Genomic DNA, 125314 nt, shown 5'->3' with positions numbered 1-125314 from the left:
CCTCCTGTCCGTCTAACCTTTTCAGTTTGCTTTTGCTGCCTTCTTCCTTCCTTCTTTTATGCCATTATTATTGATCTTTCACCCCCATCTTCTTTCATCTTTTTCCCTCATTCTCTTCCCTTTTTCCTTCTTTTTTCCCATGTTGATCTGTTATGCCCATCTTCTCTCATATTTTCCCAAATCTCTTTCTTTTGTCCTTCTTTTCTCCCATTCTTATTGATTTTCATTCCCATTTCTTTCATCTTTTCCCTGATTCTCTTTCTCTTTCCTCCCGTGCTACTTTCCTTCACCAAAATGCCCGACACTCCAACAAATGGGAGCGTTGGCTGACTGTGCAGGCATGCTCGTGTGCATATGTTTGCGTGTGTTTGTGCTTGTGCGTAATTGCCACGCTAACACCTCTGCACATCCCTGTCTTTGTGTGTGAGCACGTCTGGAACATGTGTGGTGCTGCTGCAGTCTATAGGGGCTGATTTAGGTAAAAAAAAAAAAAAAAAAAAAGAAAAAAGAAGGGGAGAAAGAGGGAAGGAAGAAGCGGGAATGAGATAAACAGAGGGAAGAGAGAGGCAGGAAGAGAGGGAGGGGAGGAGAAGAGAAGAGAGGAGGACAGCAGAGCGGCTGCCAAAGAGAGGAGCAGGGGAGGGAAAGAAGAGTGGAATTATCGCAGGGAAGGGAGGGGGATTAAGAAACATGCAGGGGAAAAAGCAACCGGAATAGGAACTGACAGAGGGATAGTGGGAGGGAGTGGGGGAGAGATATAGATAGGAAGGGAGGTGCAGACAGGTAGGAGAGGGAAAAAAGAAAAGCCATCTCAACGGAAAGTGACATATTAGAGCTAGAGAGGAAGAGAGAGGGAATAGTAGGGGAGAGCCGCCACAATTGTAACATTTCTCACTTTTCATTCTTTGAGAGAGAGAGATTTTTTTTAACCTCCATTTTTAAATATCATCCTATCTTTAATAACCTCAGGATGATACAGTTGAAGCACATGTTCAACAAGAAATCTGTAATATATTTACCTGTAATAAATCATAAAATAGGAATAAAGGTTTTAGTTTATCCGACTCATGTAATTAGAGTTCAAGTTAATGCCAAAGGTTTGCAGAATGAGTTAGTGTCTGTTAGTGAGTCATAAGAAAATCATTAATACTCTTGTAGAAGGAAAAGATGTTTATAACAGTTGAATTGAGCAAAAACAAAAAAAAACTCAACTCACCTAGGATTTCATCTATTTAATATCCCATCTATGACTTCTACTCACTATTCAGACTGCTGTACTCATTTTTGCATGTGCAACTGCAACATATTTCTCCTTTAAAGTTTTCCAATAGAGAAAACAAGCCCTGAGGAAATTAACTGAATCCTGGATCCTGGAAGTACTATACAAATAAATATATTATTATTATTATTAATAGTGTTGCAACTTAACACATTAAATTCAAAGCAACTCTCCCCTGTTCAGGGAGAAACAGTCAAGGCCCCAGAAAATTCACAGGAAACAGACTGAAGTGAGAGACAGGGAAGCGAAATGTTATGAATTTTGAATAACCCCTGATATAATGTTGAATATGAACTAGATTTTGAAGAAGAAAAAAAGTAGTGCCTTTGGGTCTGACCATGAACCGGGCATCATCAGAAAATACAGGGAGGAAAAAAAATGCAGCAAAGGAAATGCTGCTTAATATTTTATTCTGTTTGTAAGTGGCTAACATTATATTCATCTTAAATATTCATTTTTGCTAACTTTTTTTTGCATAACAGCTTAAAAGCTTTTCTTTAATTTTCCTGTCACACTCCTTTTTCAAATCTTTCTTCTTTTTCCTCTCTCTCACACACACTCACCACAGACTCTCATGCATTTGAGCCACACTGTCCTTTTTTTTCTCCCTTGTTGTTGTTTTTACTGGAAGTACCCGCAGCTCATCTTCGCCTGCTGTTTGTACTCTGTCCAACCCTCTCGGCCTAAATTCGCTTAAAATCTTTGGCAAAGTGAATCAGGAGTTATGTCAAGAACACACACAGGCACGCTTACAAAATGCACACAAACACGCATGCCAGTGCACACTTCCATGTCTTCACAAAACAGTTATGTGACGTGCCACAAATCAGCTAATCCTCCTCCTTCCTGCAGCCTGACATTAAAGTGTCCTCAGCACATTTTCTCTAATGGAAAGAAGGTCATTAATTTAGGGAAAAGAAATCAAAGTTGGGGTGAATTGAGATTGGTTTACTACCATCAGACATTGTTTCCCTCTCAGTGCTCCGAGAGGCAGCGAGACATGGGAGTGAAGGGTGTTGACTGAGATGGGGAGGAAAGAGGGGTGAGATGGATGGAGAGGCAGGAAGATGGAATGGGAGGAGGAGTCCTGCGGGAGAGATGGAGGGCAGAGAGTACAGATTGAATGGGAGATCTGTCTTAAATCATTTCACTCCCGCTCTCTCGCCTTGGCTGCGGTCTCATGGCAAACATTTCCACTCCCTGCTTCTGTCATGTTCGTTTTGCCCTATTTCTCCTCCACATCTCATACAGTAGGAGTTTCATATATGGGTTTTGGGGTTGTAACCTAAAGCTGCAATGAGCATCTTCTGTTTATGTCACAAAAATATCTGAGTTTGGATTTATGCACCTGGGGCAGGTAGACCGACATCAGAAAATATTATTATTATTGTAAGTCCTCTAGATCAGGGGCTCTCAACCTGAAATCCCACTTCTGATCATTAAAAAAACTCTGAAAACCAACTTTTCCATCATATGCTATGGAGCTTTTACTGGTGCAGGATTGTCTCTGATTTGATGGGTACAATTGATTAAGCATAAAATTATCATGATGATATTTTTTCAATGTGCTGAACACATATTACATGCATTGAAAAACCATGTAACTAAAGAAAAATGAGTTAATAAGAGAAGTGTTTGTTTGAAAGGAACATTGTTAAGGTGCTGGTGTTCTACTGTTACCTCTGATGGTAATGATATTCTCTTACAGCACTTTTAATTGACCCACATTTATTATGTTTAATGCACTGACAGCATTAAAAGGTTTTATCCAATACAGATAAGGACAGTGAAAAATCCAAGCAAACATTTGTGTCAAGTTCTAAGAAATTCCCTCAAGATGTTCCTGAGATATCCTGTTCACAAGAATGAGATGGTCTGAAAACATAATGCCTTGGGCCATAAAAACACAAAGGCATTAAAAAAGGAATTTAAAAAAGGGGTTTTCAAAGTTTCTTTTAAAGAATTGTGAATCACAGAGGTCCATCAGCATACAGCTACGAGTGCACAAAAAATGAGGCCGATCAGTCCAGTAATATTTAAGATTAGCTCTGGCTAAGATGCACGTCCAGTGATTACACATCCATATGCACACAAAAACAGAAAAAATAGTTAATAAGAGAAGTGTTTGTTGGGATTTATTATGTTTATTATTATTATTTATTACATTTGATGCACTGACAGCATTAAAAGGTTTTATTGGGACAGTTGAAAAATAGAATTACTGCCTCACAGTTGTTTGTCTGCAGCAAGCAGTCAAGTGACAGTTTACATTCATGTCTGTCCAGACTGATATGATGTCTGGAGTGAAGAGTTTTGAAGGCATTTTTATGGAACGCACCACTATATTGATCTGTAACTTTGAAGGAATTAAAAAGATATTAAAAACAATGATCCAGTTAGTGTCATTGCATCCAAGGGAACCTTAGCTAGAAGCTAGCTACTGTTGTGCCTCGACTTACTAGCTAGCTGCTAGCTAATTAATAGAAGCATAGCACTTTTTTACTTTTGGTTATATTCAAACACAAGAGGTTGCTGAAAATTTATAAAATATAAATGTATTGTATTTTGATTTGGAGTTTGTCTTTAATTCATGTAAACTCTTTAGCACATTTATGTAAAAAATAAAAATATAAAAATAGCTTTGTATACTACAAAAAAAAAAAAAAAAAAACTCAAAAAAATGAATCTAACTATTTGGCAGTAACACTGCCTCTATGGCCCATTAGATGACCACTAGAGGCCCACTGGTTGAGAATGCCTTCTAGATCAATAGTAGTAGTGAGACTGTTTCATAAGCAGTTTAAAAAAATCCTTAGCTGTTTGTTTTAGAAGTTTGTTTTATAAATTAGGCCCCTGGTGAAACCTGATGAAACATTACTGAGAATAAACCTTGCGCAATATCTGAATATTGAATTTAAAACTGCCAGTCAGCAACTACAAGTTTGAGACCATGGTTCTCTGCCGGAGAACGGTGGATGAAAGCAAAGGAGTTCAAGGATTTCAGGGTCTTGTTCATGACTGATGGTAAAATGGAGCATGAGATCAACAGGTGGATTGGGACAGCGTCAGCAATAATGCAGAGATTACCAGACCATATGATCATAAGCTTTTGGTGTCCAAAACAATAAGATCCCGGTTACACGTGGCTGAAATGCATATCCTTTGTAGGGTGTCTGGGCTCAGCCTTAGAGATAGGGTGAGGAGCTCGGACATCCGGAGGGAGCTCAGATTAGAGTGGAACCGCTGCTTCTCCACATCAAAAGAGCCAGCTGAGGTGGTTCAGGCATCAGATTTCAGATGCCTCCTGGACACTTCCCACTGGAGGTTTAACTGGGCACGATCAACTGGGAGAAGACCCCTGGGTAGACAGAGAACTCGCTGGAGGCTTTAAATATCTCATCTGGTCTGGCAGCACCTCCGCATGCCAAATTTGTTGCCTGTGATTTGTAACTATTTGTCCGAACAACCTCGCGGAAGTGATATTTTACATTTTTTTATATTATAAACAAATAAAATTCATTAAAACAAGTTATTTTATTGAGCTGAGACAAATTCCATATTCTGTTCAGAATTCAGAGGCCGCTGCACGACTCAAGCAGAAGTTTGGAACCATGCATAAGACACACACTATGACATATCATGTAAATTAAATATGAATAATAATATAGCGTATGCTATGACTTTAACAGTGGTCCACCATTTAAATTTATAAGTGTATGGCAATTTTACAACTGCTTTTTTCTGTTTTGCCTCAGGATTGGGGGTTCTTGCACCCCCATCTTGCAGTTTAGGGGTGCATAAACCCCAATGCCCTCGCCCCACCCCTGTATGTATGATGTCTGTCTGTGTTTCAATATCATTATGATAGGAATCCATGAGGAAGTGCTGCAATGTTTGTGAGAAACTGTGTAAATCAGGTGTCAGGTTAGTGGGGGGAGGGGAGGGGCTGCAGATGTTACTGCAAAAAATCTGCTTCTGTTCATAAAATAAATTCCTATCTCTTTACATCCCTGGTACATAGTATTTATTTCGAGACCTTTACACTATCCCACCTAAAAAGAGCTGGATTTTTACAAGAGATTTTTCTGTCACATCCTGCCAATTAAAAAAAAGGATGTTCTCTTTCTTCTGCTGTCCCTTTCTTTTCTTTCTGACTCCACCCTCTCTTCCTCCTGTATCTGTCACCTCTCCCTTCTCCTGGCACTCATCTCCTTCCTTTTGTTCCATGTCCTTCTTTTCTCCTCTGTTTTTCTTCTCATCTTCCACCCCTCTTCTTCACTTCCTCTCCCGCTCACCCCTCATTAAGTTTTACAGAAAACCCAAGGAGGATAAACACGTTAAGTTTCCTCAAAGCCAACCTCATTCTTTCTCTTTATCTCCGTCACCTGCCGCCTCTGCTGCCACTTCAAACCACATCCCCTCTTTTACCTTCACTTTGTCCGTTCCTCAGCCTGTCTCCATCTCTCACCTCATCTTCCCATCCTCTCATCAAACTGTCTTTCAAATTCCAGTGTATGTGCCACGCCACGCCACGCCTGTCACTCCCACTCCCTTTTTCCTCACTCTGTGTCACTCCCTTTCGCCTGCTGTACTCTCGCTCAGCATAGATTAGTTCAGGGCAGCGATGAACACGGAGGAAAAGGATGTAGTTACGTGGGGGTAACTCAGACAAAGCCAAGAGAGGAATCCAAAATAAAGGACAGGCCTTGAAAATCAGAAAGAACAAATAAAGACAAAAGATGAATGGCGAACAAGGCAAAAAGAAAATGACACCGATCAAGTGATGAAGTTATATTGAAATAAAAGAGTTTGATGACATCTACAGGGCTGATTAATTCACCACCCCGTTCAGCACCGTCCCCAGCCTGTGCCCTCCCACAACCTCGTCCTTGACTGCAAGGGCCAGACATTGTATACCTGCCATTGATTCAGTGCTGTGTGTGTGTGTGTGTGTGCTTCACACACACACACACACACACACACACACACACACACACACACACACACACACACACACACACACACACACACAAAGATATCGTGTTCGTTAGAGGAAGACCAAGACAGAGTTTAACGGGATGGAATTTAATGTTTATGTCCTACACTGTAATCAGGAGTGTTTGTGCAGCGTGTGTGTGTGTTTGCTGCTTTATTTTATTGTTATTATATCTCTGACCGTGACATTTATATTTCACAGCCAAGACCAAAGCGTTGCATTAAAATTAAAATTGCTGCTGAGCATGGTGGACTCAAGGTGGCAAAAGGCGAGGCGATTGCCCCCATGTTCGAAAAAACAATGGAAAAAAAAGTGCCCAGTTGGATGTTGCTACAGGAGAAATGAAAAATCAGCCTTAGGAGTGCCCTTCCAGTGGACAGAATGTGGTAAAATGCTCTCTGGGGTGCCCCTCCAGTGAACAAAATGTGATAAAGTGCCCTCTAGGGTTCCCTCCAATGCAGAAAATGTGACTAAGTCCCCCCCCAGGCTGCCCTTCCTTTCTTTTCCTTTCTTTTCTTTCTTCCAAGTTTGACATTACCTGCCAAATGTCAGTAGCTCGTTGCTTTGTGGTTTGCACGTTGCACCTCAGTTGCTGCCCCCTATAATGGATTCATTGGGGCATCTATATGCTAATGGCACATGCATCCAATTTAATAATCAAACGTGATTCATCAACATACTCAGGTGGGAAAGAACTGCATTTTGTAAGAACAAATGTAAGAGAAAGCTAAGGTTTTCATGCATGATGCCCAGTGTGAGCAAAGATTACGTGGGTTCTTAACTCTCTGTAATCTCAGGTAACAGAACATACAGTATAAGATTAACAAAAGCTCTCAGTGTCTGCTCAGCTTTACCCGTGTATCAGATATACTTAGTGTAAAAGACCAAACTTCAGTCTTCAGCTAACCTGCTGCTGGTTTCATATTTAGCCAACAGTTACGAAAGTAGTATTGATCAATAAGTAAGTGAATAAGCCTCTTTCCAAAATTGTCAAATCATTATATAAAACCCTGTACATCCTGGGTAGGAATTAGCTGCCAATATCTGGCGGTGTAGAATTCCAGCCAGTATAAGTACAGAGTTGTGTCTCATATTATCCCAAAGGTTAAAGATAAAAATAAAAAGTTCTTGAGAGTAACACTGTCTCACTGGAGGTTTAAAGATGTACCTTTGCTCTCATCATTGCAGCTCTCTTTCAGTGAAAGTTTCATTTGCAGATGAATTCTCCCCACGCGGGCCAGCAGGGTCTTATTCCCGGCTGTCGCACTTTTTGTGCTGTGATCCCTCTTTGTCTGTAACCCTCTCATATTTCCCTCTTCTTCAATCAAAAGAAAGCACACAAAGAGCTCGCCCTGTCGGTTCCTAGTGTCGGGCGAAAAAAGAGAATGCCTGTTGTGAAAGAAGAGCCCTGCTCTAACCTCTCTGTAAGACAATGTGGGTCAGTTTGATATGAAAAGAAATAAATCTATAGCAGGTGTCTTGAATTTCATGCTGTTGATTTTCCAGTTTATTATTGGTACGCATAACTTTGGAGTGGTGTTATCTATTTGCGTATCTAATGCATCCTTTATTTCCATATTATGTTTCTCTTTTCCTTAAGTTCCTTTGTATTTTACCCCACAAATAAAGTCAACCCCAATTGCCCTTCCAGGCAGATCAATGGCTACTGCATTTACAGTATTGATGACCCTTTTTAGCCATTTGTTTACCCATAGAGTCTATACAGTCTTGTCAGTCAGCTATCTGAGCCATTTATATTGGCCAACAACACAGCTGATCTGTCAGCTTACATTTCAACTTAACCCATCATACACTGGATCTGAAGGCAGAGCATAATCAACCCATACTATTTGCATGCTAACTTATTGTAGTAAGTTATTGAATCATGTGCTTCAACCTGCCATTTACTCAGGAATAGGGCTGGATGCCATACTCATTTAATGGTACCAACTGAATCACTACTAGGCACATTTTCACATTAAATGAATCTCATTTCAGTATCTGGGAGCACATCTGGGTGAAAGGCAGTGATACTATTCCTTTTTTTCATTTTTGGGTGAACTATCCCTTTAATCATTTCAAAACTTAGTGCAGACAACACTTGTTGCGATATTTGTCATGCAAAATGCAAATCTGGTGAGGACATCACATCTAATTAAACACAGAAAATATCTAAAAGCTGAAGAGTCATTGTTAACATGCTTGCATCTGGCACCTAAAAGTTTGGCCTAACCCTCCATGGACAGCAAAACTGTAAGTGAGGCATCAACAACTTCATCGTCTTCACCCTGATTACTAGAGTTGGGTACTGAAACCCAGTTCCAACATAGTAGTTCCTACCAATCTGGTATCTATTGGACTGAGTCATAACACAGCCTGATTTCCGTGCCACAAGCCAGACCTTTTAATTGAAACAGTTGCCCTCGGGCGCGGACGTTAGAGACGCTTCTCTAAATGTGCCTCATTAATGTCACCGCAAATCTACATGGTAGCCTTCCGCTAGTTCATAGCTACCACGAGCACAGTTATACCGAGCCAAATGGTCTGAAGTGCGTTTGAAACTCATTGTAACATTCCTTCTAATAGATTTTTAAAAACAGTTGCGTGGAAAGAGGGGCAGCATCTGGCGACACAGAGGATGCATCGTAAGCAGAGAGATGCACCGTGGTCGACTGCTTGTGTGAGCACTGCAGAGTTGGGTCTAGCGATGTTAGACTACTGCTTGTCGGACTCCATGTCAAGCACATCAGTTGGCAGCATGAGCATCCCTGACCCCGGTGGTGAGGAGCAGAGTAATAAAACACTGATGTCATGTGTCAGAATGTCTTTCCATTTCTGTCGATAATGTAGAGAACATTGATGACGAGCACAGCAGCCTTGCTTCTGACGTTTTATTTATTTAGCTGTTATTATTAGTTATTAGCATTACAATACTGTGGTACAGTTAGATTTAATTTATTATGTGAATTTATTATTTATAATTTTTGACATTTAAGTATATGTTTAACTGTTAACAGTTAATATTTTGTTCAATTTCAAGTTCAGATTTGACTCGGCAATTATAAAATAGATCCTTTAATGTCATCACCTGCCATTTAGTGTTTAAATTAAAAAAATATATATCTGTTCAGGCACCACTTAGGCACCAGTGTTTTTTTTTTTTTTTACTATTGTTTTATCAAATAAAACCCAAATAATACCCGACCCTACTAATAACCTAGTTGGATAAGTTGCTGTTAATAACATAACTTTCACTGTTATGGGTGATGTTTGCCACTGGCTGAATCAGAGATTCCTTACCAAACCTGCTATTTAGCATGCTATAACAGTGTTTGAGATTTATCAATATGTCTCAAACTTTAGTATGAAATCGATATTTGTGAATTGGTTTGACAAATCAAAGGGAAACAGTACAGTACCTACCTACTACCCTGGTAGTAAGGATAACAGCAACAACATAGCAGGAAAGATATAACATGTTCTTCCTCCAAAACCCAAACAACAGCATTAAATGCACTGGTGACAGACTTGAAGGCTTGAGGTTGTAGGCAGGTAGGTGTTTTTGCATCTAATCTAAAGATGTTACTGACAGTCAAATGATACGTATCACTGCTTCACTGCTCTGCCAGTATCTGCATATTGCATTGAATAAGATCTGGGCAGTAAACCGATAGCCCCAGCTCATAAACAGCCTGTCACATTGCTTGATAATGGAGTGAAAACACAAACAGCCAGTCATTTAATAGGTGTGTTTTTTGGTTGCCCCATCCACACGTATGGGGTTTCCTTTTAGTGCTACCCTGTTGTGACCGTGCACAAGATGAGCAGACGTAGGTAACAGGTGGACAGATGAAAGTCAGTCAGAGATCAGCAACAGCCAGTGGAGAGTTATCAACCAGAGCAACAGACACCCAAGAAGCCACCAAGCTAGATAACTATGATAGACTATGTGAAGTCAGCAAGTAGTCTCCAATAGAGGATTACCCGACTGCATCTCCATGGGAGGTCTGTGTCATTATTAGCTGTCTGTCTCAGTTTCATCCTGATGCAGTCTCAGTCCCCTGCAAAGCCATCGGCTGTGTGTGTCTGTGTGTTTGTGTGTGTGTCAACAGGGACAGCTGCAGTAACTCAATCAGCCAGTCAGAGATGAGAGCTGTCCTCACTTGTTCCTCAGAAAGAGGGACAGAGTGAGGAGAGATGTAGAAAGAGAGCATGAGAGGGAGAGAGACAGACAGAGAGGTCGCCCAGAGGTGATAAAGAAAAGTGGAGGCGGTGTGGTGTTTTCTGTCTCTTTGTCGTCACTTCACATCGTCACTTCATGGCCTCAGTGTGCATCATTATTTTACATGTCTTTGTAATCATTTTGAGCAGAAGTGTAGTTGTAAATACATTGATTCCCTTCATTGATTGATTCAGTTGTTCTGAAAATAGTTGAGTATACTCTCAGCCTCATTTTGAAGAGGTGGATGAACTGAGTTTACTTGGGTTTATGCCCACTACGCCCCTGAATATGATTGTAGTTTTGTCTTTTTGTGTTTCTTTGTCTTTCTGTGGATGTTTTGTGTCTGTTCACAGTTGTTTTGTGTCTTTTTAGTCATTTTGTATTTCTTTGTGGTTGTTTTGTGTGTATTACAGTTGCTTTGTCTCTTTGTGGTCACTTTGCATCTCTTCAAAATCATTTTAATTTTTTTGTATCTTCTTGTAGTCATTTTGCACACTTTTTTAGTGTGCCTTTGTAGTCATCTAGTCTCCCTTGTTGTTTTGCATCACATCTTTATTGTCACTATGCCTTTGTGGCACACTGGGCTATTGCTGAAGTATAAAGAGAGAGAAAGTCTGCATATGGAGAAGGTGGGCTGGATGGGTGGCTCAAACAAACTCAGAACTTTCCCCCAAGAGATTGGGGGTCAGGTTTTTGTTTTGTTCCATCCATTGTGTTAGGACATGGCTTGCTGGACATAAGGGAATGGAGAGAATGATAAAGGACAAAAATAAAAGGAGTGCTGGATAGAGTTGCAGTCGGGGGACCTTGTTGATGACACTGACTAACTTGCTCTCACTCGTTCCTTCTCTCTTCTTCTGCTAAAGTTTTGTGACAGAAAGCGGATTTGTAAAATCCTGTAATTGCAGCTCAGTGATCTGTGCATGCACACATATGCATAGTGGTGTACAGCCTTTATATTAATATGTTTGATAAACTATACAGTGTATGGTCTGTAATTCACACATCCATTAGCACATGTAGTGTTCCATAATTAATCTGCTGTTCATTTAAATTTCATGCAGGCACCACTGGTTCAAGTGTCTGTGCTTGTGTGTGTGTGTGTGTGCACAGTTTGAATTTGTGGATTTCAGTGGATTAGCCTAGTTTAGGGCTGATGTTTTCATCACTGAGGCTCCTAAACTTGTGGATGACTCATATTTGGTCCAGTACCGCTGATGACATCACTGCACATCTCACAGTGCTTCTCCCCGGAGCTGTTTATCCAACGACTCTATATTTATCATCTTATCACACTTACAGAAACACATTCCGGCTTGTGCTGTCGATTACCTACATGCCATGAAGAGCCCAGGAGCACCTTTAAGCTTTCACAAGAGGCTGTAAACTGGAAAAAAAAATTCCATATATTTTATAGCGTGTAAATACATGACATTTATTGGAAAGCAAATTGCCTCTGGGAGGGTATTTTTCCTGATCTAATCTAAAATGCTCATGCTGAGATGGCAGTATCAAAGTCCTCTTTAATTTGGTTCTTTAAACTTCTTCAAAGGGAAAGTCGAGTCAAGGAGGCTTATGGCAGTGCCTCAGTGTCTGAATCCTCCTTATTTTTTTCTTGAGAGGAGTGAAACCACGAGAATGTTTGATGGTACTTTTCGTCATATGAACAGTGAAATATTCAGAATTAGCCAAAATAATTCATTGTATCCATTCAAATATTCATTCAGAGCGGTCCGACATTCATAATTCAGCCAGACAGTCTTGATTTAGTCACCATATGTGTGTAATTAGCAGTGTGGGCTGCAAACTTTGCATTCATCTGGTGTCAGTGAGCAGTGGGAGCTGAAACATGTCTGTTTCTTATTGTTCAGAAAAGATAGACCCGTTGTAGTCTCCAACAGAGTGCTGTGAGAAGACAACTGTAACTCTTTCAGTCTAACAAACTCAGCTACTCAACCCAGAGATTTACCTTTTTTTCGGCTTAAAAGGAGCACTTACCCAGGATACTCCAAAAGATAACAGTCCACGGTGGCGGCACGTCGCATGCATCAGAGATTTATTTGAACCACAAGTGATTTTATGGTCGCAGTAAATCCCTGATGTTGACAGCAAACTGCACCTTTTTTCCTTCTTTTCCCACAGATAGTAAGCTTTGAAGTCTTTTTACAGTAAAACCACCTTGGGTCTAACTAAATTAAACTCCGACAAGTCTCCTTTTCTCTTTTATATTCCAGAGTTGTAAGCCTTCAGAGTTCACTTTGCACCGACTCTGGGAACAGCGGCAGACATGTTTTCTTCGCCATCATCAAAGCCCACTGCAGTGACCTCATTATCCCTTTCAAATTTCAAAGCCATTCTGAAATTGGTTCATCACAAAATCTATCTCCACCAATCACAAACAATCTAAATCAAAATGAGACCGTCCAGTGTAGCTACACAGAACAGAAGAGGAAAGCAGATGTTCACTACTATTAGGTTCAATCAATTATCCTGAACACAACAACATCCACAAGAGTAAATCTTACTGAGAGACATGTTTGTTACTTCTTCAAACAACACAACTGCAAAACAATTAAAATCATCATATTACATCTGAAACATGATCCCTTTTCAATTAAAAAAATTAAAGCTGCTACAAGGAAACTTAAATAAAACATTTTAAATGCACATCCTTTTCCTAATCCTTTTCTGAGAACTGGAACCAAAATGCCAAAAACAAACAACTCAAGTAAATAAGACAACATTATTTTGTACTTTATAATGCATTTGTGTTCTATAACAAAAAGAATATTAGTAGATTTGGACTGCAGGTAGAGAGTGTGTGTGTGTGTGTGTATTTGTTAGTCTGCATGCTCAACCTAGTCTCATACCAAAATGTGTTATAGCTCCATAGTTTACCAATAAGGGCTCTAAAACTGTGAGATGCTTAGATTTCCTTTCTTTGAGAACAACAAAATGGCTGACATCCTTTTCATTCTCAGTGGAAAATGCAATAATTAAAGATTGTTTCTAAATTAAAAAGCATTTTGATGACATTTCTAGAGATAAATAGGTCTTTTATTTTTCATAATCTACATTCAGTGGATTTATATGATCTTTAGTTTATTGGTTATGACAAATATTCTTTCTTTTTTGACAGGAAAATGTGGAAATGCAGCATTTCCTATTGTTGCTATGATGGTTGCTATGGAATTTTTTTTTAAATGGTGCACACTCATGTCACTGTCAGTGAAACTATCCTGAATAAATAAAGGTTGAAAAAAAACAATATGTAGCTTGGAATATTGGAATAGAATGATGTCATAATGATGTCATCACTATGACATTTTGATGATGTCATACTGCCTTTGATCAATTGTGCTTTGATGTTTGGAACACTATAAATAGGACTCAAGGATTCAGGTCAATTATTATCATTTTACAACAGGTTTGTGCAACGAAAAGACACAGTTTGAGAAAGAGATCCAAAACACCAAGTTTGGTCCAGACGCAAATTAATTCAAAGTCATTCAGACAAATTAACTTTTGCAATGGAAAACAAGAAAATGAAAAAACAGAAGAGAGAGGATAAGAAACAATATCTTACTTCCTTGGAAACACAAGTAAGAAATGAACTGAAGGACAGTGAGGCAAAGCTCTCCCGTAGTTCTGATGGGAAAATTCTCCTGGAAATCAGAGAGGAGAACCTGACTGATTTCTTCAATCAGCAACTCAGAGAAAAGAAGGAAGGAAACAAGTGGAAACGTGAGAAGGAGCTGATCCAGAGTGAGATGTGTAGCCTGAAAGCCAAGTTAGATGACTCTCAGGTTAAACATGTCTCCTCTGCAGATAAGGACATCGAAGACCTGAAATTGAAGCTGAAAGAAGCCAAGGATCTGTTGGAAACTGAGCAACTCCGCTGGAAGCAGGAGAGAACCTCCCTGCTCGAGGAGAATAAGAAATCCAGAGCTTCCTATGTAGCTCAGCTAGAGGGGCAGACACAGGAGAACAGCGCTCTTGTAGCTGCTCTGAAAGAGGCTGAGGAAAAGTTTCAGAGTCATCAAATCAAGTGGCAAGAGGAAATGTCATCTCTCATTAACGCCAAAGAACGCCTGAGAAACAGTTTGCGTGACAAGAAACACCAAGCAAAGAAGAACATCGAAAAAGCTCAGGCCCTCCATGAAGCACAACTGGAGGAACAGAAGGCAGAGACCAGGAAGATCACATCTGCCTTGAAAGAGGCTGAGGATCAGTTGGAGAGAGAACGTCTCGACTGGCAGCAGGAGAGAACCTCCCTGCTCAAAGAAATCAAGAAATCAAACACTTCCAATGTGGATCAGCTGGAAAAGCAGAGACAGGAGAACAACACTGTTGTAGCTGCTCTGAAGAAGGCTGAGGAACAGTTTGAGAGTCAGCGGATCAAGTGGCAGAAAGAAAAGCTGTCCCTCGTTAAAGTCACAGACGGCCTCAAAAAGACTTTATGGGACAAGAAGTGGGAAGCAAAAAAGACTTTAGAGAAATCTCAGGCTTCCCATCAAGCACAACTTGAGGAACAGAGGGCTGAGACCAGGAAGATCACATCTGCCCTGAAAGAGGCCAAGGATCAACTGAAGAAAGAACGACTAAACTGGAAGCAGGAGAGAACCTCCCTGCTTAATGAAATTGAGAAGTCAAACACTTCCAATATGGATCAGCTGGACGAGCAGAGACAGGAGAACAACACTCTTGTAGCTGCTCTGGAGAAGGCTGAGGAACAGGCTCAGAGTCAGTGGATCAAGTGGCAGAAAGAAAGGTTGTCCCTCGTTAAAGTCACAGACGACCTCGAAAAGACTTTACAGGACAAGAAGCGGGAAGCAAAAATGGCTTTAGAAGAATCTCAGGCAGAGACCACGCAGATCACATCTGCCCTGAAAGAGGCCGAGCATCAGTTGGAGAAAGAACGACTCTATTGGGAGCAGGAGAGAACCGCCCTGCACAGATCCAAAGACTCTGCTATGGCTCAGATGGAGCGACAGAGACAGGAGAGCAGTAATTTTGTAGCTGCTTTGTTAAGGGTTGAGGCAAAGCTTCAGAGTCATCAAATAATGTGGCAAGAGGAAAAGTTATCCCTCATTAAGGCCGCAGAAGAAACAAAGAAATCTATAGCCTCCTATGTAGCTCAGCTGGACGAGAAGAGAAAGGAGAACGCCACCCTCCTGGCTGCTCTGAACATAGCGGAGCAGCAATTGGGGAGTCATCAGCTGAAGTGGCAAGAGGAAAAATCGTCCCTCATTAAGGCCACAGAAGATCTGAGGAAGACTCTCCAAGACCGGGACCCGGAGGCAAAGAAAACTGCATCTACGCTGACAAAGGCCGAGGATCTCTTGGAGGCGGAACGACTCCGCTGGCAGCAGGAGAGAACCTTCCTGCTCGAAGAGATGGAGAAATCCAGAGCTTCCTATGTGACTCAGCTGGACCTCCAGAAACAGGACAACAACACTCTGGTGGCAGCTTTGGAGAACACTGAACAGGAGTTGAAACGTCACAGAATCGAGTGGCAAGAGGAGAAGTCATCCCTCATTCAGGCCATAGAAAAGCTCAAGGAGACATTGCTGGAAACGACCCATGAGAAGGAGGAGAACAAGAGGTTAATGGTGTCTCAGCTGGAAGAGCTTGAGAGTCAAATCAGTAGAAAAAAGAGAAGGCGGAAGTGGTACAAAAGACTCTTCTAAGGCCAGGTGTATGGGGGGTGGGTGTGTGTGTGTATATAGTGTGTGTGTATATGGGTGTGTGTGTGTGTGTGTGTATATAGTGTGTGTGTATATGGGGCTGGGTGTGTGTGTGTATATGGGGGGTGGGTGTGTGTGTGTATATAGTGTGCGTGTATATGGGGGGGTGGATGTGAGTGTGTGTTTGTATATAGTGTGTGTGTATATGGGGGGTGGGTGTGTGTGTGTGTATATATGGGGGGTGGGGGTGGGGGTGTGTGTGTATATGGGGGGTGGGAGTGGGGGGGGTGTATATAGGGGTTGGGGGGGTGGGGGTGTGTGAGTGTACCCCACAGGGTGTTGTGATGCGTCTCGTGCAGTAGTTAGAGGGAAGGTGCATGCCTTCCTGCCTACTGCTGCTGGCTAGCCCTCGTGGTGAACAGGGAAGCAGCCGGTGCAAAAGTCTTCTCCTGCCAGTACATAGCCTCTCCAACACCAAGACTCCTGCCAGGCCTCCCCGTGGCCACACACGGTAACTGGGTGCCTTGCGGACCCAGGCTAACATGGTAGGGGATCTCGGAGCTGCAGTGGTCCCCAGAGGTGATGTGCAGGCCCACAGAGTGGATACGCCCTGCCATCAACCAACCACTGTCCCGCTGCCTTGTGGGTTAGTCTGGGAGGACAAAAGGCTAGGGGAGTACACCCTGAGAGAAAAACAACATGCTGCCAGCACACTTAGGCAGTTTGTGCATTTAGACTGTGTTGGTGTGAGTTTGGTTTTGAATTTTTCGATATATATTTTTTTTTTTTTTTTTGGGCTTTGATCGCCACAAGCTGAGTGCCATTTAGTCCTATTATACTGGAGAGAAGGCAGACATCTCTACAGCTGATATCTCCAGAACTCTAAAACTCACACCAAAACTATCCAGATGGATAAACAGCACTACTACATGACATGGGGGAGGGGGAACAATATTGGCAGGTGTCAGGTTTGTCCCACCTGAAATGATTCTAAGACCAGCATGACCTGTTCGCCATGCAAGAAATATGTCTGCAAGGAGCGTTCACACACTCTGTGCACATCCTGTGTAAAGTAGTACAGACTAGAAGCTTGACTGTGGGCATAAAGAACTGTTCCATGTTCTGACTATCTGACTGATGTTCTCATTATGATTTTCCGTTTCACAAATGGGTGAATTTTCAAACATGTAAACCTCCTCACACACACCAAAAAAAAACAAAACAAAAAGACAAACAAACAAACAAACAAACAAACAAAAAACTCATTAACTCTGCCACTGCCGGTCCCAAGCCCGGATAACAAAAGAGGAGGGGTGAGTGAGACTTTATAGTGACTAACCACAAATATGTCATGAAAAAAGGAGATAAAAATAAGTAAATAAATATGTTTATGAGAGGAAAGGGGGGGTCACCAACATCAATCAATATGGTTCATTCTGTGAGAGTCATGAATGCGCACCCCAAATTAGAAAAGATTTGGATGAAAGATTTTCAAGATACACTAACTCTAAAACTGAAAGTTTGACCTGATGGTGGCGCTGCAGGAAAGGTCATATTATCAACAAAACCAATAGGGTTCATACTCTTGTGGTCATTACTGTTGTCAGTAAATTTGAGAAGATTTGGATGAAAACTTTTCAAGATAAATTAATTCTAATTTAAAAGTTTGGCCTGATGGTGGCGCTAGAGGACAGGTCAAGGTTTCATTATCAAGGGGTTATTTATGTATTCAACAAATAAACAAAGTGTCTGACACAAAGACTTGGTCAACAGTTTTCTGTAAATCATTTTCTGGAGGCAAATGTCCCTGGGGTCAGATTGACCCCAAGGGTAAAATGTGTTAGTAATATTTGAGGATAATAGGAGGGTTAAGAAGGCAAACTTGCCAAGCCAAGTTCTTGTTAACTAGCCCAGGATAGCAAAACTTTTCAGCAGTTCATTAGAACCGCCCAGAGCATCATTGGTACCCATCTACTGAGCATCAGTGATATCGCTGGGGTGAGGTGTCTGCGAAGAGCAGAAAGGATACCTAAAGTCATAAATACTCACCCCAGCCACAGCCTCTTCACCCTGGTGCCATCTGGCAAGAGATACAGAAGTATTTGCTGCCGTACCACCAGACTACAGAGCAGCTTCTTCCCTCAGGTAGTGAGGATGCTTAATTTATCCTCAGTGCTCCACCATGTAAAATAGTTTGTTCTATTTTTGTTTTTGTTTTTTTATGCCAGTTCATAATAGCTAAACCTAATACAGTCATAGGACAACAGAGTGTAGTTTGTGGTGCTGTTTAATTGAACTGCAGGATGCTTACAGGTGTTTCTATTATTTCGCCCACCCCATTAATTTCAGTGAGGATAAGCTAGAAATATAAATGGCCTGTGAAAACACAGGTTTAGGATAAGACCCTTTTTGGGGCTATTATAACATAGTCACAAAACAAAAGTCATGCGACAAAACACCAATATGTGGTGGGTGGTGTCACAAACTTACACACTATAGTACAGTTCTATTCCTGGTTATTTCTGGGTTTCTTTTACCTTGAAGAGTGGAAAGAATATCTCTAAAAGGCTAACTATTAAGAATATTTTGCATGATTACCATTGAGGCTTCACTAAAGGATCATATCCTCTTTTCAAAAGGAGGACAGTGACAAACAATAGACCACAGGCCACATCTGTCCCTTGTCGTGGGATTGAAGCAGATGTTTCACAGGCAGACTCTCTCTCCAGACATTTCCCAGTGGACCTCAGTGCAGACACATCACAAAGAGGGCAAACACTGAAATGTAATTTCTGTCTGACCAGTCATTAGAAATTCATTACATTCAAGATGACTTGGGGAAAATGTGTCTCTGGTTGGACTGTTTGTCTGGAAATGTTATAAGATCACAAAAAAAGAGGTGCAGAATGGGAAAATGAAGAAGCATCAATTTTGTTTCACTGCAAACATATTCGCTCTACAGAAGAAACTAGAGATGGTTCACAGCAGCAAATAGGGTAAAACTTTAAAATAAGGTGAGTTGTCCTTCATTATCTTATGATTACTCACTCTTTTTGTGTGCCCTAAAGTAAAGTGAAACCTAACACTGAGTAGTTACTGAGTAGTCCTGCATTACTTTATGATTACTTACCCTTTGTGTGTCATTTCAAGAAAAGTGATTACAACAAAACCATACTAGTTTTACAATAAAACATTAAATTGTCTAACTTAAAGGCAAACCAAGCATTATTTTCCCCCAAAATGCATAGACTCATACAAAAATAATCCATCTGCACAGACCTCACCCTCAGCCCTCATTATTTTGCTGTGCTCGGGATGTTTAACCAAACCAGAACATAACAGAAATGACACTTGACAATCTGCTGTCTTTCTGATGTGTTGCAAACAGAAACTAGCAAATCCAACATATTATACCTTTTTAAAATAAAGACTGCAATTGATAACATCTACTCAACACATCTTTAAATACCAGATCTCATTACGTGATCACACACACATTCTGTCAGTTTTCACACTCACACACAGAGACACTCACGCCATATGACATTTCTGCATAGAGCATATGAAGGAAATTCAAAGGAAAACGGTCACGCTAAACATTTTTACACACAATCCCTCAAGCCATATTATCATAAATGACCCTTACAAGGTCATTGTACAGTCTGTACTGACACACAGACTTAAACACCCTCACACACACAGTTTCTCTCTCCTAAAGAGCGAGGCTTTAAATTTTACACCACCACTGTAAAGGTTTATCTCAGCGGGAATCAATAGTGTATGACTTTCATTATCTTTGTCGTTGGTAATATGATCACATCATAGCCTGAGAGAACTGTAGCACAATCCTTTATCATCATAATCATCATTGTAATTGTTATTGATGTAAGTGGATGGATATTTAAAGCACAGGGAAGTGCTACACTCATCCTCTGAAGATCTGTTGAGGAAGTGTAATACTGTTCCAATTACATAGGTGAACAAACTGTGGCAGCGTTGTGTGTTGTGCGTGTATTCTCTGGGTCAAAGAGAGGTTAAACATGTCCGAGCTACTCTGTCTCAAGGGAGAAGTGATTCAATTGTGCGTTTGTTTTTTACATTAAAGGTTATTTTCAATTCAACAAGTAAATAAATATGGGATATATGGAGTTAAGTGAAGCTGATATTGTAGCAATACCTCATGGGTTTCATTAAAAAAGACAGTGGTAGAAAAAGTATCCAGGAGCTTTACTTAAGTAAAAGTAGCGAAACTATGTCAGAGTTCTAGTTAAAGACTACTTCATCGACCACTGAGCCCTCTAGCTTTGTTTCGTTTCTTAGGTGTTCTGTGCTGCTATTCTTATTTGCACTATTGTTTTCTTAGCTTAGCTTTTTAAGCACAGCTAGTCAGCTAACTTTCACGTAAGCTTCAGACGCTGAACACAATTAAGTTACGGACATGTGATGCAGCGACTGCACTTAAACTGCACTATGTTTTACTGTTATCTAAGTACTTTTTTTTTTACACAAGTACTAGTTTCAATATTATTATATTATAGCATATAATTATGTATATATATACATAATTATGGCATTGCCATGTGTGAACAGCACCCACTTCCTGTCTTCTATTCAAATACAGATACAGAGACAGATCATTCATTCACTTTTAAACCCGGCATGTCAGACACTCACCCAGCAGGAATGAGAAAGTTGATCGGCCCACTCATTTTGCTGGTGACGGGAGTTTTCTCAGCTGAGGAGGACAGCTTGAGGTTGACATCAGAGTGACAGAGGGAGGCGGTGGATACTTAAGTGGTGAGTTGATGAGCAAGTTGGCTTGTCTTCAGTGGGACAGCCCCGGTACCCCAACAACAATGTCATCGTCCATCGACAGTGTTCCACTGTGGACACTGACAGATACTGTACGCTGTGTGAAAATCTTCATGGCTGCTCATTATGTATGAATAAGTAGACTAAATTGCAGATCTAATGAGGATATTTCAATTACTACAAATGATAGTAACTTGTAATTGGTCTCTGTGAAATCGACTGCATGACTTCTTATAAATTGTTTGAACAGCTGTCCATTAAGCTGCTGTGAGTTCATATGAGTTCAGCGATTGAACTGTCATGCACTGTTATACACATTAGTTCCTGTATGGATGTGGGGGACATGGTGCCTTGGTCAAATTGACATGCGGTACATTTCCATGACCGAGCTACTGCGAGGGGGTCACGCAGGGAACTAAACTAATATTGTGCTCATCCAAGCGAAGCCAGAATCACACAGCGTCCCCATACATCCACCTTCTGACTCATCATCAGTCAACATATGGAGGAACAAAAAATACAACAGCCATGCAACAAGGTTCATGCGTGTCTTCGCTTTCTTTCTTTCTTTCTTTCTTTCTTTCTTCCTTTCTTTCTTTTTCTTTCTTTTTTCTTCACTTCCTTCCTTCAGTTCAGCCACAGTGCACTGCCTCTGATCCGTTTTAGAACAAGACATCCAGAGATGATGCCCGACAAAATAATTAAAGGCATGAAAGAAAAGCACATTACGGTTTGCCATGAAAGTCATGAGTCATCGGAAGACATTTACTTATAAAACAGCTGTGTTTTTTAGAGATTAGGAGCCTTTTTCGTCATCAGGGAAAAAGTATTGCATAATTGTGGGAGCCGTTTGCTGCGTACATTGCTGTTTATTGTCTGTGTGGGAGACATGAGGTTGAATCTTATCAGCTGAGTGTGGTGTTGGGATTTAGAGAGTGATTATATTTGACATCCTGCTAACAATCCCCCTGTTGGTGAAACCATTTAAAGGTACAAATATCAAGATGTTTCACTTTTAGCTGGGGGCATATAGCACAATAATAGCATCAGCTGTCAGCCGTGAAGACACTGTGGGGAAAGCAAGCATTCAGCTTGTTGGATGAGCTGTTGAATCAAGGGAGGCTGAAACACAAAGATGGAGAAACTGTAAGGAAGAGAGGAGCTGAGGGACAGAGAGGACTGGGTGAAAAGAAGGTGCCTTTCAGTTTAATTAGCGTGGCAAATTAATTAGCAGCAGGATGTGAATTAATTAGTGTTCCAAAGGCAGTTTAAAGGCAGCGCCATAAGGAGCTACTGTGGAGGTCCCATAAGGCTTTACAGTTTGTTGCAGCCCAAACATTATCCTATTAATTAGCAATTAGATGCTTCTTGAATCCAACTTTCTATCAATCTCTCTCTGTGTTTTTCTTACTCTCTGTCTATTCTTTTTGTCTCTGTCTAAGTGCAACCCCCCTCCTGCTGAAATTTACAGTAGAAGTCGTCTTTGCACTTGCAGCTGCATTACACATTTGTGCGTCTCACTAATTTTGTTTCTGTTTATCCACCCAGCATTGCAAACTGTTACCCCGAGGCTCTTTTCCCCACCAATATAAAAACAAGACACACTTAGGAGATTCAAAGGTTTTTCAATATTTCTTCCTAAAGATTAGAGTTGGAGTGCCCAGTAGAACACTGTTTGATATTCTCATTGATTTTAAAAGCCATCTCATTTCCCATGCTCTCACTCCACTACTTTCTGCCGGCTGCTTTACAGCCAACATAACCAGGTTGGTGTGCGTGAATGGGTCGGTGCGCAGGAGATTGGCTGGTTTAAAGAGCGGTCCCTGCTTTAGTTTTCACACAAACAAATGATTAAGGACCCTGCTGCTGAAGGTATTGATGCAGGGGACTCAATTCAATCACTTCAATTTATGTGGTTCAAAATAGAGCACTAAAGGAGCATCGTGGGGCTTCTTCATGCTGATGGGTGTATCTCCTAGAGACGCTACGGGTAAAATTTGTGGCTTTGTATCACATTTCACCCTGCTATTCTCTTTCCTCTGCAATATTATACTATGTGGGATTGACTGGATATACAAAACTTTATCAATAAGCTGATATTAGAATGGAAGTGTATAATATATTCAGGTTAGCAACAGAGAAAGAGTGCAATTAGACCCCTGGATGAGCCCCCAGTTCGTCATGGCCCGGCTGTAAAGCAAAAAGCGGGAGAGGCAGACTGAAGGCAAATAATAATGGATTTTTTAGAAAAGCAAGAAAAGAACGTACTCTCAGCCAGGAGGTGGGGTTTTTATAGTTGAGGAGCGCCAGGCCAAGTTAATTCACTCCGCCTGTAAGGTACCTGCTGCATGAGAAAAGAAACAAAGTATGAATAAAAAAACCAGGGGATCATTGCACCCCATAAATGTAAAGCGTCTTTTTGAACATAGGAGATAGGAAAAGATCCTCCACAGTCTAGAACTTGAATGTCCTGAAGGTAATGGTGATGGGGAGTCTACAGCCATGATCATGGCTCTGTGAGTCTTTACAAATGCATACTATGCTTTAAGCTAAACGCTAAGCTAAGCATGCTAACATCCACACACAGCGACAATACTTACATCCAGTTGTTTAGCAGGTACAGTGTTTCCACCATCTTATTCACCATCTTATATCTTCATAATTATCTCATTCATTATTTAATCTTTCATAATTAGCATTAAACACAAAATAGTGCTGATGCAGATGGTAATGTCATTATTTTAGAGGTGTCTGGTCATAAAGCAAAGTACAAAAAACAAATTTTGACCTGATGAAGGACTTCAATGAAAAGTTAGTTATCAGAACTGACCCTTCACTAAGCACCACCCTCCTTAGTTACTGTTGCTACGCCTGTCAGACTTTCCATTCTTGTTGAAATGTTGAAACATGAGGTCTGTGATTCCTTAGAGATGTAAACAAAAGCAAATTGTCATTTCTAGCTGGTGACTTCTAAAATAAAGACTCACCATCAGATTGTGGTAAGTGTAGCTGGCTGATGTAAGTTAAAGATAACTCAACTTGAGTCAGCTGAGAAATCTCAGCTGATGAAGGTCGTGCTAAATGACCGAAAACATCAGATATTTAATAAATCAGCAGGAAGCGAGACAGTGTGTGGGTAAATTCTAGTTTTCTTTGAATCTTCCTCTGATGCAGAGATCTTTTTTGATATTTTGATCAACCCAACCACGAAACACATATTTTCATAATTTTCTCTTCATTGGCAAACTTTTAATTACATTGTTTTGTTCTGTGTTGTTTTGATTCACTTGAATTTTGGCTAATATTTGAGACACATTTGGAAGGAAACACAGCTAATGTAATCCATTGAGCCATGCTGCTGATTGGCTTGAGGAGTCCAGGCAAAAAGATCATTTGATAGATAAGATAATGTCAGAAATGTTAATGTAGGGGCTTAGACAACATAGAAAAATGTAGATTAAATGTTCAGTTTGGGAAATCGTAAGGAGGCGTCTAATTTTCTTTGTACTTTATTATGTTGCAAAAGAGTCTTTGTCATTGAAATATAAACAAAAGTGAAATAAAAACACACATTTTCTTAAATAACAAAAAACATAGTCAAACTCATTTATCTGAGCTCAGTAATACTGACACACTTGATTAATTCCTCTTTTTTTTTTTCTTACAGATGCAGTCCAAAAATACCAGGTTTCATACTCCATGGTGGAGATTGATTTTCTGTCAACAGTATGAAAGTACTGCTGGAGGAAGTGCAGGAGTCTGAGAAACTTATAGAAAATTGCAAGTTCATAGCTCAGGCTGGCACAATGCTCTATTGATTTTCTTTCCGATGCAATTATGGTAATATAGTGTGATACTTCTGTGTGTCATAACAAATGCAGGAGAGAAAGAAAACTCACATCAGCCTCTAGCATTTGTTTATGGTAGTAGTAGTGACATATGTCAAAGTGTGTATACTATTTAGTGTTCCAGCATTCGTAGGTCATTTCAAGGTCCACTTACTGTACAATTCATCGCCCTTTGCTCTTTTGCCTGTAGCTCTTCTTGCTGCCTCGGCCATGCTAACATTATTCTTTTGTATCATTCTTGATGATTATTCTCTTTGGCCCCATTCAGCCCCCGCAGAGGGAAAGCATCGTCCACGTTGGGGTCGGAGAGTTGAATCTGTCGTCATTGTTCTGTTTTCCCTCCTCTCTTCCTGACTCAACCTGAGGAAGCAGTGCACCCTCTGCCCTTCGTGCCCTGACATGATTGGTGGCCCTAAAGTAACGGTACAGTTGTCTCCATGGAAACCGAGACAATGCAAAGGGAAGAAGGATGGGGTATGCAGCTCTCTGAGATCAATAAGATGATGAATCAGAACCATGAAGCTATTGTCATCTGGGTTTTCTGTGTCATCCAGGTCATGTTTATATGATCTTTATTAATTCTGAGTGAAATCTTTCATACATGGTTTCATTTTGAATGTTTTCTTGATTTATTTTTGTTATTAATGTATAAACAGACCAAATAAAATCACAAAATGAAAAAGATAGAAGTCATTAAAAACTCACATTAAAGTTAAGACAAGGCAGTTGTTCAAGCACTTTTCAAATTGTAATATTTTTTTTTATTATTATTATTATTTTAAATTCACCAACAGCGTCTCCACATGCAGGTTACCTGAGCCTCGGGCTATATGTTGTTTCCAAGCAGACAGCTCATCAAGATGAGAGAAGGGTGTTGGGTTGTGAACTAACCAAACTGAGCATCGGGACTAACAATACATTCCCTGCCTCAAGGCAAAAAGTTGCAGAATTGTAGCTTTTAATTCCTAGTGTGGCAACTCTCTGCTGACATTTGGAGAAAGTGAATAGCAAGCTGATTTTGTTTACTTTTCCTCTCTGGATCAGAGCCAATTTGTAAAAAGCTCCACAGGCTTCCTCACATACATTCTCGCAGCTTGTCAGCAAAGCAGTGGGATGACTGACAGTGCTCCTTTTCTCTCCTGGGTACTCAAATTTCTAAGGAGACACACAAATACAACAGAGTTAATGAGGTTCTGTTGTCACTCACTGCCACATCAGCCAACTCACGAGTGCTACTTTAAGACACGACACTGATACAGTTAAAAACCCTCCTGTGGCAACACCGAGGACTCGTCATCTCTCTCTCTCTCTCGTGTTATGTAACATGAGGCGGGGTCTGACCATCGATTCTTCCAGCTGACTGTGTGGAGTCATGGGTGGCGCTCATCCTCACCCGGCTGCCACCCAGCCATCGACTACAGTGGTCCCTGATCAATCCTAATGACACTGCATGTGCAACATCGCTACAACTTTCACACAACTTCCACTTTTTGCTCATTTAGCACTAACAGGTACCAGGGGAAAACTCCAATTGATCTTAGATGCAGTTTCCTGATGCAGGGATGCTAAACTGTGTGCAGTTAGGGTACTTGTGGCTCAGAGACGACACCCAGGCAAGCATTCATAAATACTACTACATTCACTATAACAACTGCAGCTCCATTGTTCTCTATATGTCCAACAGATGTTTTTTTTACAGAAACATAATGGGTCATGCAGATTTGACGGTATCAGTTTGTCTTCTGCCTTTTCTTACAATGTGTTTCAGCTCTAAGCATGTTTAGATAATTTAGGTAAGTTCAGCTTCCAGGTTTGCAGTTTTACATTTCAGCTTCCAGATTTTTTTTTTTAGCAGTGCAGTGCACCTTTTCTTTAAGATTTTCCAGCAATTGATTTCACATTTCCGCATGTTTTAGCAATGCTTTCCAATTTATTTCAGCTTTCACACGCATTTTTGTGGGAACTGCCCATCACCATCTGCCAGAAGTGGTGAAAGTACACATAGTCTGTGCTCAGGGAGAAGTACAGATCCTTGTGTCAGAAAAGACTCTTGTAAAAGTAGAAGTACTGATTCAACTTCAGAAGGTTCTGACATTTACTCAAAGTATAAAAATAAAGGGTGTCCCTCGGAAAGACATTTCTACCAGCTGTTTCTGTGCACATCTAACTGAACTTCATCCTTTCTCCCTCCCCTTATGTCTTAATGTAATTTTCGTCTTGTTACGTCTTCCGTTATTTTTGTCTTGTTATATCTTTTTTGTTTTGTTTGTCTTTTATGTTGTTTTTGTCTTGTTATGTCTTTTTTTGGTCATGTTTAGGTGATGCAGTTTAGCTTTCAGTTCTGCCTGTTTTCAGCTCACATTCCAGGTGTTTCAGCAATGAAACACCTGGAATGTGAGCTGTTCCAAATTCAAATTTCCAAATTTTCAGCAGTATTTTTCAGTTTGTTGCAGACTTCAGCATTCACTCACATTTTATGAAGGAAATGCATTTCCCCATCTGCTAGCATAGAAAACTCAACTTAATGTGGTTAGTCTTAAAATTGTTGGTCAAATACTGAAGAAAGCAATACTGACTTGAAGCTTTTGTCCTGATCCGAAGCAAAGCATTTCAGTTGATTAAAGCCTAAGCATGTTTTTAACACCCACAATCCACTTCACTCACATCCCTGTTGAAACTGTCCTCTTTAGAAAAATGTCTTTTGGCAAATGCCATTGACAAAGACCTCTAGCGTACACAGCTCCTGTCCACTGGGAGAAAAAAAGAAGGTCCACACAGGAAAGATATTGGGACTGGTTTGCTGGGTCAACAAAATGTCAGACAGATATTGTTTGTTTCAGCCCTTGTTTCTTCTAACCAATAATTGATGTAAGATGCCATGATCCATTTAATTTAGAGGGACTTGTTGATCCATACAGTTTCAATGAAACTGAACAACAAACACTTCTCGGGGGGAAAAGACACACAAAAAAATAAATTTTGGATTTAAAAAAAAAAAGATGCACAGTTTTGTCTGTTTACAATAAAAAACCTCCACAGGGCACTTCTGACATTAAATGAATATGAGCTTGTGACAGCATACATGTAAACATGCCTCTCTCAATATGTGTATGTGTTCATTTGTGAATGTGTATAGACAAACACACACAGACACACAGACACACAGACACACACACACCTTCTGCAATCCTCTACTATAACATTATTTATATGCAGGCTCAGAATCCTCATTAAATAAAGGCTGAAAAGATACAGAGGTGCCAGGCCACCAAATCTGAGAGATCGGAGGGGATGATAATAATACTGTACTAGAGTCAGCAATAAATCACAGACTGATAAGGTCAGCTTCTGAATAATGATCATAATAATGTAATGACTTCCAGCCATGAGCTGGCGGACATTTCTTGGGAATAAAATAGTGAGGGAGGAGCTCACACATACACATACTTTAGAAATAATATATATTTATATATATACTGTAGGTCTACATGTTGTGTGTGTGTGGTGATCTGGTGCATCTATGTGGATTTGCATGCGCATGACTGAGCAATTGTGCACATTGGATAGGTTTACTCAGAAAGCTCAGTTTGGCAAGCCATCCGCCTTTCCAATTTCCCCCCAGCCAGGAAACAATAGCTCCTCTGCTAAATATAGAACGTCTGCATTTTACCTCAGCCTTCTTTCTCACTCTGTCCCACCTCTCCCTCACACACAAAACTCACTCTCTTGTCTCGCTAACATTGTATAAGCATTTCCGCTAGTTAACTGAATTCTGTACCTCAAATTTACTGACATTATTCTCCTGATATGATGTCAAGGCTCTGTGTAACATCACTGTTTCAGGAGCAGAGGGTCTGTTCTTCAGCAGACACATTAATAATGTAGTTTAGAGTCCTTTTACCTACTTTCTGCATGTCTTACAAGCATGAAAACAAATTTGTTCCAAACATTCTCTGCCATCATGACTCATATTAAACATCAATATAATAGATTTTACAGCACAGCTGTTGACTGCTGTTCAACATGTTCTGAGCAGCGATCAAATTTCATACTTCACTTGTCTCACACCAGAAATCACATGTTAAAATATTGCTACCCTAAATTAACAAGATAGTGATATGCACAGAACTAATTATGTAGGTAGGTAGTTTTCTTTATTGTCTCCTCTGGGAAATTTGTTGTTTACATAAAAACCTTAAAACACGATACAAACGGGCCACATCATCAACAACAGCAACAACAATAAATACAAATCATGAGATAAAAAATACATACTAGTTCAAGGGTATGAAAATTTCATATGAAGGACAAAAAAAATGTGCTATGATAGTGCAGGACTGCAGACAAGCTGCTAGCTGCTATTGAGCATATCTATAGCACATGGAATGAAAGAGGTATGAAATCTTTTAGTCCTCCGAACAGGTGCCCTGAAAAGGCAACCTGAGGGCAGGAGCTCAAACCCCCCCCTGAAGTAGGTGGTCCTGACAGACCAGTATAGCATTAGCCCTCCTTAAGTACCTGCCTGTTATAAATGGCCAGAAGCTTGTTCTGATGACTCCTCCCCGAGATTTTACCGGCACTTTTCACAAGACTTTGAAGACAATTTCTACCGGGCAGCTTAAGATTTCCAAACCAAGCAATAATACAGAAAGTTAAAACAGATTCAATGAAACTCCTGTAAAAGAGCGTCATCATCTCAGCGGAGACATTAAAGGAGTTAATTTTCCTCAAGAAATAAAGTCTCTGTTGGACCTTTTTGGAGGTAAATCAGCAGGGTATTCAAAAGTCAATTTGTTGTCAGGGACAACACCCAGATATTTATATGACTCAACTTAATCAATATCAACACATTTTACAACAGTTGGCAGTGGGCTTGGTGGCGACTTCCCAAAATCAATCGCCATGTTTTTCGTTTTAGACAAATTTAGATGGGGGAAAGACTCATCACACCAAACCACAAAATCATCCACAACTGGCCCATGATCCTTTTCATCCCCTTCAAGAAGGCTAACAATAACAGAATCATCAGCAAACTTTAAGATGTGCACTCATTGCTGTACATGATGTAAAGAAAAGGGCAGAGACAGCAACCCTGGGGGGAACCAGTGGAAGAATATAGCTGGTTGGAGAGAACACTGTTAACTCTCACACACTGTGGCAAGGTTATGGTATTAAATGCTGAAGAGAAATCAAGAAAAAGGAGTCTGGCATGAGTCATGGGGGCGTCCAAGTGCTGATACATAAAGTGTAGCAGTGTGACCACAGCATCCTCCACACCTCTGTCAGGCCTGTATGCAAACTGAAAAGGATTAAGTTGATCCTCCACCTGTTTTAAAATTTCTTTCTTGATAAGCTTCTCAAAAGACTTCATAACTAAAGAAGTCAAAGCTACTGGCCTGAAATCATTTAACTCTTTAGGTGAGTTGCTCTTAGCTGCTGGGACAATAATAGAATATTTCCAAACCACGTGGACCTTCTGCAGCTTTAAAGACTGTGTGAAAATATACTAATAGATGTTACAGACCTGATATGCACACGCCTGAAGCGGGTACACAAGCTCTCGCCCAAGCGGTGCGGCTGCAGCAAAGAAATGATGTTCCTCTTCTATGTCGAAGTCCTTGGACATTTTCTTCTTTGTTGAAAGTTTGCAAAGTCAACTCTGCACGTAACAAGTCACTATTTCTGAGCAGATCTCTGTCTGTTGTCTGAGTCGTGTCGCGCCACTTGGGCAAGAGCCTGTGTACCTGCTTCAGGTGTGTGCACGTGGATCAGGTCTGAGAGGTTACAGTTGACATTTAGGCTAAAAACATGGTGTAAATGGTGTCTTTTTGGGTCAAATTTTAATGTTGCATCTTACAGACATTTAGATTACACCACATGAGCAGTATGGAGACATTTTGTGTTTTTTTTGTGTTTTTTTACATTTTAAAACTGGTCACCATTCACCTCAATTGTACTGGATTTGGCTGCAACGTTTTCTGCTGAAGCTGCAGGAGTGTTTTGTGAACTGGAGATCTTCACCCATCCTCACATCAGCACAGGGGTGAGTAGATATTAAATGAATTTTTATTTTTGGATGAACTATTGCTTTTATTCCCTCTCACTATCTACATCCCCTTTGTTAAAAACATTTCTCCTTTTCTGTGTCAGACCTTTAATGTCTTTAGAAATCCATCATATGACTTCTGTGATTGGGAAAATATGGTTGGTAATTTTAGCTTCTCTTGATGTGCAGACCTTGAGAGGCATGTTGTATCCACGGTAACATGTTGATCCAGCATGTTAACTGGTTGTGATCACACACTGCTGTTTCTTCCTGCCCTTCATCCATGCTGTAGCAGAGCTGTGATCAGTGCAAGCTCAGCTTGTCGTCATAGCAGCCAATGGGGTCACGCTGATGCTAATAGCTTTGATGAGTGTTTTCTCGTCGCTCTGCACTCGGCCCCACTGCCCCATTATCACGCTTCCCCCCTACCACACACTGTGTCAGCATTTTCTCAGCCTGTATGCCGCATTGGCATATGCAGGAGAAATGTGTGTGTGTGTGTGTGTGTCTGTGCACACATGGATGGGAATGTGTGTTCAGTTTTACTGCTCTGGTGTCGATGTGCATTGATTCAGCTACATTTGCATTTTGCTTTGCATCTGTTGTGTAGAGGTCTGTGTGCCGTCTATATGACACAAGACATGCAGAAATGAAGGGCAGCCAATTAAAAATAGTCGTAAGTAGGACAATCTCTCTCATCACTGCATGAGCACAAGAATATGCTGATGGGATGGATTTTCATTTTTTTTGGAATTCCTTCCTGTTTCAATTTTGTCTTGTTCCAGTTAAAGAAAATTAGATAGATGTTAATTACAGCAAGCAACCCACTTAATGTTTTTCTCCTTCACATCCAAGACTGTAATCTCACATAGATCTTTTTAGAGCTGCTTTAAAAACAGCATAATATTGCAATTTTAAGGAAAGAAAGGAGCATTGAGCATCTCCTCTTACAGAGATCCAGTAATGTGCACCTAAATGAAGACATTTGGGTCAGTAGAACCATCATGAAAGTCACAGCAATCTTGAAATTACACAACTAAGTGTGAACCTATGTATGTGTCAAAACTTACCTTTGGTCTTTATTTTTATTTTATTAGTCATTTCATTATTTTAAAGATTGATTCTGTTATTTAATGGTGATGACAAAACTGTACCAGAAGCTGTGTGATGTTATAAGCACCAGTGAGTATTAGTAGTAATATATGCAGTGGCCACTTTATTAGGTGTTAGGTACAACTTTACAGTCAAATGCAATCCAATACAACTGTTCTCCTATAAAGTCTAATTTTATGATCCCTATAATGTTTTTGTTGACCCTGACATAGAGGTGTTAAAGAACCAGTGTGTAGGCTTTAGTAGCATCTAGTGGTGAACACCTTGTCTCATTCTTCACTTCCAAGCATGTAGGAGAACCTATGGTGGCCACAAAACATTTAAGATGACCCCCACCTTCTGGAGATATAAAAGGTCCACTCTAAAATAATTAAAACACAAAAGAAATCTTATTTTCAAGTGATTATACATCCATGAAACCGTACTTACGAGTATTACATTCCATTCCTGCCATATTCTGCCCCACTCATTTATCTAAATAAGAAGGACAAAAACTTAAAACATCTTCGCTAGCAAATAATTAATGGTACAATTTAATAATGAGAGAGTCACTTACTGATGACACATTACTGCTGAAGACAGATGAACTTCTGACCATCTAGAGCCCTTTAAAGTTGAGCCCTGAAATAAATGTCTGCACTATGAGTCACTCAGCACTGCACAACTGTTGAGTGGAAGAAGATTACACTGCATGTCAGAGGAGGAGATGGTCTGTGAGAGTGCTGAACGTGTCGGAGGGTGGGGGAGAGGCGTCAATAAGATGGTGGAAAGGAGGAAAACACAAAGAAAACACGAGGCACTGTGTGTTAACATTTTTTTTTATTATCAACATACACACTTTTTCAACACAAGGAGGATGGATGTCATCATCCCATCACTGATTTATGCATTTATCAGAGATGCTTCAAGATTAACAATCTACAAGCCAATTACCACATGACAGTATGGACGCCCAGATCAATCGGATGCTGATCGTTATCGGCCAATCTTCAGTAAAAATATGAGATTGAGAGACCGGGATTAATGCCCCTAGACACCGATCATGAAAACCAATGTTGAGTCAATTCTCAGCAGAGTTAGTGTCATTTTCGCATGCTAATTAACCAAAAGGAACAATAATTTGTAGATCAGTTACTCACATCATGTTGCTTTGTGTTGCTGCTATATGAATATAATTCACATCATGCTTTCCAAGCCTTATTTCTCTAGTTGTGTGCTCAATACTTCCAAATAACCAGCTAATGGAAGGTGGTGGAGTTGAGCAGTCTCTTCATGCTTGCTATCTAGATTGTGTTGCTGGAAAGTTAATAAATTAATTAAAATATTTTTCTATATAACTGTTACATAACTCTGATCCTGATAACCATCATATCACTCTCTATCTTGCTTTGTTAGTGAGGTAGTTGTCCAGTTAGTTTGTCAGTAGAAGCCGTGTTTTGATCCACTCCTGAGTGCTGCGCTCAGAGTTCAAATTATTTCAGCTCAACCTTGCCTCTCTGACCCCTACCTCATCATTATGTGATGGCATTTCTACACCATTAATACAAACTCCACACTTTCCGTCTTCATTTCATTTCATTTCATTTCATTTCTAGTTTTTAGCTTTCAGCAGACAAAAACCCTTCATTTCTTAATGAGGCTTTTTTTGTGAAACATTTGCTGGAACGTGTTGTGAGAACTGACGAACTTATAACCTGACTCTCATTCAGGGGCTCTAATTTTGTTGCACGTGGAAGCAGCTGAATCACCTGTGACACCTAGTGATGTAATTCAGTATTACCAGTCCGGTTTGGCTTCATCTCAAACTGACCACCAGTACTGCTGTCACAGCTGCTATAACAAAACAAAAAACAATCAGTATTGGCTGTGTATTGGCCAATATAGCTAGTAGATGCAAAAAAAAAATGTGATCAGGGCATCTTTACATGTCAGGGAACAGCTTTAAGAACAAAGCAAAGAAACACTGTGGAGAGAGTGTGTACTGTGAAACAAGGAGAAATGGCACTCTGTTTGACAGGCTCCATTAAAATGTGATATTTTGTTAAGAACAGATATACAAGGGTATAGAGGATGGTCATTTACTTTCCTGTCAAGAGATTGTAAATGCAATTCATGCCACCAACAGAGCATAACAGAAATTGAGGATATTCGAAGAACATTCAGCCATCTGTCAATAACAACTGCTGCCTCCTGTAAACAGCGTAGCTCTACATTCAACAATGTCTAAATGGTAGCAAACAGAGAAAAAAAAAAAGGCTCAACACGGAAGCCTATCTTGTCATGTGTACTTGGCAATCTGTCACATGTATTTTCCATATTAATCAGAGAGAGTATAATACTTTGGTTTGCTGACAGGTCCTGTTTATTCACCCAGTTTCATCTCTTTCCTCGTAGGCACAAACCTCCCTAATTTATAACATGAAAGCAGCAGTTTTCAGGCCAGTATTTGCAATATTTTGATGCTGCGGCGGTAATCAGGATAACAAGCAGGAGGATAGAGCGAAGGAAAAAGAGAGTGAGTGAGGGAAATGCATCCGAAGCAAAACTGTTGGTTAATTCAAACAACAAGGCACCTTAGAGGTAGGAAATAGCTTAGAAAATATTAGTCTCACTCCAACAATGAGCGCTGTGACAACCGGTGACAATCCAAGGTGGTGATTGGAGAATAATCTGCAAATAATCTTCCATTGTTATTCATAATGATTCCCAAAATGCCACTGAGACGTACTGTATGCGCTCACGTGGGACACTATATTTCTCCACAGGAATCAAAACACTCCTGCGTGACAATTTGCAGCATCACTGCCAGCTCTGGATTCACACGCTCTGCTGTAGGTATCTGTGGTAGGCCTGACACTGTGCTCGCACAAATCCCCCTCTCTGCTGACACATGTATTGATAATCAATTCTGTGCAAGCAAAGTATACAGACAGCACTGCTGGGGCTTCCCATTGTTCCTGTTGTGCCTTATCTGCTAAAGAGGTAAACAATGCTATTATGGTCCCACTGTTTGAATCATTACACTGATTAAAATTTCCGTAATTATCAACAGGGCAAAGCAATGTGCTGTATTATTTGGGGAAATAAAAGATATGTCAGCCTGAATGTGCTGCAGGGATGACGTGTTTTTGTAGAGTTGTAGTTGTAGAGTTGTATAAAACAATAAAATAAAATAACATGTAGAACATATATACACATATACACATAATTCTGAAGTGCTTTTTTGTAGCGATATAAGTGACTGTAATGTTAGTGATGTGTATATTATTGTTTAAGCCTATAAAATGACTGTTAGGAATAACATTTGTGATGTCATTCTTTAAACATAATGCTGCAGACAAACAAAAAAAATGAAGGTTTTCTTCCTAATTTGATTAAATATAATTAAAGAGATGATATAATTATGTTTAAATGTTTAATTTAAAGGTCTACCTTTGGTTGAAACTGATGGCATTTATGCATTTTTTCTTTTGTTTTTTTTAAAGGTTATCAGCCTAATTTATTTGAATATGAAATATATGAAATGCCTCAAGCCAAAACAAAACTGGACTGTAATCATGAAAACAAAGCAAAGTGGATAAGAAGTGAAAAGAAAAAGTGGACTGAAAATAAATAGAAGAAAAGAAGAGTGAGTTTTTCTTGCACGACCTTTAAGGTTAAACAGGCCGTTTTCAAGTTCGAGCAGGAGCTGAGCAGATCATGTATAATTTGACACTGACAACATCTGTAGTCTCATTTAGCCTCTTGGTTTTTTTTTTGTTTTGTTTTTTTCAAACACGTAAAAGCTTAAAAATTCTCAAGGTATTTACTGATGTTCCTGTTATGGTGTAGGACAAGATGTTCAGGAATGTAACCAATACCCACTGACTTTGGGACAGGGGCTACAGAGGTGGAAAAATGCGAACTCATTTCTGGGTTTAAATGCTCATTCATGCAGCGCTCTACATGGCTTTATAGTAAGCCACCAAGATGATGCCAGATTGGGCCTGAAGCGTATTAACACTGAGAAAAAGAGTATAGCAGTAATTAGTTCTTATCGGAAGTTTTGCAGCTTGCAACAGCACATTTTGTCTTAAAGAATAAAGCAGCAGATATTCCATAGTTTTGTTATTGCAAATAAAAAGGCCAGAACCAACAATGCATAAATCGGTCTCGAAATGTTTTCTGAGTTCCCCAATATGTCTGTGGCACACAGCAAGCTTCTACTGAAGACACAAACCTACGATGTACCTTTAAAAAAAGTTTATATAATTAACTCCTAATGTAAATAGTGTATTTGTTGGAGGCCATTTTCAGCTGAGCTTGTAGTACTCTAGTGACTATTTATAGCCGCAAAGACTATAAATGTTACAGATTTCAATCATTTAAAGCCCATGGATAATAATAATAAGTCCACATCGCACATTTTCCTATTTTCTGTGTCCTAGAATTACATGACAAAGATACATGCAGCTCTCACTAACCTGGTTAGTTAATATCAGGACTTAAGCACAGACATGCATCATGTTAAAGAAAAGCTGACAAACCACAAAAGGACAGTTATTGCGCATGTGTGTAAAAGAAGTCTCCGTCCACAGACAATAACCTCAAATTTTCACAGTCTCTAATTAGCTGTTTCTCTCACAGCTCCAGCTCCCAACAATAACTCAATTTCCTGATAAGTGATTTTAGTGCGCTCCCTCCGAAATGAACAAGGCAGCCTTAGTCTGGCCGTGTTTATTCTTTTTCCCTCCTCAAATCAGCTATTCTTTCCCAACAGTATCCTATCTTATCTCCAACAAAAAGATTTAAATATGCTACACTGGCCGGGACTTTTACCGACACCGTATCTGTTAACACCGAATGCAATCGTCTACAGTTGTACAAAACAAGGTGCGGTGGAAGGAAAAAAAAGAATAATTTGTAGTCTGACAGTTTTGTAACTGGAACAGACATTAAAGAAGACTTGCAAAGCTACGCGAGCTGTCATCCCGACCAGTATAATGAGAACAAGAGCATCACGCGTCTTTGAGTGTCAACAAAATGTTAAGTATCACCTCATGCAAAACCACCTGTGGTTTGTGCAGAGAAAGCTTTGATCTGTCTGTATGAGTGTGTGTGTGCAACGTCTTCAACATTTCTTTTAGTGAGGGAAAAAGATGTAAAGTTAGGAAAAGTTATGCACAATAATGTCATCTTTCTTCTCATCTCTCTCATCGCTGCAACTTGTGCCCACTTCCTTATTTTTCATATTATTTCACCTCATGATAAAATCCTCTCAGTGTGGTGTTGTGGCAGTGTTGGAAAAAAATAGAAAATGACTGCTGGGTGTAGAGAGAGTGAAATATGGGAAATGAGACTGCAGAGGCTGTGATCAGGAAATAGGAGGGGGAATAAGAGAGTATAGGCAAAAAGATGAATAATGACTGAGATATAACTGAAGAAACCAAAAATGCATTTTTAGAATCAAGCAGTAATGTAGTGTTTTGCTACTGTGGGTGGGATTCAACACACACGAATTACAAAAAACCTGCATGTTTGGAAAACCAGTGGACATGAACTGTCAAATTTTTTCATGGCAATTCTCACAAGTGATAAGGTCAACTGTTGTATAAAGAGGGAGTGGGGCAGTGTTCACGTGATTAACTAATTACATGTGTTTTAACAATACAAATCCATTTCTTACCCCTTCATTAAGCTTGTCGGTACTAGAAAGACAGCAGACGAAGGGGGGGTTTGTTCTTTCAGGTTTTCCTCAACAAAGCAGCACTTGTGCCCAGGCTCAGGGCTGTTTTAGGGCTGCACTAATGTCTCCTGGGAGGACCCTCTACCTTACAGGGGAACTTAAAGGGATTTTACACATCAAAGTTACAGAAAAAAAGTGGTATGAAGTCTTTCGTGGTTCCAGAGGGAGCAGCATGAAAAATCTGATAAATTGCCTCAAGTGATGTCACTTGAGTCAGTGTCAGGTGGGGCTGAAGACTACAAGTTTGAAAATGAAATCTATGAGATCTAGAGATGTGGAGTTAGAAAAGTGAGTTAACCAGACCTCTGTAGCCCACTCCTCATCTCGTCTGGAGGCTACGTTAAACACACTGGAGTTTCTGACAACACTCAGCAGACAAGTGGAATTGTGCGTTATGTAGGTGCCAAGCTGTTACAAAGATGATGAATGAATGAAATAAAAGATACAATATTTCTGGCTCTGCTGCATTGATTTTTTAAATCTTTTTTTAACTGTCCATCATGCAGCCCTTCCTCAAAAGAAAAGTGGACATATAGATTGACGTGGAAGCAGACAAAAGTCTTACCACAGTTTACATGAAAGACTGGATACCTGCAGTCTCATTCTGCATGATGGATGGTGATAGAAATCTCTGTGAGGTAGAGGTGGGTACACACCATATACCTGCATATATGCACCACTACTCCCCTGTCAAAATCAATTCCATTGCAAAACAGCATTTGCTCATAACTACATGTTGCAGACAGACTCTGCAAATCTAACGGGCAATTACGTCAGACAGCCAGTGTTTTACTTTGTTTTCACTTTACAGCAAAGTAAGTGAGAGCAGAGTCGGGTAAGTTAAGAGCTGAGAACAACAGCCTCTAATCTTTAAGAAGAACTTCCTGTAACACAATCCTCTTGGGCCTGTTTATGGAAACAGGTTTAAATGAGGAGTCAGGATGACAAAAATTGAGACTGGCAGACAAAATGGAAAAGATGTCTTAAACGTGATGAAGACCAATAAAGGACAAGAGTGAGGAAGAAAGAGCGAGGGATGAAACTACGGTTTGTCACAAGTGTGATTGAGGGATTACTGCAAAATCTAAATATTTTTAACGCCTAGTATTGTTATCGACATCAGCCCTCAAGAATCCAGTATCAGTCAGGCTCTTCTGTTTTTACATGCAGTTTTTAATGCACATATATTTGCATGACAGAGAAAAAAAACTGAACTGCGTCTGTAATATCACTGACAGCGAGAAACAACTTAACAAGCCACAACCACAGTAGTTGCACAGCCAGCTGTACTGTTGGTAGGATGTAAAACTTTGGCCTGTAGGAGAAAGAAGAGATCAGGGAGAGAATAATAAGATTTAAACTCTACCCTCTACCAGTTGTCATGGGAAATGTGTGGTTGCTGAACAGGAGGTGGATAAGCTCTCTGTCTTCATCTCCACTCTTTGGGAATATCACAAATGCCTCTTAATATGCTTGACTGTGAATACAGGGGGAAAATAACTGACTCATTGATCGTGCTGGAGGGTTTTCAGAGAGTGTGGGCAGACTGAGGGTAAAACAGAAACTATTATCATATTGAGGTTTGGCTTCGTGTTCATTTAAGATGTTGTCCTCTGGAAACAGTGAAGGTGTTTGCTGTAAGAGAAAAGAAAAATGTGGACAGCATGGATTAAGATAACAGACTAAGGCTTGGGGCTTTGGCGAGGATATTCACTATACAAAATAGTAGAGTAATGCTGATACTCCACTTGTTGTAGTGTGTCTGCTTCTGTACCTGGTAGTACAAACATAATTCAATTTGTACCATTAAAAGTCACATGTTCCACTTAAAGGAAGGACAGGGAACATCTGCATCAGTCATACATCTTACAGTTGTGATCTGTCATCACAAGACAGATAATACTGGATAATGGAGGCACTCTAAATGGAGGGAGACAGAAGGATGAATATATTTCTGACTAATCCGATAAGGTCTGGGGGTTGCACCGATTTTTAAAAAATGTTCCATTTAAAACTGCTCTAGGCAGAATTTATATATAAAAACACACATTTCTTATCATCATAAAACACAAACTCACATAAAGAGGAGCGACCCAAAAATGGTTGCACTGTAGATCTAATGTGTCTGATGTGAATTCAAATTCGATAGCATTGTCCAAAACTTGCTCTTAAACCAGCTAGTGACAGGTTAACATAGAATGTGACTGTGGCTGACTGGTTGCTATATTCTGACCCTCTGTCAGGACTTTCACACCAAGTTCAACACACGACTCAAAGCACTGCCTTTATTTCCAGTGAAGAGAGCAGGCAGCTGCATGAGTCATAGTGTGGAGCACTATGCTGAAGTTTTGCAGCCAAAGTTAAACAAAATTAAAGTAAAATAAATTACTTTTATAATAACTTGAAAAAAAAAGCCAGAAGCACTTCAGAATGAAGGTTATGCAGGATAGACTTTATTCCATAGCCCCATCATAAAGTTATTATACTTGTTTTTTTGGTTTTTACCTAAAGTTTGTCAAAACGTCTTGAGCAGTAGAACAAACCCTCCCTGAAGCTTTGAGTGAAAAAGCTACAAAAAGTGCTTTGACCAAAAAAATCTGACCTTAAGAACTTATTGACAGTAGACAGAAGTTACAATAGCAATACTAATGGAAAAGGTAGTAGGAAAGCAAATTTTCTGCATCTCTGAAGCTCCACAGTTATGAAACTTTACTCTCTGATCAGTACTTGAGGAAAAACTGTCAAATATTGCAGATAAGAATCAGGCAATAAAGATGAGGACATACGTTAAGAACATTAATATTGTGGCTGTTTGCATTCAGCTGTAGTACATAGCATTGTGGTTGGCTGATTTGTAGGATTATGTGTTGCTCTTCATTTCACTATCTACTTTGCTCAAACAGTGTGCTCTTATACATTTTCTCTGAAACTACCATGTGGACAGCATAAGACAGGTTCTTTAGTATCCACAGTGCTTATTTAAGTATGCTTATTTAAGCTGCAGTTTTATTACGGTTCTTTAAATTGCTTTCTGGGAGTAATAAAAAATTAATCATAAAGCAACTGATGTTATCATTATACGAGCAGCAATTTTCATCCTCATGTTTTTGGACTACTAGCCCTAACATGCCAAGCTGACTTGAAGGACGTCATTAGCACCATGTTTTTAGCCCAAATCTTCACTGTAGAGCCCTACCTTGGAGTCACGTTCATGTGCACATGCACACCATCTGAACTGGGTGAGGGTGGTGAGACGGTGTGCGTGTGCAAGTGAAGCCATGTTGCACCACCGTGTTTCTGCAGTAGCCCAGAAAGGACAAACCAGGAACCAGCTCTAGATAGAGCCTCAAGCCTTTCTGTAAGTTTCACAGCTTCTCTAGTTTCTCCTAGACGTTTGGAAGGGGAGGGTGTGATGAGCAATCTACAACCTCACCTCATGTACAACCTAGATGCCGCTAAATCCTACACACTGCTCCTTTAATGACACTGACACAAAAGTGCCCAAAGTGGAGGGGAATGTGTCATAAGTACATACTACACATAGGTTGGGTTTATACACACCAGTGCTTTTCAGAGACAGACACATGGCTGAAGCCACTGTCTTCACAGCCAAAGGACAGATGGACATACACACTTATGAGATCAGACATATAAACCTGACAGAGACCCCGACAAGAAAAACTGCATCACCATAAACAGATGGAAACCCTGGATGCAGAGCTGTCTGTCTCTGTCTTTCTGCGTGTGTCTCTCTCCTCTCCCCTCTCTCTCTGGCAAGCATTCAGCAGTTTTGTTGAGCAGAGGGAGAAAGTATGGAAGCTGTCAGGGGCCATATGATGCTGCCTCGGCAGTTTACACATGGAGACAGAAGGAGAGATTGATGGCAAGGACATGGAGACTCCCAGAGGACAGTGAATCTCATACATACAGGGTTGGAGGTGGACGAAAAAGACGTAAACTTAAATGAAACTCACGCTGATCTACTTCTTAATCCCCATGTGTGTCTTCGTCATACCTGTAGTTTTTGTCAGGTAATGTTTGTTGTGTGCAGTAAAGGTCAACACCGTCTCCAGCACTTGGCTGACCTAGATTCAAAAGGCCCTTTATGTGGTCATGTAATGATGTGCATATCTGTGTGTGTGGACATGTATTACTCATGTTGTGGGGACACAAGCCTGTTTATGGAGACGCACCTGCCTTAAAAAAAAGCAGGCGGGTCCCCAATATGTTAATCATTAAATTTGGGTAGGAAGAATTGGGTTCGGGTAAATCTCCACAAAATGACTGTAAGTCAATGTAGTGTCCTCTGAAGTGATGGAAACACAACTATGTGTGTGTGTGGTAGTGAGTAGGGGGTTGGATTGCCACTGTCTCTGTATAATCCTCCTGGTAGCATTTGGTTTCAAGCATAAGTCAGAGAACAGTCAGGGACTCAGTTTGCAATACGCCTGACCTACATCGGCTGCTCACAGTTTCCTTAAGACGACACATGAAGTCACACTTACTCTATCTTCCTGCAAAATGTCTGCTTTCAAGGGCGTGTATGTGTGTGTACATGGTCTACTTAAACACACACACCCACACACACACACACACACACACACACACCAAGGCTCAACAGTTTAGTAATGATGGTAGTTTCGCAGAAAATGCTGCTGTCACATTAAGGCGAGGATTAAATTCTCCTTAAGCTTCTCTCACCAGGCTGCCTCTCTCCAGGTGGTTAACAGGAGAGGTATAATCTTCACGCACACACACACACACAAACACACACCCACAATCATACACACAGGGTGACAGGAACACAAAAAGAATTACAGGCACTGAAACGTAGCGACTCAATGTGCAGAAACTGCCTTGTAAAAGCACAAAAACGTAAAAAAAAAACAATCTGTACGTGAATATATACACCGTACACAGGGATAGACACATGCACGCACACACACTTCCCTCATTGTGTGCTATTTGGAGCAATGTGGCAGCAGTAATTAGAGGTGCGACAGCCAGACAGGTAGAGGTGATGATAATGGGCCGCAGCTATTTCTGTTCTCCACTCTCTTGCTCTTCACCTCTCTGTCTTCTCTCTCTCTGTCTGTGTGTCTCCTGCTCATATTTTCTCACTGTCAAACATTACACTCTGGTCCAGGCGGGACTAAAATGTTACTACACATACGCATTAACACACACGCACACTCCAACACATGTTCCCCTTTTCCCTCGTTCCCCCTTTACCTCTCCTTGAATGCTCTCGTGCTCTGTCTCTCGCAGTTTAATTTTTTTCCACATTGGATTTTCTTTGTTGCCTTTGTGCGTTGAATTGACATGATGTCAGTGTTTCCTCCGGCGACGTTACATTCTTCAGTCATTCCTCTGTATTGCAAAAGGGTGTGGGGAGGTAGATACTGGTTGAGGTGCACAGAGTTCAAAGAGGAGGAGGCGGTTGTAGCACATGTTTTTTTGCGTTTATCTTCCCTGGAGGTGACGTCACAGCCTACCTGTCACACTGGTGGGCAAAAAATAAGATGCACTCCATCCTGCTACCAAATAGATGCATCAGTACTGACTGCTGAAGTACTTAGTTTAACATGAGATAATCTTAGCAACGAAAAAAAAGCTGCTGTCATACATACAGAAACAACTTGGGAAGGGGCAAGGATACTACACTCAATGACAAAACTATGCCATGTTCACTATGTTACACAGAGGCTCCATCATCTCAACAAGAGGGTAAATGTATATTGCTTCATACAGAATCAGTCGCAGTCCATCACACCATCATGCCTTCTGTTCTTACCCGTCAAAATAAAAGCCCCAGACTGTGTCACTGCTCTACCAGCTGCTTGATCAGTGCAGTGGTGATGTGAGTGGGTGCTCTCAAACAAGGTTTTGTTGCAGGTTTATGGAAATATCTAAATTATCACCTCACTACCACACTGACTCCCAAAACGACATATATAACCAGTGGAGAGTACTGGCAGTGAGAGACTTACCGGACCTTAACTACATTATGACATTACACACGTAGTTCATGTTGTAAAATGGTCGCACTTTGGTTTGGTTTAGGCACAAAAACTACTTGAATAAGGTTAAGAATATATTGTGGTTTGGGTTAAAATAATTGTACATATATGTCACATGACAAAAGTGACATCACTATGGCTGAAGTGATGCAACAGATGTCATGTCCATGACAAAATTTTAAGTTACTCAAAACTTTAAATAACCACACAGGACTTGAATCCTGGTTTCTTGGGGGAAAGTCCTTGTTTGACCTATTGACAATATCTGCAACCAGCTACATACACATGCACATACACCCTACTACTACTACTACTACTACTACTACTACTACTAAATTCATCCACATCTGCCATTATCAAAAGGGATTTCTGTTTCTCTAAATCTTCAGTCTAAATTACTCCGAACTCTTGCACTGTCAGTGGTCACAGTCAACTCTTACACCTGTACGTGCGACAGCATTTTTTCTTTCCTGTCCATATGTCCTGGTTTTTCAAGGATTCAAAGGCATTTATCATCATACAACAAAATTAGAGTTGTAGTTTCTTCATAAGACAATACATTACAGATGATCAATTTAATTCAGAGTGGAACAAGGTGAAAACATAAAACATAATAAACACATATATACCTAGTACAAGTACAAGTACCCAAAAATATGACTTAATTACAGTAACTTGAGTAGTTGTAATTAATTGCTTCCACCTCTGATGGTTTAGATTATCACTGATCCTCAGTTCAAATGTGCATTTATTTGCTCTCTTTGTCCCTTAAGCCATTCTGTGGTCAAATGAAGCCTGCAGCTAGATGTGGTGTTTTAGCTCATTAGCTAAGTACGCTAATTACGTAACAACCAGGCCTAAATTTTAAGGGATTCACCTCAACACACATTAAGATGAGAGGTGTGGACACATCAGTAGCCACTCACTGAATGAATCTGATTTAGTTTTTATGACTTTTTTATTGACTTTAGTGTAGGGGGATTGTTCACATTGCGTTTGTATTGTGCCATGTATTACACATGAGGTTTGTCAATTTAAAATATATTTTATTGACATACAATAAATGAGTTATTCTTCTTGACCACGCCGTGTTGCTTTTGCCCTTTCATATGGCATGCAGCCAGCAACGAATCAAGCATTGCTGCAAGACCCCAATTGCAAGCCTTAGCCTGTATCAACAATGCGACAAATACAAGAATATACGAGCATGATTGTGTGTCTCATAGTTTGTCTAATCTCCTGTCTTTGCGTGTGTGTTTGTCCTCATGCTTGCAGCCATTTTTCACTCATTCACATGTGTATCTGACAGCTGCTGTCAGCATTTTTGTGTGTACATGCAGCTGTGGCTGAAATCTGCCACTTCAGTGTGTGTGTGTCGGTATGAACATTTCATCACAGCAGGTTTCCATTATAGCGGTCCAGATTTAGCATATTATCTGTCATCTGGAGTGAGCTTGCTTTGACCTTGAGGATCTTTCTAAGAATACATATTGTACTGTATTCTTCTCATCCTCTCTTCTCTTCCATCCATCCTGCATCTCTTTGTCAACCCTTCCCTTTTTCTATACATTGAAAGAATGCTGCTTCAGTTCTTCAGTTATTCTTCACCCCCCATGCTAACCACAAATTCATTTCACTCTCTCATTCACCATGGAGGTGTTATGATGTTTGGTATGAAATAACCTGAGCTTTCAAAAGGCTGTCACTTCCAATCAAGAACAACAGCGGCTCCACACCGGGTCTCAGAGCTTTTTGCTTTGTGTCTGTGGGGGCTCTCACATCAGTAGGCTGGTTGGCTTAGTCGTCACCAAAGACTGTACTTTGGACAAAATATGAATGGTAGTCAGTCAATGGTAGTAACAACCATTTAATTTTCAAAGATCCAAATACTGTTAATTAGGTTTGCAGCTCACTGTTCACGCAGAAATGAAAATTCAGCAGTATCTACTCTCATGCTGATTGAAGGTCGGGTTTAGCTTTTTAGTCTGCAGGAGTTTCACAGGAAAACACTGTTGCAGTATCTCTCAAAGAATTTAAATGAATGGCACCCAGCTTTCAACCAGGAAAAACAAATGAAGAATCCCATAAAATGCCTCCGTACTGCTCGTTTGGTATAATCCAAGTCTCCTAAAGCCCCAGCATGCCAAATTGACTTGACAGACATCATTAACACCATATTTCTAGCCTAAATCTTCAATGTAGAATCATAGCTTGGTGCAACATTCACATGTGCACACCCACCGTCTGAACTTTGTGTGACAGTCTGCGCGCAGAATGAGGGTGAGTAGATAATGAATGACTTTTCATTTTTGGGTTATGTTTATGTTTTGCCATTTAATCTTAATTAGAGTTCAAATTAATGCTGAATGTTTGCTGAATGTGTTAGTCTCACTTTATGAGCTGTAAGAAATGATTAGGATTAGATGTTTATAATGGTTAAACTGAGCAATATGTTAAAGGAGTCTGGCAGCCAGAAAGCAGACATTCACCTAACTCTAATTCAGGAGTGTGTATTTCACAGCAGTGGGATTTTGTTTTCAGGATAACAGGCTTAGCTTTATATTGACAGACAACTGTCAATTATAAACAGACGATCAACTACAGTGTAGGTTACTGCAGCCTGTCTGAGCTTTCTTGAGTCTGGGCAGGAGGGAGTTGGGGGAAACCACTCGATTCATAGACTGTATATTAAATAGGATTTCAAACTATTTAATATACCGTTTATGGCTGCAGAAGGTGAAACTGCTGCATATGGCTCCATTAACTGTACACAGGAGCCTATGTGCCTCATGCTTAAGATTTAATTTGTTTCCCCTTGTAAGTGTTGTGTAAATACATGTGTGTATTTGTACACTCCCGTGTTTCAGAGTAAATCCCTGTTTACTTTTTTGTGTACATTTGTGCATCCATGTGTTTCTATGTGTGTGCGTGAGTGTGTGTGTGTTTGCAACAACCAACATGCTTCCACATCACAGCAGACCCCCCACTGTTGAGCTGAGATGCATCAAAGCATCGGCAGAATTACTTCAGGCCGCCTGATGGCAAAACTCCCTCTAAGCCCAGTCCAGCATTATAGCATTGGATTTAGGGGTGTATATATGTGTGTGTGTGTGTGTGTGTGTGTGTGTGTGTGTTTTAATGAATGTGTACGTAGCTCTAATCTTTCACATATTCTCATGCCAGAGGTGAAGCTATGCACATTAGAGAAGTGGGATAACAGGACATAGCAGAGCAGAAGGTTGAGATTTGTTTGGCTCAGAGTTTTATAAAATTCCTCTCATAAACATCTGCATAGGACAGGGTTTGTTTTCCTGACCTGGTGGAAAAACACAAGCCGCTCAATTACACTGATGCCAATCAAAATGGATGAAAACTTGAACTGAGACTTAACACGGCTTTGCCTGAAGTGCATTTCAAAGCAGCCAATTAAGCCACAGAAGTTTCTCAGCACATAAGTTAGAGTAAATGATATCTCACTAACTGAAGTGGGAAGTGACATTAAAGGGATGATCTGGATAATTTGATGTAAGATTGGGTCAGCAACAAAAGGTATTTTAGCCTCTTGAAGGAGCAATTGTGCGTCCAGAGACGATTGTCCAAATAGTGAGTTGGAGCCACAGACAGTATATTAAGTAGGTTGAAATCCTATTTAACATACAATCTATGGTTGAAGTGAGTTACTCACCCTTGCCTCCTCCTCCCCAGACTTAAAAAAGCTGGCTGCAGGAACGCTGCAGGAGTGCAAGACGAGCACAACATTGTAATGACAACAACAAGCAACTAGAAGTCCAAGTTCAGTCACTGCTTGCCTGCCAGACTTCATTAACATATTGCTCAATTTAAATATATAAACATCTACTCCTTCCAAAAGATTACTGATGATTTAAACAGACACTAACAAATGCAGCAAACATTCAGCATTAATTTAAACTCTAACTAATATGAAACAGGCATACAAAAACAGTTATTTGCACCATGGAACTTTCAAAGGAGAACAGTGCAGAGTTTAACTTAGCATTTCTTAATTTCAGATGACATGTCATAGTCATTTTATAATTTATTACAGTAAATATGAAACAAATTTCTCCTTTAAAAAATAGTCTACATATATTATTTTAAGGGTAAACTATATTTGGAATATTATCACGGCTTTACTTTTGTTATATAAGCCAAATATAGGTGTCTCAAAACTAACCACAGTCCATAGGCGAAATTAGTCATTTTACCTTCGAGAACATGGAAGTTGGTGGTCTATCACTGCCTCGATCTGTTAGTTTGCTTGTGTTATTGTGTGACTTCAGTGAGCCTGAACTAACCTTTTAAAACACCAAAGTCACTCTGTGAAGTAAAATGACTTATTTCACCTATATAGTTTGGTTTATGTGGAGAGATCAATATTTAGCTTATATATCACCAGTTTCCCATCAGAAAAGGCTGTTTTCTTATATTATTTTTTAGGAGGACCTTTAGTGGCTTAAATACCTTTTGTTGCTGACCCTGTGGGCTGCTACTCCTCTCTGCTTTCTCTTACTGGAGGCTTGTCGACCAGCTTCTACTGTAGGTAACACTGACTTTATACAAGGACCTCAAACAACCCCGCATCAAATTTTTTAAGATACATTAAGGGAACTCGATAACAAATTAATTACAAAGGTCTCTTATTTATGATACTTTGTGGTAATCTGCAAGATTATTTCATATTTCTGAGCTTCCACCATTTTTTCTGACACAGAGAGCAGAACACCTTCAGTGATGGTATCAAAGGAAGGTGGGGGACAAGTAGGAGCTATGAGGATGAAGAACAACCAGCACGGTCGACAATTCGTCGTCGTGCTATTTGGGGATTTCAGTTCATACAAAAATACATCAGTGGTTGAGCATGATTGTGCAAAAATGTAGATTAGGAAGCCGTTCATTCACACACATACACACACACTCTTTTGTTATGGGGTTCAGTGGGAGGTCTGGGATGCCCACTGTGGAATAGATGTTAGCCTGGCATCCTCTGCTCCCCTCCATTAGTAGCTAGAGAGTTGTTATCAGCCAATCATCCGCCTCCCTCACATGCCCACCCATATCCTGATCTGGCAAGGATGCGTGTGTGTGTGTGTGTGTGTGTGTGTGTGTTACTTTACACATGTGGAAACATGTTAATGTATGCTTGTGCGTATGTGAGATTGTGTGTATGAGTTTGTTTTTCTATATTTGTGCTGTCCAAAACCTGACATCCCACTGTTCTTGTGAGGACCGACTGCTTTGTGGGGACCACAGTGATGTGTGTGTGTGTGCGTGTGTGTGTGTGTGTGTGTGTGCTCCCTCTCCCCGGAGCAGAGCTGTAACCATACAGTCATCTAGCTTCCCGCCCTCTTGTGACTCACTTTTTACAACACTACAGTTCTGTCATCCTCCTGCTCACAGCACATTTTAACCACCCAAGTGTGTGTGTTTGTGATGTGTACGTGTATATTATTCTGTAGCGACAGCATGTGCATGAAGAGAGTGTTGCATTGCTTGCTCTCACGTGGGCGCATAGGTGGTGTGAGCTTGTTTGTTTCTACGTCTGTGATGAATCTTCAGAAAGAAACAGCAAGGTTGTGGGTGTGAAGATAAACAAGATAACTGCACATATAAGCATGTAATTATGTTCACCTATGTGGGTCAATGGCATTAGCTTTTCTAATATCACAGCATGTCGGGGAACATCAAACAAAACAAAGGCCTCATGGACAAATTATTTTGTTCCAGTTTTCTTAAATCAAAGCTTCTTGTATCAGTGTTTCACAGCTCCAAGATGCAGAGATGGGAGTAAGTCACATGTGCAATTCACAAGTCCTTCTGGTATCGAGCAAATTCCAAGTTACACCATTTTACACCAAAATTAGCACGTATATACAGGTTTTTCAGTGTTGGTAAATCCACTAAAAATAGGTGATTGGCTCTGTCCACATTGTCAGTAGACATGTTTGCCTTTCTGTTTTCTTAAAATACAAACAAGTAATTAAATATATATTTTACATACATTTAATTGAAATACTGCCCATCCCTTAAAATTACAAATGAGAATCAAAAACAAATGTGTGTGTGTTTGTGTAAGTCTCCAACGTTCAAGGATTTCTCAAGGTTTTCAATTCACAATACAGACATTTTGTCAGAAACAGAATAAGTCACAGTACACACAAACTGGTCTGACCAGCGCGCTCAACAGCTAAAAATGGAAAACTATATGTCTTATGATACATTTTAAGCTGGTATATTACAGCACTGTAAAATCTCAAAGAGGGAAAGACATAAAATGTCTTCTACCCATTGTAAAAAGTACTGATACAGTACAGGATAGTCAAGTATCACTGTTAACACAAAAACATCCTTATGAAGAAGGCATTTCATCCTACTAAATCATCTTGCAAGAATCTAGAGCTGAAGGAGTTTGCCTTCTCATTCATATTACATGTGTATTCATTCATTAGAACAAGTGCAAACATAAAGGAGGAGAAACTACAGTAAGGTAGTTTTTGAGAAATAAAGGTTCCAAAATGACCATAAAAACCTCTTCGCAGCCTCACACTAGGTAAGCATGAAGCGTTGTGAGTGTGTGTGGAGGTTACATCAAAGTCTGTAGTTCATGTAAGATGCAGTTATGTCATGTTTTACATTCAGAAGATTTCATACCAAAGACCATCACACACGAAATATTAATACAAAATGTGCACATACTATAAAGTAGCATTATGTCACATACAAAATAAGACACGTGTGGCATACTCAAAGTGCAATTCATCATGAATATGCAAAAATATCAACTCTTTGAAGTTTTCCCAAATAAATTGGACCATTTAAGTTTAATTTGTTGTCATTATCTTGTCACTGTCCTGTAAAAAACACTCAATTCCAAACATGGGGATTTTGAATTTTTCACTAAAACTGCAGGAGGGAATGCTCCTTTATGAGCCGAGATATGTCTCCCATTTCTTAAGCAAAACAACCCATTCACAACATCGCTGGGTCGTCTGAAAGATGCGCTGCCACAAAGCTGAAAACATTGCTGTCTTTCTTAGCTACTCAGAAGCTGACATTTTCTACAGAAGTGATTTTCGTTGGGCAGCGACGATTCAACAATCACCATCTCACAAGTCAGTACCCGATACACAGTAAATCGGTTTACAGACCAGAAGAAAACATGTCAGAAACACTTTGAATCAGCGAGCTGTCAGCTCCAAAAAGCATTTTCAGTTAAGATTGTCCTTCATACTACACTTAGTGTATTTGGTTAGAAGAAGTTGGGTTGTGTATTAAATTATTTCACATTTCGGACACATCCTTAAATTCTTTGCAGCTTTTCAATTCATGTCTTTCACATAATAGAGCGAATATATTTCCCTGAAATGAATCAAATAAGGTCTTAAACAATCTAATACTGTAAAGAACGATGGTGTACTGTTCTGTCGCTGTTAGCACAGCAGCTTGAGTATACAGCATGTACTCAAAATTTAATATTGATTTTTGCAAAGTGCTCAATACTTTTGAGTGTGAGATCCTTCATGCAGCTCTCTTAAACATAGGAAAGCTACAACCTTAAATTAAACTAATGTCTGAATACTGAGGAGGTTTTGTGTAACAGAAAATCTCACTTGTGATCTATTTTGTAATGTCACTGTGCGGTGACACTTTTAGAAAATCCTTATGCAACCGTTTAATGTATTTTTGATTTAGAATCTTTTAATTTTCAATTATAAAGTAAAAACATTTACTTTCTTAACAAAACCACCACATGATTGTTTAAAGATGTGAATTACAGCTAGCGGTGTTTTTTCAGCAACGAACTAGAGAGAATATAAATTAATTAAATCCCAAGGCATTTGTTAGGATCTGCTGTGTGTATGTGATGTCAATTTAATCAATACTAAACAGGATACAAACTGCAGTAACACTCTCAGTGCTGTAACTGGAGACATATACACTGAATTTGTCAAAAATTAATATAAAAAACATGAGAGTCAGTACAGAATCACCTCAGATTACAAAACTCCAAAAAAATGTAAGTCTAAAATGTAGACTGCAATGATTAGCAAATACTTTTCATCTTGTACTCAATTGAATGCAGTACAAAGACAAGATATTTAACGTTTAAACCGATCGTGTAAATATGCGCTCATTTGGTGTTTGTTTATACCGTATTTTGAAATTAATGGTCAAACATCTCTACCTTATAAACTATTTTCTTGCCAGTAAATCATTGTCTTTAGGCTTAACTTGGTTAATGATTAGCTGTACCTTTTCCTGTAGTGGTAAACTACTGATTATCTTTACTACAAAAGGCAACTAAGGATTTTGCACTCTAATTAGACGAAAGGTCAAATAAACCGATACACTTCTCCAGCGTAACATGGCGACTGTGACAAAGAAAGATGAGGTTAATTTATATGTAAGTGGCATTTTCCTGGCTCAGTTAAAAGTGTCTCATCAAATATTGGGCCCAAATGCACAGAAGTCCCTTTTAATGTGTTGACAAAACTGTTGCTGAAGAAGCAAGAGCAAATATAGGACCTGCCTAATAAGTGTATGCACAATAATCAATATCACATCGTGTGAATGAAATAAATAAAGGTCAAAGTGCTTTAAGGTTCAATATACCAGTGTGTGAGAAGATACAGAAAGAGTGCTCTAACCTGAAACCTCAGCAATCAATGAGTTGTTATTGTGAATGTTTGTAATTGTGGCTGAGCTTGGATGTTTGTTTCCCGGCTGCTGCAGACTATAGGCAGGAATCCCAGTGTATCTGCAGGTCATGACTGTCCAGAAAGTCCGTGGAAAAGACACTCGGGGGTGTTTGAGGGCCCAGTGGGGCCAGTGTGGGAGTTTCCTCTCCCATCTCTCCTCCCATGGTGAGGTCCAACCAATCCATACTGTCCAGCCCGTGCTCCCCCTCCGCTGCTATGTCGAAGGTATCCATGGGAGACGGGGGATGGTCCAGGATGCTGGGAGTACACAGCATTTGACTGTGGAGGTCATCGATCAAAGTCAACACCCCCCCAGGCTCCACCCCCAGGAGAGGCTTACCAGTGGTGCTTTCAAGGAAATCCTCCAGGCGTCCACCCCCAGAGTTACCGAGGTGTTGTTTCCCCTCTGTGGCGTCGGCCTGAGTCTGAAGCTCAGGCTGCACCGAGGGGGCCGACAGTGGGGTCTCACAGCTGGGTGGGATGGGTGGGGATAGCAACAGCTGGAGCGGGGAGGGAGGAGGAGAAGCGTCAAGGAAGTTTAGATTCAGATGGTCCAGAGAAGGGTCTGCTGCTGGTTTGAAGGTGGTCGCCATTTCTGAAGATAAAAACACAGAATTAAAAGCAGCCCCCAACACAATAAATCACCAAACTGCCAAGTAAATTTAAAAGAAATGTTATTATACAACAAACAGAACAGATAATATTATTGCATCTTACCTCCTGTCTGCAAAATGATGTCAATAAAATCGTCTTCATGCTCGGTATCCTGAGGACGGTTACAAAAAGGGAACAACACATTACCCTCTAAAACTGTATGTAAAGTTCACATAACACACGTGACACAAACAGTTAATGAGAGATGGCATGATGCAACGCAAGACAACATGTCAAACAGGAAGGCAGAGCAACACAGCTTAGCTTAACGTCGATTTGTCAGTTGCAGTTCGTGATCACGACATTCAAAATTGACCCCTCCTTCTCAGCTCGAATCAGAAGCGTACTTTAGCCAGCTAATTAAGCTAAATGCTCAAAATTCAATACTTTTCCAGAATCAAATTTGGAACTTTTGTTTTAAGTTCACCCCTCACAATTTGGGGTGATCATACTTTTTTTTTTCATTTTGATTCCTTAAAAGTTTTTTTTTCCTTCACTCAGAGTGCAGGACAGAAAAGTTGTGTGAGGTTGACCTACTGTTTTGAGTAAAATGCTTGGATTAAAAGGCCGATAAAAAACATACATTTTAGATGATGAACAATCAAACATGCAGTGCGTCATACTTTGTTATCAGGTGATGAGGCGGCGGTCTTAATGGAAGCTGGAGACAGAGGACTAAACAAAACATCCAGACCAGGGCAGACGTCCTAGAGAAGAGGAGGAATTAAATGATTGAGACAGAGCAAGAAACAAAAAAGGTTTCCATTCACTTTCCAAAGCCAGATATGGGAAAAGTTATCATACATTCCTTTAACAATGTGACAGGTGGATGATAGAAGTCATCTTGAAAGATTATCCATGTCATGTGGGGATTACTTACAGTTTGAGAGGAAGGTGATGAGGTGTTTTTCCCTGAGGGAGCGATCTCCTGGTCCTCGAAGAAAGGCTGAAGACTGGGAGGTGCAGACAAACACTGAGAAACGTCCCGCTGATGCTGGTCCACAGATACCTCCAGCCCCCCATTCTGTGGCTTCAATGATTGAAAAGAGTGGAAAGATCAGAAGTCCTTCCAGGGGAACAGTATTCAGAGACAGCAGTACTTGTCATTTCATCTGAAATCACAACTAACTGAATTTAATGCCTGCAACATGTTACAAAAAAGTTGGGGTGACAAAAGACTGGGAAAAACACATGTGTGGAACATCCCAACATGACTGGTTATAAAAGGACCATCGTCCAAACGGTCAGTCATTCACAAGCAAGGATAGGGTGAGGTTCAACACTTTTTTGGTTTTGGAGCAACATATATGTCTTTTTCAGGGACATCTCTGCTTATTTCAACAAAACAGTGCCAGGACACAGTGTGCATGTGTTACAACAGCATGGCTTCATAGTAAAAGAGTTCAGGCACTAACACGGTATGCCTGCAGCCCAAACCTGTCCAGCCCAAACCTGTCTCCCATCATGCATTATGAAGCACAAAATATGACAACATGTCCTTGAACTGCTGAGCAACTGAAGTTGTATTTCAAGCAAGAATGGAAACTTCAATAATTACTGTCCGTGGTTCGCAAACACTTACTGAGTGTTGTATTTGAATTAAAAATGTTTTTATACATATAAATTACATAAAAGGTAAAGAAAGTGTAATCATTTTGACTCATTTCAACCATATGCAGTCACAGAAATTTCTGCTGTTACATTTTTACTATTATTAACTATTAATGTCTCTATTAAAGAAACTTCTACATTAAAGTACAAATAATTGGAATACATTGTCCTAATTAGTAGAATAATTGAAGAATCTGGGGAGCATAAAATAAGGGAGACCTGGAACAGTTGTAACACTTTTTGTCTCAGCACCTATGACTTGCTGAATTTTTGCGTACATTATGTCGTATACTTTAATATGTTTCTATGTTTTACATTAGGCCTGGGCGATAGTGATATGTATCGGTTTCAGCTGCCCAATCAACACATGAACAGCACTGAGTAATATGTGAGACAACAGCAAATGCATGCAAAATGAGTGCAGAAATGAAAGGACATGTTGCTGGTATGGCAGTCTTTTTGTTTTGTTTTTTTTTAAGGTCTGACAACTATCAGAGGGTGAGGGGCTCAGACGTTCAGAGTGAGCATGGAGTAGAACCGCTGTTCCTTTGCGGGCTAGAAAGCCTTGCTGGTGCTTGACCTGCTGCCACTGTGACCCTAGACTCAGATAAGCAGAAGAAAATGGATGGATAAATGTGGTTCAGAACATGGTTTTGTCCAGACCAGACGGTTTTAAATGTTTTATATGTTTTATAAGCTTATAAAATACATTTAATTGTTTGTGTCTTGTCCTAAGTAATTCTATATTAATCCAAGTAATTCTATATTAATCTCTGATGGTTATTACCCTAAAGAAAAATACTGCAGTGAATACATGCAATCATTTCAGTTTACTATATGTAATGGTATTCTGATAAATACATAGGCAAACATTAAAAAATGTACATTTAGATTTTATTTCCATTTTTGAAAGACATCCTAACAGAATAAATACATGAATCTACTAACTAGGTATTTCATTCATTCATTCACTGTCTGCAGCTGCTTATCCTTGAAGGGTCACGGGGGGCTTGAGCCCATCCCAGCTGACATTGGGCGAGAGGCGGTGTACACCCCAGACAAGTTGTCCGTGCATTGCAGGCCTAATTGGGTATTTATCATGAGAAATTACAGAGTTTGAATTCAAAAATGACAGCTTATGGCAGCAATAGTTATGGAATTTCCAGTGTTAAAAAGCCTTCCTCACTAACCTTTAGCCTACTGACATCCCCGTCTTAAGAGTGTCATGGGACGGTTAAAAATACCAGGAAAGACTGCTGACTACAGCAAGGTGCAATCAGCACACAATGTTCCCCTAAATCTTGACATTTTTGGAGGCAGGCTTTGCTCCGTCACACCTGTACACGGCGAGAGATACCGCATATCTCAATTAGCCAAGATGCGTCAGAGTCTTTGTTCCTCCTCCATTAACAACATAAATCATAGTAATGGAGTATGTCGTTAGACTAATTAGCAAAGCAATAATAATCAGCATTGTGATAATGTCAGACAGTCTTATCAAGGACTACTGTCGCCATCTCAAACAGCATACATCATTAATTTCCACTGCTATTGGACTCGCTGGAGCAGTTCTCTTTCACCTCTGTGTTTGGAGCTCTCTTTATAGAGCGTTAACAGACTGTTCTGTTATTGCTCCAGTGACAGGACGAAGAGGCTCTGGGGCTTTTGGTCATAAATGAATCGTGTATGTAGCATGATGATGATCCTAGGACTGTGTCTCTGGGTGTCTCTCCAAGCAGATAGTTTCAGTTTTAGCTGTTGAGGCTGTGAGATATTGATCTATATGGTTTATGCTTCCACCCAAATACAATGGAGGCGAATTGAACTTTGTTAATTCAACTTAAAGCATCTGAAAACACATTTCCAGAAATAATTTCCTTGTTGCTATCCACAGACATCATGTTTTTTTTTTAAAGCAAATACCACTACACTTTGCTACAAAGAAAATGGTCTGTAGCCTCTAGCCTTTGAATGTGAAATACCAGTGCACTCACACTTGTTAAATAAGGTTAAGACTATTATAAGCTCAAAATCGTGTTTCTAACACTTCATCCACCTGTACAGACATGTAAGGGACATTGTAGCATGGATGGATTACTGAATGGGTCTGTATTTGATATGACTGTTAACATTTCTTGTTGTAAAGTAAATCAAACAACTACAGAGGGACAGAAAATGACCACAAAGACACACAAAACAGCCACAAATAGATGCTAAATGACTCCAAGGAGACACAAAACAACTTTAAAGAGATACAGAACAACTTCAAAGTGGCATTACACAAATACAATGACACAAAATAATGTCAAAGAGACATAAAAAAGTACAGACATGAAACAACTATAAATATACAGAATGACTACCAAAGGACACAAAACAACTACAAAGTGATTCAAAACATACATAAAGAGACACAAAACAAACAGGATGAGGACAACAAAGATACAAAAATTAAACTCAAGACACGAAACCATCGAAAAATGCACAAATGAGTACAAAAAGACAAAATGACTACAAAACATACAAGACCAATACAAAAAGATGAAAAACAACTATGAAGACATGCAAAACAACTACAAAAGCACACATGCCTGTAAAGAGATGCAAAAGACTTTAGATAATCACTTTTGATCTCAACCTCACCTTTGTTTTCTGTTGTTTCAAAATTCCCACGTGCACGCTGTCAGGTTTAGGCAGCTGAACAGCGTTGTGGCCACAGAGTTTGGCTGGAGTAGACTGTAGGCGCTGGTGGAAAATGAACAATTTAAAAATAAAAATGCTGTATTTAATATTAGTATTAAGTTCTGAATACAAAAATAAAAATTGTGACACAGAAAACGGCTTTTTTATAAATCTGTCTTTGCATTCACACATTATTCTGCAGTCCTGAACAAACAAACAAATGGACTGCTGACAGTGAGCCATGTACCTGCAGTGTGATTTGATTGGTTGCTTTGCTCTCAGGCGCTTCAGTTCTTTGGTTCTCAGTGATCTGACTGGTCAGTGCAATCAGGAAGTGGTTACCGTTTCCGTCAGTGACCAAAGTCGGGGTGGAATTACCCTTCAGGAGATCCAGTGGGAAGGAGGGGGCGGAGCCAGACTGCTGGTTGAGGTTTGTTTGAGACACCTGTGTAAAACAGACAATAATTTTTCAAGGACGAATCTGGATTTGGGGCTCTGTTCATTCTGATGAATGCTGCTCAGTTGCGCATGAATTTAAAAAAGCCACACCCCACTTTGAAGAAATTACCCAGAATAATGTAACAAAGTAGTACAAGTAGTAGTAGTAATAAAGTAGTGCTGCCCATCTCTGACTAATCAGGTGCATTAAATAAAAAAAATCTGACACCATAGTCTATGTAGTATAAAAGATATGAACCTCTTCCTGACCTGTGGTGACTGCTGCTGTGCCTGTTGTTTCTGCTGTATAAGCACCTGCTGTTGCTTCAGATGGATCTTGGTCTGTATCTGGATTTGTTGCAGTTGTTTCGTCTGTTGCTGCTTATTTTGTTGCTGTAAAAATGACTTCTGTTGCTTCAGTAGAATCTGTTGCTTCAGCTGCATCTGCTGCTGGTGTTGTTTGGACTGCTGATGCTGCTGTTGTGACTGCAACAGCTGCTGCTGCTGTTTGAGCTGCTGCTTGTGAGACTTCTTCTTTCTCTGCTGAGAAAGTTTCTGCAGGTTCTGCTGGTTCTCCGGTGTCTGACCACGGTTCTGACTTGTCTGCTGCTGGGTTTGAATGTTGTGCTGTTGATGAAGCAAAAGTTTCTGTATGGCCTGCTGCTGGGCAAACTGCAGAGCGGTTTGCTGGAGACATATATGCTGCTGTTGTTTTGTCTGCGGGCTCATCAGCTCTGGCTTTTGTGTTTGGGTCGAAGACTGCGGTAATCCACGAGTTTCTGGTAATTGCATAGTTGTCTCAGGCACATCTTCCTCTGCTTCGATGGCTTCCTGTTTGACGGTTACGTTTGTCACATCCATCTCACATGAAATGGATGATGGTGGACGGCCACATGAGAGAGGGACGCTGGGCTTATCAGGAGGTTCTTGCTTAACTCTTAAATGAACTTGTCCTCCTCTTTTCCCATGCTCCAGCTGCATCCTCAGCAGCTCCACCAGTCTCTGTTTCTGCCTCAGCATCCTGGTCAACTCCTCTATCTGCTTGTCCTTCTCCTTCAGCATTTTGTCTTTGTCCAGAGTCGTGACAGGAGCTGTGGTTGTAGTGGCGGGGACACTGGATGAGAGCAGACAATGTTTCTGCAGGGATGCTGTCTTTGAGGAGAACTGACAAGGTGTTGGGGTGGAGCACTTTGGTTCTTCTTTAATGTTACCTGGAAGCTGAGCAGCTTTACATGGCTGAAGGCTCGGCTGGGTGAGAGGTGAACTCATCTAGACAGAAAGAGACAACGCAAACATAAGTTAACATACAGCAGGAAGTTTTGAAATGAAATGGACATATGCTCAAGAGCTTGATGCTACAACTGCTATCACCTTTCTTACTATTTAAAGAAGACCAAGAGCCAAATGCCGTCAATTGTTTGCTGACATGATCACAATCAGCATGCTAACTCGCTGATGTTGAGCAGGTATAATGTTTATTATGTCCACCGTGGGTGTTAGCACGCTAGCATTCGCTAATTAGTACTAAGTTCAGCTAAAGTTTTGAATTTATGGTTGTGACATGAGATAAAAAGTCATGTGATCATATGTGTAAGTAAAAATAAGCCACACCCCTTTTTGGAGCAAATTTTACGGCAATCCATCCAGTGGTTGTTGAGATATTTCACTCAAAACCAAATATGAACCTCATGGTGGCACCGTTGCTAGCTAGTGGCTAGATGCTATCAGAGTGAGGAAGGAAGTCGGCAAGTATGACTAAATGTAACAAAAAAAAAAACTTAAATATTACCTCATCCATGAACGTGATTACTGAATCATGTCAGATTTTCATGAGCTATGTTGTTTGTTTAAAAGTGAAAAACTAACAACAAACAACAAATTATGATCCCTCTCTGCTTCACAACATCATGAAACTACGTCTTTTGTGTGAGAGAGACCTCGAGTTTCAGTAAACTTTTTTTTTAAGGCTACATTAAAGTGTCAGGTTTTCACGTTATGACATCAGCATGACAATCATTCAACATGCAAAATCTGATTTAAGCTGTGAGTCAATAACCATACTCATATGTGTAAGATAAATGGCCAGTCATTCTATTAAAACAACAACAAAATATTTCAGACCATTTCTCCAAAGGGGTTGCTGTTAAAGCGGGTATCTTCTGGGCTCATGGCGCCTGGCGAGTGGTCAGCAGGGGTGAGCGGAACGGTCGGGGGAGAGGCGGTGTCACCACAGGTCATGAGCTGCTGAGGAGGGGCTGCAGCCGGGGTGGCACTGCTACATACATCAGCTATACAGAGGTAAAAGAGAGGGTGTAAAGAGAAAGTGCAAAGATGATACATCATTTCTGTTTTATCTTAAAACACTTGAATACATGGTTGAAGTGAGTAGTGGTACAATTAATCCTTCATTAGAAGAAGTAAAGGTCAATTTTCTATTTTTGATCAAATTCAACCACCTGACTGAACGGTCAAAGATGCCTGATGGCACTGAAGCTGAAACTGTTGCTGTTGTTGTGATGTACTGTTGGTGGTGGTGGTTGTGGCAGTTGTGGAGGATTTTCCTGATCCTTCAGCCCCTGGCCCTGTGGTACCCCCTGCTGTTGGAGAGGAAGTAGTGTTGCTGCCTCCATTCAGTTCCTGGTAGGTCCTCAGCCTCTCAATTAGGTCATTTTTGGTGCCGGAGACTGGCAAGCTGCGCAGCTTTAACTCTGACTTCAGTTCAGCAACCTAACAGAAGATGGAGTAAAAGAGAAATTGAGCTTGAAGGAAGAGAGCGAGGAAAAGTGGACAGATGAGGACAGATATCAGAGGAAAATTGAAAAGGATTAAAGAAAAAAAATAAGAGAGAAAACAAAAAGACAGAGTGATCCATCACTGTCTATTTCGTTGTCAGCTCTGAGCTTGCAGCCTTCTTTTCGGTGACAAGATTTTGTTAACAGAGGATCTTTTACATGTTTCAACTTCTGTCCACCAGTTTCTCCTTCAAGTCATAGCATGCAGACAGCAGAGAAAGCTGCTGGTTTTCACTGAGCTGATTCCAGACTAACCACAACTGATGCCTTGCGGTTGTATGCTGCCACCAACCAGTCAAGTTCCAGTTTACATCCATGTCCATATAATATATGTAGCAAAGACTATGATGAAATTTGATGAAAGGTCTTAAGTGTGTTTTTATAACTTTATTCATATAAATGATTAATAGTTTCTAGTTAGAAATATGCTGTCTTCACTTACAGGCTATTTCTACAGAGGAGCACAGAGAGCTGATAGAGAGCTGAACATCATGATGTCACAGTCGAGTTGATCTTTGACTTTTTGTACATAAAATATCCTCATCATCTTATCCTATGATTTATTTGTGTCTAATTCTGTCAAATTGGTGTATGAATTCTCGAGTTATGGCAAAAAACATCTTCTGTGAGGTCACAGTGACCTTGGATTTAGACCTTTGGACTTCATCCTTGGGTCCAACTGGATGTTTATACCAAATTTGAAGAAAATCTGTCTGTCGTAAGATATCGCGTTCACAAGATGGAACGGATGGACTGATCATGAACTAACCATGCTGTTTTTTCGTTTGGATGTTTATGTTGTTGTGCAGCTAACCTTCATTTCATCCAGGTTGGGAGGCAGAGACGTTGGTTTTGTTCCACATGAGAGATCGGAGCTCTGGCGGCTGTGACTGCCCTGGTTGGAGGGGGCAGCTGAAGGGGCGGCGACAGCTTGAGGTGGGGAGGAGGTGGTCGTGGAATTGGAGGAGGAAGAGGAAGATGGCTGCTGATCTGTCTGAGGCCTGTTGCAGAGAGAGAGACAACTGACTAGTAAACTAGTAAACTTTTACATAAGCTCCTCAGTATTACAGGGATAGTTTGGATTATTTTATGTAGGGTTGTACTTATCCATCATCAGTGTATTAGCTAATTGCCATTATATTATTCAAATATCACTGTCCCCAAAGGAACCAAACTCTAGTGGCGAAATTGGTGATTTCACCTTGCAGATCATGGGAGTTGCTGGTCTACCTCGGCCTCAATCTATTACTTTGTGTTATTAAGTGACGTCAGTGTTTTGAATGGATGGTTCAGATTCATGAATGACACAATAACACAAATAAACTAACGCATATAGGTAGCAATAGACCAGCAACACACTTGTTCTGTGAGGTAAGATGATTGATTTTGGCTATGGGGTTTGGTTGGTTTGGAGAGAGCGATATCTGATGGCCAAGTAAAGTAGTGAAAATATTCAAAATATAGCGAGGTGGACCTTTTATAAGTAGCTAAAATACCTGTTGATACTCCCTGCTTCTTTAACTGTTGATCAACAGCTACTGTAGATAATAAACTGACTATTAATAAGTACTTCATGCAACCCACGTTCCCGGGTCAACGATACTCAACACCTTTGACAATTTGTCTAGTTGCTTTAGATTATGGATGCTATATACGCTCGCCTGTTACTATACACATAAAAACGTACTTGGGTGGTGCAGGCAGGATGGTATGGTAGTTGTAATGCTGCTGCTGTTGATTGAGTATTTGAAGCTGCAAGAAGAGCTGCTGCTGCTGGAGGACTTTGGCATAAGATGAGTCCAGATGGGGAGGAGGCTCTTTATCTCCCTTCTGGTCGGGAGGGATGTACTGATGGTACTTTAACTTTTTAATCTATAAGGCAACACATCAAGAACACAACAAATAATCAGTTTAAAACTATATTGCTTCTTCTTTGAGGAGTTTGCTTCCTTTTAGGTTTAGATGGGCTGGTTCACTGAAATACTAGCATTACTATTTACTACCTCTTCTAGTATAAGCAACAGTATTGTCTACATGTCTAAAAACAGGAAAGACAAAGACAAAAATCAACCTTTGGCTTGTTGTCCTTAGGTTTCTTGTGTTTCTGGGCAGAGCGGTCTGAGTTTGGTTTAGGCTGATACTGAAAAAGAGGAGGGATGATGGTAAGATTATACTGTAAACTTTTACACCTGCATTATTTTTAGGGATATGCAATATTATCTGCACAGTCATTGTTAATACAAAAATACTGAAGGGAGTTTGAATCAGAGCATCAACTGTGAAAACACTAGCAATCAGTTCGTAGTTCACGTTTTCTTTCATAGATTATGAGGCACTTTTCAGTCTTTATTGCTTGGTTGGCCTTGACAGATGTCACTTACCTTGATCTGTGAGATTGCACCTGTCCCCTGGATAGTTGGTGCTGATGTCCCATTGGTCAGCTGCAATGAGGGGGAGGATCCAGAGATTGGTGGGAGAGGAGGAGCTGATGGCGGGACCTGATTGATGAGATAAAAACACTTTAAGTCATCAGGACTAATCACCAGTAGCTATATCACTTCCTTACATAGAAACTGCAGGACAGAAATGTTGATTAACGTTTTAGGTCATTTAGTGGTACAATCGCACCCTGCGATCCTACCTGTGCAGGAGATGGGATGCTGTTCAGTGTCTCTGGTGGAGAGGGCAGAGGTAGCAGGCCCAGGGGAGACTCCTGGCTCACTGGCTGTTCTGGAGACAGACTGTAATTGCTGTCCTCATCACATGATGAGTTATCACCTGAAGACTTTGGAAACTGCGTCTCTGATAAGGAGACGAGAGAGGGAGGGGTTGTGGGAAGAGGGACGGAGGAAAGAATTGACATCCAGGCAGTTGAAGGCAACTTCAAAAGAAGAACTTTTTCTTTTCCCTATGATACAGAACAAACCAGTATACGAAAGGGTTCAAAGTGGAACCTTTATAAAAAGTCAGAAAAAACCATAAGCAGTACGTCTTCTCCAATGTCTGCTCCAGAACTGTCAGCTAGCACATTTATGTGACAGCTGCTGGAGTGTAACCTAAATAGTTGTCCTCTCCGCCTGTACATCATGCCCATAACAGCCACATTTAGATGGTATCTTCACTGGTACGGTTCGTCTGATATCTTTGTCCACGGTCTAAAATGTTAGTTTCAGGATGAGTCAAGCTTCATCCGAGTGATAGCTTTTATTCATCTAACCAGCCAAATAAGGGCGGCCGCCTCATTCACAATGTTTTTTATGTGACAGATGGCACCTCTCTAAGGAATGATGTTATGCTGTGAATTCTGGAGGATCAGCTGTGTCATTTATACTATAATTGCATTAACTGTTTATGTGGAGGCTCCTCCTGTTTATGCCAGCCTTCTGTGTTCCTAATAATTTTTCTTTACCAAATATTTTTTGAAGTCGGTGTGGGAAATTAATCCACCAGCCACTGACAAATAAATGTTTAAAATGACCAACTACTCAAGAGTAGACAATAATTTTGTGTTTGTGTTATGTTAAGTAGGCGGTTTTTATTCATTTTTAACAAGGGGGATGACCCAGTTTGTTTCACTAACTCGCAACTATTGCAAACTGACTCATGAACAGCTGTTTTAGTTCTGTATATTTTTACAGTAATACTTTAGTAACATGGTCAGGGCCATAGATTCAAACAAATTCTGTCCCTGTATTTTCTCTGCTACTAGGGGATGGAAACAGAGGATGGCAGGTAAACAAGGGAAATGTATTTTACTCATTTCAAATAAACATGGCTGAATAATATAAAAATGGAAGTATTCGATTGCATCAAAACTTGTGAACCAAAGGACGAATCAGGTTGAGATATCCTCCAGCACAGAAATGGACCAAAGATAATGGCCCTCCTGCTATTTTTTCCCTCAGGGATCTCATATCGTTTCATTATTATGCAGACTTTTGAGTCTTTAGAGGGATTTAAGGAGTAAAGTTACCTGCCAAGATCCCCTGGACTCAGATAGAGACTTTCCTTGTGCTGGAGGATGTGTGTTATTTAATTACATGAGCTGCTATCGGTTGGAGCAGACCGCTATGCAAAATAAACTGCTGCCCATTAATTCACCATCAGCAGGCGATGATGAAAAGACAACATGGGGTTGATTTAATACCCCCTGATCCAATAATGTGATGACTTCCCTACCGCTGCGCCGCGGAAGTGTGTGTCTGTGTGTCATGATGTGGATGTTTGTATCTTCGCATGTCAACTCCGTGTTCACGGTGCCCCTACAGTAAGTGGCGGTAATGCAATTGTGTTTATTGCGTGACGGTGACAGAGACAGATAATCGACTGAGGTGCAGGTTATTGAATCTCAGCATTCTTCTCTCCACACATCAATCATGCAGCTGGACCCACCGTCTCTGATCTCATCATCTAATGTCTGACAGAACTGGCACTGGACTCAAGATAGACAATAACAGGTAGATAGTGCTGCTCCTTTGTTTTCTTTTATTGTGGATGCTGTAATGTAGAAGGGTGAAATTGGGGTCATTATATCTGTTAGGAAGCCTAAATTGCAACTGAGTGAAATCATATTTGTTCATTTAGAGTCCTAACTCTTCAATTAGTATGTAATTATCCTAATAAAAGATAATAGGTTTTATTAAGAGACACAGTGGCTATTTAAAGATCAGAGAAGGAAGAGATGTCTCCACTGTCATGTCTGTTACTCTATCCTGGTTTAACGTTTCTAAATGAGTTTGTGTGTGGCGTGGTTGTTGTTTACTGTATGCATTGTGTGTGTGTGACGAGCACGAGTGGCATCTGAGAGGGAGCATCAGTATGTTCATAATAGCTGGAGGAGGAGGCCAGGAGAGACATCCTGTCAGGAGCGTTAAAGTGTGGGTGTGTTGTGATATATTACACTTTGACATTTATATTACACCTCTATCCTCAATATATATGCAGGACAGTTTGATCAATGTTTTATTCAGTAGTTTTTGGCCACTAGAGGGCAGGAAAATGACAAAACAAGCTTACAGATGTAGCAGAGGCTTATTAACTTACAGTGAAACCTTTGTCTAGTTACACGCCCGGGCTACACAGAGCAACATTAGTATTGAATTTGAGTCATGTTTTTTTGGCCACCTGATGAGTCTAATATTCACTTTTCTTCCAGCACTGTTTGACCTCATCTGATTCAATGTCAACACCAAAAATATCGATTAATAGGGGCAGCAAATGAGATTGTGACCGTGAGGTCGGAGGACCCGACCAGCAGGATAAATCTGGGTGGGAGGGTTGCCCCCAGCTGCTCCAGTGGATCTGCTCAGCAGCAGTCAGATCAGACTGTGGTTGTACTGGGTATCTTTCAGGGATAAATGTGTGAATGCAGACCACTCTCACTCCCAACTTTCTGCAGATTCTGTCAAGCTTTATGTTTTGATGTGCTGTTAAAGTCATACAAAGTAGTGCAGCCCCGGTTCCAGAAACATTTGGAATGTTGTAGAAAATGTGAATAAAAATATAAAGCAATGATTTGCAAAAATGTTACAACTGGTAATCAGTTGAATGCAAATTTACATATACAAAATACATACATAAATACATATTTAATGTTCTGATTAACTTGATTTTTTTTTTACTTTAATTGTTTTTTGTAAATATACACTCATTCTAAATTTGATACCTGCAACATGTTCCAAAAAAAGTGGGGATGGGAAATTTCTCCACTGACACATCACCATCTCTGTTAACAATACTCTGTAAGTTTTAGAAGAGAGTGGGGAGAACGGGAAGTTTTGAAAGTGAAATTCTTTCTCATTAAAGCCACACTGCTGTAACTGCTGGCTGAATTAAGCAGGGACATCCCTAAAAAAAAAAAAAAAAAAAAAAAAAAAAAAAGGTTGCCTGGATGGCAGCACATGTTGCTCCATAATCTATATTTGCTTTCAGGATTCACAGGGCCTTCACAGTTGTGACAGTTAGACATGATGCCATGGACACTAACACACCCCCACAAAATCACAGATGCTGACTTTCAAAGTTAGCGCTAGTAACAATCTGGATAGTCTTTTTCCTTGTAAGCCTGGAGGACACAACGTTTGATGCAGGCATTAAATTCTGAGTGTATATTTACAAAAAACAATCAGTCTGAACATTACTGCCCATTGCCCAAACAGCCGTATTTAATTAACTGCAAGAGAGAATGTGTTGGTGAATGTGATCAGAGTTGTCCAAAAAAAGAAAGAATTGTTTTTAATGAAACTCCCCTGAATAAAGAAAGCAGGTTTAAGCGTTTTTATTTCATAAGATAGCCTTGACAAGGCAAAACGCCTGTAAGAAAGACACTTATAATGCAGGTTAATGCATGTTTATCCGATGACTTGCTGTGAGAGACAGTGTATCAAAAAAAATATTAATCCGAGGACAGCCTCCATTACTGCAACATCTGTACTCTGACAGCCGTTCTGCTGTAGAGCATTCCTGCCACATGCTGGTTTGCTGGTGTTCCAGGCACAGGGGTCCACGGCTGGCTTAATCAAACATAAATAATTCAAAACCTAAGTCAAGCTTATGATTGGCTTCACTAGTCAGAGGTAATTGTGAGAGGAGTTAATTGCAGTCCAGCTGAAGACGGCAACCGTCCAAGAAGCAGAAAAATAACTGTAGAAACACTGAACTGTCTTGGATGGATTCCATGTGCCATTTACAGACCCTGTGGGAGTGTAAATGACAAATGGGATCCATCTAAAACCTGCCTGGCTTACCTATGAAGGCCTGTTTAATGCTGGAGTGAACAGGGAGGATGTTTTTGTGGATGAGCTCCATGGGCCCCGGCCGGTGGGAGATTTTATCGTTCAAATCATCGGCAAGGCGAGCTCTCTTCAGCTGCAGCTGCTTGGCCTGAAGTGACGGCTCCGCTGACGTCTCTGGAAACACACAGAAACCAAACGATGGAATTTTTTTTTTTTTTTGCCGGCGTCCTAGGATCCTTAGAAGCTATTTGTCACACTTCTCTTGACTTGAGAGGGACAGGAAGCTTTATGTGCGCTCACCCTCCAGGATGTGCATCCTGATCAGTTCAGATCGCTCCGGTCGAGTCTTGATCTTCCTCTTGAGATAGTCCTCAGTCTGGAGAAAGGATGAGGAAAAAAATCTCACTTCTGGATTTATATCACATGCTTATTGCTTATTGTCACATATACAGTTATTCACAGTACAACAACAGTGTGTCAGTGTTTGTGCATTTAACCCATTTAACCATTTGTAATGACTATTTACCATTTACAAAAATCTAGATGGATAAATAGTTACAGGTCAGAGGACATTGGGGTGAACTGTCCCTTTAAGTTAACTATTTCAATTATTTATCAGTTACTTTTAGCTAACTATTTCAACCACTACTTTCAGCTACTTTTTTGCTAACTACACACATTGTTAGAGCTGACTCAATATGTGGTTGACTGTATCAGACTATATCACTCATATGGACAACAGAGTAATATACAAAGTTTTTTTTTTTTTTTTTTTTTTTTTTTTTCAAATTAGTTGAGCTCCTCCGCGATCTTTCCATGTACCCCCAAGCAACTGCAGACGTATCCCCAGGAAGTACAAGTACCCCTGATTGGGAACAACTAATTAGTGTATACTTTAGATGCAATGCGCCTCAGAGTCCAATAAGATTTTCTGATATATTCTGCGCAGACGGCCTTCTCTTTCCAGCCTCTCTGTATGACGTGATTATTAAAGATGTGGCAAAGCGTAAAGAGAGAGAGTAAATATCTGTTTGAAACAGGCCAGTCTCGACTCCAGTGATTGATTCGAGGATGGCAGACTCACCCGCGCTCGTTCCAAGCTCCGTCTCTGTTCGTGGAAGGCAGCTGAACTTTTCAGCGCTTGAAGAATAGAGAATGAGAAAGAGAGGGGGGGGGGGGCATTAACATGGCAGTGTGTACATTCATGCCTCTGAAGAGAAATGGGGAGCAAAATGGATTTAAATGGTTTTTCGCTTCTTCAGTTGAGTTGCAGTTCAGTTTGAATATGTTTACTGATGGTGAGGATTATTGCTCTTATACTGCCAAAGCCTTTCCTTTCTCACATTTTGAGTGGCATGTCAGTGTTGTAAATGCCTGCTTTCACTGTACAGGCTCATGTGTTTATAAGCCATGACAGAATAAAATGCACTTGGGCAGAGTCCAATTAACAGGCTCTGTAAAAGAACCAAAAATCTCAAGGTAAAGGGAGAAATGTAATTCGATGGCCTCATCCAGTCCAATGAGCCTCTTTACAGCAGAAGAATTTATGGAATCTGTTCAGCGTCACAAATGACTAAAGCAAGACTTCCTGTAGGCCCATAATTATGCAAAAACCAAGGGATTAGTGGTGCTAGAAACCTAAAAGCCTAAAGGGTTGTGATGACACCAAAATCCTTAGTTAAATGCAGCCTATCAGTCCAGGCATTATGATCTTGCCTCCAAAACAAGAATCTGAACCTCAAACTATTAAATAATGTTGTATTACATGTACACATATCCAGGCATTTTATGGAAGAACAATGCACATAAATAGAGCATGACATAAATTTGTTGAGAACAGCACACATTTTCATTTGAGGAGGATTTACAAACCAGTGGTCAGCCTCACAAGTAGTGTACATTTCAAAAACTTTCATTTTATTACTGCAGAGATGTAAATTGAACTTTTTATACATGGGAAATGTTTATTTGTTGACTAATCACAGGCCTTTATGAATAGGAACGAGGATATAAGATAAGAAAGATAAGAGGCAGTGTTGAATAAAAGTTAAAAAGTTATTTTAAACATCAACACGTCAAACAACAGTGTTACTTTTGATGGTAAATTTAGTTTAAGTCACAGTCTTTAGTTTGTTGTTTGTCCATTCATCCGTACATCTGTCTCTTTCCTGTGAGCTTGACGTGAACATCCTTTTGAACTGAGTAGATTTTAGTAGTCATAGCTCAAAGGTCAAGGTCACTGTGGCCACCAAATTTTAATCAATTCATCCTTGAGTCCAAATGGCCATTTATGCCAAGTTTGAAGAAATTCTCTCAAGGTGTTCTTAAAATATCATGTTCACAAGAATGTGATGACCCAAAAACATAATGCCTGTGGCCACAGCTGTCGATGACACGGAGCCATAAAAATGTTTTTTCAAGGTTTTTGTAATGTTGTGAGCCACAGAAGTCATGAAGGTGCACAGAAAAGTTAGACTGATTGGTCCAGTATTACTCCAGTATTGATCACTCACGCATGCACGCACACATGGAAGTGATCACATATGGGTGGGATAATTATGAAAACCTGTCACACAAATGTCTAATAGGATAAAATGACGATGTGTTCACATTTCACATCCAAAAAGGCAAAGGTCAGCTTCACTGTGGCATCATAATGTTCAGCAAAAACACAAAGCTCTCTATCAGTCCTTTGTACTTTATATACTTAATACCTTTTATTAAATTCATTCAATTTCCCCCACTGGTTCGCAGAGGTCTACAGCTGTGAGGCAGTATTTTTAGTTTTAGTCGACTAAATCAGGTTTGTTCAGAGTAATGCAGTAATGCAAACGACAAACTAAACTAACTGTAGCTTCAAAAATGTTGTTGGCATCTTTGTATGAAATGCAAATTGAAAATATTCTGCAAAAAAGTTGCGTTTATCTCAGGGCTTTGCAGAGTGTGTGGGGCGGAGCGGAGGTACAGAGCCGTCACTCATGGACAGACAGAGCTGGAGCTTCTGGAGGAATAAATACTGCGAGTCATATCATATTCTGCTCTGATCCGATGTACTTTACTTCATGAACACACATGTACAGAGAGAAGGAAAAGAAACTGGAGGGGGATAACAGAAAGAACCGGAGTCTCCTAAGTGTGTGCAGCTTAGAGTTTGGATTTCTTCCCCACTCTTCACCCCCTGACATTTACAAAGTGTCAACAGATTTCACCTAAGTGTTTGTCATTATAAATGACTTTTTATTCACTTATCATCTTGTTTTTGTCGGTGCAAAAATGCTGTTGATGAAAAAACTGCAGCGAAATTAACACTGCTAATCATAGATCAGTTGTTGGTGAATTAGATTTAACCACTTTTGGTGGTTAGATTAAACAGTGAACAGTATAACATACAACTTTCTTTCTTTGAAAACCATCATTGATCCTTCTTCATAGCAAAAGGAAACACTGCAGCAAAAATATACCCAATATGAATAATGAAAGTAGCACTTGTGAAGCCTGGTATGCAGCTAAAATAATGACAGGTGGTTTGCGTTGAAACCATATAGCCCAGCCCTTTTGCATATTATATTACCACATATTTATGCATGCAGAGAAAATGATAGTTGAAAGTCCCACACAACTAAAGCAAACAAACTCTTTCAGAATGCTACACAAACACCCATGCAGAATGTGCACACTGCAATGTGAAGTACAACTTTTTAATTTTGGCACTCCATCAGCACACTGGAATTGAAATGACCCAATGAGTAAGAGGTTAATGTAATGGTTTTGTGTACACTGTTCCACAACTTTAGTACAATAGAGTTGCATTGTTTGTATCTTACACATACAGACAAGGCAACCAAGATGTTTTCAGAGGCGAAACATCAGGATTTTTATGACTGGCCAAATCAGTCACAGTATGTCAACTTAACTAAGCTAATGCTTAAATTGTGTGACTGGAGAAAAATAGACAAACAAGCAGGAGGTGAAGATGGTTGCTGGACATGTCTGACCAGGAAAGATACCACATGTATGGAGGTAAACTATTTTTTTACATTTAATTTTGCTGATTAAATGGTCACGTGTCCATAGGATGAGTGAGAGACAGCAACTCCCATTCAGCGACACAATACACACCTACTGAGCCAAAGAAACAGTGGGAGGAAAACAGGCTTTTATTTCAACCAAACCAGAGTTGGTGATTGTTTGAACAGTAGAAAGACTAACCAAGATGGTTAGGGTGAGTTTTATATTGTTTTTCTGTCAGGTTTGAATGAAATGTGTTTTATGATCAGTTGACAAGGCAGTTAAGATTGTCTTAGTTTGGTAAAAGTAAGAAACTTGTATTCAGAAAGTGTCTGATTATATTTTTCTTAGGTCTGTGATGATAACACTTATTAATGCATAAATGCAATACTGCAGTCATATGATGCCTACCATGGAGTTAACCCTATTACCTTCATCACTGCTAATTTTATCTGAGGGGTTAATCTCATTTTATTCCACGGGTTTGAAATCAGCACATTAATACATCTAGGGATCAGTGCTGTCACACACAAGACAGGAACACAGCCTCTGATTGGTTGACAAATGAGGAACAAAGCCTCTGTTTGGTCAGCACACAACCCAAGGCATCATGGGATTGCCAACAGCTACGCAGCAGCGACTGTTTTCAACATGGAAAGATTGATAAATATACACAGAAATCATTCTGTGTTGGATTTATCATAATGGATTTAATTCACCACGTCTCTGAAAAAGGAAAGGAATACGACTGCAGTGGAACCGATGTTGTAAAGGTACAATGCTTTTCCTGTTCACCTCACTTTAGTCCTAACCCCTTCACTTTTCCAGCAGTTGGGAAACAACAGACAAGACTTTTCTTGGTATTGAGGAGCTGCAGCTAATATTAACTGACACACTGACCTGTACTGTACATTTATTGCCAGACTGATAGCTGTCACTTTCCTGCTGCTGCCTCTCCCTCACTTCACATGCTGCACACACATTACGCACTGCCCTATTCCTTAAAGGAGCTATTATACACTTATAACAGTATCCGTCAATAAAGTCCAGTAAAACTGCATGCTGCAAGAGCACAAAAAAATCCATATTTACTTTCTTGACACTTTGTGGGGAGAGGTTATTTATTCAAACCTACATAGCATACACATCGTAGCTCACTCACCACTTGCACACACCTCCCAGCTGAGTTGAACACACACATATATACACACACACCTGACAGTGGCGAATTGAAATTTTTAACATATTGCCCAACCCTAGCAAACACCCTCACATTAAACCTGAGAATCAGCACGTTAATTTCATAAGCACAGTTTCATTTCAAATCCAATGTGTTGGAGCTAACACAACAGAAAATGTGTTGCTGTACTAATATTTTCTGACTGCACTGTACACACACACACACACACGTACACGCAGAGTGGTGTGACTAGATTAGCAACCCTGGGGTAAGACTTCTGGTACCTGCTCAAGCCTCAGTTCACGTCACTGAGCACTGTCACACTGCTGGTACACAATCACTCGTGAACGCCCTCAGGACCTCACCCCTCTTAGACCTCTCACCCATCCACAAGAGGGTTATGTGGCCACCTTGAGGGTGTATGAACTGCCTGTCAGTCAACTACATGGTTAAAGAGTGGTGGGACGGAGGGAATGATGGATGAATGAGCACAAAATAAGGTTTCGAAAGAGGAGCCGAAAGTGAAAGGGATGGAAATAGATAGGAAGAAGATGGGGAATCAGAAAACGGATGGAGGGAAGACAGGGAGAGGAAATAAATGGAAAGATGCAGCTGGAAGAAAAATGGAACAACAGACCCAAGGGCACATGAAGAGGAGGAAATAGAGAGTGGTGGGATGAGGTCAGAGAGAAAAGACTCCATTATGTGCATGAGTAGCTGCATCATGGCTTCTTGCCACCCTGCTAAAGCTAACCAGCGTTCCCGGTCTTTGAGAACATCGAGCAGCATCACATCCTCTGCGAGGGCTGTCTTTTTATGTTCAGACTGCTGCTGAGTGCTGCTTTGTTTTTCTTGTGTGTTAACTTAATGGTTTAAACCGAAGAGACTGTAGTATTACTCAGCTGTCTCGCAGGTCAGACACTTAAACTGTGTGAAATGTTTGTCAACTTCATGAAATAGCTTTAATAACCACAACATTACTAAAATATCAGTGTTATCTCCTGCAAATATGTGAAGTGTTGACCACAGGTGAAGCCATTTCAAGTGTGAGAACTTTGTGAGAACGTTCTCCACCTCCAATCTGATACTTATACAAAAATAAAAAAGTTGAGAAAACTTAAACTTGCTTCAATAGATTTTTGAGTTTTAAGCCCAAATCAGACTAAGTTATGGAACATTTTTCCAACTTGTTGTTGAGAGAATTTACTTCTCCGCTTTAGATAAACTTGAATCTTTGAGTTTTAAAAACTCAGAAGAAAATTGTATTTTAAAATGGTTAACTCTTGAAAGTGAAAGTGAATAATGGTTAGCAATTCAGTATTTTCATTTACAACCATTTAGTTTTCAAACATTGAATAATGACAAATGAGGTTCAGGTTTATCTAAAGAAGAAAAGTAAATTGTCTCAACAAAAAAAATATTGGTCGTCCAAACTCTATTTAGTTTATTTCAAAACTTTAATTTAAAATTTTAGTAAAGTGAAGGCAGCTGCCTTTAAACTATGAGTTTAGTGAACTGTTTCTTTTTACAGTGTATGTATGCAGAACTCTAATGGACTGAAAAATGTTTTTACACATCTGAGAAGTGTATAAATAAAGTGCTAGGGTATCACACTGTGGGCTTATTATAGCTCTGTCAAATGAACACACCCCACACATCACAGTCTCAGGCAACCAAACAGCTACGCACACACACACCCACTAGGGCTCCTGCTCTTTCAACAAGTCAAGTTCAAACAAATTTGGACTAACGCACATCACATATCTCATAACGTGGAAATGAATTCCAGTGCAACCCATTTAGCAAACCATCTGTCAGAGGCTTAATATAGTTTCCCACCTTTAGTATATTAAATTAAATTTCCCATGTGGTGTCATGCTGTGTCTTGAGACTATGGTGCAACTTTACTGTGAAAAAAAAAAAGTTAAGAATTTTCAAGGAACTGGCTTCACTAGTTAGTTTTGAATGAAGTTTTGAAACCCTTAAGTTTTTAAATCAGCTTAACAAAGTTTTGCCAGACCATAATCTTTTGTTGAGATCATTTGCTTCTTTAGATAAAAAATGTTGAGTTTTAGAAACCCCCTAAAATTTGTATTTCAGAAACTGTTCACAGTGAGCTGTTAACCTGATTCGTCATTCTTCCAGTCCTTGAAAATTAAACGGTTGCTGTTCAGAATGTTAAATTATTAACCATTATTCACTTTCACTTCAATCAGTTTACTGAACAATTTTTGAAATACAATTTTTTTGAGTTTCTAAAACTCAAGAAGTAAGTTGGCTTAGTTTGATATTCATATCCTAACCCTGACATATCACTCCTAAACTCACCAACTAACACTGGCAACAAGCACTAGCCAATCAGAGGCAGAGTTGGGCTGGTCATGACTCTGCCTTCCTTAGACAAAAAAAACCACACCACAATATGTTCAAACTTGCAATTGTACGTCTCTGCCAACCAGTGAAGTTCCACTTTACAGCTATGCCTGTATAATATATGTGGTGTTTGAAGGAATTTAATAAAAGGCATTAGGTGTATAATATAATTATATATATTGTATAATTCCAGTGAATAATGTCCAGTGAGAGACGTGCTGTCTTCATTTAGAGATTATTTTACAGAGGAGTACGGAGGACTGATCGAGAGCTTCAACTGTTTTTACAGAACATTATCACAGTGAAGTTGGATATAAAATTTCATCACTTCATTGTTTTATTCTGTTAGACATTTGTGTCCATTGAGTCCAAGTGGACACTTGTGCCAGATCTAATCAATTTCCCTCCAGGTGTTCATGAGATATCGCATTTATGAGAATGGGGCGGACAGGAGGTCACAGTGACCTTGGACTCTGGCCTTTAACCACCAAAATCTAATCAAATGTCAAATGTGGACGTTTGTACCAAGTTTGAAGACAGTCTGTCAAAGTGAATGGACACATAGATAAACACACGGATTGAGAGACAACCCAAAACCTAATGCCCCAGGCCATGGCTGTCGCTGGAACGGATGCATAGAAGAAAGTCTAGAAGTAAAATGAGTGAGTAAAGTGAATGAAAAAAAGGGTCTATTAAAAAAAGAGGGTATGATGTAGGTTTGTAGCCTGACGACATGAAAAAGAGAGGGAGGACGGCGAGACAGAGGTGGGAGCTGTGGAGATGCTGTCTGTCTGCTGTGTGTGTTGTTGCTCCTCCAACTGCCTTCTGTCTCCTTGAGAAACTACAGAGACAATTATGATAAAGGTCACAAGACAGAGGAGGGTTGGTGAAATGTCAGTGGCTAATTGTTCTGCCATGTCCTTTCTCTGACATTATCCACATAAAACCCACACCTGAACTTAACCATTTCTAACGTACAACCTATCACCAGTGCGGTCAACCGGCATTCACACTCGTGATAATTGACAAGATAACAACACCCAGCAGGGCTGTGGATGTAAACAGCGCCGCCACTGCAGCTGCACTGGGGCCCAGACACACCTGTGGTCAAAGAGGTACTCGCATTAAATTTGAATAGTGCAATTTCCTGTATATCAGCAGAGGATGTGTTAAGAAATATTTTATGTCACTGACTCATTTCTGTAGCGGTGACTGAAAAAATCTGAAAGCCATCCATCATTTTGACAGATGGAAACACTGAGGGCAATCTACTGTGAAGAGTGGTTGTTGGTTGCAGCGAGGGAGAGATCACCTGAAGCCATACAAAAGAAAGACAGAGAGACCTTTGGTGAAAAATCACAAACTCACCACAGGGACATAAAATATTTCAAGTGAAAAAGTTTTTTTAAAAATCCACAAAGGGAGGGAGAGGATCAAAAAACATCACAAGCTATAGGAACATCCTAATCCAGAGAGTGAGAGAGAAGCTCAAACTGACTGCCTGTGCACAGAGCAAGAGAGGAGGGAGAGACCCCGGCACTGTTGGCAGCAGAGCCGTGGACTGCATTACTCTCAGCAGTATGCATGGGCATGAATTACAATATAATATATTTGAATATATTTTTTGCCTTTTGCCCGATGGTCTGAATACGTTGAGAAAAAGATAGTTGACTTTAGAAACAGAAGCGCTAAGAGGGTCTGAAAAGTCACTAAATCTAGTGAGAAAGCTTCCAAGTTGGCAACAACACTGAATTGCTCAATAATTATGATGTGATTGACAAACAAGCTGAAAAATGAGGAATTAATAGGATGGAAAATGATGGACAAGCAAGTGACTAAAACTACATTTACCAGCCAGCGGCAGCGCTTTCTGTCTCTGTCTCATCTTTTCTCTCCATGCTCTTTTAAGTGTATAATCTGTAAATTTGCTCTGCACATTATTGTGATCAAGTTATGTTTTTTATAAGATTTTTTGGGGGGACTTTTAACCTTAATTTGATAGGACAGCTTTAGACAGACAGGAAATTAAAACAGAGTCGGGGGGGAGACATGCAGGAAGGGAAAATATCTAATCTATTCATCCTTAAGTCTAGGTGGACACTGGTGCGAAATTTGAAGATTTGTGTGACCCAAACTGTCATCCATGAGTCCAAGAGTATGTTTGAAAGACTTGCCTCGCCACAGCTGTCACTGGCACAGAGGTATAAAACTTCAAATGACAAATAAAAACCAATCGTGACAAAATTTATACAAGGAGCAACAACAAAGTCTGGAGCAACCTCTGAGTTACAGTCCGTTCTTCATCAAATAGTCTTTACCTGAGTTAACTTTGATCTATTTTTGTCAGTCATGTGACCACCCAGAGGAAGGGATAAGATCTCATCTTTGCCTGTGTCTCCTCGACATAAAGGAGCTCAAATTAAGACCATTTTCTCAAATGTCTTAAATTCGACTCCTGAGAAACAGCCTTTGTCTCATCTCAGCCCAAGACAAATTTGAGTCCAACTGAAGAGAAGAGAAAAATGTTCTTTTTTTGTCTCACTGCACTGATCTTAAATTTGTTTTAATAATCAAAACAGTGAGATCTAGAGGAAAACTCAGTTGTCTTAAGTCAGATCTTAAATTTGTCTCGGTGGTCAAATTAAAGTCTTGTTGCTCCATACGGTCATCAAGCAAAAATCTCTAAAACACGCTTTTATTCTGCTCCTCTTTTTCTCCTAAGGGGGGTTTAGTAGAAACAGATGAGACTTCAGTAAGCTCAAAATAAAAAACTAATTTATTTTTCATAAGAAAAAAGAAAAGACATTTTTTGAAAAGCAAAACTTTCCTCTGGGCCTCATCATATTTGTTTCCTGTGGCACCTCCCCTGTCCACACATCAGCATCTCTGCTCTGTTCAGATAATAAATGCTGCCCAGGATAAAGTGGACATACTGAAACTCCCCTAAATGAAGCAGGAGACATGACACCAACCTAATCGAGGAACAAGCCTTAATTTAAGGATAATAGAAGCATGAATGAAACCATGAGAACAAAACATTTTGGTCTTTTTCCCAGCCATTCAGAAGCAAAGAAACATACATCAAGACAGACAAGAGCTATGATGTCACTAACACCTCCGGTCACACTTAGTCGACTGTGTCTCTCACTGTCTGACTACAAAGACAATAAGAAAGTCAACAGTACTGTTTGTCTTCTCATCGTCAACAATGGTACATCTTAATTTGCACCTTTCCATTTTAAAAGTAGCTCTCCGCCAGACGAGGTCTGAGCCATGCTCATTATTAATGCTGTCTGTGTACAAAGATAAGAACTGGTCTTTGTATTGTCACTAAGAGGAAATGAAGTGTGGGTATGTATTTGTGATACAGAACAGAATGTATTCCTGTAGCAGCTGGGTAAGAGCATAAAATAGTGCACCTAAGTAGTTTTCAGGCGGCTAATTCGAACATTTAACAGATGAATAGATATGAAATACTGGCAGAAAAGATGCATGGCTCAACACACTTCCTGTGTGGCAACGTGTGGGACTATTTTGATGTAAACTGCCACAGAAGAAAGAGAATAAATATTAATATTTGTCAAAATAAGCTCCATGTTCCTACAGTGATTATTAACACCACAACAAAATTCATCCATATGCCGTCTATCGAAAATGACATTTTATAGTGAACAGGTCTAAAAGAAGATCCAAAAACATGTAAGCAGCAGTAACAAACTGTAGATCTGATCAAAAACAACGGTGCACGGGGAAAACTCTTTATCAGACAAGAAGCAGCAAACGGATGTTCATTATGGCAGTTGAAGTGTGACCTTGATTCACCTCACTTTGAAGACTGAAACTGCCGTCTGCCAGCAGACGATGGTGCCATCTTAACCACAATCCAAATCACTTCAGAGAACCGCTGTGTGGCAGGTAATGAGGCTACATAAGGTAACATGACAGATTCTCACAGGTGATGAATGAATGAAAAACCTCACAATGCAGTTTAGTGCAGTTTAACATCCCAGCAATAAATGCTGCCTTCGTGAAGGTTATAATGTTTTTGTTGAAACTGTTTACAGACGTGTTGATTCATCCTGATTGTCTGGATGGCAGCATATGTTGTTCTAAAACCTAAATGGACCTTTCAGCATCAATGGGGCCTTCATAGATTTGATAGTTAGGTCCTTATTAAATGCATGATGGGAAATGTGGGCCATCACTACAATAACCCTAACCCTAATCCAACCCTAACACTCAATTCTGTCATTGTTTTGGTAAAAGCACAGATAATAATGTTGCTAAGTAAGTTATTTCTTTCAAATCAAAGTAACTAGTAATATATTCCTTTTTGAAAGTAACTTGCTCAAGGATGATGAGAGGTGCCTCTAATACTTAGTAAACCCTCATTTGACTGGAACACCTTAAGCTCAGTGTAGCTAAAAAATAAATAAATAAATAAAAAATGAGCCACAGTATATTTTGTTAGGTTTTCATGCTTTATGGTTTGTTTTAGGTATCTTATCTGTATTTTTATTGCTTGTGTACTGTAGTATACTTAAGACAACTTTCATCTCCGAAAGTGGTCCAACTCTAAAGTTGTATTCTGCTCTAATCAACTGCACAATCAATTTTGCAACTATTGTGATTGTGATTAATTGATTAGTCATTTCTTTGAGCAAGAATGTCAAACACTCACAAGCTACTAGAATACATCACTTCAGGATGAGGGAAAAACAGCCATTTTTCACTTATTAGTGACATTTTATAAACAAAATGGTTAATCGATTAATTAAAAAAATAACTGTCAGATTAAGAAGCAATGAAAACAACTTTTCTTCTTTTTTTAATATATGAAATTCAACAAGTGTAATGTATATACAGTCTTGGACTGCATGATGCAATACATAATTTTAAAATGGAATTTTACCATAGAGTTATGGTTTGGTATATTTTCACTTCATTATCACACAGATCATTTTAAAGGACCCATGAATTAATGGTTGGGTTATACAATAAAAAGTGACTTTAAAAAGGCTGCATCCGTCTAACATTGTGAACAATTTATAGTCTGAATGTACTAAAAATGGAAACATGGTCAAACATTTTCATCAAAAAATACACCGCTGTCTACTTACGTGGCATGATCCCCTGGTTGACCAGCTCCTCTCTGGACCTTCTCTGTTGTAGCTTCAGCTGGAGAACTGAACACGAAGAAAGAGACAAATGAAAGGAAGAAGAAACGAGAGCGAGTCAAAGCAGAATGAATGGGGAGTTTCGTCAAAGCAGCAATACACTGTCTCTGTTTCACTTCCCGGCCACAGAAAACCACAAAGGTAGCGATATTACTCACAACCTGGGGGCAACTGAGAAAAACATGTATGAATGCAAGCAACAACGCCATACCGTTACATCTAAGGTTCTCTAAAGATTCTCTTAGTAAGCTACTGCTGATCAAAATTGGTTCTCTGTGGTCTTTGGTGAGAAAACATACAAAGGTTCTGCCACACACTACAAAGGGAAAGGAAACACACACACACAGATGCACAGTTTCCTGTCTCAAGTACTTGATTAAATAGCAGCACACACGCTTCATCAACGCAAAGAAGAAGAAGTAAAAGAGTGACAAAGAGAGATAAACGAAAGCAATATTTAATGTAATGTCATTCATCCTGATATTTACATTTTTAAATTATTTACACGTGTGACTAATCTGTCAACCCAGGAGTATGGAGGCTCAGGTATCAGCGAGGTTCGACGCAAAACGATCATTAAACTCCCGAAGAAAAACAGTATTTGCATTTTGGCTCCATTTTGCCTTCATGTTATCGTGCTCAAAAATGCTATCAAACTTGTTCTGACTCACCACGTCCTCAGCCAACCTCACTTTTTTTTTTTCAGACGAAAGCATATCTGCGAAAAAGTTTGAGGACTGAACTTCCAAAATGAAAATGTGAATTGCCAGGAAATGATCTTCTGCAGATCAGCAGTTACTCTATATCTGGGTCATGAAATCAGCATTGAAGTGTAACAAAATGTGGCATCGGGAGATATTTTTTTGGTAGATGGCTCTTTTTCACACACCCTGACCGTCTGCAGTTATATTAGCTCACACCTTAGCACTGCAGAGCTGTGGCTGAGATGTTGCACAGTGGGCTATGTGTTGTGTCAACTACCAGTAATAAGACGGTGCTTTGACCGGACGGATGACATTGTGTCAACTGCGGTCTGCACGCACACAGTTAATGTGTATGTATCTATCTGGTAAAATTTAAAGTTAAACGGACAACTTTTCAGCCCCCTAGGATTTCCAGTCCTAGGGGTATTATTGTTGTGCCGCTGTGGCAGAGACAACAGATAACCTGCCAGTCAATCATGAGGGCACTGCAAAGGTAAACACTGTCTGGTGGGGGGACATCTGAGACAATACTGGATCACTATCTGTTTCCTCAGAATCAAAGCCTTGCTCTGTGAAAAAAAAACTATCAACACTTTGGAAATAAGAGTGAATAAAGAAGCATGTTCACTTAAGATGAAAATTGAAAGTGTGTATTGCATAGTAATAACATATTTTGAGTAACATTAGTGTATTACAAACATAAGCTACAGCAGGAGTTGGCATGACTGCGGAGGGGGGAGTAACATTAACAGAAAACATGTTTGTTCATTAATTGACCCTTCCTAAGTCCCGCCCCTCTATCGCTCGGGAATTAAAAGCAAAAAGCTGTGTATGTCCACTTCCATATTACAGTCTTAAGTCATACGTAATGTGAATAAAGGAAAGCCGATATGAAAAGACAAGTCCGTAAGGACATGATTTCCTCCTAATAATACATATAATTGCTTATCATTTCATTGTTTAACAGTAAAATAAGTTTTAATTAAACTTTAATTAACTATCAGTTATGGTTTATTATTATTATTATTTTCTTATATGTAATTATCCCTCACATACCAAAACATGACTTGCTGCTTTTTTGTTGATCAGTTTGACAAAAGGAAAGCTAGCCTCCTCTATCACTACTAATCTATCAATACAACATACTTGCTACAAAACAACAGGAAGAGCTTATCTCACATCTCTCTTTCTCTCATACATGACCTCTTTTGGTCTTCGTCCTCCATTTAACTCTGCCTTCTTATTTTTTTAAACGTATGTTTTTGCTACACAGTAGACATCTGTGTGGTGGTGTCTCAGAACTGCCAACATTTCTGTATATTCTGAGCTGAGATGATGAGAGCAAACTCTGTCGCTGTGGCCTCCTATTCCAAGCAGAATCAGCAGACAGTCCCTCTGCGTGCCCTACAGTAGCCTGAGATAAAAACATTCATATTCCTTTGATTTCTGTGATGGGGACGAGGCTGACGCAGGATGGTGCAGTTTCTCCCCTTGGCATCAGGAAAGATTTAACTGGCTCCTGCGGGCAAACATGGGCAGACTAACAAAACAAACACTAACAAATACTCATTACAAGCATGCATAATATTTGCAAACACGTACACACAAACATACACAGGGGTGCACATTAAACATGCCCATGTAAACACACATATTTTAATATCTCCACCTCCATGGGTGCATAGTGTGAATATACATACACAATGATGAGACGTGCCCATGCACGCTCAAACACACACATACACACAAAACACTTGTTTTTCGAGGCAGATGATTTGTGCCAAGAGATGACAGGCAAGTGATGCAATGTGCTGATACAGAATCTATTCTGGGAAAGTGTGCTCATTGCTCAAATGCCACTACATAACAGCAAGTGTACCTTCACTCAACAACAGTTTAATGCAGACATGAGCAATTCTAATAATAATAATAGATCAGAAGTGTACGACAAAAAGGTCGCATTTAAAGGGGTCTTGGTTGATTGTACTGAAGGAAATCAAAAAACTGTAAACACCATGTGAAAAATCATGCAAACTTATTTATCATCACAGTCTAATCATGAGAAAGTTTTGCAGACCCAGGCGTAAACCCCTCCCCTGAAAAGTTTTTGTCCAATCATAGATTAGCAACTTTAACTAGGCACAGCAACCCTGTCAACCTTTGTATTTCTCCCTGTTAACAGCTTGCTAATCAACCATGCTCCCAGCTTGTTGAATGCTATTGGTTGTCATGTAAGCTAACATTAGCTGCTACAGTTTTCTTAGAACGAATCATACTTGTAACACGAGGACTGACTCCTCAAGAACAATACTGCTTCTTCACTTCACCTGAAAAATTTTGCACGGGACAGTCTTGAAACATGATATCATGTACAGTATAGCATCAAATCCATATATTCCTCTTTTACATTGAGTGAGCTAGAAACATTAAAGAGTCATCCAGGGATAGTATTTTCAGCAAACACATAAAGTTCATGTTAGCTTAATTAGTTTGGTAGCTACAGAAGAAAGACCAGTTGTCATTCTGATGGCAAAATTGGCAGTAACCAGTTAGACATGAGAAGCTGCATTGTCTTAGCCTGATGGTTTGTGACACAGAGCCATCTGGAAAGTTGTCCTTAGAAACCCTTTGGAAAAGGGCAAGTATTTAAAAAAACACTTAGCAGGTGATTGGATGAACCATCTGTCTATCACGTCTAACTTAAACCAATCAGCTCCATGGAAATTTCTCACTGTTGTCACACCTAAAACCACGCCTGTTGCTGCCAATGGTCCCTCTTAGAATTTGAAGCCTAGCTAGATGGACTCTCGTGTGATCTTGTAAATCCAGCTGTCTTGCAAAGTAAGCATTGTCTGCCTCTGTTAGAAATTAAGGACCCATTGTTTTGAATGAAGTATTTCAAGTACAGGCATGTACAGTTTTTTCTTACAGTAAGTCTGTTTTTTAAGTCTTTAAATCTGAATGGAATATGCTTTTTGTGAAAAATGAAGTGTGTTAAGGGCTGACAGTGTTCTTTTACTTTAATTATCTTTAATATGTCTTATATGCAGCCTTTCCTTTAATCCAAGATGGTTTGGACACAGTAGTCTTGCCAAATTGAAAAAACAGAGGTCAAGCAGTGGTCATGTGATGAAAATGAACTTACGCGAGGTGTATGTGATGGGTATATAATGTACAGTATGTGTGAGGTTGGCAGTCTTGGCTAACTGCTACGTAACATGACACACCTGTTGCAACAGGGTTTGCACACATGGTTTAAGTCCAGTGGTCTCCAAAGGGTGGGCCGCGGCACACTGGTGTGCTGTGGGATTTTGTGACAACCATACATTATATTCTAATTTCCAATTATACAAACAGTTAAGAGGGAATCTTTAACAGCTCATTTCCCAGTACAGAGGGAATTTCTAGACCCTACATTTGGAAAAAAAACCTTGCATCAATGTGAACTCCAGTATTCACCATTCAAATTCAGGGTTCATCAGTTCAGCGTTGCTGGATTTGTGGGAATTATTTGAGTGTCACACATCAAAGGCCCTGATTGATTGATAGAGGCTATTTTGCAAAGATTTGGCTACAAGTGCGCCTTGAGATTTTTGCTTGCCCTTTGGGATGCACAAAAAGTTTAAAAACACTGGCTTGGTCAGTACAATTAAAGATCTCGGTTATGAAGCAATATTTCAGTTTCACTTCATATTCAGTCACTATCTTTTCAATCTTCTGCTCTTTCTCTCAGCTACATCACTCTGCTGTCTCTCTCATTTTCCTTCCCTTCCTCTCCTGGGAGAAATGACAAAAACTAAGCCTGGCAATATCAGTATCGTCTTTCAAAACACTGCTCCAAATGGATTTTAAACATATTTCTATAGACTTGAATAAATCTCTTTTGACCGATATGGATCTATTAAATTTAATCCCATTTTAAAAATCATTATTGAGCACTACACAAGTATAATTTACTTCCTTAACTGTCTATTTCATTATTTCAATTTTGCCAGTATTCTCTTTTTCTCTTTTTGTAGCGCAGCACTTACTGTCCTCTGTGTTTTCTGTTTCTCTCCCTAAACTGTGGTCCTCCTCTCTCCTCCCTGTGCTCTCTCACACAGTTTTCTATTTGTGTCCATGTTGTAAACTTGGAATCCAATCCCTCTGGACAGCCAGCTGAATTAAAACCAACATTACTGTAGACTGCCAACACACACACATACACACACACACGCACACACACGGGATTCCCTTCACTGAAGAAGGAGGGGGACAGAATGAGACAGGTTGTAGCTGCGTGGACTGATTGATAGACTAGTCTGAAATACTCAGAAAACACAGAAAGTACAATTTATTAATTGATAATATTAAACATTGCCTGGAAAAAATATTGCATGTATTCAGAGGTCACTAATCATAGTGTTTAGTAATCAAACTGTTTTTTAAATACTGCTGAAATGTTTGGACCTTTGCATGGTGCATTATGAATATTGCACATTATCCAGAACATGACAAGAACTCACGAAATGCTTCAACTTTTTAGATCCAGCAGGATCACAGTGTATGCAAGTAAACAACACTGTGGCTAACATTGGCAGAGCTAGTAGCAGCAGCCTGCTCACCTTGCAGGTTACTGTCCACTTCATTGTTTGTACATGAAGAATATAAATTGTTCAATGTGCTGAATATGGTTAAAATTGTTCGGGTTGAGTGTTAATAGTTTATTCTAACACAGCCTGCATACAACATGATTCTCATTTTCTGGATCAAAATACTGACAAACCGTGCAGTTTTTGAGCTGTCATCTGTCCCACTTTGCTGATAACAACATCTGGGCCATCCAGGCATTAGCGAAGGGAGAACGGAGTTGCAGTCTGCCAACGCTGCAGCCCCGATTAGTGGCAGGCAGTTGCTTAACATCTTAGGAGCAACAGTTAACTGCCATTGTGCATTAATAAAATATGATTATTTCGTTTTCTGTTACATCTGTGACAATCAAAATCCTGTTTAACAAGCACGTTTTCCAACATACTGTAACTTAGTCAAATCAAATCAAAACCAACAGCTGTTAGAGTTTTACAAATAATATAATTGAAAAAATAATAATGAAAAGAACCTTAAATCATATTTAAGGGGGCTGTCTCAATCCATGTCACTACACTTTAGACTTCTCTGGAAGTCTCTTCAAGTTCGCAGGGTTTGTTCTTTCCTAAATTGGTCCAAACTGCTCTCAGTCCAGCTACTTTGGTACTCGGCCCATGCCGCCTCAGTCGACAGGTTGCTGAGTTCATGTGCTCAAGGCAAAGTGTGCTGTGCCCAAGCTGGATGAGCCCCAAATGTAACCCTGCCACTTGTAGAGTATTTGATCCACTTAACACCTGAGGCCAGAAAATAAAGCTGGATGACGCTCTGAGGAAGGCTTGCACGCTTAAAAAAGTCAATGTGTTTTTTAAAATGACACAAATCTGCAAATGTCACCTGAGGTGACACAGTAACTGTTTTTCTTCTCCACTCCCAGTGAAGTCAAAGCATTAATCCAACCAGCTACATACATTTTAAAAGCATTGAATGTGTTGCATGTTTGACTATAAAAGTCTTGTACTGTATGCGCACTGGAAGCATGACACACAACAGGTATCCCACCTTGTCTGAGACTCTGACAGGCCTGGCGCTCTAACTCAAACCGTATGGCTCTCTCATCCATGTTCCTGCTGATTGGTGGAGGCCTGAGAGGGACAGGGTCAATGCGGACACAAGGCAGGTGTTCCAGCATGGTGAGCGTGATCAAACTAGAAGATTAGCCTGTACGAGACTCTGTGAAACAAGCACGAAGACAACAAGGAGGAGGAGGAGGTCGGCTGCAGCGTAGTCCAGGTGTTGGATTTGTGCAGCTGTCACAAGTCACAAGTCTGTACATCCACAAAACAGACCAATGTAACCCTCTTTGACAGGTGTCTGGAGTCAGCTGTTATGAGTGAAAAGTGAAGGTATGTATCTCCGCAGCAGAACAGGCATTTTCCATCACCTCTTTGGAACAAACACTCCTTCATCAGATTAGAATGGCACGGTCCTCTTTAACAAAGTCCTCCATTTAGTGAAGTTTAAAAAAAGCTACTGTATCAGAGCTACTGCACAGCTTTAGAAGAGCTTCTGCTGGATTTGCTGCAGCTACAGGACCTACTAAGACGTGTGCGAGTGTGTTCATGTGTGTGTCAAATGTCGGTGAATCAGTGATCAAGCAGTCTGTCACAGCTGTTGCTGTACTCAGTCATTCAGCCGTTGACAGACACAAGCAGGCACACACAAGGACACACACATACACATCTACACGTACACACACATGTTGAGAACACAGCCTTGTTGCTCCTCACCAAATTCCTCTCACTTAGCACTTCTTATCTGAGCTCAGCGCGGGGTCAATGATATGCACCTGTGGGTGCACCTCTCTGTCGTCGTGCCTTCAGGCCTAAAATCATTATACACACACAAACACCTGCTGCCACTCTGCATGCCCCCGCATCTTTTTTCTATCCTTTTCCCTTTATTGTTTGTCTGTCTTTCTTTGCACCTGTCTGACTTTTGTTTTCCACTGACTGAACCATGTTCAAAGAAATTTATTCAAACACAGGAACATTGCTTGTTTGGTACAGTTTAGTCCACGTGTCAAATTCAAGCCCCATAAACCAAATCAATCAAATCAAATGATACCTCATTTCATGTGACCCATGATAATTTTTGAAGAATCCTTATTATCCCCATCAGGCATTAGCTGGGAGGGGGTAAGTGCATGCATGAGTGAGTGTGTCATCAGTGGATCTATATCTTGTCCATAGCTAATTTCACATACTATTTTGGAAACACCACTAGGGTCCACAAGTGATCAACAACTGCTTCAGTTTGAATTCTTGTTTCAGTTAGGGACAACATATGTGGGAGGGGGGGTCATGGTAATGTTGGCAGAACTTTGCAAAATGTCCGCTGGTTACATCTGGCAGTTGTGGTGGCATTGCAGTAGGTGCTTCACCATCTGTTGCCTGGCGGGGATCTGCACTCTACTGAGGAACTAGCTGTTATTTTGACTTTATTGCTTACACTGCTTTTCTCCAGTTCTTAGCTGGTGCCTTATAGTCAGGACTACTGACCTAACATGCATGTTTTTGATGGTGGGGGAAACCCGGAGGAAACCCTTGCCAAAACCAATAATCATCCAATGGACAGGCAATTATATAATATGATGAAAAGCAAATATATTTATATAGCCTTACATTCACAACCAACTCTTTGAAGGGAACCGTGATGCTAATGTGGCCTGAGATGAAATTGAGTTTGACACCCCTGGTTTAGTCAGACAATCTGCAATGCAGATCTTGACCCTCCGCCAAGCATACAGCTCTATGCTTCATATGAACACAAGTGGAATCAGCAAGAAAGTATTCCAAAAGAACGACAGAGAGGTCCATCACACTTAACTAAACCTTTAGGGATCTAATGATACACAAAAAGATTATCACAGTATCAATCAGCAGTGACACAACAGTTTTAACAAACCGCTCATGGCGACTTTAAAAATTATTGTGCAAATGAAAAACACACTAAACCCCAACATGGTGAAATACAACAACTGCTCTAAAGGCCAGCCTTACATGTTACAGTTGTACACTTTATATTGTCAACCAAATGCAAAGAAAATGTGGTTAACTGCAGCCTCTTGATCTAGAGATACAGCAAAAGCAGCCAGCTTTATCTTCATCTCAAGTCTTCCATTAAGTCTTCAATTTATTTAATTTAATTTGCCCCACATATGCAAGGTCCATCTATCCATCCAGTTTCTTCCACCTATCCAGGGTCGGGTTGCAGTGGCCTTTTTGGCCCCTTTCAGACACAATAAGATTTGATTTGAAAAATCCAGAAGTCAACCAGGTTGAGTTGTGCGCAGCACAGCTACAGGCCACTTGTCACATGGCACAAGCCAGTAAAAATAATAAGTTTCTGAGCACAGCAGATGTTCTAATTCTGTGGTTTACACTTCAGACTGGAATCTCAGCTAGATCCACGTTTCGCTTATGTCCTCTTGTCTTACTACGGAAGCCCATTATTGCTAATGTGATGAAAAAACATCCTGTAAGTCATTATAATGAGAAACTTTGTTGAAATAATGACTTATTATCTCAAAATAATGAGTTAGTATCTGAATATAATTACTTTGTATCTCAAAATAATGAGAAACTTTCTAATTATTGTTTGACTATTTTTGGAAAGCCATCATATGTTTGTAATAGTACACACACATAAGGAGAAATTAAATTCAATATGAAGAACCTTATTGCCTTGAATAAGTCCATTCTTTGAGGCTAACATCTAGCACTGACTTAGATAATTAGTCATTGGGGTTTTTAATTGAAATAAAAAAGGGAAATAAATGCATCCTTAGTCCAACTCTCAGCTGATCTGGTCTCTCTCAGTGGGTCAATATACCTGCCTGCATGCCTTTAAACTGCCTTTATCTCCCTCTTTCAGCTCGACTGCTTTCTCCTCTTGCTGCCTGCGTGTCAGTATAAAACACCTGTTCCCGTCCACTGACAGTTTCATTCATCTCCATTATTAAGGCTCTGTCCCAGGTGACATCAGATAATTTGACATGACATTAAAAGGTGAGAGGAGGCCCTCTCAAGGTGAAAAAAACGAACCGCTCACTTCTCATCTGTCGGTTTGCATTACAATGAACCGATGGTGCTTGTCATGTTCACATTATGTTCAAAAAAATGATGCAGCTGCAGCGGTGCTTCAAAAACAAAGAAATGGTGAGCGCACAGTAAAGTGTGTGCTTTTGTAAAAGATTTGGTTATCAGTGGCATAAAGAAATAAAGGATTGTTACATGAGCTCATGCACACAAATAACAGTGTGCATATTTGTGTGCACATGTTAAATATGCAGGATGATGTGTCTGTGGGTGCATTTCCGTATCAGGGGGTGTTAATATGCAAGATGTGGTGTCCCCAGGCAAAGAACTCCTCAGTCTGACAAGAGAGGGGAAAACGAATCAGGGCTCTGATCCGCCATTACTTCAGATAAGGCCCCGACCAAAACGCTGGCAGGGATAATCCCGCTTTTCTGGGTGTGTATGTGTGCATGAGTGTAGGCCTGTGCGATTGTTTATTCTAAGAAAGAGTGTATCTACGTGTGACAATGTGTCCAACTCTATGCATCACTAATATATGTGTATAATTTATGTAACAGCAAGAGTATAAATGGGTCTACGGATGTGTTTGCTCATCTTTGTTTGTATGTAGCTGACTCAGATAAGTCTCTATAAAGTGTGTGCTCATATCAGTCGTAAACTCGGAGATAAAAGCCAACAAATTGCTAAGGGCTCCAAGTGGACTGTAAATCTCCGTCTCTCTATCCTTCTCTCCCACACACAGAGCTCAGTCCTGCTGTATCAGTGGAGGCAGATGTTAATCGCTGTTTATTAATAAACAGAAACAGATCTCAAAAATGGTTTTGGAGAGGTAATCTTTCCCAAGCATCAAACGCTGTGGATTAGTCAAGGTCAGCTGTAGTTTGAGTGCTGAACTTCCTCATCGCCTTCTGTTTTCAGGTAGATTGCCGCGGTCCTAGGGAGGAGAGGGTTTTTTTTTCCAGTTGGAGCTGTACAAATACTTACACTATGCTGAAGCCATACTTGAATAACTGTTGTGGAAGTGAGAGCAGAGATATGAGGTAAAGATACCATCTTACAAGAAAAGGACAAGTGCATACTTTGAAGATCTGCTCCACTTAACTCCTTCTCTGAGGTCCTTTTTACAGCTAAACTCCACCAGGCATGGCTGTGTCGCATTATGGCTGTGCCACGTCAGCCAGAGCTGATTGCGGCCATTGTTCTCAATGCTTGTGATTCCACCAGCATCGCCTCGGCACATCCCAGAAGCATCTCCAGGCTTAGCTCCGCTTCAAACACACACCAGGTCTATTTTTGACGGATGCCGTATCAATCTGCACTAAGCAGATTGAGTGGGCAGAAAGCCAGGTGCAGAAAAAGTAGTGAGAATCCTGTCAGTTTTCAAAACAAATGACCCCTGGGCAGACTGGCGATCATAAAGAGAAACAGAAAAGAAACTTATCTGTGGTAGACCCACAAAAATCAAGGAAAGAGGACCTGATCAACATAATCTGAGCAAGCTGACATAATCAGGCGGGCAAAATACTCTGCTGCTGAAACGCTGCTGGTGGGGACATGAAGCCATGTGGAGGATGGATCAAAACGGTGGCACAGTGGGCAGCCGTATAGCTCAGCATCCATGGAGGCTGTCAGTCCTCTGCAGCAGCCACTGGTTCATGTCCCGCATGCGGCCCTTTGCTGCATGTCAACCCCCTTTCCTGTCTGCTCTTCAGCTGTCCTGTCCAATAAAGACAAAATCCCAAAAAATAACTTAAAAAATGGTGCTGTGCCCAGTGGAATCAACGCATTACATCTGGCTTTTGTCTTCACTGGAGAAGGGTACAATCGGCATTCACTCTGGAGTCAGATGACTCTGCAGTAAACATGGGTATTTATCAGCTCCAGCTCCACGTAGCTGTGATGGAAAATGAGACCTAGATGGACACTATTATTTATTATGGACGCTATTTTCACCCCTTCTCAGCAGAGACAATGAAGATGCCTCTGACACATGTGCTTCCTGGCTCGACTATTTGACTCAGTGCGCCCAGCACAGCTGAGTTTGGACCTGCTTGAAGGTGAGTATTTAAATGATAAAGCGCTCGTCTTTAGTGGAGCCTCTGAACAGTGGATAAACATTTCACTTCCTACATATTCTTCATAATAAATGTCCGCATTATTTTGTTATCTAAAAGTTTTTATTGTGAAGCAGCAAAATCAGGAAATGTTGGGGTTTCATCAGCAGTAACTTCGCAACAAGGCGAAAGTGAACACGAAACAGTAAACTAAAGCAGGTACCTGAAAGTACAAACCGTCACAGGAGAGAGACCAAACTTCAAACCACAGAGAGATCTTTCTTCTTTCTGCTCTCCAGAGACACGAGCTGACAGACATGAGTTGAGTTTCAGCTTTCCAATGCACATCAGAAAAATAAACAGAAAGCCAAACACGTCTACTGGCAATAGAAAAAGTGTTAAACGTCTATTTTTGGCAAGTGTATCCGCATTTAAAAAACCTGCATTCATTTTGGTGTAAAATGGTATGAGTCATACCTCAGTCAAATCTGAACACACAGACATGATACTCAGATTTTTAAAATCAATGTGACTTACACTTCCCACGTATGTCATTATCTCCAGTTTCTATTGTAAATAAATGCCCATCAATCCGCTTAGAAAGCACAGAAAAAGTGTGCTCCTTGTAACTTGCCTGAAACTCATCAAACTTTAAGTATTATTCAGTATCTAAGTAGTCCAGTGATATGTGTTGTCTGTGCATCCTTGGCTGCACTGCAAAATTAAACAGCTAACAGCTGATTCGGCATGCTAATAGAGCAAATTTGCTCAAATGTGAACAAACATAGGCCAAAAAAATTTGAGCTCACGCTGCAGCCCACAGGAAACCCATATTGCGGGATCTGTAGTTCCAAAAAAAATAGACGTCATTATCTCCCAAATAGTAGAAGGACAAAGAATGATAATGTAAGAGACAACATCCATCATCTGTAACCACTTAGTCCCTCAAGGATAAGTGGTTATGGACTGAGGATTTACACCAAGCACTTCCTGCATGTACACAGTCAGACAAACACTGGTAGCATTCACTGCAGGGAGCAAGTGGAATCGATTTTCAGCACATACCAACTTTCTGTACACTTCCAAGCATTTGATCCCAAAAAACAGGCCAGTTAAATTCAAAGTAACATGGTCATATTTAGAGCTGTAACAATTAATCAATTATTAATTGATTATTAAATTAATTGCCAACTACTTTGACAATTAAATCATCGTTTAAGTCATTTTGTTCTAATTCCAGCTTCAGCTATGAAAATACTTATTTGTTGCAGCCATAGTTATATTCAAAGTAATGTGGTTAAATTAATTCTTTTTTTCTCTTGGACTTTTTTTTTAAAATAGGCCATTAAAAATGATCAGTAGTTATTAATATCGACTGAAACATTTTATTATGATAAATTTTTCAGTTATATCACCCAGCCCAAAGCTATAGCTGACTAATGTATGTAAAGTTGCCACTAAAGCAACAGGTGGTTAAATGACCTGAAACGAACCACAAATTAAGTGTGCACGTGGACGTATGCACGTGTCACAGCTGTGCTCCGGTGTCTCAACAAATAACACCACACCTCTGTCACAGGAGAGCACAGTTAACAGATTCAGTGTGGACGGAGAGAGTCTGAAGTGTGACTTCAGATAGCACACGTGTAAAATGGCTCCTTTTGGACTCCTGTACGGGCCAGATCGTACGAAAAAAGTTTTAATTCAGAAGTGTTCTCTGCTGACCTTTGAGCTTGACGTCATTACCCTACAGAATGCCTGGCTCTGTGCTCATCAGTGTCTCACTGTCATCTCTGGGGAAGGTGGCGCACGGATCTATTAAAAGGATTCGCTGTTATGTCACTGAGAGGAAATGATGGGACTACAGGTCAAAGGTCACTGCCAGAAGTAGTCGCTGTAAAGTAACGTGTCAGTGTGTGTGTTCATTAAAAACCTGACTCAGTACCTTAGAGAGAGCCCCAGCGACCCTCAGCTCCACCATACAGGAAATTAAAGCATGGCTCTGAGGCTGCAGTACACAGAGGGATAGTTATCCTTGTTTCAAGACATTAAACTAATGTCACTGGTAGCTGAAGACAGTTTATCTGTTGGATCTAATTATTGCTTATTGTAGAGAAGCAGTTTGATAATTCATTAAGGTTCTTCGGTCATGAAAAGCTGGATCATGATTATAAACTGTCTCCTATAACTTTTTAAATAGCAAAAAATTCAATTATCTGTAGTGTATTTTAATTTTTAACAAGTAATCTACGGCTAAAAATGTTCCAATCCTTACTCCTCCCCTAATGGAGTTGTCATGCAGTCTACTCAGTGCACTCTCCATACAGGGTGTCCATAAAGTCTCTTTACAATTTAATAAATTTATTACAAAAGCAAATGAATTGATAAATCTGTGGAAATTATTACAAAGTGAAAAGTAGATATTGACATTGATATATGGGCACCATTAGTTGCAGGAAGCACATCAAGACGGTACTCGATATCTTGCCATGTTTGCCATGAGTTGCACTTTGTAAGCGTACAATCGCAAGTTCTTGTGTAGGACTTTGTGTACTGTTGAACCTGGCAGCTGTAACTGTCTGACAGCAGTACGGATGGACATTGTAGGAGAACAATCAAAGGCTTGTCTTACACGATCGATGTTTTCCTCAGATGTTCTTGGTTGTCCACTCCCCCCTTTATCCAACATTGTCCCTGTCTCCATAAATTTCTTGTGCCATGCAAGAATTGACGGATGTGACGGTGAATGTCTTCCATACTTAATCCTGTAGTTTCATTGAATCTGCGTATCCGATTTTGTTTCAATAAACCACGATACACATTGTGCCTTTTCTTGAGGAGTAGCCATTTTTTTAGGGATTTATTTAACAGAACCTATTTCATCAACAGGGTACCTGAAATACACAAATGCAATGTGATTAAAAACTTTGATAACTACTGAGTACATAGAACAAATCTGATTAACATATCTCATCAATTGCTTTTGTAAAAAACAATTAAATTTTAAAGAGACTTTGTGGACACCCTGTATTTCCGCTTATATTATTTGTGCTTTTTCTCTCTGTCTAAGAAAGTTGTTGATGAAGTAGCTACTGGTACATCACTGGTTTTATTAGTATTTTGCAGCACAGCATTCACTGTGTTCAGGTTCCATACAGAGAAAGTTGTTTTTAATTAACTTTTGACACAGTGATATCAGGTTTTCAAGCACTTTATTTCCCACTATACCTTTATCCAAAAAAGTCATTGATGAATGATTTACCCCAAAATGAAAATGTAGTTATTAACTATTGATCCATGTCAGTCAAACTGAGGTCTGCGTGAAAACCAAAGACACGAGTCAGGTTGATCTCTCACTATTAAAAATAAATGGAACATTTTGTACTTTGACAGCTCCAAAAGATGCATTTAATGCATTTTGATCTATGTGTTTTGGGGCTGTAAAACAAGACTCTTTAACATTGAATTGTTAATGATAATAAAAAGACCAGAGAAATACTGTGTGTAGTGTTTATTGCTGAGGACATGTACAGCCATCGCTCCAGATGGACGCAGGATTCACAGCCTTTTGCTGAGTTTTATTTTGCCTTTGAGTTTGATGAAGAGTTTTTTAAGATAAATAATAAGCTCATCTTAGTTCAGTAAAAAATAGAAACTTGAATTCAGAAGGGTTACATTTCATTATGGACAACATAATGAATTTCCTTTCTTGATTTTGTTGGTGTTTGTTTTGTTTATTTATTAGATTATAAAGGCTACAGGACTTTGTGAAAGTTGTAAACTAGCTGCTTCATGGGATCTTGTGTCTTGAGACACAAAATGGTAGTAGACTAACACGACAGGATACATACATATACATATATATATATATGTATATGTGTGTGTGTGTGTGTGTGTGTGTACGTGTATAAATATACACACACACATCTATGTGTATATATGTATATCGACAACCCAATACACAGATGCCTTTGACATAATGTCAAATACCTCTTCACATTCTACTGATAATGTCAGTTGCTGGCCATATTTTAGACATTGCACCTTTCAACTCACCTACATGATAAGAGTTGTAAATAGAGCTGCATGTATAGTGAATAGTTTAGGGTGAACTCTTTCTTTGACCATGTAATCTATTTTATTCTGCTTGAGTACTCCTCAACCCCCACGTCCCCAACCAACCCGCCCTCCTCTGACATTACATCTCTCCTTCCTCTTAACCTTTGTACTCTCTCCAACTGGTTTAAATAGCAGGACCAGCTGGCCACATCGCTATATCCAGAACATCTTTATCTGTGCACACAGGGGCTAAGGTTGCATACACCTTATACACGCACACTCACTGCCACAAAGAAATGGTTTATTCATGGCTGATTAAGGGGATTTGGGAAGGACAAGGACGGATCTTGAGTCCATCAGGTGATATTCTGCCCATGAACTGTTAAATGGATTCACATTTGTCTGTCTGGTTGTGCTATTTGTTCTGGCCAGAAGGTGGGGACATGCACCATCTTAAAATAGAGGGCTCCACGGTGCATTCCTGTTTTAACTGGTACAGTCATCAGCTCACACATTTCAGATTATTGTGCCCACTGTTTACTTACTGCACTGATATATTCATACTGCACATCTAAAACACAAACACAAAACATAAGACACGTGTCTCTCCATGTAATATAATATTTAGTTTACTTTAATTGCTCAAATGATCATGCATACAAATTCCCACTGACTAGGGCTGAACAGTTAATCAAAATTTTATCAAAATAGCAACATGGCCTACTTAAAATATCAAAAAAGACGAGGTGCAATATATGTTAAAGACCAGTTATTGTTGTGCTGCAAAGATGTCCTGGCCTAGATATCATATTCTACAATCTTGCCAACTGGCCGCATCTTTGTTTGGTACAGATCCCTGCAAAACTCCATAAACATTTTAATATAGTATATTATAGTATAATAATAGCTTTTAATGACAGTGAAAAAATAAATCCCTATAATATTGCGAATAATATTGCAACTGCACATTCAATGCAATTGTTTTGTTTTGCGTTTTTTTTTTAAATAAGAACTGAGAGGTTTAAATAGTTCACAAGTGATCAGTGAGCGATCTTTAACACTCATAAACACCAGAGCTGTATTTGCATTACTGTTTGAAACACATAGCAACAAGAATTAGCAGCTTGGTTTAGGATGACACGTGTGGACATCCAGGACACAAATACCTGACTGGTGGCTCACACTGGCTCTGTCTTGCAGATTAAAAATACTATTCAGCAAGTTGGTTGCAAACCATCCAGGCTGGACACTGTGTCCGGAGGCGTGGCTGAATTCCAGGAAGAGGAAGGCTGTGGGTTCAATTAGTCCCAATTGGCATTAACATGGGATCTCTGTCTGGTCCGGCTCCAGAACAAAATTACTTGGGGGGCGTCTGAAATTAGCGAGAGTGCACTAGTGTCTATCTAAAAATTGAAAACAGTGTTAAGTGAATATAGTGTGAATATAGTGTGCTTTATGAATCAGAATGTCACCACTGATTTGTTGATCAATCCGCAATCTCTGAGAAGTGTTGTGCCAGAGCGCAGTACTGTTATGCACGACTACTCACTGCGTTTACCTTCATTATATCGCCTGAAAACAACAGCAGGCTGCTACAAGGACTCATAGCAAAAGTATCACGCATTTGATCCCTGAAACTCCGCAGTGCAAACACATGTGTAACACTAATTACTAGACTAAGTGACCATATTGGAGGTGAGATACATTAGAATTAATGCTAAAGTGGCCAAATCACCAAATCAATATGCATGCTTTCACACCCTGGAAGAACCAGGCATATCTCTGTCTGTATATATAAGGAAAAACACTGCAATGCATTGTGATCAAAATGCGATCAGATCGGCCACATCTGGCTTGTATTATGTTTCAGCCAGATGTTCATATAATCCGTAAAACATGACCAAATTAATAAGAAAAAAAGTAGCCTAACTCCCCCTGTTCCTGCTAGCTTAAGTGAAAATGTTTTTAATCTTGTGAACATGCCCATGTGGTGTTTTTCATATGTTACGAGACACATCAGGAGCGAAATAAGCAGTAAACGCCATGTCTGAGCATTTCTTGCTTTGAAACTGCAGTGAGCAAGGGCAGTCTATTTCCATATTAATGAATCCTTAAATACTAAATGGCTACATGTAAGCCATTTTAACATGGTATTTGAATTTATTACCTCTTGCAGAGCATTTTATGTTGTTTAAAACATGACTGGAGGTGGACTTTGAGTGGATATTGCTTGTCTGTGCATGTGCATCCTCATGCACACAGGAAAAAGAAACCCCACACATAAAAATATTGTTCTGTAGTTACTAGTTACGTGTGGCCAAAATCTTTATAGGGTACCTTTAATACCAGGTGTAAATGGGCCTTAGTTCTTACATTTAACCCATTTTAACTTCTAGAATATTCCCTGCAGCCTGATTTACAGACACAGTTAGAGCAGACAGAAACCTCCTCTAACTAAGTGGCATGTTTATACTTGCAGACAAACTTACACATTAGTCTTAGTGTTTGGGTCAAGCTTAAAGGTCAACTTTGTTGCCAAACTGTGTGTGTGTGTGTGTGTGTGTGTGTGTGTGTGTCAGGGTGTGTGTGTGTGTGTGTGTAAGCAAGCTCAGCCCCAAGTGCATGTGCATTTGGAAGACACCACTTGCTGTTTATAATGAGGTAATGCGAAGGGAGACCTAGTATGTCTGAAATGTAAACTCCAGCAGCAGCTAGCAGCACGACAGATGCTGGAAAAAGTGTGGCACACAAACACCCTCTCTCCCTCGAGGAGCATTTGCTTCTTTGCATCTTTATGCAGTTAGATACAAATAAAACAGCCCACAATCATGCTCAACAGACAAATCTAATCAAATGGGACGCGTTGTGGTTTCATTTGCATGTTTGCAAACGCGTGCCTGAGTTTTTCTTGCTCGTCTGTTTTAGTCAGTTTGCAAGGTGTGCTCTTCTAAAAGCCATTTCACTTGCCTTTACTTAACTAAAAGCAGTTTAATTTGGTTCGAGTGTAAAAGCTAACACTCACCGTTCATCCTCTCTCTGACTGGCAGCAGGTTGGGGGCGGGCTGCAGGGACAACTCTTGCAGCTCATTGGCCACGGCTTCGCTCTGAGGGCTGGGGAAGGAGGCATCTGCATTTGGTCTCTTTCCAACCTTGGTCTCCATGGTTACCAGCGATTCAGAGTGAGGCTTCCAGACAGACCTGAGAAGTGAGGAAACACATCAACACAAAACACTTAGAAAAGTGCAAACCTAAGTTTCAGGTGCAAATCCACCAAAACAGTGTTAGTGTTCCCTCACATCATGAAGCATTTTGCCCTAAATTTAGTTCTGCCTGTTTTTAATCTTTTCTGCTCCTACCAGGTATCCTCTGTTCTACACCTGTCACATGCACTTTCTGTCTGTCCCTGCATCCCTCCCTCTCTCTCTCTGTTAAAAATGACTCATTTATATGAGCCTGTAGTTAACAGTAACAGTGGTAACACACACCCAACACTAACAATGGGTCTGCCACTAAATATTTCACTGATGTTAACACTAACAGAACTGACAAACGGGGTGATTTTATTAATTGTAACACAACTTTTGTTGTATATTATTTGTCACGCCAAGATGTGGAAGGCTTTTTCTATATCGGCTGTACTAATAGACACCTAAGAGATCGTCTCACCGAGCATAGATATTCCATCAGAATTAGGAATCACAATTACCCTATGGCTATACATTTTAGTGAGTTCCTTAACGTTAATGATACTTTATTACCCATCAAGGGCACTGAACACATCAAACCTTTGGTCAGGGAGGGAGACAGGATAATTTCCCTGTTTTATCACAGCCTATGTTATAACTATACCTATTAAAGGTTTTTATCCTCTATTTATGAGTTATGAAAATTATTTTCTCTTTTTTCTGTGTTATCTTATGTTTGTGTCTCATCAGCTTCACCTGTTATGTTTATCGGGGTCATATAATTGCCTCCCATTGGCTGATGCCACTTTTTGCTTGTTTAAAGCCCTGATGAAGAACCCTGCGGGAAAAAAGACTGACTCAAAATTAGTGTTTGGGATTAACAAAGAATGTACAAAAAGTCCACTGATCTTTAGATGGTGATGACAAAAACTAGACAAAAACTATCGATGTTAAAAAAGATATTCCTCACAAGCAAAATTTAAAATATAACTAGATGAGGCTGCAGTGTATGAGTGCCAATTCAGTTCCCACTTCTACATATTTATTTAGCCAGTATTTTATTGCTGTAACTGCATTGGTTTACTGAAAAGTAAACAGATAAACGATCCTCCATAGTAGATATCCTGTTAAGTATGACCCGTTAAATTATTTTTGTCTGATCCAGCTGTTGGGGATCCCTGGGTTTTGGCAGCCAGGTTAAGTCAGTCCAGAAACAGCTGTCAAGGAGGGTTTGATCATGAAGCAGTGTGGTCACGTACAAGAAGAGCGCGGTACAGTGCGCTGGCATTACGCAGTGAAGTCAGCGGTAAAATACGTACCTTGATGCTTTCTCTGTTCCTGTTTGGTCTCCATGTCACTGTTTAACTCAAACGGATACAAGCAAAACACGAGCGGAGGAGTTGTCACACCGAGGATGCTGACAAGTTTGTACGAAACACATTGTGGAGTCAACCAGGATGAAAAAAAAGATTATTTTTTGGCGGCACCTCGCTCTGCTCCGCGCAGACCCAACACACAGTTCGAGCTGAGTGTCATAATCCCATGATGACAGTGAAGTGGCCGCACAGATGAAGTATTACTGCGTTTAATTTCTGTTAAAGTGGCTCCTCCCTCGACAGTGAAAAGTTCGTATAAGTTCGCTGTGTTGCAGCCAATAATATGACTACCAGTAATGTAATAACTGACAATAATGTTTTTTTCTGTTCTTAATGAAATAAAAGTCGATAATAATAAATACATTTTAATTCCTTACTTTCCAATAACCTTTTGCTCATAATGTAATAAATTATTATATTATTGACCACTTGTTAGGTTACATTATTAGCTGGGTTAAATAATAATAATAATAATAATAATTGCAGCCAATAATGTAATAACATACTGCTCGTGTGTCACTTTATTCAGGTTTTATTTATTGGCTACTTCATGACTCGTATCTTTGTTGTTGTTTCTTTCAAATAACTGCGAAAAACTTTAAACTCTTTAGAAACTTTTTTTGAGCAGCTGTTTGAAAGAAGCAACGGTGATGGAAGTCACTTACTGTATCATGTACTATACATACATGTAGGGCCGGGCCATATCAATATTATATTGATTTTTTTATAATATTGATTGAGTCTTTTCTTGGCTTTAAAGGTTGCATTACAGTTAAGTAATTTTTAATATTCTGAACTCACTGTTCTAGTTGTTCTTTTATTTGTCTTTACCTATTTACTCATCAAATCCACATTACCAATGATTACTTTGCAAAATTGTAATGTTGTTAATATTTTGTCCATGTCGTCCAGCCATACTCTACACATTTTAAATAATATTCCACTTTTTGCTTTGGTCGAAAAACTACCAGCAGAGGGCAACAAAATCAACAGGACAGACGCGTCGGTGACCAGTCGGAACCTTTCTTTCGGTCGCAGAAAAGGAGGAACATGTTAGTGACGGACCAACATGGCGGCAAAACAAAAGTGCAAAACAAGTGAGAGAATAACGCCTGTGCGTATTTAACATAACTCCCTTTTCACTTGAATGTTCACACTAAATCGAGAAAACTCACTTTTTGGTGTGACAACATATTGAGCAAAGTAACGTCGAGGTGGAGATAATCTGATAGCGGACATATCGGGAGCTAAACGTCAGCTAACGTTAGCTCATCGTTAATTCACCTTTCTATTAAGAAGAGCAAGTAGAAACACGTCAGTGTCGATTATGTGGGGTGAAATAGTCGAGCCTCCCATTAAAACACAACCGTGTGACAGTGTGTGTGAGAGTGAAAACGAGAGTACATCGTCAGAAGAACCGGTGACATGGTCCCGAGGATGTGACTTAACTCCCCCCGCAAACACTCAGCAAGACACGCAGGTGAGACCCCCATCATTACCTATTTATATACGTATAATACAGGTGTCATCCCAATAAAACAGTCATCATTTTGCTTTACTAACTGCTCATCATACAGGACGTGAGCCAGGCTGAGTCCGCTTGTGTAAAAAACATGGTGGAAGCCATAGCCCTGAGTGGGAGTCCAGTGAAGAGCCAGCAGATAGGAGAGGCTGAACTGAGCCTGGGGGAGCGCAGAGAGGAGCTGCTGCAGCAGTACAGGAGCAGACCACTGGTGTTCCTGGAGAGGTACCATGTATGTGCAGGCTTTTCATTGCATGTTCTTGTGATAAAGGTGGCAATGCGGCATGCAAAAATGTACACGGTGTGCTTAAATGACAGTTTGACAAATTAAAGTTTCCAAAGGGATTTAAATTTTTTACCAAGATGAAATTTATTTTCGCACAGGAATCAACAGAAAAACACTCAGTTGCAGATTATGCAGGGTTTCTCTGCACATTTCACTCTTCTGGCTCTATTTTTTTTTCCTTTTTGATAAAACAAAAGGGCTCAGAGCCTGATAGAAATGTGAAGGCAAGAATGTTGAAGGAATCATTGACAGTATAGTAATGGGTTGAAATTTTATTTAATATATGATTTATGGTTGAAGTGAATTGTTTTCCCTCACCACCTCCTCCTCAGACTCGAGGAAGCTCCATTCCACTTTTTCCTAGTAGGATTTCGGAAAATTTCAAGTTCCAAGTTACCAAGAACGCAGCATAATTTTGGGCTGCCACAATCTAGGACTAGGTTTAGCCATTGCACTTTGAACAGCCTCTTGATGAGCTCCTCTATTTTCAGCATTGTTAATAACCTTCTCAGAATAAATCAGCTTGAAGCATTCAGTTGCAACTTAATGTTCAGAAGGAGAAAATATAGTGACAGTTTGGCCCGCCGGGTTCCCTGTCTTTCTTGTATGTGTTTTTTGTAATTTCTTGATATAAATACAGCTGTGCATTAAAAAGGAAAGGAGATTAGCACACTGACGGCACAACCAAATCAAAAATAGTTTTTTTCTGGTAACCTGTTTTTCTTGTGTCATTGGCTGCCCCTCTTTTCCAGGCCTTCATTAAGCCCCAGAGTCTTTCAGCGTTTGACCACGTCTGCTCAGATCCACGGGCTCAGCACTACAGCAAAGTGATACAGAGACGAGCTGCAGCATGCACCAACAGGACCAGGGTTCGAAACCAGCGTTATGCCGCCCTGAGGGCCCTGCAGAAGGGTACAGGTTTTTATTTATCATCTACAGCAGGGTTATTCAACTTCAGTAGCACATGGAGCAAATAGAAATGTCACTGTGGGCTCAAGGGTTGCATTGTAAAGCCACTAACCTTACTTGTTGTGACTGGAAAAGAAAATAATTACTTGTCAATTTACTTTGAATTGCCTTTCTCATAGTGAGCTGAAATAATAACATTAATAAAATATTTTGCTTCTTTCAGCGGTAGTGGGGAATGGTAGGGGAAAACTGGATAGCAACTGGGAAACAAAAACATGTAAATACATAGGGAAACAGGAGCGAGTGAATCATCATTGTTCAGAAATGAGATCACATAGATGAATGAACTGAGATCGTGATTTTCTTTTGTAATTATTCTTGCAGCCCTACTAAAACTGTGTTCTTCTTTTCTTGTCATCCCTGTTCCTCCTCTAGAGGGTCAGTATTTTAGTGAGGAACAGATGCGGATGAGGGAGCCGCTGCTGTATGAACAATATATTGGCCAGTACCTGACTGATGAGGAGGTGAGAGCGTGATGCAGTGCTGTCATACTCAAAAGATTTGCATATTAATTAATAGTTCACTTCAGGAAGTGTTTTTGTGTGTTTTCTAGTAATTTTTTTGAATGTTGTAGGTGCTGGAGCGCTCCCAAGAGGCCATGCAGGACTCTGCACAGGGGGGACCGGGCGGAGGTACGGGAGGACTCGCCCACCTCCTCCTCAACTCCTACCAAGAGCGTCTCATCCAGAATCGTCTGCAGGAGGAGCAGGAGAGAGAGGAGGGAGCGCAGGAAGAGGAAGAGGATGAAGATGATGATGGTAGGAGAGGGTGACAGCTGAAGGAGCAGAAGAAAACTGGACCTGTCTCTGTCCCCCCCCCCCCTCCAACTACTATCTTAATCTGACTGCCTCAGTCATCTTGTGTCTCTGTGTGTGTCTGTGTTGTAGATAATAATGTCCAGCAGCAGGAAGGGGAGCTCAGCCCAGAGGAGAAGGCTCTGCTCAGGGAGGAGTTCATCAGTCAGATGCACCAGCGCTTCCTAGACGGCAAAGACAAGGATTTCAACTACAGGTCAGACACACCAACACTTCCTGTGCTTTCATGTATGTAAACAATTAGCACAAATTCAACTAGGGCTGCAACTAATTATTATTTTCAATGTCAATTAATCTGTTTATCATTGTCTTTATTAATCGATTAATTAATCCTGTCACAATCTTGAAAAATTTTTTAAGTTGTTTCTGTAATGATTTTTTTTTTCATTATTGATCAATCTCTTGATCAGTTTCCCCACTTAGTAATTTGTTGTTTGGTTCATAAAATGATGAAAAATGTTGATCAGTGTTTCCTTAAGTCCAAGAGGACGTCCTCAAATGTCTTGTTTTGTCCACATCTCAAAGATATTCAGTTTACTGTGAGAATAGTAAAGAAACCAGACAATATTCACATTTACAAAGTTGAAATCACAGAATTTGGACTTTTTTTTTCTTAAAAATGCCTGTTATAAAGGAACAACATCATGGCTAACAAACGCTGAATTAATGACAAGTAAGAGAGTTTAAGTGTTTAAGTTAGAACTTTAGCATCTAAACCAGATGTCACAGAACTTTAAGTGCTGCTTTTAAAGTCGAGTGTCGGTGTGTTTCCAATTCCAGTGAGGTGGATGAGAACCCAGACTATGACAACTTGGACATAGTCAGCAGAGATGCCGAGGAAAAATACTTTGATGAAGATGATGAAGAGGAGGAAGATGACATAGAAAATGACAAAGACGAAAATATGACAGAATAGTGGCTGTAATAGTTCTAACAACTGTTTCAGACTCACTGCTTTGATCGAACTGTAAATATAAATGTACAGAAGAAAGGTATGTATTGTATTTTTTTGCAAACTGGTAATAAACACTGTTTTTTCTGTCTTTTGCGATTTGTATTAGTCTCAGCCACTTTGCCATCTGCATTGGAAAAACAAAATAGAGGAGCTTAGTGTTGAAGACAACTCTCCTCTTTCTGTTAAGCACCCAGAGCTCACCCACCCAAACTAAGCCTTGGACAGCTAAAAGCTCCATAGCCACACAATCCTAATAGTTATAATAAAACAAGGTGTGTGTGGCATAAATGCAACACCTGCCTTGCTCTTTTTTTTTATTGCTTCAGGATTCTGCAGAGATAAAATCATTTAGTCAGGTCTCAGATAAGTCAAGTTTCACAGCAGACAAAAACAAGTCAAGTCCCAATTTTTCAAACCGACTCAAAGTAGTTTCACCAACTACACATCACGTTGCAACTGTCTTTATATACAGTCTAAGGTTGGTACACAGTGACAGAAGAGCAAAAGCATGGAGGTTTGCGTCCACATTCATCAAGTGATTCAGAGTATTAAATTGGTCCAAAATTCTTTGACATAATTGTGGCATAATAACTATAATTTTTAGGAGTTACTGTTCAGCCAAATACATACTGTACATTTTAGAGAAGAGTGTGTTGGACCTGTTTGACAACAACGAGTAGAAAAAGGGGGTTGAACATGTCATTGTCAAACGTCTTAAAACTTGCTTCAAGTTTGTAGTGAGTGAAATCTTCTGCCTTTCACTGAGGGAGAGCCAGCTGTAACAACATGAAACACATCCATCCTCAAACTGGGCCTTCATATTGACCACAACTGTACCGCTTTGCCACAAACATAAAGGGTCACTTCACCTCAAAATCAGAAATATATATTTTTCCCCTCACCTGTGGTGTGATTTATTCATCTAGATTTTCTTGTAGTGAAGTACAGACTCTGGGAGACATTGGCTTTAGAGATGTCTGCCTTCTTTTTATGAGCAGTTTCATGTAGGAACTACTTTCTTTCCAGTAGATTCTACAGCAGAAAGAAAATAGTGCATGAAACTGCTTACTGTTTGAATAGGCTACACAAGTTAGTCTGAGGAACACCAAGTTTCACTGCTGAATCTTGTTGGCTCATTTTTTTGTGAATTTGTAAAGAGCTTCATGGTGTCTAAGTCTTTCTTCCATCATGATTTCAGCAAAGTGTGATTTTAAAACAGTTTTCCAAATGTTTTCATGTATAAAAACCCTAAATGAACAGTGTAAGCTGACTTGATGACTGTAAGCAAATTATTTAAACAGCATTTGTACAGAAATAATTTTTGATCCATATGAATGATTTATCACTACAACAGTGACCACTATTAGAAGTTTCCACTGTATTGTGCCGCCAAAACAGCTCAGACTTGTCAAGGCATGGACTCTACAAGACCTCTGAAGTGTCCTGTAGTATCTGGCACCAGGAACGTTAGCAGAAGATCTTTAAGTCCTGTAAGTTGGGAGGTCAAGCCTCCACAAACAGATGTTTGTTGAACAGGCTGCTGCTCTGACATTGATGAAAACTGAGTCTTTGGAATGGTTTGGAACGATTGCTTTTGCATTTGTGGATGTGGTATTTAGCAAGTAAAACTTCAAGAGTTATTCTAAAATATCTGTTCTTATTTCCCAGCTTAAAATAAAATTCACCAAACATTCTGTGTTTCTTAGTATGAGAACAACGCCAAGACAAATGAGCAACTCTTTAAAATATGAGCAGTCAGACTCAATATCCCTTTTATGACTTTCCAAATTTTACTGGGTAGAACATATGGATTTATTTAACTGCTGTCATACTTTCATTTCCAATATTATTGTCTTTAAAGGCATTATCTGCAACATTTTCCTTACAAGAAACAATGTATAGATATAAATGTAATCCCGCCAAAGGTGGCGGGCCGGAGGCATACTGTTCTCCGGTTGTCCGGCCGTACGTGAGTAAACCAGTGTTCATTAAGAACATCCCTCTCTGAGTTTCCCACACCTTGTCTCCATTTGTTCCCAGTACCCCTTCTATATATGAAAAATGAATATGTATACGTAAAGTACACTGTGTACTTGCTGTCAGACTAGTCATCAGTATACATTAAGTGTATTAATGATTAGTTAGCTTGAGATTTGCTATTTTTTGAATAACTAATTTGTACTGCATATATTTTGGTTGTAATGACATTGTAGAAAAGCAGTTTTAAGTGTCTTTAGTGTACTTTTATGAACTTAAGAGGAACAATTTCAAGCATACTTAGTACACTTAAAGTGTATGTCTGTGTATGCACTAATATACATGCTTGATTAATGGGATTAAAGTTGACCTTATTTGTGCTACTTTTTCAAAGTATTCTTTAGTACAGCTAAAATAAACTTATACTGAAGGGTCAGTTTTTGTAAGCATACTTAAACAAGTTTGTGAAATTAATGTGCACTTTAATATAACATCCTCATAGTGTATTACAAATGACGTGAAAATAATTATACTTTACAAAAGTGAACCATTTACAATTTTGTATTTTTTAAAAACACACTAATATACAATTAACAATAGACTTACAATAAAGTACACTGCTTGTAAGTACAATGCAATATCACTTTGAGTATCACACAGTTAAAGTTGAACTTTATGACATCTATTGTGAAGTACAATTGTTTAAAAGTACACCTTCAATTCAGAGCGTATACTAAGTTTTTACCTGGGAGTTTGCAAGCTTACTCTCTTCATTATATTTGACACAGTGCATTAATGTGTTCAGCATTTTCAGCTTTATTACAGCGTCAACGTACTTGTGAATTTACTTTTCTCAACAGGAAAAGTGTCAGTGTGATCAAACGATAACCGAGATAACACTTCTGACGATACTGTCCTCATCTCACTTCATCTACCATTTTCCATTCAGTTTATTTTCTTTTTAATTTGTCTTCAAAGTCTTGACCCTCTAATCCCACATGAAGGTGATCAGCCTGGTTTCATTCAAACAGTGAAATAAACTCTAACCAAAATTTCACAGACAATATTTATAGACCAACATGTACAATGAATTACCATAATCACAATACTTTTCCTCTCACACCCACCACACATGGGCCTGAGAGCAATATACAGGTAAAATGTATCAACAGTATTACAGCTTTACAATCATCTATAATGAGCAGCACATTGTAATAAGGCAAGTATTGACATTAACATTGAATATAAATGGAAAAAGCTATTTTTCTGGTCCTTTTCCACTCATTTGTTTCATTACTCAGCCACACTTGATAACAGGCCTGATAGTTATAATAACACAAGGTGTGTGTGGCATAAATGTAACTCGTGTCTTGCACTATATTCAGTTTTATTGCTTCAGGGTTCAAATAATTAAGTCAAATATTTAGTCAGGTCTTAGATAAGTCAAGTTTCACAGCAAACAAAAACAAGTAAAGTCCAATTTTTTTTTACTTAAAACCAACTTAAGCCCTGTAGATAATCTGTCATTTCACAAATTTCACTTGTGCTGCACATCTTTGATCATGTTGGTACCATCTTTATACACAGTCTGAGGCTGGTACAGTACAATGATTTGTGACAAAAGAGGAAAAGGCTGTCAAACTGAGGGAGAGCCCGACACACACGGAAATGCTGATGATAAAAACGACAACTGGCAGTTTTTGTGGTCGCCCTCAGTGATCCCTGAGCGATTGTAATGTCCCGTCGCAATCAGGCTCCAATGAAAATATTTGATTTTCTCTGTTCCTTTATTTTGTGAGTGAAGTACTCCTCTTGTAACCTCAACACTTTTATCTGCATCTTTATTTTCTCTCTCCTCAGCTGATCAAGGTCCATTGTGTCCAGATCGCAGCTCATGGAGGGCTGACAGGATGGAGCCTCCGCCATGTTAGAGGACTGAGTCATGTCTGAGGCTTGGGTTGTTTGGGAAACCCTGTGGACAGAAAATCTCTTTATAACCATGCATACAAATAAACCATGTTTGTTCATCTAAATGATGCGATTGTTGGACCTTACCTTGTGTCTAGCTTCACTTGTAATTGTGCTGCATCACTGTTAGCGGTGCTGATATCTGTGTTTTCATATTTACGCTCAACCAGCACATTCAGGGATTCAGTGGGAGGGTCACCACCTGTACAGTTGGTAGAACACATATATTCAGTTTGAAATGTATTTTTGGTTTTGCACAAACAAACATGCAATTACAGCTATCATAATTTAGAACAACTTACATGTTGCCTCTATGCTTTCTTCTTTAACGTGCCTCTGTAACGGTGCTGAGGTGACATCTCTGACATGTCCAGTTGCAAACGGTTGACCACTGGTTTCAAATCTCGACATGTCAACATGCTCATTATTAGCATTTTCACACCCTTCAGTCCATTGTCTCTGCATTTCAGGCCCCATCTTTCTTCTCTTTCTTTCTTTATCCTTCTCTCCGCAACGCCCTGTTTCTTCTCTCTCCTCCCAGTCGTCTTTGCAGAGAACAAAAGAAATACAAATATTGAAACAAATCCTTGAACTCTTAAACCATCTTGCTACTAAAGGGACAGTTAAATCTTTATTTATCACTAACCTGTCATGTTGCCAACAAAACCTGTGTCTGTCACAGTGACCAGCAGCATAGAGGAGGAACTGAGGTTGGAAGTGTGGCTGCTGGTTGATCCGATGTCCTCAGTTTCAGGTTTGATATCTTGGGACGAGGTAGCTGGCTCAGACAGAGGTGTCGGAGAGTTTCCTGTTTCAGTTTTCATTTCTCTCTGTCCATCTACAATAATTACATACAAACATTAAATTTACAGTCAGTTTGGAATGATATTATCACACTGCACAACTGAAAATGACCAGTAGATGATGGACAAAACTGGATAATTACACAACATAAGAGTGAGCTTGTGTGGTGCTTTCTGCTTACCTTTTCCAAGACACACTGGGGAGGTTGCTGGAGGTCCTCGGGTGGGCTGGGGTCCTTTCCCCAAAGTTTGCTGCTCTGTGGTTGCATGGTGTGCTGAGGGTCCTATCAGGGCTGCTGGTTGTCCCATTGAGAACATGGATGGTCCTGTCAGGGCTGCTGGGGGTCCCACTGGAAACTTCAATGGTCCAATCAGGGCTGCCGGGGGTCCAGCTGAGGCTGCCAAATTCCCAGCTGGAGCGGCTGGTACTCCAGCCAGGGCCTTCAGTGGTCCAATTGAGGCTGCCAGGGAATTAAGCAGGGCCATTGCTACCTGGGTGTCTGGTGTGGCCATTCGTGGTGCAGTTAGCGGTTCAACTGGGGCTGATGAGGTTTCATCCAGTTGTCCTGCTGCACCTTGTGGGGTCCAGCCTCCATTGGAGAAGTACTGAATTATTTAAAGGGTAACAATACTTTGACTTTAAGTTAAAGTTCAACCTAACAGAGAATTTGGCCAAATAACCTTCCCTTAGTAGGTAATAAAAACTGTTCTGAATGAATTAACTGCATGTAAAATGTATAATTGTCTTGATGTCTATGGTTGAACATGAGCAGCTAAATAGCTACTTGATTAGCTTTTAACCTCTCCCAATTAATTTCAATTAGTTGTAAGCTAAAGCATGAATGATAACAGGACTGCTCTATTAGTTGAAAGAAGGCAACCACAGTTTTTTAATAAATAAAAGCACATTCTTACCTTGAATAACAATATCAAAGAGGTCCTTCATTCTTTGCAGACATGTTGTTGATATTTCACTCAGCTGGCAACGGGGTGCCAAAACCTCAGACACCCAGCCAGGCTGCCTTTTTCCAGTCTTTGACAAAAACAAAACAGCCCTTAATCCCAGGGCCTGCAATTTTTCGAGCTATAAAAACGAGGACACACACAAAACAATGATAGTGATAGATATTCATAGAAAAATGTAAACAGAAACATTTGGAAACTGAATTGCATGAAAACAATAAAAGCAATTGCATACCAGCATATAAGCTTCATCCCGGATATGAGAGGTGGTCCGATTTTTTTGGCGGGTATGGACCCACCTCTCCCGCTTCTGATCAAACTGTTCCATCTTTTTTTTAAGCCTCAACTTAAATGGCTGCTCTGCGTTGCATGTCTTGCAGATTCTGCAGGCCACATTTATTTCTGCGTAGCAGACCACACACTTTTTAGTTGCTGTCCCCTGGCGTGGCATGTCTATCAGAGAGAGCAAGAGAGACTGAGAGAGACACAAACAGATTATGAGAAGTACTTATTGCACTCAAAGAAAACATGATCAGTACAACAAGATTAAAAAATAAAGGCAACAAATATTTAATACAAGTCATGTAAACAGCATATTCCAGTTGGCAATTCTGGATGATGCCTTGTTCTGAATGAGGCTAATTACTGGGATAGGCCGGTATTTTTCAGGTTTTAGTAGCATTCTTTGGACATGTGTACAGCAAAGAATATGCATCTCAGTTGGGTTTTTACTCCAGTTTGTGACATACAACTTCTTCAACAGTCAGCTCTGTGCTGAAAACAAACCAACGAGCCAACAGAAGGCTGGAGTAGAGATGCATGCACAAAAGAAAATACCACATTTTTAAACAGTATTTTAAAGACTTGATCAGGTTTTTGGACATGCACAAATATCCCAATGCTGACCTTTTCAGTAAGGTGATTAAATGAATGAAAGTGGGAAGTTCTGTTTGCAAGTCTGCCAACAGTGGAAAAAAAATCACATTTTGATACAAAGAAGGGTCCATAGCAAAAGGCTCCATGTAAAAGCTAGTTCTCCTTGCATAAAACTGTGTGCACGGTTTGTCAGCGATAATCCTGACATTGGACTGGTTTTGTCATGAAGACCTGGCAACCCTGAGATCACAGAACAGTCAGTGAACTGGACTGGGCTTCATCAACATGACAGAGGGATTTATCTATTTCCAATCTCACTACAGCAACCTACCAGCCCACCAGACCAGCTGTTTATCAGACTATTACAATTAATAAACAGTCAGTTAGCTGTAAAGCTAAACACTAAAAACATACTTTTTAATTTTACTCCTTCTTTGTCTTTGTCTCTGTACCACTAACTAAAAATGTAATTAACATGACAACACTCATAGTCAACCCTAAACACTGTTATAAAAGCCAGTGGTATTATCTTACCTGACAGGGAAGGAACTCGTAATAAATTGTCTTCTTCTCTTTTGTCAGTGGAGAGTTGTTGGCGTCGTGTAAATGATCAGCCACTGCTATTACTGAACCCTCATACGCGCGTGCACTTTTCACGTCCACGCGAAGCGAAACGTGACACTGACACGGTATCCTCTAATCGACCGCGAGTCTGTTGGACGCTGATATTGGGTTGAAAACAGACACACACAAGCCTGAGTGCGGTGACTTGTCTGCGCAGGCGCTGAGCTGCTGCCTCCTCCGCCTCCTCCTCATCCTCTGCCTCCACTTCTTCTTCTTCTTCTTCTTCTGCCTTTTTATGGCAGGTGTCAACCAGAGTTAAGGTGCATCACCGCCACCCACCAGGTTGGAGTGTGGAACAGAATTAGTTACACACATACATTTCTTGAATGAATGAATTTAAATTGTACTTGAAATCCTTAAAACCAGAAAATAAGTAAAAGCACAAAAGTTTTACGACATTCTAAAATAATTTTTCATTGATTTAGATACCAGCTGAGATAAAAATGACTTTACGCTTAAGTGAAATTTTATCTATTGTTTTTTTCATTGATTACTTTTGTTATATTGTGCTGTTAATTTTATTTTTATACTTTCTTATAACCATTTAAAGCACTTCTTGTATATTGTATTGTCAGACACTTTGTAACTGAATTCTTAGATGCTGTTTCCTTTGACTTTGTACTATTTGAAACATGTAAAATATCAATATTGCCATATTAATTTTATACATTTTCAGTGAAGGTAAACAAAAGTGAAAAAAAACATGAACAAGGGTTTGCCATTTATTCTATTTTCTTACATACAAGCCAGGTGAGTGGAGATATGTGAAAATCACTCTGCCAGTAGGCTGGAGATTAATATCAAATGCAAAAAAAGACTTTAAAGAGAAAGTCACAAGACCAATAAGTGACGACTCCCTGAGCAAACTGTTCCCTTTCATCTGTGTATTTGTTACCTGAGAAGATAACATGTTGGTCAGTTTCCAAATTTCCACCCTGACACGGACTGGATGTTTACCTCTGACTTTCAACTGGCTGGACCATAATGCTCCTCTCTCAGCCTGGTTCCAGCATCATGTTTAATGGATGATTGCAAAAAGAAATAATGATTATGCTAGCACATGCTAAAACATGCTTTTTCAACTAGTGGCTTGTGGGCTGGATGAGGCCCTTTTATGGCTCACAAGAGGCTGCCTGCAAATCATACTGGCATGTGTGTGACAGTAGTGGAAAGTAATCAGGCTTGTTGCTTTAGTATTAATGCATTTAAGTGGAACTATTGATTTTTATGTTGCATCATTGCACACCGCCTTCCCAACATCAAGACCAGTTTCAACCTTAATGGATGAAACAGCACACAGGAAAGATGATTCCTTGATGTATTCATCAGTGCATATCACGCACCACAGATGTAACAAGACAGAAATGATGTGAAAGATGTAATAAGACGAAAAGCAACGTAACGAGATAAAAGTAATGTAAAAGGCACAACAAGATGAGAAAGATATGACAAGACAAAAAAGATGTACAACATGACACGTGAAAAATGCATGATGTGACGTAAAATAGCATAAAAGACAAAACTTAAATGATGATGTGACAAGATGAAAACAATGTAAAAGATGTAAAGATGATGAAACAGACAGAGAGGGAGACTTGAGCAGGGAGAAAACACGAGGCTCAGTGAGTTTTGTATGTAAACAGCCAGTAGAAATGTTCCTCTCTGGGACACTTTTTACTTTTATACTGAGTAATGAAGTTGAATAAGTGCTTCTACTTTTACAAGAGCTTTTTTTTTTTTTTTTTTTTTTTTTAACACAAGTATCTGTACTTGTATTTGAGCAGAGAATGTGTGTACTTTTACCACCTCTGGTGTGTGATATTATAAATAAAACTTACAACAAGCATATGTTTAGGTCAGTGTGTGAGACTTTTAATAAGTTTCCCTCCCAGAACTTTCTTTACTAATGAATATAAAACCAGCGAAGAAGAGCAAGATTTCAAGACTGACACATTTCCAGAATTTTGCATGCAGTGGAGAATATAAATGGAAATCACATAATACAAATACACTAAATACATTTGTCATTTTTTGGTTCATCTTTCTCATCATATTACGTAGAATGAGAAACAAAACTGATTGCTCAGATTTTACAGATAAACTAATATTTATAAACAACTGCTGAAAATGAACTACTACTGTAAACATATTTTCCCTGCCACAGTCTCCCAAATATGGAGAACATACAAAAACAATGATATGAAAATATACATAAAGGTCAGTAATATTATAGCAGTATAGTAGCACAGCCACACTTAGTTACAGGCCTAATAATTATAATAGCACAAGGTGTGTGTGGCACAAATGCAACACCTGCCTTGAACTTTGTTCATTCTCCAAAGTTTGTCATAAATTTAGTCAGGTCTCTGTGCGCATCAGCAAAAGTACCCAAGGATTGAGGTCAAGCTGACATCTGTGTCCAACACGAGGAATAGCTGCAAGGAGATGGTGTTTGGGCAAAGGCATGTACACACATTTTAGAAAAGGGTGTGTTGGGAATGCTAGACAATAACAACTGGAAAAGCCTGAAGGCGATGTCACACCCAAGGTTCTTAAAAACTCAAGTTTGCTTGTTGTTTCAAGTTTATAGTGAGTAACACCTCTCTGCATTCCACTGAGGGAGAGACACAGATGGAAATGATGATGATCAAGATAACAACTGGTAGTTTTTCCTACACCAGTAAACACCCTCAGTGATTCCTGAGAGACAGTACTGTCCTATTGCAACCATCAGCTTTACAATCAGTTTTGAAGTTCTTGGACTTTGCGAGTGTAGTATTGTTCTTGCAACCTCAACACTTTTATCTGCATCTTTATTTTCTCTCTCCTCAGCTGATCGAGGTCCATTGCATCCAGATCACAGCTAGCGGAGGGCTGAGAGGACGGAACCTCCAACATGACCCAAGTCTGAGTGACGTCCGTGGTTTGGGTTGTTTCAACGCTGAACAGAACAGAACAGAAAGTCTCTTGCAGCTGAGCATGCAAATAAACCATCTTTGTTTATCCAAAGAATGTGACTGTTAGTCCTTACCTTGTGTCTAGCTTCACTTGTAATTGTGCTGTGTCATTGTTAACGCTGGTGGCGTCTGTGTTTTCATATTTACACTCAAGCAGCACATTAAGGGACTCACCACCTGTACAGTTAATAAAACACTCATATATTTCTGGTTATACACAAACAAAACGTGCAATGACTTCTCTTATGTTTTCTGAACAACTTAAACTTTTCATCTGTACCTTCCTCCTTAACACATCTCTGTGTGAGTGAGGTGGCAACAACAGGGTGATCACTGGCTTCAGATCCTGACATGCTGACATGCTCATTATTAGAATTTTCTCCAAAACCTTCAAGCCATTGTGTCTGAATTTCAGGCCCCATCTCTCTTCTCTTTCTTTCTTTATCCTTCTCTCCACAATCCCCTGCTTCTTCAAACAAGTAAAAAATATTAACACAAATCCCGGGAGAACATATCTTCATATCTTCAACCATCTTACCACTAAAGTAACCGTTGAATCTTAATTTGATGCTAACCTTTCATGTCAATAGCAGAAAACCGCACACGGGAGGGACTGAGGTTGGCAGCATGATTGCTGGTTGATGCGATGTCCTCCGTTTTAGGTTTGTCTTGGGACGAGGTAGCTGGTGGATGTACAGGTGTTACAGTGTTTCCAGTTTCAGTAGTGATTTCTCTCTGTCCATCGTCTTTTCTTTCATTACTTTGTGGGAACTCTTTTTCCTTTTCTTCCTCAGCACCTTTAATGATGGATGTGAACGCCGTCTGTGAAGGATCAGTGTGTGTAGCTGTTACTCGCATGACTAAAGCCCAGTACAAAAACACACAGGCATTGCAGCTTCAGCAGCTAGTGTTAGCTTGTGGAGAAAGGAGTCAATGTAGTTCTTTCTTGCAGTTCTAGTTATTACAGTTTCATTACAATCCATTAAATAGTTGTGGAGACATTTCACACCAAAATGTCGAGTCTCAAGGGATGACCGAAGACCAAAGACCATGAATGTCCGAGTGGTGGAGTGACCGACAAACCAGCGTCAGATCAACATTGCCGTCCAAAGTGTTTTGAGACATATTACAGAGGAGGACGCACACGCACACACACACACACACACACACACACACACACACACACACACACACACACACACACACACACACAGAGAGAGAGAGAAGAACTCCACAGTTTTCTCTCCATCTTACCTTTGGAAGCCTTGTGATGACAACTTGTACTTTCTTCAGCAGTGCACTTTCCTCAGGTATTGAACTGATCGATTTTGCCTCCATTTCTGAAGGAGAATAGTTTATAGTCAGACATCCACAAAGACACTCTTAATGGCCTAACATGCTCATGCATGCATGTTAATTTCTGTAAAAGTATGTCTATTTCTACAAATGATAATTCCTGAAATGTCACCTTCAAAACCACTGTTGTCGTTATCAGCAACAGCAGTCATATCCTCATCTTCCACTTCTCCCTTTTCCTTTCCATCCTCCTTGTCTTTACTCTTTTCATCTCCTGAGTCTAAAATCTCGCCTCCATTTTCAACCCCTCCCTTTACTTTCTCTGTCTCCAGTAGCAGTTCTTCACTGCTTGGAAGCCAGTCTTCATCTTCAACACCATCTTCCTCAGTTTCTTCTGCAGCATGTATTTCTGACTCTATGACAGGGATTTAATGATATTTACTCTTTAAGTAATCACTAATTACTATCTGATAGTTCTAAGCTGACTAAAAATCTAATTAATATTGATTTGGCATGCACTCTGGGTCAGATTATCTTTTCTTCATTGGATTTTCCTTTCAGTGACAGGTATTTAAAAACAAAAAAGAGATGATTTGATTTTCATTAAAAAAAAACAATAATTTAACTTGAAATACAAGGCGTTTCTCTTCTTTGTCAAAAATGGATGAGCTAAATCTGAATCTCTTTTTTTGTAACAAAAATTAAAATCACTAGAAAACAGAAAGGAAAAAAATCTTGCTTTTGAGACCAGATGATCTTTTACAGTTCAGACAAAAGCACCAGTGTTACTTAAGTCCAGGCTAAAATGTCTTTGAAAACCTATCCTAGTCTGATTTGAGACATGGCAAAATAAAGCCTGTTATCTGCAGAAATCTCACTGTGCTCAATTCTTTTTTCTATTCTGTTTTCTAGCTATTTTCTAGGTTTGGTTATATAAAATAAAAACTTTGAATCAAACCATTTTTTAAACTTTGGCTCATCCCTTTTTTAATGAAAATCAAATAACCACTATTTTTTTTTGCTTGTTTTTTAATACCTGTGTCTGACAGGAAAATCCAATGACCAAATGATACACCAACATTCTGCTTACTGTTGTTTTAACTCCAGTTACATTTAGAAGAAAGTGCAGACAAACCTTCAGAGGAGCTCTCTGATGATGTGTGATTTGATGACAGGAGTTTCATTTGCTGGGAGAATAAAAAAAAAGCATGAATGAATGCCTGAATGCATTTTTACAAATAATTATCACATTTTATTGGAACGTTCAATTACCTTCGTAGTCTTACGTCTTCTCCTTTTATATCCCTTGGTGGTCAAGGCACCTTGCTGTGATGTTAGAGAGAAGTTAGTTCAGAAATTTATTTAGTGTTTGTCCTGACTGTATTGGATAAAGAAGAGTCTGCTTTGCATAAAGGACACAAAAAACTCACCTCAAACAAAAACTGCAGGGGCTTCTCTTCATGGAAAATACTACTTTTCCATTTTTTAGCAGAGCTTTTCCCTCCAAAGTGCTCAAAGGCAGGGGGGCTGAACCAGTGGCCCCCACTCTTAATACACTCCTCACCTAAACAGAGCATCCCGATACAGTGACACAGGTGAGAAACAAAAATAGAAAAGGAGAAATGAATAAGAAAAAAATGATTTACTTATTTATCGACTATGACTTAAGCTGAACAGGTAGTAGTTTTCACTTACTCCTTTCCAGCTTTTTTACATCCAGGACGCCTGTTTTGGCTCCACAGGTTACATCCAAGAACCCTAAAGATTTTGCATAAATTGACATAACTGACCATTCCTAAGTCCCGCCCCTTTTCACTGTGCTCCAGTGACAGTTGAACAAGCTTGGTACCTCAGTCAACCTTCTCATTTCCTGTTTCCTGTGCTTAGATATGCTATGTGCTAAGCTCATCTGTGTTGAGAGGAAACCCAAATTTTGAATGTTTTAAAAAGTGTTGCAGGGGGAACCGTAAAAGTCACATTCACACCTTAAAGCTACTACAAGAACTTCGTTTTGGAGGACCCTGTGGACTTAAGTGTTTTCACCGCCATAACCACAAAATATAATGTCAAAAATAAAAATGTATGTATAAATAAAAACCTCCTCCTGCTTCATTTTAACTGGCTATCATATTACTCACTGTAAGTTGGCAAACACAGGCTTGTTTATCTGATTTGAAGGAGAATCTCACCTGGTGGCATCAATTAAGAATTACACAGAAACAATCATCTCATGGTCTCATTTGCTTATGTAATCACATAGAGGCATCAGAATTAAATCAAGACTGTTTCATAGCAAGTTAGAAACTCCTTGTAGTAGCTTTAAGTTAGCCAATGTAGCTAAAATGCTACCTAACTAGCTAGCTAATCTACATTAATCAATAGCTAGCTTGTTAGCTAGTGTTTTACCAACATTAGCTAACTTAAGACTTTCATGTATGCTGCATTCGCAGGAAAAGGAGAAAGTTGTTTGAGGTTTGCTTAACTGTTATTGAAGCACAAAGCAAGAACTGGCAGGACTTATTAAGGGTCAGTTGCCATATTAGAGATGAACACAAAGTTGATTTGCAGCATATTCTTTAGGGCTACTTGAGAAGAAAATACTGTGAGTGTATTTTTGTCCTATAGAGAATCCAGTGCATCCTACAATTTACTCTTTAACACATGATTAGAACAAGATGAGTGGATGCTGATACTCACATGTTCCCTGGTTGTGGGTGTTGGTGGATGGGCCTGGCTGCTCATTGTCTTCCTCGTCTTCATCATCATCCTCATCCTCATCATACTCATCATACTCATCATAATCATTAAAATCGTCAGTATATATAAGTCTCTTTATCTTCCTCAGGCTACTTCTCCTGTCCTTATTTTCTTCTTTCTCTTCTTCTTTTTCTTCTGACTCCTCCTCCTCCCCTTCTGAAATTTCAGTAAGTCTGGCTTTTTTTCGACTCAATGCGCTACTTTTCCAGTCCTTACCCTCTTCTTCTTCATCATCATCAAAAATGACTCCTGATGGTGTTCTTTTCCTCTCCATTCAGTTTTCTTTCCAAATTAAAGACTTGACCTCAGAGACTGCCACGACAGCTTTAATATTAAAGTTGTTTCATTTATAAGATTTTTCTGTTGAAAGTCCTTTTCTAGGGTGGCAGACACAATCGCAACTTGCAATTGCAACTTCAGAAAACACATGCAAACAAAACAGAAGACAAAACATGAGCAAATTAAGAAAATACCAATTCATCAACAGTGCAGCATTTAGAAAATACACACAAATACACAAAACAACAATATAAGCGTGCATGCTTTCAGTAGCCACATGACTTGTGACTTTGAAGATATAGATTTGATACAATCAAAGCCTGGTTTACTGTTTTTACATGACATATTTATCCATCCAAAAGTTATATCAGGAAGGATGTAGAGGGCTAAATCAGATATATCTATGTAAAGGCTATGCTCATAATTACAGCATTAGAATATTATCATAGTTTTAAAATAATTCAGATGCCATATCTGATTGGAGAAATAGAAAAATATATCTAATCTACATGTTTTATGTACTGCCCAGATTAAAAAGTATTATACTTTAGTGTAAAAGAAATATAATTTAAGAATACAAGTGTATTATAGTTTATACTGCATTACAAGTTATTACAGGTGTACTTGTACTTTTTTGCCCAGTTTAAAGTATTTTAAAGTCTACTTTTAAAAAGTCTACTTCAAAATAGATGTCAGTATGTTCAGCTGCAATGTACTAAAAATTAATTTGCTGGTCTGCAATACTTATTTCACTTTAAATAAGTGTACTTTTATTGTAAGTGTATTGTAAATTGTCCATCAGTTTAAAAAAGTATCCTAAATTGCAAGTACATACAATGGTAATTACTTTTAGGTCTGTTGTAATACACTATTACTATGCTCTATTAAAGTGTACTTTCATTCATTAAAGCATGCTTACAAAAACTGCACTTCAATATAAGATAGTTTAAAGCCATACATCGTCCAAGTAGCACAAACAAGGTCAACTTTATTTCATTAACCAAGCATGTATATGATACACAGCCATATATTTTACATCAGGTTATTGACGTGTTAGCAAGCTAACAAACCTTAACTTTAGCTTGCTGGATTTCTGTGCATTTCAGAAAGCGTTAGTGGTTTGTTCACGTACCTGTAGATGTTTCTTTAAAGTGTAACTTGCAGGTTAAATGTCCTAATTAGATGTATGCATAATCTTGTGTAAAATGACAAGGCAAGGCTCTTAAAAATGTTTTTTTTTTTACAATGTCGCGTCATATGAAGCAACAAGAGGAACTCCCTGTGCCTGAGTCTGCCTCTGACCTTTGGCCAGAAGTAGTTCGTATTGAGTCTGAGCGGTTATCTTTCACTGAGTTTTTTTTTTTTTTTTTTTTTAGCTAGTTTTACACTGTATTTCACTTCCGGTGACCATGCTGAATCATTATGTTTGCTACGGGGACACAAACTTCTACCTGTCAGGAAATCGAGCCCGCGGTTTTCCTGACAGGAGAAGGGCGCGTGCTGCCTCTCGCTCCTGTCTCGCTCCTGGGTGCGTCTCGTGCAGGTGAAGAGGCGCGAGGTCACTGCTGCAGCCTCCGTAACTAAAACTGCGGTCTGACTGCCTGCTGACACACAAGCACCTAACGAAGAAAAAGTCCATACGGGCTCAGTCGTTCATCTCTCCCTCTCTTCTCTCTCAGCTGTTCATGTGTTCAGCTCATTTTCTTGTATCAGCTTTTATTAGCCGGTCTCACATCGCCTTACCTCCTATAAATCCACACACAGCCGCAACAACGAGAGAGAGAGAGGGTGAGGTACAGAGGCTGTGAGGGTATATACCGGTAATCTGATTACATATTTTTTTTCTATAGTTACCTTTTTTGTATCCTAATTATGTAACGCCGTCACATGTAATCCATTACTCCCCAAGCCTGTTAGTACATATGGCAAACTAACCTAGAATACTGATAATAAGTCTGACTCAACTATGCTATTATGAGGATATTTATTTTTCACCAGGGTGTACACTGCACCAATACACAGTTTTAACAGTAAATGTATACATCAGGAATAAATCAGGCATTTCTAGCTTCTATTTGTATTCTAATCTACTGACTCACTTACAGCCAACACTCAGAGCATCATGCAGTCTGATTTTTATGCACTTGTACAATTGTTTCACAAAATTACACAGAATCATGAAATCTGAATGAAAAACAGCAGATGAAATATAACAGTTTTACGTCTTACCTCTTCTGTCCTTTGACAGAGGAAATGAAACTAAGTTTGAGTTGAAGACACTCCTACAACGAGGTGGGGTTAATTTTGAATTTGCTGTTTGTTGTTTTCTGATGCGACCACTAGAGGGCTCTGTACTATGACAGTCATGAGCATACAATGTGTAAGCCTCATGTATAAATGATCTTGTGGAATCTTTTACATCTCATTTACATTTTGCATTCTATAAATGATCATAAACAGAGGAGTCAGCTGAGGTGGCATCTATATCAGATGCCTCCTGGGCGCCTCCCTGGGGAGGTGTTCTGGGCATGCCCCACTGGGAGGAGGCCCCACTGGGAGGAGGCCCCGGGGAAGACCCAGGACACGCTGGAGTGACTATGTCACTCGGCTGGCCTGGGAACGCCTTGGTGTCCCTCCGGAACACCTGGAGGAAGTGTCCAGGGAGAGGGAAGTCTGGGTGTCCCTGCTCAGACTGCTGCCCCCGTGACCTGGCCCCGGATAAGCGGAAGACGATGGATGGATGGATCATAAACAGAATCACTGCTTGAGTAAATCATTTTTAATTTCTCACACAGATTTCTCAAAGACTCACTGATGATAAAACATTGCGAAATCGTACTTCAAGTGAAAGAATTTGTGACAGGAGAGTGGATTAAATAAAATCAAAAACATGTTTTTTGTTGTTTTTTAATTATTGATTGATACATTTTAAAAATCTTGGAGGAAAAATAGGGTGGAAGGACATTACCTGTTGCCTGTGTCATCATTTCCCTGTTCCTTACAGAAAAAAATATGATCTGACTATATCTATACTATACTTTTACAATTGCATGAAGTTAAATATCACTTCCTATGCCCACAATGTGGTGCAAGAGATCACAATCGAATTATCATGTGGTATATCAAGTGTAGACTACACAATGTAAAAAATTACTGCCTCATGATTGTATGTCTCCATCACCCAGTCAAGTAACAGTTTACATCCATGTCTGTCCAGATTCGTATAATGTATGATGTGAAGACTGTGAAGGAATTTAATATGGAACTTACCACAATATTGACCTGTAACTTTGGAGGAATTTCAGAAGTGTATTTTTTGGCAAAATGGAAGTTATCACTTAAAATGTATGATCAATGTATGCATGATATATGGACTGATAAAGAGCTGGGCATTATGATGTCACAGTAAAGTTGACATTTGACCTTTTGGATATTCAGTGGCATCACCTCATGATTTTATCCAATTAGATATGTGTGTGTGTGTGTTTAGTGAGGACAAGAGACCTTGACTGTTGGCCTTTGACCACCAAAATCTGATCAGTTCTTCTTTGAGTCCAAGTGAACGCTTGAACCAAGTTTGATATTGTGCTCACCAGAATGGGATTATCTTAAAACATACTGCCTCTGGCCACAGCTGTCACCAGTATGGAGCCATAAAAAAAGGTTTTTAAAGGTGAGGTACTTCAGCATACAGTCATGAATGTGCACAAAAGAATTAGGCGGACTGGTCTGGTAGCATTTGGGATTAACTGCGGAGAAGCTGCAGGTCTGTTGATCACGCACACACACACACACAAACACACTCAAGCCATCCGAGCTTACACTTTGTGGTGATATTAACATCTTAACTCATCAGGTATTCCTGGCTGCTATGACTTGGGTACTGTTTGGCACATGTTGTATTCTAATTCAATTGTTTACAGCAAACAGTTCAGCAAAGACACAGAACATTATGCAATCATTTTTGTTTATTATGGCCTTATGTAATGGTTTCACAAACCTACAGAAGCACATAGAAACAAGAATAACAGTTTAAAAATCATCAGAATAACCATGGATGAAATATCACAAAGCAGCATCTTTACCTCTGCTGTCCCCTAGCAGTGGAAATGAAACCGTTTGAGTGGGAAACACTGTCCTGACAGCTTGAAAGAAAGACGGTGGACAGCCTCACTTGGACAAATGACCACAGATATATAGTTTTTTCTACATGACATTTACAGTCACATTACTGCACACTACAAAATAATCATAAACAGAATAATCATTTGAGTAAATCTTTTTTTTTTTCATTTCTAGACTCACTGATGACAAAACATTGCTAAATAGAACTTCAAGCACAATGTTATTAGCAAGTTTTACATTTGTGTTACATGAGAGTGAATTAAGTTTTAATCATTAGAGAGCAAGAAAGTTATTGATGGATTATGGACACATGACAATCTCTCCGGCATGAAATCCATTACAGTAACTGAACATCCACTCTAGATTTTAGTAATCAATTTCTAATCCCTAAACAATGCTTCTCTATCTCAAATCTATTCATTTTTCTTAGAGAGCCATGTGATTTTTCTTGAAGTAGATGGAACCCCCACGAAGAAAATCCAGAAGAAAATGTTAACTAGGACGACTGCTAGAAGCCACACGTTTGGTTGAGCCCAGCCTACCAGTCCTATCAGTCCAGTCGTTAGCATAGATCCCAGAATCTTCCAAATCCTGGATTTAATCTTTGTCTCCCTCTCTGCAGCCAGTCTTGCTTTTTTCTCCTCATTCCTCCACAGCGCCCTGATCCTCACCTCCAGCTCAGTCCCCTGGTGATGCTCCTTCAGCTGCCTCTCCTTCTCGCTTATCTCTTTTTCTCTCTCGGCCAGGATGCTCACCTGTCTTTTCCTGATCCTCCTCTCCTCTTTGGGATACAGGGCTGTGCTGTAATGTTTCCCTCCATTCAGGGCCACCAGGGTCTCGATCTTCGCTATGAAGCTGGTCACCTGCGCCTGGTCCTGTGGGCTCTTGTTGTTGAAGACATGGAAGCTGCCACCACACTTGCGTATGAAGTTGCGGAGGTTGTCATCGCCCTCAGTGATGACATCGTTTATTGTTTTTTCATCCAAACGATCCCCATGGGTGAACAGGACGATGGTGTAGTCCCACACTCTGGGGCCAAACTTTGCTTCGATCAGTGCGTTGGTATCTTCATCTTCCTGAGTCAGCCGTCCTACCTGGACTACGAGCACGAAGGCATGAGGCCCTGGTTCCTGGAGTTTGACGCACTGCAGAACCTCCCGCACAATGTCCTCCTCGTTGCCATCTTTCTCAAAAAAGCCGGGTGTGTCAATCACAGTGACAGGCACGTTCTTAACTTTCTTTGTCACATCGACAGGCACATCGTTAACTATCCCATTCGCCTTTTCACAGTGTCGAGTGACTCTCACCAGCCTCATGTCTGATTTAAAGACATGCTGCCCAAGGATGGTGTTCCCACTTGAGCTCTTGCCTACCCCACTCTTTCCAAGAAGCATGATCCTCAAGGGCTCTGTGAAATTTAACATATGGGAAACATTTTACTACACAATATATATTTTTTTACAATGTTTACTTTGACCACCATTGCTTTCAGTTCTTCTATGTGCTGCTTAGACTGTCCATATTTTTAAACTGCTGTAAAATGTTTGGTGCAGAATGTATCTTGGTCACAATTTGAAGAAAAAAAAAAATCTAAGCGATTTGTATCAAATTGTATCAGTTTAGTAATGTGTTTACAGTTTACTTTATTTAAAGGGGTGTGCATAAGATTGTTATTAAACTGTTATTACTATGTCATGAGTGACAACTGTAGTCTGACTCACCAGTTGCACACTGTGGGTATAAGTCCTGCCACTGGCCGCATCGTCTACTATCTGAGTTTTGAAAGACCCCAGAAGCAAAAACGACCTTCAAGCTGCAACACTGCAGCAAGACAATGACCCGCAACATACTTAGAATATGACCAAAGACTTTTTCAAGATTAAAAAGTGTGTTGTTGAATTGCCTGAATCAGTGAGGCATGACATGGACGGTCAATAACACCCTAAACATATAAAATACAAATTGATATTAGGGAAGCCAGCTCACT

General features: G+C 39.8%; 5 protein-coding genes across 6 annotated transcripts; 1 reads left to right on the top strand and 4 right to left on the bottom strand.

Annotated features, from left to right (window-relative positions):
• Window positions 1-51926: 51926 nt before the first annotated feature.
• On the bottom strand, window positions 51927-100447 carry LOC146309882 (myocardin-related transcription factor A-like). Its single transcript, XM_084745046.1, has 21 exons — window positions 100099-100447; window positions 99536-99617; window positions 98617-98792; window positions 80058-80123; window positions 68461-68516; window positions 67677-67752; window positions 67389-67550; window positions 63284-63444; window positions 63024-63140; window positions 62714-62782; window positions 62330-62514; window positions 61457-61643; window positions 60307-60577; window positions 59972-60138; window positions 58121-59119; window positions 57660-57857; window positions 57374-57475; window positions 54000-54149; window positions 53743-53826; window positions 53183-53231; window positions 51927-53060 (listed from the first exon to the last, which is right to left on the bottom strand). The coding sequence occupies exons 1-21, from the start codon at window positions 100130-100132 to the stop codon at window positions 52501-52503; spliced, it is 3951 nt and encodes a 1316-aa protein (XP_084601172.1). The 5' UTR covers window positions 100133-100447; the 3' UTR covers window positions 51927-52500.
• A 774-nt stretch (window positions 100448-101221) lies between these two features.
• On the top strand, window positions 101222-108712 carry ccdc97 (coiled-coil domain containing 97). 2 transcript variants are annotated; one of them, XR_014772470.1, is made up of 8 exons: window positions 101222-101635; window positions 101733-101909; window positions 102716-102875; window positions 103308-103396; window positions 103507-103690; window positions 103820-103943; window positions 104528-104739; window positions 108540-108712. XR_014772470.1 is itself a non-coding variant. In XM_084744597.1 (7 exons), the coding sequence occupies exons 1-7, from the start codon at window positions 101483-101485 to the stop codon at window positions 104661-104663; spliced, it is 1023 nt and encodes a 340-aa protein (XP_084600723.1). In that variant the 5' UTR covers window positions 101222-101482; the 3' UTR covers window positions 104664-104790. The 2 variants fall into 2 exon arrangements, 1 of the variants encoding a protein (XP_084600723.1); XM_084744597.1 differs by lacking the exon at window positions 108540-108712 and having other exon boundaries at window positions 104528-104790.
• Window positions 108429-119722, bottom strand: LOC146309879 (uncharacterized). The gene is made up of 12 exons (XM_084744598.1): window positions 118864-119722; window positions 117862-117924; window positions 117597-117730; window positions 117439-117492; window positions 117302-117353; window positions 116339-116581; window positions 116125-116210; window positions 115616-115692; window positions 109294-109487; window positions 108950-109192; window positions 108735-108849; window positions 108429-108651 (listed from the first exon to the last, which is right to left on the bottom strand). The coding sequence occupies exons 1-12, from the start codon at window positions 119195-119197 to the stop codon at window positions 108429-108431; spliced, it is 1818 nt and encodes a 605-aa protein (XP_084600724.1). The 5' UTR covers window positions 119198-119722.
• LOC146309880 (uncharacterized) lies at window positions 109520-111152 on the bottom strand. The gene is made up of 4 exons (XM_084744057.1): window positions 110649-111152; window positions 110366-110534; window positions 109633-110040; window positions 109520-109551 (listed from the first exon to the last, which is right to left on the bottom strand). The coding sequence occupies exons 1-4, from the start codon at window positions 110862-110864 to the stop codon at window positions 109520-109522; spliced, it is 825 nt and encodes a 274-aa protein (XP_084600183.1). The 5' UTR covers window positions 110865-111152.
• A 3618-nt stretch (window positions 119723-123340) lies between the features above and the next one.
• On the bottom strand, window positions 123341-124844 carry LOC146309878 (GTPase IMAP family member 7-like). The gene has a single exon (XM_084744327.1). The coding sequence runs from the start codon at window positions 124749-124751 to the stop codon at window positions 123741-123743; it is 1011 nt and encodes a 336-aa protein (XP_084600453.1). The 5' UTR covers window positions 124752-124844; the 3' UTR covers window positions 123341-123740.
• Window positions 124845-125314: the final 470 nt, after the last annotated feature.

This window comes from Lutjanus erythropterus, chromosome 19 (assembly GCF_056507025.1).
Source record: "Lutjanus erythropterus isolate fLutEry1 chromosome 19, fLutEry1.hap2, whole genome shotgun sequence".
In the NCBI taxonomy this organism is placed as follows: Eukaryota; Metazoa; Chordata; class Actinopteri; order Lutjaniformes; family Lutjanidae; genus Lutjanus; species Lutjanus erythropterus.
This window is presented reverse-complemented; position numbering and strand designations above follow the sequence as displayed.

Excerpts from the sequence above, each read along its gene's own strand:
- LOC146309882 (XM_084745046.1), bottom strand. The coding sequence starts at position 100,132 with ATGGAGACCAAACAGGAACAGAGAAAGCATCAAG. Across the intron at positions 68,517-80,057 it reads CAACCAGGGGATCATGCCAC|CGCTGAAAAGTTCAGCTGCC; the intron begins GTAAGTAGACAG and ends CTATTCTTCAAG. Across the intron at positions 59,120-59,971 it reads GCAACCCCTTTGGAGAAATG|ATGAGTTCACCTCTCACCCA; the intron begins GTCTGAAATATT and ends CTTTCTGTCTAG.
- ccdc97 (XM_084744597.1), top strand. The coding sequence starts at position 101,483 with ATGTGGGGTGAAATAGTCGAGCCTCCCATTAAAACACAACCGTGTGAC. Across the intron at positions 101,910-102,715 it reads TGTTCCTGGAGAGGTACCAT|GCCTTCATTAAGCCCCAGAG; the intron begins GTATGTGCAGGC and ends CCTCTTTTCCAG. Across the intron at positions 103,397-103,506 it reads AGTACCTGACTGATGAGGAG|GTGCTGGAGCGCTCCCAAGA; the intron begins GTGAGAGCGTGA and ends TGAATGTTGTAG.
- LOC146309880 (XM_084744057.1), bottom strand. The coding sequence starts at position 110,864 with ATGCCACGCCAGGGGACAGCAACTAAAAAGTGTGTGGTCTGCTACGCA. Across the intron at positions 110,535-110,648 it reads GGGATGAAGCTTATATGCTG|CTCGAAAAATTGCAGGCCCT; the intron begins GTATGCAATTGC and ends TCGTTTTTATAG. Across the intron at positions 110,041-110,365 it reads CTTTGATATTGTTATTCAAG|GCTGGACCCCACAAGGTGCA; the intron begins GTAAGAATGTGC and ends TCTCCAATGGAG.
- LOC146309879 (XM_084744598.1), bottom strand. The coding sequence starts at position 119,197 with ATGGAGAGGAAAAGAACACCATCAGGAGTCATTTTTGATGATGATGAA. Across the intron at positions 116,582-117,301 it reads ATCAGAGAGCTCCTCTGAAG|AGTCAGAAATACATGCTGCA; the intron begins GTTTGTCTGCAC and ends TCCCTGTCATAG. Across the intron at positions 116,211-116,338 it reads CGACAACAGTGGTTTTGAAG|AAATGGAGGCAAAATCGATC; the intron begins GTGACATTTCAG and ends ATTCTCCTTCAG.
- LOC146309878 (XM_084744327.1), bottom strand. The coding sequence starts at position 124,751 with ATGTTAAATTTCACAGAGCCCTTGAGGATCATGCTTCTTGGAAAGAGT.